We start from the raw sequence: 144,179 nt of genomic DNA, 5'->3' as shown, positions 1-144,179 counted from the left end.
GCCACTGATTTTCTGGCTGTCAAAGTAAGCAAGACGAAAAACTTTTTTAGCGTTTTTATCATGTGGAAGCACATGCCCACTACAGAGAGCGCTTGCTGGTGAAAGTATAGTATATGATCTAATCGGATCCCTAGATTTCTCACAGTGTCTATTGTGTTAGGGGGTGGTGCTGTATCGGTTGGCCACTATTGTTTGGGCATAAAGATGTTGGATTTACCAAGCAGCATAATCTCTGTTTTTTGGCTGTTGCATTTGAAGTGGTTTGCTTTCATCCAGTCCATGACTGCTAAAAGACAGTTCTGGAATTTTTCTTCGGCTGTTGTGGAACTTTTGCCAAGAGTGAGGATTAGCTGAGTGTCATCCGCACATGAGATGGACTCAATCAGGTTGAGGACGGTCTCATATAAAGGTTAAAAAGTGTTGGGCCTGAGGGACTCCAGAGCACAGTTGTGTTTCTGTTGATTTAATGTTGCCTAAGGTTACTATTTGTCCTTTGTTATCCATGAAAGAGATTAGCCAGGCCAGGGTTTTGTGAGATATGCCACATTCCCCAAGTATGGCTGCTAGAATGTCATGAGAGACCGTGTCAAACGCAGCCGATAGGTCCAACAGAGTCAGTTCTGCATTTTTAACTTGATGTAGGGCAAATTTTAATGTTTCTGATGTATGGAGCAGCACCACTTCTGTTAAATGTCCAGGCCTAAAACCTGATCTTTTGGGGTGCAGAATGTTAGCTTCTTGTAGGTAGGCGTTTAAATGGTATTGACTAGGTTCTCTGTAATTTTGCTCAGACTTGGTAGCAGCAAAATAGGTCTGAGGTTGGAGAGAGTCGTCGGGTCTGGTAATTTCTTGTTTTTGGAGGGGTTTAACTGATGCTATTTTCCAATTGTCCGGTACTTTTGCTTGTTCAAGATAGGAGTTAATTATACTGTTGATTATGGAGGTTATGATGTCAATGAGAGCATGTAGAATTTTTGGAGGACAAGGATCGAGAGGGGACCCTGATTTACTTTCTAGAATGGCTTGTTGGGACTGTTCCAGACTAATCTCCTTGAAGCAGTTAAGGCCAATTCCATTTTCCAGTGCCCTATCTTCTGTGGGCTAGGCATTAATTGTCTTAACATCTTTTTTAGATCTTTTATTTTATTGTCAAACTATTCTGCTATCTGGTCACATAGAATTTGTGACGGTGGGATTTCGCGTTCTAACACTTTTGGGGACGTTAAAAATAATTTTCTGGTTGGACTCTGCCTGGTTGATAAGGTTGGAGTAGTATTCTCTCTTTCCTATTCTAATTTGTTGGTGGTATTGTTTAAGGGTTGCCTTAAAGGTGGTGAGCTCTTCTTGTTTATAGTTTTTTCTCCATGTGTGTTCAGTTTGTTTTTTGCACTGGCCTTGTAGTTCTTTAAGCATGGGGGTGAACCATGGGGCAGACTTTTTACTTGGGAGTCTTTTATTGTGTGTGGCGGGATGCATCAGGGGATTGGCTACTGAGGTCATCCAATCATTACACATGTCAGTGTCTGTCGATGGGTCCCCTGTTAGGATAGGTTTATCTGATTCTACTCTTACATATAGGTTAGGGTTAGTTAGCATTTTTCTCCAATTTCGTCCTGTTTCAAGATCAGGTTGACTGGAGTTTTTCCTGGGATGTTTAATGGGGCAGTCAATCCTGAACGGGATCAGCATGTGATCCGACTATGTTATAGTGATCTGTGGGTCCGCTTTAAGAGTGGTGGAGTTGGGGCAGAGTCCATCCAGTGTGTGTCCTGCACAATGTGGGGGCCCTTCAATCTGTTGTTTCAATCCCAGGGTGTTTGTGATTTCTCCAAAGTTCGCCTAGAATGGTGAAATTGGAGTAACTAACCCCCAGTGAGCTCATTCTCTCCCCCAAGGAATCTAGGAACTTAAGGCTGGGTCCCAGGGGCCTGTAGATCAGGGTTCCCGCAAAGGATCTTAGACTATCTAGTTGGAGGCAGAAACCAAGACTTTCTGACTCTTTCAAATCTGTGATGTTGAATGTGGAGCATTTCAAAGTGTTCCCGTATGATATTGCTAGCCCCCTCCTCTTTGCTTAGCTCCATCTTGTCTTGATATAGTTTATCCTGGGGCGAGGGCTTGCACAATGTCAGGGTTTGAGTGGTCTTTTACCCAGGTGTCTGTTATAAAGAGACAGTCTAATTTTAGGTTGGTAAGGGTGTCGTAGATATGTAGTACGTTTTTGGCTAGGGATCTAGCATTAACTAGGCAGCCTCTTAGTTGCTCGGGGTCCGCTAAGGTGACCTGTTTAGGGAGTTCATGATTGAGCTTGGACCTGCACTTCAGGCAGGTTAATGGGCCCATTATTTCATCAGGGTGTAGAAGCGCTAGGCACTTGCCCTTATTTGTGTTACATGCCAGGATTGCCTCTTTGGAATATGAGTGACCTGGTTTGAAACTGGCAGTATTCCTGGTCCTGGCCACGTTCCGAACGCGGACGGGCGCAGACGGGCTTGCCTTTGGCATGCCTTCGGTGCTCCAGCGGTGCGCCCGCTGGGCGTCCGGCTCAGCATACCAATATATTGCTGTCCGGAAGTGCACCTTTGACCTCCACCCTTTCCTCCCGGAAGTATCCAAAGTAGGGGGAATGTCTAGGAGCCGCGGCAGACGGGAGGCCCCAAGTTTCACCAACAAAGACAGTGAGTGTGCTTAAAAATATATAGAAATTTAGTGGATGCTCCCTAATTTGTGAATGCCCCCCAAGAAAGTATTTAAAAGGTTGCGCTGGTACGAGAAATTAAAATAGCGCTGGAACAATAATTACAATTGCGCTTGTACAATGATTTAATAAGCAGCTGGTTTAAAAAGAGGATAAAGGACAGAAGTAAAAAAAACAGAGGAACAAGAAGTAAGGCAGCAAGAGGCAGAGGATTCCTCCCACACTACCACTCACCCGTTTCCGATGCCACTCATCCATGCCTCCTGACCCCTGCAAAGATTAAACAAGCTAAGCTTCATGATAGCTTCCATCTTCAGAGAAGTGAGGATACTAAGCCTACTTACCAGTAGGAGGCAGTCAAAAATTCAGTAATAGATACCAAATTTACAGTCAGAGGGCCGAACTGGGACCCCAAAGCCGCCCTGGCAATTTTTTCAGATATAATTTTAAACTTTAGGTAGGATTTCTTTTGATTAAACATCAGATAAAGAATTTTTTATTCAAAATAATGTATTAAAAATAATTAGATTTGTAATTTAAAATGAAGTTAGTATTGCTATAAGATTGTATTGTAATATTTCTACATTTTTAAATGTATCAAATTTTTTCAAAAAGGTCTAATTAACTTTTAAACTTTCCCTGATACCTTACCACACGGATACCTTACAGACAGAGACTTCCACGCAGATAGAGGAGGTCGTCGCCAAGCGTTCAAAATGTCAAATACAGTTGTAAAGTCACTATAAGCAGTAACGCTACAGTCATAATTGATATTTTTACAGACACCATCCACTTTTTCAGATGGTGGGTATAATAAGTCTACACTTTTGAGTAACTTTACACTTGTAAATGGTGACTAGTCCAAAGAAATAAAGTTTCTCCAATGTGTAAGAGTAAACTTATACATGTTGATTTACTCACATGTAAGTTTGTGTTTGTCATTACATCCCAATATGTTCTCCACGAGTGGCACAAGCACCACAAATGCCTACCCTAAACAAACACTTTCAAAACGAATAGGTATGATTTGCATTTTGTGCTGTAAACAAGATCATGACTTTGGCAATACTTCCTAGCAGTGGCAGGATAAGAAATAGCTGCTGGCAATGCTAAAATGCAGCATCAGACCAATGGTAGGAAGAGAAAGAGACAGCAGGTGTGCTACTGTAGGGTGAGTTGCAATCCAAGACTTGGTGGCAATGATTGGATGGGATGACTCTGAGATGCACCTCAAAAGTCTCACAAGGCCATGCCTTTTGTTGTTAATCTTGAAAGGTTACAAGGTGACATAAAGTATGTCAAGCTGTCCCGATCTGTTAAAGAAGATGCTATTAGGCTGACCATCTTGAGGGAAGGCTCACACTGGAGAGCTAAAAGAATGTATATAAAAAAGGATATTGCAGTTAAAAACAAGCATTGGCTAAGACAATTGGTTTTGCTTTATCACTAAATCTCCTTCTCGAGTTAATTGCAGCAGCATGACATCTTTAAAGTGGCTGAAGCTCTTCAAAACTTTACTAAATGCCCCTTTCAAGTCAGAAGCAACTGCTTAACAAGTCTATCATTAAGCTGCTGTAATTGAGGTTGTTTATGAATGACCCTCTCAAGTCAGATGCAAATGTCTCAAATCCTTTTTACAAAGTTGAGATGGTGTGGCTTCAAGAATAAAAGCTACACATACAATGTTGTTACGCTAACAGTTCCGCTTGCTTTCTATATGCTAAGTTATATGCCAATGCTGGTATATGCTGATGAAACAATATTGCAAATTTCGATAAATGTCTTGATTACTATGGAACACTTGTGAAGACAACCTAGATTAGATAGGTACTAGCAGTCACTGGTTAAATTAAATGTCTTCAACCATATTCTTATCAACCAGCTTTTTAAATGGCATTATACGTGTGTGCCAGTGCTGTGGTAGGAAGAAGCAAAATACAAACCAATAGATAAAGATTGTTGAAAGGCCCTCTTAATCACATAATAGCACACATATAGAACTGGTAAATGTCAGTGTTTTGTTTAGCTTGAAAACTTTACTGTTGCCACTGAAATCTTCACCTAACTGTAACGTTACTTACAGTTAGGTGAAGATGTTATTGACAATATTAATGTTTTCAACAGAACAAAAAACTGAAATTCATGAGTTCTAGTTAGCAGAGCTAACTAATACTTGCGCCCCTGCCATCCACTGCTTATGACCTCACGTATTACATGACTCATGGCAGGTCTATGACATCATTTGACATCACTGATGACATCCCAAATGACTACTTATGCTGCTCCCTCCGGGCAGGAGGAATCTCTTGATCTGTCTCCCTGCCCACATCAGTGCAGGCAGAAAAACAGATCAAAAGTCTTCTCCCAGTTGGTGGGAGAAGACTTTGTGTTTACTCCAGCGGGGTGGGAGATTAAAAAATGCTCCGGCCAGGTGGGAGCAAACACAGTTTTCCCTACCCATGCCAGTTTAGGCAGGTAAACTGCTGTGTCCCGGATGTGGGCTCCTCGAGACAGTATGTGAGTTTGTGAGCTGGCCCTTGGGTGCCCGAGCCATAGGAGGCTCAGGGAGCCTACCCTTGTATTTTATTTATAATAATGTCCCCTCCCCTCAATTAAATATATCGACCCTGAGAGATGGGGTCCCTGGGACCCTTAAAGGCTCAGGGAGGGGTGCTGCACAGCCCTCTCCCCTTCTTGGGCATTTTGTCCCAAGGGATGGGCTCACTTGGACCTATAATGGCTGAGGGAGGTTGAGCGTGAGCTCCTCTCCCCTCAAATAAACAATGCAACCCAGGGGGTGGCTCCCCAGGGCTGATAACTGAAGAATGCGGGTCTGGCCGTCATTTTTTTTTGTTTGTTTTTTTCTATCCTGTGGGAGTCCCGTGAGATTGCAGCAAAAGTTGCCAATTTTGAAAACAATTTTGGCCCTGGGAGGGACCCTCTGGGTTTCCCCCATGGCGCCAATGGGGTGGGATATCCCTACCGTGCCTTCTTGTACTAATATTTTTATTTACTTCAGAACAATTGACTAAGTCCCAGAATCTGGTAATTTCTGCCAACAACATTTTTCTCATGTGCCTGGCAGCCAATCAGAGCGAGCAAATTAGCCCAAGGGAAATAAAGCTCTCTGGGCCAATCACAATGCACTATTTTTAAAGTATCTCTCCCTCAAGACTCTTGAGCCTATCGCTGATCTTTAATCCAAGGAGGTTGAGTTGGTCCCAGGGCGTCCAGGCTGCCCTGGTCATAATAGTGTTGGTCAGACGACCACCACCATCGCACCCCACGAGTATGGTGGTCCGTAGACCGCCAGACTTGTAACAAGCCCCTTACCCACTTTACAATACTGTGCATCACTGTACGCAACTTCGCTCTACACCACTCAACTCCAAACCACTGCACTGTACTCCACTCTAATCTAGTCTGCACCACTCTACTCTATGCCACTGCACTGTACACCACTCTACTCTACACCACTGCACTTTACATCTCAGCAGCCTACGCCACTCTACTGTACTCTGCACCACTGGTACTCTAAGCCACTGCACTCTACGCCACTGTACTCTACGCTCTTGCACTCTACTGTATGCCACTGCACTCCACAACACTCTACTCTACTTTTCACCACTCTAGTCTGTGCCATTGCTCTTTATGTCACTGCACTACCCACCACTGCCCTGTACACCACTCTAGTTTATGCCACAGAACTCTATGCCATTATACTGTCCTCTGAAACACTCTACTCCACTGCATTCTACACTACTACACTCTACCACATTCATTGCTACTGTGCACAATCTATACCACTGAACTCCATACCACTGCATTCTACTCTGCACCGATCTACTGTATGCCACTGCACTCTATGCCACTGCTCTCTACACCAGTCCACTCTATTCTACTGTACTCTGCGCCACTGTACTCTATGCCATTCTATTCCACTCCAAGCCACTCCACTCTATGCCAGTCTACTGTATGCCACTCCGCTCCAGTCCACACAGTGCCACTCTATGCCAGTCTACTCCACACCACACAATGTCACTCTACTCTCTGTCACTGTACTCTACACCACTGTACTGCACTCCAGTTTACTCTAGACTACTCTAATTTACCCCACTGTATTCTACCCCACTTCACTCTACCACACTTCTCTCTAAGCCACTCTGCTCTACTCCACTGCACTCTACAACACTGCACTCTTGGCTACTTAACTCAACACCACTGTACTCTATTCTACTGCACTGTATGCCACTGCACTCCATTCCAGTGCACTCTACACCAGTGCATTCTATACAACTGCACTCTATGTCACTGCATTCTACTCTGCACCACTCTATGCCACTGCACTTTACGCTTCTTTTTTCTTCTCTGCACCACTCTACTGTACGCCAGTAAACTCAATATCACTCTGCTCTACTGTTTGCCACTTTACCCCACTTCACTCTATGTCACTCTACTCTACACCACTGCAACTCTACATAACTGCTTTCTATGCCACTGCATTCTGCTCTTTGCACTAGAGCACTCTACTCTACTCTGCACTATTCTAATATACGCCAAGACACGGTACTCCGCTGCACTATGCATCACTCTGCTCTTCTCTGCTCCACTCTACTTTATGCCACTACACTCCATGCCACTCTAGTCTACTCCGTACCACTGCCTTGTACGCCATTGCACTCAATGGCACTCTACTATACTGTGCCACTGTATTCTACACCACAGCACTCTATGCCACTGCACTCTACTCTGCACCACTCTATGCCACTGTACTCTATGCCTTTATAATCTGCTGTGCATTCTATGCCACTGCTACTCTACTTTGCACCACTCTACTATAGGCCACTGCACTCTATACCACTGTACTCTACACCACTTTGCTGTACACCACTGTACTCTAAGCCACTGCGCTCTACATCCCTGTACTCTACGACACTACATGCTACAACACTGTCCTCCTCTATTCTACGACGCTCCTCTCAACAATACTCCACTTAATGACACCCCACTCTACGATTTAAAACACTTTTTCATATGAAAAAAATGTTGATTCAATTTTAAAAAACAAAGGTTAAAGATTAGTTATAGTTAGGAAAACGTCATGTTTAGTTATAATTAGGAAAACTTGATTTAGTATTTCTATACAAAACCAACTTTAACTACACAAACATTAGAAATTTTAAAGTTATAGTTCTAACTTAAAGTTAAACATAAGCAGTGTTGTGAACGCGCTAGGCAGACTACAATAATTGTGACTCGCTCTACTAACATGCATATTTACACCCTTTAATATTAGATCATTTCATAGCATTTATAGCAACACTTGACATCTAAAATGAGAGTTTGTTTTATATGGAAACAAATTAAGTTGTCCTAATTATAAATAATCTTTAAGCTTTGCTTTTTTAATTAAAAAATATAGTTTTATATATATATATATATATGTATATCCAGTAATGCATTTTAAATACTTGTCATTGATGTGATCCAACTTTAAATTAGAATGTATAATTTTAAATGTCGGAAAGCCATGAGTCTGCTGTTTACACACTATAAACCCCATTTAGTATGTCTTCAATGTCTATGCTGAATCATTTTGGAAGTTATGCACTTACCACCTTAAAATGTAAAATGAAGGCAGCGTTTGTCATGTGATCTCAGTCCGGATGGACCGAAATGCGTAATGGCCGATTAATAAAGAAGATACTCCAATCGCACAGATTTTGTGGTCCGGGACTGGACTGCTTTCAACAAAACTTTGGAGTGTTGAAGAGCAGAAACCCAGGATATATATATATCATGTGATCAAGGCTCGGAGGAGCCGAAACGTTATGGCGGCAAGGCAATAATAAGACAACAAGCTGATATCCTGGGTCCGTGTCCGTGTTTGGGAAGAATCCAGCAGTACGCGGAGTAGTTGCATATATATATATATATGTCTCACAAACGCCCTTGCGCTCAGGCGGGCACTCCCAATGCCCCTACAGTGTTTTCCTCGAGGCGACACTCGTTCTCGCAGCCTCCAGTGATTGCCATGTCATGTCCGACGCGTTTCGAGGACCCCGCCTCTTAATCATGGACTGCTTGCAGCAATAAGGAAAGGCTCACCTGTGTTAGTAGTTCGTTATTTATTTACCACAGTGGGCGTGGCTCACATTGTTGGCCACTTATGCATTCTGGTACTTGCAGTTGCATTCAGGTAAGTTACAGTGTTTCACCTATAGTAGGCTTCCTTTTTGCTGTACATTAAAAGCAATTAAATAACCTGCAGTAGGTCGGCTGGTAGTTCTGTGTGTCTTGATTTAGCCATGGGACAAAGTTCCTTCAGAGCGGAGATGGTCTCCTCCCCAGACTTTCACCTTGGAAATGGTGCTCGAGCCTGTTACCGCGGCTCGGGCAGCCGCGTACAATGTTTGTCTCACAAACGCCCTTGCGCTCAGGCGGGCACTCCCAATGCCCCTACAGTGTTTTCCTCGAGGCGACACTCGTTCTCGCAGCCGCCAGTGATTGCCATGTCATGTCCGACGCGTTTCGAGGACCCCGCCTCTTAATCATGGACTGCTTGCAGCAATAAGGAAAGGCTCACCTGTGTTAGTAGTTCGTTATTTATTTACCACAGTGGGCGTGGCTCACATTGTTGGCCACTTATGCATTCTGGTACTTGCAGTTGCATTCAGGTAAGTTACAGTGTTTCACCTATAGTAGGCTTCCTTTTTGCTGTACATTAAAAGCAATTAAATAACCTGCAGTAGGTCGGCTGGTAGTTCTGTGTGTCTTGATTTAGCCATGGGACAAAGTTCCTTCAGAGCGGAGATGGTCTCCTCCCCAGACTTTCACCTTGGAAATGGTGCTCGAGCCTGTTACCGCGGCTCGGGCAGCCGCGTACAATGTTTGTCTCACAAACGCCCTTGCGCTCAGGCGGGCACTCCCAATGCCCCTACAGTGTTTTCCTCGAGGCGACACTCGTTCTCGCAGCCTCCAGTGATTGCCATGTCATGTCCGACGCGTTTCGAGGACCCCGCCTCTTAATCATGGACTGCTTGCAGCAATAAGGAAAGGCTCACCTGTGTTAGTAGTTCGTTATTTATTTACGACAGTGGGCGTGGCTCACATTGTTGGCCACTTATGCATTCTGGTACTTGCAGTTGCATTCAGGTAAGTTACAGTGTTTCACCTATAGTAGGCTTCCTTTTTGCTGTACATTAAAAGCAATTAAATAACCTGCAGTAGGTCGGCTGGTAGTTCTGTGTGTCTTGATTTAGCCATGGGACAAAGTTCCTTCAGAGCGGAGATGGTCTCCTCCCCAGACTTTCACCTTGGAAATGGTGCTCGAGCCTGTTACCGCGGCTCGGGCAGCCGCGTACAATGTTTGTCTCACAAACGCCCTTGCGCTCAGGCGGGCACTCCCAATGCCCCTACAGTGTTTTCCTCGAGGCGACACTCGTTCTCGCAGCCTCCAGTGATTGCCATGTCATGTCCGACGCGTTTCGAGGACCCCGCCTCTTAATCATGGACTGCTTGCAGCAATAAGGAAAGGCTCACCTGTGTTAGTTGTTCGTTATTTATTTACCACAGTGGGCGTGGCTCACATTGTTGGCCACTTATGCATTCTGGTACTTGCAGTTGCATTCAGGTAAGTTACAGTGTTTCACCTATAGTAGGCTTCCTTTTTGCTGTACATTAAAAGCAATTAAATAACCTGCAGTAGGTCGGCTGGTAGTTCTGTGTGTCTTGATTTAGCCATGGGACAAAGTTCCTTCAGAGCGGAGATGGTCTCCTCCCCAGACTTTCACCTTGGAAATGGTGCTCGAGCCTGTTACCGCGGCTCGGGCAGCCGCGTACAATGTTTGTCTCACAAACGCCCTTGCGCTCAGGCGGGCACTCCCAATGCCCCTACAGTGTTTTCCTCGAGGCGACACTCGTTCTCGCAGCCTCCAGTGATTGCCATGTCATGTCCGACGCGTTTCGAGGACCCCGCCTCTTAATCATGGACTGCTTGCAGCAATAAGGAAAGGCTCACCTGTGTTAGTAGTTCGTTATTTATTTACCACAGTGGGCGTGGCTCACATTGTTGGCCACTTATGCATTCTGGTACTTGCAGTTGCATTCAGGTAAGTTACAGTGTTTCACCTATAGTAGGCTTCCTTTTTGCTGTACATTAAAAGCAATTAAATAACCTGCAGTAGGTCGGCTGGTAGTTCTGTGTGTCTTGATTTAGCCATGGGACAAAGTTCCTTCAGAGCGGAGATGGTCTCCTCCCCAGACTTTCACCTTGGAAATGGTGCTCGAGCCTGTTACCGCGGCTCGGGCAGCCGCGTACAATGTTTGTCTCACAAACGCCCTTGCGCTCAGGCGGGCACTCCCAATGCCCCTACAGTGTTTTCCTCGAGGCGACACTCGTTCTCGCAGCCTCCAGTGATTGCCATGTCATGTCCGACGCGTTTCGAGGACCCCGCCTCTTAATCATGGACTGCTTGCAGCAATAAGGAAAGGCTCACCTGTGTTAGTAGTTCGTTATTTATTTACCACAGTGGGCGTGGCTCACATTGTTGGCCACTTATGCATTCTGGTACTTGCAGTTGCATTCAGGTAAGTTACAGTGTTTCACCTATAGTAGGCTTCCTTTTTGCTGTACATTAAAAGCAATTAAATAACCTGCAGTAGGTCGGCTGGTAGTTCTGTGTGTCTTGATTTAGCCATGGGACAAAGTTCCTTCAGAGCGGAGATGGTCTCCTCCCCAGACTTTCACCTTGGAAATGGTGCTCGAGCCTGTTACCGCGGCTCGGGCAGCCGCGTACAATGTTTGTCTCACAAACGCCCTTGCGCTCAGGCGGGCACTCCCAATGCCCCCACAGTGTTTTCCTCGAGGCGACACTCGTTCTCGCAGCCTCCAGTGATTGCCATGTCATGTCCGACGCGTTTCGAGGACCCCGCCTCTTAATCATGGACTGCTTGCAGCAATAAGGAAAGGCTCACCTGTGTTAGTAGTTCGTTATTTATTTACCACAGTGGGCGTGGCTCACATTGTTGGCCACTTATGCATTCTGGTACTTGCAGTTGCATTCAGGTAAGTTACAGTGTTTCACCTATAGTAGGCTTCCTTTTTGCTGTACATTAAAAGCAATTAAATAACCTGCAGTAGGTCGGCTGGTAGTTCTGTGTGTCTTGATTTAGCCATGGGACAAAGTTCCTTCAGAGCGGAGATGGTCTCCTCCCCAGACTTTCACCTTGGAAATGGTGCTCGAGCCTGTTACCGCGGCTCGGGCAGCCGCGTACAATGTTTGTCTCACAAACGCCCTTGCGCTCAGGCGGGCACTCCCAATGCCCCTACAGTGTTTTCCTCGAGGCGACACTCGTTCTCGCAGCCTCCAGTGATTGCCATGTCATGTCCGACGCGTTTCGAGGACCCCGCCTCTTAATCATGGACTGCTTGCAGCAATAAGGAAAGGCTCACCTGTGTTAGTTGTTCGTTATTTATTTACCACAGTGGGCGTGGCTCACATTGTTGGCCACTTATGCATTCTGGTACTTGCAGTTGCATTCAGGTAAGTTACAGTGTTTCACCTATAGTAGGCTTCCTTTTTGCTGTACATTAAAAGCAATTAAATAACCTGCAGTAGGTCGGCTGGTAGTTCTGTGTGTCTTGATTTAGCCATGGGACAAAGTTCCTTCAGAGCGGAGATGGTCTCCTCCCCAGACTTTCACCTTGGAAATGGTGCTCGAGCCTGTTACCGCGGCTCGGGCAGCCGCGTACAATGTTTGTCTCACAAACGCCCTTGCGCTCAGGCGGGCACTCCCAATGCCCCTACAGTGTTTTCCTCGAGGCGACACTCGTTCTCGCAGCCTCCAGTGATTGCCATGTCATGTCCGACGCGTTTCGAGGACCCCGCCTCTTAATCATGGACTGCTTGCAGCAATAAGGAAAGGCTCACCTGTGTTAGTAGTTCGTTATTTATTTACCACAGTGGGCGTGGCTCACATTGTTGGCCACTTATGCATTCTGGTACTTGCAGTTGCATTCAGGTAAGTTACAGTGTTTCACCTATAGTAGGCTTCCTTTTTGCTGTACATTAAAAGCAATTAAATAACCTGCAGTAGGTCGGCTGGTAGTTCTGTGTGTCTTGATTTAGCCATGGGACAAAGTTCCTTCAGAGCGGAGATGGTCTCCTCCCCAGACTTTCACCTTGGAAATGGTGCTCGAGCCTGTTACCGCGGCTCGGGCAGCCGCGTACAATGTTTGTCTCACAAACGCCCTTGCGCTCAGGCGGGCACTCCCAATGCCCCTACAGTGTTTTCCTCGAGGCGACACTCGTTCTCGCAGCCTCCAGTGATTGCCATGTCATGTCCGACGCGTTTCGAGGACCCCGCCTCTTAATCATGGACTGCTTGCAGCAATAAGGAAAGGCTCACCTGTGTTAGTAGTTCGTTATTTATTTACCACAGTGGGCGTGGCTCACATTGTTGGCCACTTATGCATTCTGGTACTTGCAGTTGCATTCAGGTAAGTTACAGTGTTTCACCTATAGTAGGCTTCCTTTTTGCTGTACATTAAAAGCAATTAAATAACCTGCAGTAGGTCGGCTGGTAGTTCTGTGTGTCTTGATTTAGCCATGGGACAAAGTTCCTTCAGAGCGGAGATGGTCTCCTCCCCAGACTTTCACCTTGGAAATGGTGCTCGAGCCTGTTACCGCGGCTCGGGCAGCCGCGTACAATGTTTGTCTCACAAACGCCCTTGCGCTCAGGCGGGCACTCCCAATGCCCCCACAGTGTTTTCCTCGAGGCGACACTCGTTCTCGCAGCCTCCAGTGATTGCCATGTCATGTCCGACGCGTTTCGAGGACCCCGCCTCTTAATCATGGACTGCTTGCAGCAATAAGGAAAGGCTCACCTGTGTTAGTAGTTCGTTATTTATTTACCACAGTGGGCGTGGCTCACATTGTTGGCCACTTATGCATTCTGGTACTTGCAGTTGCATTCAGGTAAGTTACAGTGTTTCACCTATAGTAGGCTTCCTTTTTGCTGTACATTAAAAGCAATTAAATAACCTGCAGTAGGTCGGCTGGTAGTTCTGTGTGTCTTGATTTAGCCATGGGACAAAGTTCCTTCAGAGCGGAGATGGTCTCCTCCCCAGACTTTCACCTTGGAAATGGTGCTCGAGCCTGTTACCGCGGCTCGGGCAGCCGCGTACAATGTTTGTCTCACAAACGCCCTTGCGCTCAGGCGGGCACTCCCAATGCCCCTACAGTGTTTTCCTCGAGGCGACACTCGTTCTCGCAGCCTCCAGTGATTGCCATGTCATGTCCGACGCGTTTCGAGGACCCCGCCTCTTAATCATGGACTGCTTGCAGCAATAAGGAAAGGCTCACCTGTGTTAGTAGTTCGTTATTTATTTACCACAGTGGGCGTGGCTCACATTGTTGGCCACTTATGCATTCTGGTACTTGCAGTTGCATTCAGGTAAGTTACAGTGTTTCACCTATAGTAGGCTTCCTTTTTGCTGTACATTAAAAGCAATTAAATAACCTGCAGTAGGTCGGCTGGTAGTTCTGTGTGTCTTGATTTAGCCATGGGACAAAGTTCCTTCAGAGCGGAGATGGTCTCCTCCCCAGACTTTCACCTTGGAAATGGTGCTCGAGCCTGTTACCGCGGCTCGGGCAGCCGCGTACAATGTTTGTCTCACAAACGCCCTTGCGCTCAGGCGGGCACTCCCAATGCCCCTACAGTGTTTTCCTCGAGGCGACACTCGTTCTCGCAGCCTCCAGTGATTGCCATGTCATGTCCGACGCGTTTCGAGGACCCCGCCTCTTAATCATGGACTGCTTGCAGCAATAAGGAAAGGCTCACCTGTGTTAGTAGTTCGTTATTTATTTACCACAGTGGGCGTGGCTCACATTGTTGGCCACTTATGCATTCTGGTACTTGCAGTTGCATTCAGGTAAGTTACAGTGTTTCACCTATAGTAGGCTTCCTTTTTGCTGTACATTAAAAGCAATTAAATAACCTGCAGTAGGTCGGCTGGTAGTTCTGTGTGTCTTGATTTAGCCATGGGACAAAGTTCCTTCAGAGCGGAGATGGTCTCCTCCCCAGACTTTCACCTTGGAAATGGTGCTCGAGCCTGTTACCGCGGCTCGGGCAGCCGCGTACAATGTTTGTCTCACAAACGCCCTTGCGCTCAGGCGGGCACTCCCAATGCCCCTACAGTGTTTTCCTCGAGGCGACACTCGTTCTCGCAGCCTCCAGTGATTGCCATGTCATGTCCGACGCGTTTCGAGGACCCCGCCTCTTAATCATGGACTGCTTGCAGCAATAAGGAAAGGCTCACCTGTGTTAGTAGTTCGTTATTTATTTACCACAGTGGGCGTGGCTCACATTGTTGGCCACTTATGCATTCTGGTACTTGCAGTTGCATTCAGGTAAGTTACAGTGTTTCACCTATAGTAGGCTTCCTTTTTGCTGTACATTAAAAGCAATTAAATAACCTGCAGTAGGTCGGCTGGTAGTTCTGTGTGTCTTGATTTAGCCATGGGACAAAGTTCCTTCAGAGCGGAGATGGTCTCCTCCCCAGACTTTCACCTTGGAAATGGTGCTCGAGCCTGTTACCGCGGCTCGGGCAGCCGCGTACAATGTTTGTCTCACAAACGCCCTTGCGCTCAGGCGGGCACTCCCAATGCCCCTACAGTGTTTTCCTCGAGGCGACACTCGTTCTCGCAGCCTCCAGTGATTGCCATGTCATGTCCGACGCGTTTCGAGGACCCCGCCTCTTAATCATGGACTGCTTGCAGCAATAAGGATATATATATATATCTCTGGCTCGCAATTCCTCTCTCACAAAAGGAAAAGAATGGCACTCACGGGGCTTCGTTTGTTCGGCAGCAGTTTATTCAAACAGACACATTTCGGATTATATTTCCTTCGTCAGTGTTGTATTACAAATGTGTGTTTGTGGCGGCCATTTTAAAGAGAGGCACGTTACGTACGGCAATCAACAAAGGACTATGTGCGCCTATCATATATGTGGGCGCCATCTTTAAACGGTAAACATATTGTGTGTGTACATGATAGCATCGTTTGTGGAAGTCGGTTTAACATACCGGCATCTCAACAAAACAGAAATTCAAATAATGAAATTAATATTGTACAATGATCTAGCCGTGGATCGGCTGTTGCAGCCTGTTTACGTCAAGGCTGCTGTCCTTGATGTCCATACAAATTGCGCCGGATATCGGCTTTCAAACAATGCTTCCCTATTTTTGCTTTAAGAGAAAGAATTCGATTCATTTACATATATGTTAAAAGAAACATTCGCATATATAATAATTACTTGTCATTTCATCATCAGTTACCGAATTTACATTTCATTCTTATTTACCCAAATAAACTGCCATCTCCTCCCCACCATTCAAACCATTCGGTATCTTGGTCCTCATGTCAATAATATAGCGGGACTCCAATCTCCTCAGTTTAAGAACTCGGTCTCCACCTCTAACATGTGGGGGTACACAGTCTAGGCAGTAATATTTCAACAGATCCCTGTTGCTATTATGTTTCACTGAAAAGTGGTGCGCTACAGGATAACTAAAATCTTTATTGTTAATGGCGCGCATATGTTCCAACACCCTTAGTTTCACCATATTAATGGTGCTCCCTATGTAATTTAATCCACAGGGGCATGTTAGGCAGTATATTGCATGGGTAGTCTGGCATGTCATGAACTTGTTGATCTTTCTATCTGCCTTCAAACCTCTGATTGTATATGATAGAACCCTTTTACTTGATGTACAGGCTTTACGTTTTCCACACGGAAAAAATCCTTTCATGTCCTTAAGGGTACCTTTTTTTTGTTTTTGGCGTAGGACTGTCCAAATGACTGAATACCAAACTATCCCTCAAAGAGCGGGCTTTGCTATAAGTAATCAGTGGACCTGCAGGAATATCATTTGATATTACTGCATCAGTTTTTATTCTGGGTTTCTGGGAGCTGCAGTTCGTGTCATCAAACTGCAGCTGCAACCTATTTTGCGGAGCTTGCTGACCTCACGACATTGGGAGGGCCAAAGTATTTTAATGGAGGAAGTTGGACTAACTTCATTTCAGCTACGGCATCTGAGGAAGGCTCATGCGAGCCGAAATGCATCATGCCACACAAGCTGCTGAATAAAGAACCCCCGTCAAGCTCCCCGCTGTGTCCTCTTGCTTCTTTTTGGAGAGGTGGATTTTGGATATTACACGCGCTTGCCAGTGCGCGTTCAGAGGACCCGTTCTTCAAGTGTCCTGCAGTTACTGGCGACGTGGCAAATTGTTTCTCTGAGGTATCGGATTTCTGCTGGACCGCCTCCTGATCACACCTGGCAAGCTACCGCTGTGCAATACAGCCCGTGACTGCACGGGGAAAAGGGATCACGGCATCACCGATTCACGGCCCTGCCATGTTTGTGAATTCAGAGGCAGAACGTTGGGGACTTGAGGGAGTTCCGGATTTTAGCCTTGGGGTTGGTCACAACATTTAACCTCCTCCCTTGCTCGGCAATTCAGCGTCCACTGTAGGACATTATTACAGCTCCGCAGCGGATGTCACTGGAGAGATGGTTTCTCGGAGCTTCAGTTTGTGTCATCAAACTGCAGCTGCAACCTATTTTGCGGAGCTTGCTGACCTCACGACATTGGGAGGGCCTTAGTATTTTAATGGAGGAAGTTGGACTAACCTCATTTCAGCTACGGCATCTGAGGAAGGCTCATGCGAGCCGAAATGCATCATGCCACACAAGCTGCTGAATAAAGAACCCCCGTCAAGCTCCCCGCTGTGTACTTTTGCTTCTTTTTGGAGAGGTGGTTTTTGGATATATATATTACCTACTGGCGGTCGCCAGTAGGTAGTTATAGTTAGGACCTAGTTTTCATAGGAAATCCGCAACATTCTATTGAGAATAACTTTGGCGCCGGTGGAAAAATCTGCTCCTTCCCTGAAAGTTTTGGGGGGATTCGTCAAGTGGGGGCTGAGATAAAAGGGGGGTCCCAAAACGTGTTTTCCCCATGTTATTTTCAACGGCTGAATGGATTTATAAGAAATTTGATAGAAAGGTAGAGTCCGGCTCGCAGATTACGCTTTTCTTTGAATGGTGTAAATCTGTTCAGTAGTTGCTGAGAAAATTAACTTTGAAAAAATATATATTGGGCTACATTGGGCTATATATATGTTTGAGCCCAAATGTAGCCCAATGTAGCCCAATGTAGCCCAATGTAGCCCAAAGATGACCACCAGAGACACAAAAAACCAAATGTAGCCCAAATATCAGCCAGATGTAGCCCAACTATAGCCCAATGACAGAATGTCCCAGAGTGTTCTAAAGAACAACTAGAGCGCTAACAGTCTTACTTATGACAAAAGTATGGCACACCTGAAGTCATCTTGATTGGAATAAAGTGTTAACACTTAAAACATTTAATTTGCAAAGGAACAAAATGAGGGGGTTCATTTTGCCATAGAAATTATGATTAGTGCTGAAGAAAGAAAAATTAGGGCACATTTTGAGTGACTTCTCAAATCCTCTTATATTTCATTAAAAAATTCTGATATGCAGTCTCCCAAGATGGCCACCAGAGACAAAAGAGTCCAAATGTAGCCCAAATATCAGCCAGATGTTGCCCAACTATAGCCCAATGACAGAATGTCCCAGAGTGTTCTAAAGAACAACTAGAACGCTAACAGTCTTACTTATGACAAAAGTATGGCACACCTGAAGTCATCTTGAATGGAATAAAGTGGTAACACTTAATACATTTAATTTGAAAAGGAACAAAATGAGGGGTTTCATGTTGCCATAGAAATTTTATATATATATATATATATATATATTCACTGAAAAAAACATAGGTTTTAAACACGTTATAGTTAGGAAGTAGCATTTAAAAAACCTATGAAATTCACTGAAAAAACCATAGGTTTTACACACGTTATAGTTAGGAAATAGCATTTACAAAACCTATGAAATTCACTGAAAAAACCATAGGTTTGACATCAGTTATAGTTAGCTGGAAATTTTACTCGCATAAAACCAATGAAATTCCCACGTTATAGTTAGTTGGACTCACTATAACTTGCGCGTGCAATGCACTGCTGATGACGTCACATATTACATCACTCATGACATGGTCAGTGACATCAGTCATGACATCACTGATGACACCATCCTTGTGACAGAGTGACAGACCTCTTTTCACTGTAATGTAACCCTTGAAACACATATTCAAAAATAGAAACTAAAATGTTCAAAAAAATGGAGATACCCATACCAGTTACAACAACCAATTCAATAAATCAACCATCTATATACACATCCACTCATTGATCAACAGTTCTATATAGTCACTCGTACATATACTCACTCATGATATGTAGTGATACACCTATACATCCTGTTACACACCGACAGTCATCCAAAAGATACTCTCACACATATTCACACATGCAAATAAACTATTGAACATCCATTTATTTGCATATACTGCTATACATACACAACCACCTTACTTCTATGGAAACTTACACATACTTACTCTCTTAAACAATCACTTATAGAAACACATACCTATCTAAACAGGAACTCTTACAATCTCTTTCTCTCACATATACTCACTTATATACATCAATATTCACATATATTAGATTAAAACATATGTAGTTACTGATAAAGACACTAGTGAGACAGTCATTCACTCACTAACACACACATATACACACTCTTCCACCCATACAGTCCTGCACATATGCTGTCTTCAAAACACATACAAAGAGAGAGTCAGTCATGCATGCATCTATGTGTTAAGTAATACCCCCACCAAACCATACAAACACTCATACTGATACTAACAAAAACATCTAATAACCCAAGCCGAAAAGACCTTTTGCAAAGAGTAATATTCCATATAATAACCCATATACATACACATGTAGCTACTCACCAACCCATGCAACCACTTATACACAAAGTGAAACACTAATACATATATTTAAATATTTAAACATTACTCTCTAATATATGTATTCACTAAGATACACTTAATAAACCAGTTAACCAATCATTTTTTTTTTTTTAAACATCCAAGTATTTTTAAAACATCCAAGTAATCACTTATTTAAACATTTATTCTTCCATCAACTTTTACATATACATATATAACACATATTTATTTTTTAAAAAGACACACATTCACTGGATAGTGTCATCAGTGATGTCATGACTGATGTCACTGACCATGTCATGAGTGATGTAATATGTGACGTCATCAGCAGTGCATTGCACGCGCAAGTTATAGTGAGTCCAATTAACTATAACGTGGGAATTTCATTGGTTTTATGCGAGTAAAATTTCCAGCTAACTATAACTGATGTCAAACCTATGGTTTTTTCAGTGAAAAAATAAAAAATAAATATATATATATATATATATATATATATACACACACACACACACAGATATATGTAATTTGCGATTTCATCAGGGATGTCATAAATGATGTCATGGAACATGTCATGTGTGAGGACATATGTGAGGTCATCAGCAGTGCATAGTGGGAACGCAAGTTATAGTTAGTGCTATTATAATTGCAGAACTTCTGTGGGTTTTTTACTTTAAAATGTTAATTTTGTCACTGAGCAAATCACCTAACTATAACGTTCCTTTAATCTTTGTTTTTTCCAATTACATTTCTAGGGGTTTCTTTTATACTAAACAGATATTTTTATTACACGTAACAATAACGTTACCTTAACTTTAGTTTTTTTCCAGTACATTTCTAGCTTTTTTTCAAAGTATAATATATGTTGTTTTCAGAGATTAATTTCTTTTTTATTGCAACAAAACAGGATATGGTTCACAGTTTGCTAAATATTTCTAAAATGTGTGTGGGTAGTTAACAGATGAATATTCAAAAGAAATTGTTTATTTGCTCAGTTATTGTAAGTCTGATATCAAGACATGTTACCAGGATTTTTTTTTTTTGAGGCATCATTACTCTCGCAAGAGAATCACAAGATACTCGCTGGACACTTGTACGATTGTAAACATCTAAACTTCATTGTCATCTATTGTATATGCTTCCTAAAATATAGTCAGATTTTCTTTTTTTAACTGATGGCTCTCGCTTGTGGGAGACAAATGCACAATCTCCTGCGTTGACTTCGAGGTTGCCGTGCTTCCGGTTCTGCTCTCACAAAGTACTCCTGAGATCATACATTTATAATTAAGCTAATTATAGTGTTTTACTGTAATTTTGCACAAAATAGAACATTAAGCATTTTGTGTAAAGTAAAAGAATGAATTGTATACTGTTCTATCGAAGATATAAAGGAAGTATTTTACGGTCAGACAAGACACCCACGAGACACTCGCATGAGGTCCGGGAGAGGAAGCATACTTTAAGGAAGAATTTTGATTGTTTCATATGGATGTCTTTATTTAGAAGAAGAAAATTCCATCCCAATTGCTTTATTCCACTATTGGGCTTTGGTGAGAGTGGACATATTTGGCTTGCTCTCCTATCCTGTTTCTCTTTCAGCAGAAATGTCTTCATCAGAATCAGATGAACAGCCAGGAGCTTCTTCACCAGCTCAGCCATGTCAGCCACCCAAGAAATCCTTAGTGTATCAATTCTGTGAAATGAGGCAAGGTGCCAAGAAAGTGTCTGCGTTACCTGTGAACTTTGCAGCAAAGAGTTCAGCAGAGGGAGCAGAAATAAACAATATAGCATGAGTACCACAGGGATGTGGCAATACCTTAGATCTAGGCATCCACAAAGGCTTGCATGGGCAGAGTTGGCTCGTGCTGAGGAGCTAGACAACTCTACTGGGACTTCAACATCATTTGCTCCAGGAGATACATTAACCCTGTTTTTTTTAATAAATCGCTATTTTGCTGCTTGTGCATTTTCTCATCAAAGACAAGTAGGTCTGCCCAGGCGAAGCTTGTCCAAGAGCACAAGTGCTCCTCTAAGTAGTGGATTTTTAAAAAATGTTTGTACGTTTTTCTCCTTTTTGGTTTTAAGGAGATACAGTTGGTGTTTGTTTAACACTTCAAGTTGTATGTTTTTGTTGTACCCTAAAAACAGATAAAATAGCAGAAAGCATTAAAAATGTTTGAAACACAATTTTTTTCATGGTTGTTGAATATGAACAAAAACAGCTCTTTTCAGAGCAGTCCTCTACTTTTATGATCTATGTTGTTCGCAATTTCCCTTTTTTCCCCCCTTCTTAAAATCGTAAATTCATGAGAGTTCATGAGAGCCGGGGAAGCAATCCCTCAAGTTCAGCCCATTGGGGCAGTGCTTCCTGATCTGGTCTTGCAAGCCGCTCACAAGATTGTGCTTTTTATAATGCAATTTGCATATACACTGAATATATCCTGATGTACTCCGTAAAATGTATATACACAAGAATACTATGGTGTGGGAAGAGTCCGGTCTCTCCAGTGAGACCTCTGCTCATTTCACGTATGTGTCTTGTAGGGTGTGTTGTATGACTGAGCCTTCCTAATTAAAACTCTGTCAAGGATGATTGGTGTGCATAGTAATGTGTGGTGTGTGGAGGGTCTAGTCTCTCCAATGCGACCCCTGTCTCAGATAGCGAGTGTGCATATTAGGGTGTGGAAAAGGCCTGACCTCTCTGCTGATATCTCTATCTTGGATGACGGGTGTGCATAGTAGGGTGTGTGGAGGGACTGGACTCTCTGCTGAGATCACTCTATTGGATAAGGGGTTTACATAGTAGAGTTTGAGGAGGGATATCCCTCTCCACTGACACCTCTCTGATGCATTACAGGTGTGCATAGTAGGGTGTGTGGGGAGACTGTCTCTTTGCTCAAACCCCTCTCTAGGATTACCTGTGTGCGTAGTAGAGTGTAGGGAGGGACTGACCTCTCCTTTCAGTCCTCTCTCTTAGATGACAAGTTTGGGGGGTAGAGTCTGTGGAGAAACACTGGCGTCTTCACTGAGAACCCGTTCTTGAATAAAATATGTGTGTAGTAGAGTGTGTGGTTGGACTGGCCTTTCCTTTCAGACCACAGGGTTCCACTTTTGATATTGCACTCTCGCAGGAGGCTTACGGGACTCTCAAGAGCCCAAATGCCAAAAAGTACAATTATTTTTTTACCCTTAGTTTCTCAAAAACAACTGGATGGATTTACACCAAAAAGCAAAACCTGCAGACCAAGATCCATCTTCTTGCTGAATTTGGTATAATTCCGTTCAGCAGTTTTTGCTGTAGCCCTGCCTAAAGAAGTCTATGAAAAATGAATGGAGATTTTACATTTTGGGATCCCATTTTTCGAGGCCCTTTGCTTGATGGTTCACCCCAAAACTTTCCAGGCAGGAGCTGAGGTTGATGGCCTCTTTTTCTGGAAACATTCGTGAAGATTTGTCAGATGGGGCAAAAGTTATTAGCAAACAAAAAAATGCTCTCTCCATGGAGAAGCAGACCTAACTATAAATACCTAGTGGCAAATTTGCAAAAGGTATCCTGAGTGAGTGTTTGGATTTCCTATACAGGAGATTACAATTCTGGAGGTATGGGCTAGGATTCGCACGTAACGCAATGTGAGAACCCTGTGAGAATTGGGCGGTCACAAGTCCGCAGTTCCACAAGAGTTCCTCTGCTTTCTGTCTGATATTTTTTCTTCCATTCGATGCTCCTACAATGGGGAATCTGCTGTATTTTTCTATGAATCCTTCCTCTTTTCAAATTTGCCTGAAGTAATTTCTTCCCTCTCCAACTTACCTAGTGAGAAAATAACTATTGTTGCACGATTTCTTATAAAAATAAATAAATCATATTGAACCAAAAATAGCAATTTTATTTTCAAATCATACGGATTTTCTTTATTCAATTCAATTCAATGTTTTTTTAACAACTGTTTGTCTTGAGGCTCTGCATTACATGAGCCCTCTCATGTCTCTCTTCAGATCTATCCTGAAACGTTACTTTCCTTGAAGGTAACAATTTGGGCAACTTCAAACGGCTCAACACTACATTTCACATTTTCATGTGAAAGTGTACCTCAGTTCACTAGTAATATGTCTGCTGTTTTCACCCCCAAACTGCTTTTCAAGAGCTATCAGCCTGATTCATGTTTTGCGTGGCCCTAATAGCGAATCATAGCGATTCGCTATTGAGGACACGCAAAACGGCATTCATGTAGGAATTGCTACTTAAATAGCGATTCCTACATGTTCTTTATTTGCGAGTAGCAATTTGCTACTCGCAAATACTCCCCATTCATTCCTATGGGCCAAGAGGCCCATAGGAATGAATGGGGAGTATCCCTCATTTGCGAGTAGCAATTTGCTACTCGCAAATGAGATAGCGATTTTAAGGGTGCCAGGGGTGTCCAAAGGAACAAAAACAATATTATGTATCATCCCTGTTCAAAAAGTAAATATGTTTTGTCATTATTAGTTTAATTTTACTTTTTCATTTTTCATACTTGGCACAATTTCTGCTGTTGATTTGTAATTTATTAACTGTTGTAAGATTGAAAGTACCTGTGGTGCCCATCATTTCAACATTTCTGTCAGATCCATTATGTTTACCTGCAAAAAGCACAGAGGGGGAGATTTACTTAGATATTTCACTATGTTTGCGTCACAAAAGTGATGCAAATTGGTTCAAAATCTTTCTTTTCCAATGTACCTGTCAGCGCGAAACTTGTTCAGCGCTAGAAATGACATGAAAGGAATGTGAAGCAGCGCATAGTACTGCTTTGCATTACTTAGCGCCAAGGGGACACGCCATGTGTGGCTCATGGGCATTCCCATGCAACCTTCAAAGGTTTCTGACGTTAAACCCTATTTACTAAATCAAGTCAGGTACAACGCCCTTTTGAAATAGGTGCAAGGGAGGAGAAATGCTAAGAGTAAAATTAGTCTAAGCATGGAAGGTTTTACTGGAAGGATAGCCTTCCAGTACAAAACCTATACTACACTTACAGAGACACCCTTGAGCTATGGTGCAAAGGTGTCTCTGTGGAGCACGGCCGCTGATTTCAGCAATGCCACTAGGGAAAGAGGAGGAGCGTGCCATAGTTCTGTAAATATAGCGCTCTCCTTTCATGCATCGAGTGCAGCATTTGTGGCTGCTGCACTGCGCTGCTTCAATAAGTGTTAAATCTGGCCTGAGAGTCCCCTGGAAGATGTTCTACATATTGTTGAACAAATAGGTCCACAGCAGAGAATTTGGCTTAGCTGGAGTTGGATTTTATTCAAAGTTAACCACCTTTAAAATGGGTGAGGACTGTCCCAAATTTGAGGTCTTAACATGATTATTGTGGGTGACAGAATAAGTATATGAAACAATGATGGAATGCTTGAATTAACATCAGCCACTGGTCTCTGGGCTGCATCCCAGTCTATCATTATTTTGTACACCTTGTCACTTCAGTTTGGACCCAACTATATGCAAATCAGTCTTGACCCTGCTCCAATAGGAACAGTCCAGCCCAAACTTGCCAATCCAGGTCCTCTGTGAACCAGAACACAAGCAACCCATGAACAAGTTTACCTGGTTCATCGGCCAGGTAAAGGTAGGATCCAGTGAAACAGTGTGTACGGACCCACGTCTCACCATACAGGTCCAATTTAGGGTGACACAATAAGTATACACTACAGGGATGGGTTGGATTCTTGGATTAATCTCAGCCATTGGTAATCACTTGGGCCGAATCGCAACCCATCATTATTTTGAACACCATGCCACCTCGGTTTGGACTCAGCCATATGCAAATCAGCCTTGACCCTATTCCTCATGGGAACAGTCCAGCCCGAACAGCCATGCTGGGTCCTCCCTGAACCGGAATGACATTTCAATATTAGTCTTGGGATACAGGCCCTATACAGGCCTTTTTCCCTTTTTACTTGCACCTTAGGTTTGTGAAGTTTCTACTGACCATTCTTGGTAAATCTGTAGAGTGTCTCATTATTGGGACACCTCAATTTCCTAACATGTGAAATGTGTCTGTGTAGCATGCTATATTGTGCATAAGGGGTAGGTTCATACTGCTCAGTATGTCATGTGAGTGTGTGTGTGTTTGTGCGTGCATGTGTACATATACATATATATATATATATAGAGAGAGAGAGAGAGAGAGAGAGAGAGAGAGAGCGAGAGAGAGAGAGAGAGAGAGAGAGAGAGAGAGAGAGAGAGAGAGAGAGAGAGAGAGAGATCGACCTCAAGTTAGTGGATTACCATTAAGACTCCACTAGACCTTACCGGGATATGTCTCCTTCCCTATTATTAGGTTTAAACATGAGGACTGAGACCAAAGCTCTGGCTGTTGCCTGTAGGATGAAGTAGACTTCGCTTTTTACTGAGGCTTTCCTTATTCAGCTGAAGAGCCAAAGGTCCATCTTATTTAGTTGCTGCAGTTAGTACTGTTGCCTGGAAGAGAAGTGTGCACAAGACCTAAGTATTGCTTCTGCTACCCAGCACAACCAAAAGACCATCACCAACATGAGTCAGGCTCTCACAATTCCACATTCTTCTCCCAAAGACAGAAGAAAGATGTGGTGTGACTATGACTCTTGGTCTATGGGGGAACAACTCAAGATTTGAATTAAGTGATAACCTGTTGTAATAAGTGTTCTGCAAGGTGATTTCCCTGTGATCAGCCACTGTACGTGGCCTGCAAGACTGCAAGTGTGGCTTCCCTTTATCTTGCTATGGTACAGCAGCACCAGTTCCCCGAGTAAAAAAGGTCATATTGTACTGGCAGTTTCTGACTCCCATGGGATTTGATTATTATTAACAGTCTGTGTCTGTAGATAGTGTACAGACAAAGCTACAATGGTAGCACTTATAGGAGCCTTGGCCCCTTATTAGACAGTGGCTGTTGTCTATCCAATTATGAATAGAGGGACCTCAACTTCCACCTGGAGAACAACAACGACCGCAACACCATCACCCTGCTCGACAACCTCGCCAACCTCGGACTCAAGCAACTGGTATCCACCCCCACCCACCTCGCCGGACACACACTCGACGCCATCTTCTCATCCAGCAAACACATCGCCTTCAGCCACGCCACTGGAGTCAACTGGACGGACCACAGCTGCGTCCACTTCACCTTCAGAAGAATGACGATCCACCACCACCAGCAACCGGTTGCTCGAAGAAGCTGGAACAAGATCACAGCCGCCCAGCTCGCCACGTCCCTGAGCCAGCACCCCCCCGCCAGCTCAGCGAACCCCAGCCAGGCCGCCGACAACCTCACGAAGTGGATCATCGACTGCGCGGACGAACTCGCCCCACTGAGGACCCCGACCAGCAGACCCGGCAGCAAGAAGGCCCCTTGGTTCACCGACGAACTCCAGAACTCCAAGAAGAACTGCCGAACCCACGAGAAAGGGAACCAACACCGGACAACATGACCGCCCTCAAGCTTGCCACCCGGAAACACCATCAACTCATCCGCGCCACTAAGAAAAATGCATTCAAGGACCGGCTGGACAACAACGCACACAACAGCAAGGAACTCTTCAACATCGTGAAAGAGCTCTCCAACCCCAACGCCGGAAACAACGACATCACCCCATCGCAAGACCTCTGCAACTCCCTCGCCGCCTACTTCCACAACAAGATCGCGGACATACACAACAGCTTCAGCACTCACCTGACGCACGCCACAACCGGACCACCGCCCCCCACCACCACCCTCCGCACCTGGACTCCAATCAGCACCGAAGACACCATCCACATGATGAACTCCATCCACTCCGGATCTCCGACCGACCCCTGCCCTCACCACGTCTTCAACAAGGCCGACGCAGTCATCGCACCCCACCTGCGGGACATCATGAACACCTCCTTCGACACCGCCACCTTCCCGGAGAGCTGGAAGCACGTCGAACTCAGCGCCCTACTAAAGAAACCTACAGCGGACCCCACCGAACTCAAGAATTACCGCCCCATCTCGCTCCTCCCGTTCCCAGCCAAAGTCATCGAGAAGACCGTCAACAAGCAGCTGGCCGCCTTCCTCGAGACGAATGGATCCCTCGACCCCTCACAGTCTGGCTTCCGAGCCAACCACAGCACCGAGACCGCCCTCATCGCTGCCACCGATGACATCCGAGCCCTGATGGACAACGGGGAAACAGCGGCCCTCATCCTCCTAGACCTCTCCGCGGCTTTCGACACTGTCTGCCACCGCACCCTAGTGCAGCGCCTCAGCAACATCGGAATCCAGGAGAAAGCACTGGAATGGATCATCTCCTTCCTCGACGGAAGAACACAGAGAGTCCGCCTACCACCTTACAAGTCAGAGGCCACCGGAGTCATCTGCGGCGTCCCTCAAGGATCCTCGCTGAGCCCCACCCTCTTCAACGTCTACATGAGCCCCCTCGCAGCCATCGCACGCCAACACAACCTCAACATCATCTCCTACGCTGACGACACCCAACTGATCCTCTCCCTGACCAGCGACCCCGCCGCCGCCAGAGCCAGCCTTCACGAAGGGATGAAAGACGTAGCCGAGTGGATGACGACCAGCCGCCTGAAACTGAACTCAGACAAGACGGAAGTCCTCATCCTGGGCTCCTCGCCCTCCGCCTGGGACGACTCCTGGTGGCCCCCCGCCCTGGGCAGCGCACCCAAACCGACAGACCACGCATGCAACCTGGGCTTCATCTTGGACTCCTCCCTCACCATGACCAGACAAGTAAACGCCGTCTCCTCGTCATGTTTCAACATCCTGCGCATGCTACGGAAGATCTTCCGGTGGATCCCCACCGAGACAAGGAAGACGGTCACCCAGGCCCTCGTCACCAGCCGACTGGACTACGGCAACGCACTCTACGCCGGAACCACCGCCAAGCTCCAGAAGAGACTCCAGCGGATCCAGAACGCCTCAGCCAGACTCATCCTCGACATCCCACGACACAGCCACATCTCCGGACATCTGAGAGACCTGCACTGGCTCCCCATCAACAAAAGAATCACCTTCCGCCTCCTCACCCACGCACACAAAGCCCTACATGACCAAGGCCCCAGCTACCTCAACAACCGCATCAACTTCCACGTTCCCAAACGACAGCTCCGTTCAGCCAGCCACGCCCTCGCCGCCGTCCCCCGCATCCGGAGAACGACAGCAGGAGGAAGGTCCTTCTCCTACCTGGCCGCCAAGACCTGGAACTCCCTTCCGACCGACCTGCGCCTGACCCAAGACCACCTCTCCTTCAGGAAGAAGCTCAAGACCTGGCTGTTCGAGCAGTAGCAGCACTCTCCCCCCTAGCGCCTTGAGACCCTCCGGGTAAGTAGTGCGCTATATAAATGTCTTTGATTGATTGATTGGTTGTCACTAAGAAAAGACCCAAATCACCTCAGCCAACTAAAGGGGGGGTGCTTAAGGTAATGACAGAAGCCAGTCAATTATTCATGATCAGAATTGTTATTGCCATCAACAGACCCAGGATAAGGAACTGTGATATAGGTTTCCCTGATCCTATTGTGACTAGAAAATAGTCATCTGTGGTAAGCTGTGTGTTTTAGAGTCACATTTTGGACAGAAACAGATTTAATAAGTTTCCAGAAACACCAATACATTAAGGGAGGACTGTGGGTCATATTCCACCAAATGCCTAGATGATTTTGAGGCAAAACATAGATTGGCAATCAAGCATCTGCAACTAAACTGTGTTGGATTCGAATTATTTTTTCTAAGATGGGCTTTAATGAGGAATATTCGAATGCTGATGAAAAAAATCACCTTTTCAAATTAGTAGCGGACAAAACATCTAATTAAACGGCTGCTTCCTTAATCAAAACAAAATAGGCACTGATGCTGATTGATGTTTTCAAATTGCATAAAATGTTTGGCTTAGAGCCATATACGACTGCGCAATTAAATAGGGGGGGGGGCAGTTAGGTACGAGTCAAGGGTAATGCTTATCAGGCTCAAACAACACAAGGAAACCTTTGCTGTTCTTCTCATTTGAATAAAATTCCTCTGTTATGTGGGGCGTTGCTAATAAATACAAGTAATGAATGACAGAATATGTATAGCGCTAAAACTATTTGGGTGAGTTGTTTTTAGCTTGACAAATTATATACTGTCCTGTATCTCTTGTTCTATGATGTGTTTGATCGTTTTTATGCAGTTTTAACATTATCATTGAACTATGTAAAAGCACAAATACTGCTGTCCTCTGATTGTAGGGAGGTCATTGAGTTGGGAGATTTAGCTGGGCGTTTCTTGAGAAGATCAATGTATGTCCACATTGAGCACTTTCTGCTAATATATTCTACTGTGGTCAAGCTCAATTGTAGCAGGTTGTATAGGATTATGATTATTTTTCTCTACAAGAATGGCTTGTGAAAAATCCCAGTTTTGTGACAGAATGAATACTGAATTATACTAGTCATTGATCTGCACAGGTAAGGTAAGAAGCAATCATGTTCACATGATCAAGACACAGTAGCCCATAGGAAAAAGCAGCCTGATTCATCAAGGGGCCGTTTTGCGAGCCCCTAATAGCGAATCATAGCGAATCGCTATTAAGGACTCGCAAAACGGTATTCATGTTTCCTCGCAAATATGCGATTTCGGTAATAGCGATTTTTGCATTTGGGATGATGAATCCCAAATGCAAAAATCGCACTCGCAAAGGGCCAGATTCTCAGAATCTGGCCCTTTGCGAGCGCAAATCAGCTTGATGAATCAGGCTGTAAGTCACATAAAATGTGGCCTGTGTTGTTGCCGATGCTTTTCAACTAGGTTCACATCAATGCCTGGAGGGAATCAATGGGCAAGCTTGTTGTTGACAAGGTGACGCTAATATGTTTTAGAAAAGTTTTTTTCTTGTTCAGCCAAGTAGATAATATGTTTCAACATGCTGAACCCCCACCAGGTCCTAATTAGATGCGGTCCTGTCTGGCAAATGCAAATGCTGGAGTACTAGCACCCATGATGAACCAGAGACCCTTTGAGGGAAACGCACATTTTCGGACGAAAACAGCAGATTTAGGTTTAGAAGGAGATTTTTAGGAATTTGTGTTGATTCCGGGAATACTGAAAGCACTCGTACCCTGTGCTCTATTCCAGTCTCCCCAATAAATGGTCTTCCTCCTCTTCTAGAAAATGAATTGCTCATGAGGCCTTGACATCAACTGCAAGTGCGCCTTAGATGTTGAATACCAAGAATATATATATATATTCCTAAATATTTGAAGTGCCAGGTAGTGTCATGTTGACCCCCACATGTGGAGAATGCCAGTGTTGCCTGATCCATTCAAAAGAAAGGCATGTTTAGGGCGAGAATCCCGAGCAGATGGTGACTCATTGCAGGACTAACCAGTCCTAGGCATCAGTAAGGAACACAGCAATCCACACACGGTTAATCCGACAAGCTGTTTCACATCTATTCATTCGAAATTTTTCAAACTTTGTATACCAATACCTGAATAATATACACTTGCTGAGCGCAACATCAATCACTGACAATGCCAGTAGGACTGGCTTTAAATGAATGGCACATGGTCATGTGAAGTGTTACAAGTAAATAGCACTGGAATAGATATGTAATTTCGTGGAAGCAAACAACTGTAGAATAATATTGGTGTACGTTGAAATGTCAGGTGACAGTTGCACTGTCAAGCCAGGCCAAAAAGCCCACTTAGTTTAATGAGTGCCCTCCTGCCATCTGCACTGCATTTAGAGAAAAACTCCATAAATTATCCAGTTATTTACGAAACTAAGCATTATCATGTCACGTGTGCACCCCTGAACCTGAAAGTCCAAGTTTAGGCAGCTGGATAAACAAAATGATTACGGCTGGGTGGAGGACAACCAAATTTTGTGGGTGCACACAACCTCTGACCAAACAATAAATGTCCTCCTTGCTCCCAACATATGAGGGTGGCCAAAGGCACTGTCTAGTAAAGCTCACATCATTTTCTGGCAACTGAGGGGGCGGTGCTGTCAAGCCAGGCCATAAAACTGGGAAAATCAAAGGGTGCTCGTATTGTACCATCATAGGCTGTTTAAGCGCAGGACAGTGCTTTAGAAACCAATCAGAAATCTATATTTGTAATGATGTAATCATAAAGCTGGTAAAGTAAATTTAATCAACAAATCTTTTGGAAGGAAAGTGTATTTTTAATCTATTCCCGAACAGAAGATGCTCTGGGATTGCCCTGGTCTCAACTCTCAGGGAATTCAAAATGGGACTGCAAATCTCAAGAAGAATATTTTGCTTTGTACATGATTTGTTAGGCTCTATGCAAGTGGCGGTCTCTACGTTTGCCGCTCTGCAGTGGCCGCAGTGCAGAGCGGGGGTGCTGGCAAGTATTTTCTCCATTTGCCAGCCCCTCTAGGCAAACGCACTGAGGAGCCGGGTTTGGCTGTTTCCGCCTGAGACAACCTCCACCCCCAAAACTCGTGCTGCCCCACCCGCCCCCGTTAGCCACTGATGCAAGTAAAAGCATTATTTCTACCGACCTCAAAGCCACATTACAAAATAAGATTATGACTGAGGCAAGTGTGCTGGCTGTACATAGGGCCAGATTTACGAAGCATTGTGGTCCAATTACGACCATAAAATGCTTTTTGCCATGTAGCAATCCTATTTTACGTGTCGGTAACCTATTACCGCCTTGCAAAGTAGGTCCTACTATTAGGAAAGGGGTGGAAAGGGTGTCCCTTCCTAATAGTGTGTCGCACTGGTTAGCAGGAATGTTTTGCGATCAGGAATGTAGTTGTTAAACATTTCGTAGTTACCACCAACTTCAAGTTGGTAGTAACACATTCACAAATGGGAAGGGTCCCGGGGGACCCCTTCCCCTTAGTGAATGTGGGTGCCAACATTTTTAAGAGCAGGTAGTGGTCCCACAGACCACTGCCTACTCTTAAAAAATGAAAAGGTAGCTTTTCATATTTATCTTTTAAATGCATCCCCTTTTACTTTAAGGAATGTGGGCTGCATTGCAAAACAATTGCTTTATTTAAAAAGTAATCACAGACATGGTGGTCTGCTGACCCCAGCAGACCACAATCCCTGTGACTGTAGTCATTCACAATGGTCACAAATGGATCACAAAGGCAAGCTGTGATTGGGATTGTGATGCCGGCATCGGCACCACCTCCCATCCCCAACTCTTTCCCCAGGATCCTAGCGGCGGTCTTGTGGTGTTCCATCTGCCATGGTCATAATCGTGTGGGCAGGCGGTTTGACTGCCGAGGAGGTGGCGGACCGACATACTCATAATGGCCCTATGTCCAATGGGGTGGCCAGAATATTCTAGATACACAACGGGGAAGTATGAGTTCTCACCTATGCAAAACCCACACCCTAAGTTGCTAAGGAAATTATCCTGTTCAAGTTTAGAGGTGAAATGGGTGATGTCCAACCGCTCACGGACCCAGGGAAAGACCTAGAACTGAAAACATTTTGGTCTTTAGTTGTCCAGTGTCTCTTGTTTTCCTCGTTTGGGAACTCCTGAAAGGTGTCCCCTCTCATTGGGCTTCTGCACACGACTTGCTAAGATTTGTCCCGCTAGGAACATAAACCAATCTGACCTTATAACCACAACAACATTTCTAAAAATCTAGAAACTGAGTCCATTACATGCTTGATACCCACTTTCATAAAGTCACTGTTGCTGGTTATGTACATAAAGCAAATTATAGACGGAATCCCCAAACAATTAGATTTGGCAAAGAACTAGCAATTAAATCAATGTTGAGTTGCTGATGTGAATTCCAAAGTGGCCTTTTGTTTCTCCCAATAACACTCAGAAGCCTCGGGATGAGACTCTCTCTCTCTCTCTCTCTCTCTCTCTCTCTCTGTCGCTCTCTCTTTCCCTCACTCTTTCTCACTCTTTCTGTTGATCTAATCTTCAACTGCAGAAAAAGTTTTCCAATATTCAGCATTTATTCCTGAAACCAACAAACATAGTGCATAAGAGGAATGTTATTTAAGAACATTTAGAAATGATGATTTTTTTTCCCAATTTAACAATGAAATAGGGAATACTATTAAAGGAATATCCTTAAAGTATCCAGATTTGTGACAGCAAACATGCTGCTGCAAAAAATGTTTTACTTGTCATAGAGCTGTTTTCCACAGTCTGCCTTTAGTCCCTCTGTTTTGTGCTGGACAACCAAAGTCACACCGAAACAATGCTCGTGAATGGTATACCAACAGAACAGTTGAAGCCATTAATCATCAGGCATGTGGTGCCATTTTTACGCCTGTCATCAAATATAAATTCATGGTCGTATAACACTTAATAAGATAGATTATATTGATCTCCAATAATATCGCATTCACTACATCGCCAACCACTACATGGTGAAGAAATATAATATAATATAATATAATATAATATAATATAATATAATATAATATAATATAATATAATATAATATAATATAATATAATATAATATAATATAATATAATATGATGTGATAATTTCTAATATAATATAATTGCTACTGAGACTTTCCCTGTGATGTAGCATTTAGATTAATGTAATGGATGCAATTCTTTTTTGCAATTATAATGCATGCAATATACTACAGATATGCCAAATTCACTAATCAGATTCCTCGCTGAATATTGTGGGCCTGATTCACAAACAGTATCTGCATTCGTGATGGAGGGCCCGCTATCATGGGGGAGTTTCCGATCTCAAGGCGGAATCTCCGCAATGAGAATTTTTATTGCGGAGATTCCGCCTCTAGTGCAGAGACCCCCCCACGACTGTGGGGCCTCCGCCATGAGTGCAGAGGCCCTTTGTGAATCAGGCCTACAATGTTTGGTGAGGAATCTCACATCCGTACTCAAGAAAGTATCTCCGCAATGAGAATTCTCATTGCACAGATACCGTCCCAAGTGCGGAGACTGCCCTATCACTGTGAGGCCCCTGCCATGAGCGTAGAGGCCTTTTGTGAATCAGGCCCTAAGTTTGCTCGTATTGAATTATGAGTGGTGGGGTGAATGTTCTATATTCTCTTACAGTAGCATAAATAAACTGAACTATTAATTATGTTATCAGTGTGAAAACCTTCTCCCTGTAAACTCCTATTCTTTTGTGTGGCTCTCTCGATAACCGAAAACAATTTGCATTACCTAACATGGCACTTCAGCGATGCATGAATTGTATTTCAACAACTGGATAGGTTGAAATATAGTTTGGCAGTCAGTTATTCAGATTTGAATGTCACACATGCCATGCCCTCTTCTACTGTTCTTTTACGTTGATGAGTGTTAGACCTGGCATCCTTGGCATTGTGGCCCCTAACTTATTGCCTTCAGACCTCCTGTTTTTGCTGGCCTTAGGACTCTGCACGTGTTACCACTGCTAAAGAGTGCTAAAGAGCTTGTGCACCTTCCCTAAAACATGGTATCATTGGCTTATAGCCAATTGGCATAATTAATTTGCTTGTAAGTCACTAGTAAAGGGACACTACCTGTGACATGGAGCTGTATATTGAAAGGTACTGGTGGGACTACAGCACTAATTGTGCCGCCCACATAAGTAGTACTCTAAACATGCCTCAGGCCTGCCATTGCAAAGCCTATGTCTGCAAATTTAAACTGCCAATTTGAACTGGAAAAGTAAACATCTTTGTATGCCCCATACCTTCCATTTTAATATATCAAATCAGGAAACAAGATTTCCTTTCCAAATTGAGAACGGATGAATGCAGTAACGGTTGGAGCCTCACCTTGGAAGTAAAACAATGCCACAAAATGGAACTCGTGGTGTATTAACCATGTTCTTAAGTAAGAAAATCCTCAAATAAACATTGGAGAAACACATAAAATATCGTGGAAACCGTTGCAGAACAGTGAACAAAAGATTTTCAGTACGAACAAAAGCACACCCAGCCAGTGTGCTGAGAAAAACCCCAACAACAATAATTGGAGTACGAAACACCTCTGTACGGCATAATCTGTTGGGAAGCACAACTGTAGGAGTAGGACTATCGAGGGGATACGTTTCGATTTCTCTACCCCAAGAATTGCGTCATCAGTTTCCAAGAGCTACCAACAGTAGAATAGAACCATTTATGACTAAGGAAATTATGGCTACTACTGTTTGATGATATAAACACATGACTGGGTAAAGTATTTGTTAGATTGTATACATGTACTGTTTTTAATCTGTTTAACCAAATTTTTTCCTGAATTTGGTGTTTATTTTGTTTAAAACGGTTTTCATAATTGTGGTTTGATGCACTGAAAATGTCTGTTTATATATCCAGAAAATTGGTTGGGGCACCTTTTCTGATGAAAAATGTATTGTGATTTCATGAAAACTAATGAAAGAATCATGGTAAATAAATACAAGGGCCAAGCAAATTGAGCGATTGGTATTAATTCTTAGTAGAGCACAATAGTTCAAACAGCCGGCTCGAACATAATTTTTTTAGAAATAGATAGAGAGGCCTATTCTAATAAGGGCCCAGCCTCTTGAAATATGTTTTGCTTTTAGAAAGTTAACATTTTCTTGCCCTACCCATTTGGTGCCAGCAGCCTGTCTCTGGATCACATGATTGAGTGGGTGACAGTTGGACTTTATGTATTCCTCTTCGATGGCCACACACAATGGGGAGCTTAGTTGGGACTGGATGGGCCATTACTGGCAGGATGGGAGGGAGACGCTGGACCCAGCTCCACTTACACTTGAATAGACTGTATCTTGTCTCCACATACACCCTGTAGTTAGTCTAGAGGCAGGGTCAGAAATGCAGAGCATCTGTGCACTTCCGAGGCAAGGCTCTAGAAGCTTCTCCGAACTTCTAAGACACAACTGTGTGTAAATACTGGACTTCAGACACCACCACTTCAGTTCACTTCAGAACCTGTGAATATTCTGCCAAGAAGAAGGACTGCTGTGCTGCTCCGAGGACTGTTACTCTCCTGGACGGCTGCTCAGAAGGAACTGCTGTCTTGCTGTGCCAGACCTGCTGCATGCTGACCTCTTGCCGGTATGAGAAGGACTGAACCTGCATCTCTTGAACCCAGAATCCAGAGTGATTCCAATGGCTAGTTGGCTCCCCTCCTCATCTGAAGCCTCAGGGACATAACAGGCTTCCAATAACATTGCTTCTGCACCTAGACTCTGCCATCTGTGAGTTTTCACTGCAATGGGTGCTACACTAGTCCTGCACCCTTGGAGCTAGGCTTAAGGTGCTCTGCCAACCTATGTGGATCCAGCAGTATCGATTCATCTCCTCTGCTGCTCATCACAAATATGGGCAGAACCAAGGAATCGGCACTGCTGCGTGAATCTGACGGGTCACAAAGACCCTCAGTGCAGCTCTTCGGAGCAGTTGCATTGCCTCAACTGTGCGATGCATTCTCGGCAGAGGCCCTCACACACCTTGTTAATGGCAGCCTCGACGATGACGCCGGACTCTGCATTGCAGCTTCGCAGCACTTCAGAACCAACGCATCTGCGCGACAGCACCCCACACCCTTGACGGCAAACTTCACTTCACACTGCAAGCCCCATCGACGGGACTCTTGGCGATTGCACTAGCTCTCACATCGCAGCCTCGCCATATCGCGGAACCGGCGCATAGTTTTGGTTGTGTGATGCATCTTTGACACAGATCCTATCAACACTCTGCAAACCAGGACTTAAGGTACTTTGTTCTGCAAGCCTCACTGGGTGTCTGTATCCATGCTGTGCTCCATCACTGTCGGCCTAAACCTGTGACTTTGTTTTGGTCCGACGCGATCAGATATCCGCAATTGACACTTTGTGCATTTTGTCACTATTTTTGCTAAAATCTTTAAAATTGAATATCTCTGGTTCTACTGATTGGATTTTTGTTGGTTTGGTCTTGCTTTACTTATTGAAAATATGGCTACTTTTCCATGTGTGGGATTCTTTTTGTGTGGTGTTTTCACTGTTTTACTATTTGAATAATTGCACAAATACTTTACACATTGCTTCTAAATTTAGCCTGACTGCTCTCTAGCAAGCTACCAAAGGGTTGAGCACAGGCTAATTTAGGGTTGGCCTGTGCCTCACCCTGACAAGGATTGTGGTTGCTGATTGACCAGGGCTCACAACCTAGTCCACCAATAACTTGTTTTCTCACAATGATCACCACTTTTATTATATACCACAAGATTTTAAGAGGCTTGCCAACACTGAAGAGAGGTCTTCTAGGCAGATATGTTGTAATGCAGAAAAAATTATTGCTTTGTTTATTTCTTGGCATCATTCTCTAACTTGTTTTGATTGTAAATAGAAGTTTACACCCAATACAGGATTACAACATGTAACATTTTGCGACTGGGAATGAAAGAAAATTAAATATGACAATGTTGCTCCCTATTCTCAGGTGAAGAACTCAGAATCGGGACGTAATATTTAATTCAGCTAATATGGCACCGGGCAGTATTGGTATTTACTGGATGTGGTATTACCACATAAAATACCATCACGCTCAAAATGAGGTTGAAGCTCTCTTGAGAAGTATTAAAAAAAATACAACCCTGCCAAGAAGTAATGCTATAAAAATGTCCTATTATGGATTCACTTCTGCTGTAAATGTGTAAAGTATTTCTTTATGTTGCATCTTTTTTATAAATAATGTCTTAGTTAACTGTTTTTTTTCCGATCCTGACCTTTTAGCAAATGTTTTTGGAATGAATGCCCTTCACCACTACACATTCTTTGTGCTTCACTTGATCTCAGATGAGGTTTCTGGCATGCCTCAGGCAGTCTGTGTTCCTTTTTGCTTACTTCTGCTTGGCCCTCCTCGAAAGCCGGAGGAAAGGTTCCTAACAGCACCTCATTACATGCAGAAACAAACAGCAGCAAAACGTCGACAGGGTGGACTGTTTGCTCTCTGCACACGAGGGAACTGTAATCACTAAAACAGTCTCTCTGAATTTGTCAAAACTTAAATCTCAAATTAAAAGTACATTGGAAGCATGCAATATTTAAGAGTGAGTTGTATGTCTTCATTAAGATAGTGTTCAACTCTACACACTGAAAGCCTCTTTCCACTCAACTTTGCTTCGAATCAGTCGTTTGTTTGTGAGTTGTATTCTTCCTGGCAGGTTGTAAGGTTGCAAATTCATTCCTCTATATATATTTTGTTTAATGATAAAAAAGCCATATTATGTAGTAAAGTTTTACATTGATTAAAGAAATGCGGGGCATATTACCAACAACTAGCGATAATTATCGCTATGTTGGTTTAGTGGCGATATTTTTATCGCCGAGCTGCGGCGATTTTTATCGCTTAGGAACCTTGCTATTATCAAGGTATATCTCCTAAGCGATAAAAATCGGCCGAAATGCATGAATATCGCTGAAAAGTCAGCGATATTCATGCATTACCGAGCTAATGCTCTTAGCCATATTATCCACCTACCATTGGATAAAATGGCTAAGAACTGCTCAGGGGCAGGTGTTAGCTTTTGGAGAAATTTGCGCTTAGCGCGAATATCTCCAAAAGTTGGTAATAGGAGATAGCGATGTTAGCGACTGTTTCCAGTCGCTAACATCTTGGCACGCCCACTGTGCATGTCATTAGTGATAAATATCACTGACATGCAAAGCGGGGCCCAAGATGGTCGCTATCTCCTACTAGCTGTCGCTAACTGGTGTTAGCGACAGCTAGGTAATAGGGAGATAATTTTATCTCCGCTTTCTTGGCTTTTAAAGCCAAAAAAGCGGAGATAAACCCCCTTGATAATATGCCCCTGCATTTCCTATAATACAGAGTTTCTCTCTGCGATCATTCATTATGAAATTTGACACTTGAATTAAGTCACAATAGGGATTTTTATTGATAAGGCTTTCTATGCTGGCTGTAACAGAAAGCAATTACAATCGTTACTACTAGCTCAGTTACAAGTGGACAGGGAAAACGTACAACACTTAAAAATATCTATTGCTAGTTACTTGCACCTAAATCCTGAAATTTCTTCAACCAGTTATTTATGGAATGTTAGAGGGCACTGGGTGCTCTCATTATTGTTTCACTTCAGAGCTGCTATGATGAGTAAATATTTGCTTTGAGCTCCGTTTGGATATCAACAAAAATTAGAAAGCAAAGTTTGCCCAAGCAAACACGTTTCTAGCCATTCCATATTTCATTTTCTTTTTTTTCTGCGATTTTTCTGAGATTTATACAAAGAGGTGTTTAATTCTTATTTTTAAATTTTAGGAATGTAAGGTAGTATATTCAGGTCTACTAACATCTTCAGCAACTTTCAGATGAAGAGACCTGTTTATGTGTAGGTCTATTTCTTCACGCCCCTATGTAATCACGAGGCACTATGCACTTTGAGTAACTGTGACACCTATAATGATTTTTATAGTATTACGAACTGGTTGTGTGTGAGAACAATATATAATGTATAGTTTACCTCAAATGTATTTGGTAGTGATGGAGCGAGATAGAAAACAAAATTTTGTTTAAACTCGCAAAGTCACATTTCCATAACATGAATAATAATATTAATGATTTGTGATGTATTGTATTAATACAACCTAGATTAAACTTTACACATGGGGGGACTAACATGTGTGCTCATAAACGTGCATAAATGTTGCATCTTTTGTTCGTGCAAAATAATAAAAATAATTTGTCGTTTTCGTTTTTGTCATTACTAATTGCAGCAAACTTAAAAGAAGCATGTGCTTATTTTGCTTTTCCTTGTCTATGTGATGTCATTTCTACTATTCTAGGTGCACATAAGTCTCATGGATTAATGAAGACTGGTAGATATAAACGCTGCTTTATTTGTTTGCATTTGCTAGGTAACATTAGACTAATCGGGAGGGTTAATTAATTAGTAAACTTAGGGTGGATACAGAATCAACATTATTTCTTACATTAATACTTTTCTTGTGTTTGTTTTATACTAGAAAGCATAAATTGCCTGCTTTTGGGCCTAGTTTGCTCGAGTTTGCTAAAAGCTGAATTTTACTTCTGCACAAGTCACGAGAAGCCCATTCTGAAAAAAGTGTTCGTCAAAGCTGCATTCACAAAGCAAAAACTGATGTGCTGTCATCATTCTGTCGGACGTGGCCAAGGTCGGATATGTGATAAAGGACAATTTTGTCAGCTCTAACTTGGCACCCGCGGAAATAAAATGAACACTGTGAGAATATTGATTTACAATTGTTGCAAACCAAGGAAGCTCCTGGTTGCATTCGGAAAAGACAATGGTCTTTAAGAAACGTGACCTAATGGAACTTTTGAAAAGTGGGTGACATGTCACTTGTCACTCTCAGCCAATGGGACTTCGAGGATTTTTGAAAACTTTCCTTCGCTTAGTTTAGATAGCATAGAAAGGTATAAAAAGTCATGCCCTTAGGGATGGGCTGGCTGCTGCTTTCTGACTTTCCGATGAGGGTGAAGTGCTGCTGGACTTTGCGTGGAGCACGTAAGAATCCTCATTGAACTTTACTTTATTTTCCATTTATTTAGCTTAGCTAGGGACTTAGGTTTTAGAAATGCTAAACTGCTAAATTCATACTTAAACTTTGAATTTCTAACTTAAACTGTAATTTTCTTATGAAGATTTTCAAACATGCTTACTTTAATGCTAATAAAAATGCATTTATAAAATTACATTTTGAAATACCATAATTTAATAAATAAAATCTTACTTTTGACAAACAAGCTGGTCTTGGTTATTCAGAAGTGCAGGTTACTATTAGCTAGATCCCATCGCCAATGGTGGTCGTTTAAATGGTTAGGATTTATCCTAATAACAATATTCTTTCCACAGATGTATAAAATTGTATATAGTTTGTAGATAATGTGTATATAGATTTAGTCTGACCACCTGATTCAGTAGGCCCAAAATATGTCATGTTCATAAATGGGTCCATAAGATAGTGTAGAATTTTGTTTATAGGTTATGAAGTTGGGTAGCGTTGTTTATGATGTATTTTCTATAGGCCGCTGGATCAATTCTCTGGTAGCAGAAATTGATGGTTGCTAAGGGTAACCAAGGTAATATGTTGGTTGCTAAGGGTTACTAAAGTGTTATGGTATGGAAATAGGATCGATGTTTTAACACTTGTTGAGTTCGTTTTTCGTGCTATCTGTAAGCTATACCGGTATAGATTGTGTGGCGAGAAATTAGTCACGCAAGCCATCTGTTCTGTTTGCAGTGATATCGTCGAGTATCACAAGAGGTACCGCCGTGTACCATAGTGTTGTCGCCGAGCAGCACAGTGTTAGGGCTAGGTGTGAATCTTGTAAAGTGAGGGTTTTCTAAGAAATTAGAGCAGCATGAGAATAGGGACAAAGCGCCTTCCATAAAACTCACTGTGATAAAAGTATTAGTTATATTCGAGCTTGAGTGAAGGGCAGAGTAGCGTCGGTGCATGATTATCTATAAACAGGTTAGAGTCCTGTAGGGGTACATGTTTTATATCTATAAACAGGTTAGAGTCCTGTACGGATAACGTCGTTATTTTGCTAACGGTGCATGATTTCTATAAACAGGTGAGAGTCCTGTACGGATTTCATGTGTGTTCGAAATTAAGGAATTCTCTGTGTGAAAGTGCGAATTTGATTTGTAATTTATGTTCAAGTGGAACTCTTAGAACTGTCACTTCGCGGTGCGTTCAGAGGAAAACGAGTTCATAATTTTACGTGTTAGAAGGGTAGGGTAAGAGTTACTCTACCGACGATTGAAAATTATCCTTAGTGTGAATAGCGCCGACTATTCCGAAGTGTGGATACTTGTATGTATGTAAACTATCCTAAATAGTGAAACGAACAGATGAGTCCTTATTGTCATTGTTTAAGAATTAATTTACACTGAAAGGTGTCCTTAAAATGGCGCTGTGAAAAGATTTTGTGAAGGAGGGGTAAGCGCTAGGAGTGAGAAGCGAGAAACCGCAGCTGCTGTGTACGTCACAGAGCCGCGCTGGGATTGGGTGACCTACGTCACAAGCTATACTCTGATTGGCTCTTGAGTCTCTGACGACCTGTAAGCTGATAGGTCCTTCAGAAAAACTCCATTTTTATTCGTTGAGCAGGAAACTGACGTAGCTCAACTGTCATTGGCTTGTTGGTGTGTTTCGCGCACGGATTGGTTGCTTTGCGGAACATCCCGGAAACATTTTACGAACGATTTCGCGAATTAAATTTAACTTTTAAAAATGAGTTATCATTTTAAACATGTTGAGAAAAAGCCAACATTATTACAGAAACTTAAAAATTTATTTTCACCCGACAAGAAAATTGAAACGCGAGGTGGTAAATTACTTCATAAGTATAAAACACCTGCAGCGTACATGGAAGGTGAATATGGATATCATACTGTTTTATGGTTTGATAGCTGGAAACGCTATACAAAGAACGACGGTGTTTTAACTTGGCCTGATGATGGTTCATTTAATGTAAAAGTCTTGAGAAATTTACGAGAGAAAATGAATGCTCTTACTCCAAAACCGAGACCAACTCAATTTGAAGCTTTAGTTGAGTGGGAAGATGAGATGTATCAATTACAAAGAGAAGCTAGTGGAATTAAAAGACCTACTAAAACTCCACCTTGGAGAAGAGAAACTCATGAAGACAGATTGCGAATGTGGAGGCAGGGAAACATGAGTGAAGGATTGTATTTAATTCAGGAAATGGTCATGGGTACTCCTGCTGGGAAATCTATAGAAAGCGAATCTGAAGATGCAGTTATGGAAGAAATATACACTACAGTTAGAAAGAATCAACCTTTAAGACCTCCTAGATCATGGTCTACTCCGGTGGTTTCTACTGAAACTTCACCGAGTGCACCTCCAATTAGTGAAGCTCCAAAACTTTATCCAAATAATTGTGAAATTATTGAAACTCCAAGAAGACCAGAATTCGATAATGTTCGAAATGAAGGTAGACATTTTGCAATGACTCCAAGAGCAAGAGAAGCTCCAAAAGACTATGCAAGGGAAACAAGAAACGTTGAGGGTGTTGATTCTGCTGAATATTTTAAATCTAAAGAAGAATTAATTAAACGAATGACAAAAAGCATAGAAGCTGTGACAGTTCCAGTAACGATTGGTCCTGTTCAGCCTGTATTTGACCAAAGAGAATCAAACAAAACAGGGTTAACTATTCCTTTAAATGCAGAAATTCAAAAGGCTACTGAAAAATTTTACTCAGACATATCCGAAATAAACTCTTCGAGATCGAGAATGCCAGATTTAACCTTTAATGAGGATTTATCTCCAAAAACACCAATGGGTGCTATTTCAGATGTAGGGAGTCCTGAAGTTAGGGTAACTACTCCAAAACTTGATGTGGCTAAATTAAAAGCAAATATCGAAGAATTAATAATTGGAACAATTGGTCCAGATAGTTTAAACTATTACCGAGATGATGAACTACTATTCATTTGTAAAAGTATACAGTGGAAAACTAAAAATAAATATGATCAATTAGAAGATCTAGCAGCGGAACTTGAAATCGATGTGAGTAAACAAAAGAATTTTGCAAAACATTACAGATTAGACTTTTCAGAAAGTGACATTGAGAGTTTGAACTCAATGGGAAGAATAGTGCATATAAAAGATTTGATTGTTTACATCAAAAAGCTGGGAGAACTCAATAAATGGAGAGTAAAATGGACGAAAAAGAAGGAAGATGAAAGATTGGAAAAATTGTCAAAACAATTTCCAATGAGAGAGATTGCAGGTGGAGGATATGTTCATGTCCCTTGGTCAAGACAGGACATACTGTTATTCACAAATGACTTTCCAAAATTGAGGGAGAAACCGGTAGAATGGTATAGACAAGTGGATAGATTTATCAAAGTGTCAAAAGTTCTGTGGATTGATTTAGATGGATTTTTCGACATTGTCGTACCATCAGATCTTTGGACAGAATGTAAAATATCAATAAGTTGGCCAAAAACAGAACCTGAACGAATCAAAGAAACAGGTGCCCCAAATCCTCTTGTAATGGATTTTTACGAAAAAGTGATCGTTTGGATGAAAAACAAAATTCCACCCAAAGAAGTTGATTGGGTTAAAATAGAAAGGACAAATCAGGAAACAAAAGAATCAGTTCATTCCTTTTATGAAAGGTTACTGTTAATATTTAAACAATACAGTGGCTATGAAAAATTAGATGAAAAGGACATGAGTCATTTTATCTATAGATTCGTTTATGGACTAAAACCTGAAATTGCAGACATGATCAGGAATAGCATTGTAGGATGGCAATCACTTTCTGTGGACGATATTCTGAGAAAAGCTAAGTATTGCAGTGATGAGTTAGAGGTGAGACAAAAGAAACTCAAGGAGAAAGCCATGTGGGCTCAGGTAAAGGTAGCTGAGCAACAAATTGCCAGCATGGGTAATAAGAACACAAATTTTGTTCAAACTGGAAATACGAACCAGATACAAGGAAAGCTTAAAGGTAATATTTTTCCAAGAAAATTTAGCCCAAAGATTGAGGAGTTGAAACAAAGATTACCTTGTTTTAATTGTGGCGAAATTGGACATTGGAAAGACGAGTGTCCTAAACCTCCTAGAAACTTAAAGAATCCCTTATTAAATCCACAGATGCAGAATAGTGTTGACCTGCAGCAACAGCTACAGATGCAACAGGGGTTAAACGAGTTAAACATTCAGCGACAACAACAACAGGTGAATAACTGCCAAGATCAATTGCCACAACCACCATTTCCGAATTGTGGGGGAGTTCAAAAATATAATCCAAATGTGGGATTTCAGGGAAATGAACAGGTAATAAGACCGCAAAAACAGCAAAAGCAACAAAGGGTGCAAATGCAAAATGCTTCACAACAATTTTTATTAACAGAAAGCCAAGACAGTGATTCTGATGATTATTGCTGACGGTGCCCGAGAGAGGAGGAAGAGTGTGTTGTTGGAGCCACTCTTGAGGTTGACCAGTCCGGTCCATTTGTAAACGGGAAAGTTAACGATGTAGACATCACTTTTCTAGTGGACACTGGTGCTACCCGTTCTACTGTTAGATCAGTGGAAATTGAAAACCTACCTCTCTCTGGGGATACCATCCAAGTTGTTGGAGTAAGCAATCAACAAATTAAAACTGATTTAACTGATCCAGTTCCAGTTGAAATTGGAAATTATAAAGATAAACACAGATTTGTGGTTTGTAATAGTAGTCTAGTAAATTTACTAGGCAGAGATATTCTGTGTAAAATGAATTGCAGAATATATTGTTCTCCTGATGGAGTTGAGTTACAAACAATGGAGGAAGATGGTTTATACAGAATGACAATGATGATGATGGAAGCAGAAGAAACAAAATTGTTTCCTGCATTTGAAGAGAAAGATTTGCCTGAAGAGCTCAAGGAAACAGTGAAATCTGATATATGGGATTTTACTGGGAACGAGATGGGTCTGATGAAAAACGTAGATCCAGTAAAAATTACATTGAAACAGGGAATAGAATTTCCTAATATTCCACAGTATAAAATGAAAGCAGAAACAATTGAAGGTATTACACCTATAATTGAAAAATTAATCAAACAAGGTGTATTAAAAGAAATGGAGAGTAGTCCTTGTAATTCACCAATTATGGGAGTTAAAAAGTCAAATGGAACATTTAGAATCGTACAAGATTTGAGAAAGGTTAATCAAATAGTTGTTCCATGTTGTCCTGTGGTTCCAAATCCAGCAGTAATTCTATACCAGATTCCGCATGATGCTGAATGGTACACGGTCATTGATCTTTGCAATGCATTCTTTACTGTTCCCTTACATCCAGACAGTTATGAAATCTTTGCTTTCAGATTCCAAGGTAAGACCCTCGGATGGTCAAGAATCCCACAAGGCTATACAGAAAGTCCTTCAATCTTTAATGAGTTGTTAAAAAGATCTTTGGAAAACTTGGACTTACCAGGTAGGTCTACGTTAGTGCAGTATATTGACGATTTGTTGATAGCTGCAAAGACAAAAGAAAATTGTGTAACAGACACAATAATACTGTTAAATCGCCTTGCAGAAGAAGGACATAAAGTGTCTCCAGCAAAATTACAATTTTGCAAACAAGAAGTAAAATACCTTGGACACAGAATTGCAAAGGGGAAAAGGCAAGTAACAGTTGAGAGAATTAAAATGATTCAAGCAATGCAACCTCCAAGAACACAAAGACAGGTCAGAATGTTCTTAGGAATGGTCGGTTACTGTCGACAATGGATAAGTGGATTTTCAGTAATTGCAAAACCACTACAAAGACTGACAAAGTCCGATGTAAAAGATCCAATTATTCTCAATGAAATTGAGATGGAATCTTTTGAGAATTTGAAAAAGAGCTTATGCCAAGCTCCTGCTTTAGGTATGCCGAATTATGAGAAAGATTTTGAACTGTATTGCAGCGAGAGAGAAGGATGTGCATTGTCTGTATTGATTCAGAGACATGGGAATTTAAAGAAGCCTATTGCATACTTCTCTGCAGTTCTTGATCCCATTGCAAAAGCATTACCAGGTTGCTTGAAAGCAGTCGCAGCTACAAGTGTTAGTCTTGAACAGAGTGAAGGAATCATCATGGGATTTCCTGTAAAAGTTTTCGTGCCTCATTCAGTTGAAATATTGTTGACAAGAGGTAAAACTCAACATCTGACAAGCAGCAGATTGACAAAGTATGAGAAAATCATACTAGGAGCAGATAATGTTTCGATTTCAAGATGTTTAAATCTAAATCCTTCTACATTACTGCCTGATTCTGAGATCATTGATAACATCGAAACAGAACATGAATGTTTGGATGTTATGGAATTCTGCACGAAACCAAGACATGATATCAAAGATAGACCTCTATCTGAATCAGATTTTGTCTACTTTGTGGATGGCTCTTGTTTAAGATCAGAAGGAGGTATCTTGAAAGCCTCATATTCAGTCTGTACAGTTAAAGAAGTTGAAGAAGCATCATGTCTTGAAGGAGTTCGATCAGCACAAGTGGCTGAATTGATTGCTTTAATTCGTGCTTGTGAAGTATCAAAGGATATAAGAGTTACCATCATTACTGATAGTCAATATGGATATGGAGTTGTACATGATTATGGACAACTCTGGTCTCAGAGAGGCTATATGACATCAGCAGGATCTCCAATTAAAAATGCAGTTTTCATAAGGAGATTAATAGAAGCAATACAATTGCCGAAAAAAATCGCAATTGTCAAGTGTGCAGCGCACACTAAAGGAGTTGATTATATTTCAAAAGGCAATGCATTTGCAGATGAAACGGCAAAATACTGCGCAAGAAAAGGTTATTCATACAATCGGGAAAGGAGTAAAGAAACTGATTCAAATTCATTAATGCTAACAACAGTTGTAGAAACATGGAATGAGATTAGAGAATTACAAAATGAAGCAGATGATGAGGAAAAAGATCTGTGGTTAAGATCAGATTGTAGACCACGTGAAGAAGATGGAGTGTGGGTTTACAAAGATGGCAGAGTAGTCTTACCGAATTGCTTGATTGCAGATATGGCCAGATTATATCATGGTCCAGCACATCTTGGAAGAGATTCTATGATTAGACTTTTCAGAGAAACTTGGTTCAATACTAAATTTAGAACAATTGCAGAATCTTTTTGTCAAAGGTGTTTGTCTTGCCAACAAATGAATCCAAACAGAAAATCATTGGTGGGGACAGGAATAATTGGTCGAGAGGGTGGTCCTTTTACCAGATTACAGATGGATTTCATTGAAATGCCCTTACACAATTGCTTAAAATATGTTCTTGTAATCGTTTGTTTATTTTCAAGATGGGTAGAAGCATTTCCTACAAGACATTGTGATTCAATTACAGTAGCAAAACTACTGCTCAGAGAAATTATCCCAAGGTACGGTTTTCCAGTTACTATTGAGAGTGACGGAGGAAGCCATTTCGATAACAAACTGATGAAGTTAATTTGTGAAGCTTTGAGCATTGAGCAGAAAATACACTGTGCATACAGACCAGAGGCATCTGGGGTAGTTGAACAGATTAATGGAACGATTAAAAACAGAATTGGAAAAATGTGTCTTGAAACAGGTGTAAAGTGGACAGATGCTCTTCCACTTGTTTTGATGTCATTAAGAAGTACACCAGATAAAAAGACAGGTTTGAGTCCTCATGAAATTTTAATGGGAAGAGTTATGAGACAAGCTTTTGTACCTGTAGGTAAACTGTTGAGCATAAATGACAGTGCTATTTTGGATTACTGTAAAAGGTTATCTGATATAGTGACTTCTGTGTCTAATCAGGTGGGAACTGAAGCACAATCAAATGAGAAAGTTTTGACACATGACCTGAGACCTGGTGACTGGGTCAGAACGAAAGTACATCGGAGAAGAAATTGTCTGGCTCCTAGATGGCAGAAGCCTAGGCAAATAATTTTGATCACTACTAATGCTGTAAAATGCAAAGGATTGAAACGTTGGATTCATCCTAGTCATACTATTCCAGTACCAACTCCTGAAAATTCTGATGTTGAAAGTGATACTACAGATGATTCTGATTCTGAAGCAGAAGATGAAATAAATCCAGATCCTGAAGATCGACAAGAAGGTCGACATCTGGAACCTATATCTGTGAATGAAAATTCAACAAGAAAAGACTTGGAAATTATTGAAATAGATTCTGAAGGTGAAGAGAATCTGTTAAAAGGAAAGATAACCGAGGATTCAGTTATTAATATTGAAGACAGAGAAGCGAAACAAAAAGAAGTTTCAGACCAGGAGAGTATCGAAAAGCAGAAAATAAACTCTGAAGTAAGGAACAGAAATCCAAAGTCTGGGAAGTTGGAGGTAATTGAAGAAGAAGAAGACGAATTACCAAGTACCAGTATTGGAAATCAGAGAAGTGTTCCTGAAGGAGTAAAACTGCCGAATAGAGAAGTTCCTGAGTCAATTGAAATTTCAGACTACGAAACTGAAGAAAGTGACGTGGATGGTACAAGTGAAAACAGAAAGAAAAGGGCTTGGAAGTCAGAATCAAATGTTTCTGAACCAAAGAAGAAATACGTGAGAAAAGCAGACTACTGGCCTGGTGGAAGATTGAGAGTCAGGTTGATCAAGAAACCTAAAGAGCAAGTCGAAGAAATCAGTTGTCAAAAGAGTCCTGGAAAGGAAGTGGGAGTTGGAAGAAAAATTGAAGTGGTGTCGAGAAAAGGAAAAAGAATAGTGAGACCAAACCAGAAATACAAATCTCCTGAGTGGACTTATTTAGTAATTCCACCCGTTATTGACATTTATGGTAGTAGTGAAGAAGAAAACGAAATAGAAGAAATTAGTGACAATGATTGAAGTACAGAAATTTTAATTTGGCAAAAGGCTGAAGAAATTTTGTTAGCTGACATAAGGTCGAAGAAAAACTGTTTAGTTGAAGAAATCTTATGTATGACATAAGGTCGAAGAAAACTTGTTTAGGGTTTTAAAAATAAAATTATTTTAAAAGGGGGGTATAAATAGTTTAAGTCTTAGAAATTTTAAAATTAATTTTCTTTTTAATTTTGTGGCAAAACTAAAACTAACCAAAAATGCCTTATGTTAAGGAGAGCACTTCAAAGTGTTCTGTTTTTAAGAGATGCTGTAAGATGACTCTGGTGTGTCTGCTCATTTTAATTCTGCTCTGGTTAGTTTTAGCTGTGATCATCCCATTAGAGATGAATAGAGAATTACACAAAGTTAACATGACAAGCAAAGCTTTGGTTAGTCAAACTAAACATAGTGCATCTGCTAAAGTTATTGATCATCAACCTAACTTTCATCAAGATAAATCTATTAGTGATTTTTCAAGTAATACATTCACAAAGCTTTTGAGTGAATATGTCAAGGTAATGGATGCTAAAGACTGCTATGTCTGCGTCAAGTTACCTGCTTCTGTTTCTGAGGGAGTAACATATAATATGCTTCCTCTCACATATGGTGTAACATGTAGTGTGTTAACTAGCTTATTTTATCAAACTGGACGCTTAGAATATTATTATTCAAATTTTGACGAGATTTTTGCGAATATAAAAATTGATGGTGCTTTAAATAAGCACAAGAAAGCGAAACAAATGAGAGAATTTTTCCTTGTTACTAACGAACTCACTTACGAGTATGCTTACAAGAATAATCTAACATGCAAATTGAGTGCTGAGGGAAAGAAATTTTTGAATATGGTTGAAGAGAGAAGAGCAATTTACAAAAGAAATGAATTAGTCAAGCAGACTAAGTCAAAATTCTGGCAAAAAGAGGATGAGAAATTAAATGGCAAAATGCTTGAAAATGTTGCAATTCACATAGATAAACCAGTTAGTGGAAAGCTTTGCATTAGAAGAGATAATACACTTTTTGATAATTATTTTGTAGGTGCAAGTAACTGTGAAGATACTTATCAGATTTTGGGAGGTTGGGGATTCAAAGGTGGAAAAGATCCAATCTTCCCTGGGATTTATTTTGTTTGTGGTGACAAAGCCTACTACAACCTTCCAGACCATTGGTATGGAACTTGTTATGTGGGAATTGTTTTTCCTAAAGTATTTCATGTTGATAGAGATTCAGAAGGATTGTTTAAAATTCATAATTATGTAAATAGAGTCAAAAGAGAAACTTTTACAGAAGTTCTGGGAGATATTTTTCAAGCAGTGATACCTTTTGTTGGTATAACCCTAAATGCAGGGAGAATTAGAAAATTGTCCACAATTGTTGACAGATTGTCAACAGATACAGCTGATGGATTCCAATTAGTAAATGTTGAAGTAGTTGCAATCAGATCTATGGTAATTCAAGATCGACTTGCTTTAGATATACTCCTAGCAAAAGAGGGAGGAGTCTGTGGCATTTTACATGTACAACATTGTTGCACATATATACCTGATGAAAGTAAGAATATAGAGATGTACATTAAAAACATTACACAAATGCATTCAGAGATAATTCCTTTAGAAGAAGATGATTTTACAGGGAAACTTTCAAAAAGATTCCAAGCTATTAAAAATTGGTTTCATGACATTGGTAGTTCAATTCTTGGCAAGATTTTGGCACCGTTGATTATAATAGTATTCATTTTTATTTTGACAAAAATAGGTTGTTTGTTGCATAAGAGAAAGAAGCAGTTGAAAGAAAAGAAAAGAATCTATAAACTTAGAAAAGAAGAAGAAAGGGAGATCGAATTACAGGAGTTACATAGAGAGCGTTATGCTAATTCCAAAGATTATGCAGAAACAGATTTTTAGGATTACTGATACAATTGAATTTGAATCAATTTCTTGGAAATTTAAATTACAAAATTTTGGGTGTAGGTGTGGTGATTTGTTAATCACCAGATGAGGGAGTTGATGGAGCGAGATAGAAAACAAAATTTTGTTTAAACTCGCAAAGTCACATTTCCATAACATGAATAATAATATTAATGATTTGTGATGTATTGTATTAATACAACCTAGATTAAACTTTACACATGGGGGGACTAACATGTGTGCTCATAAACGTGCATAAATGTTGCATCTTTTGTTCGTGCAAAATAATAAAAATAATTTGTCGTTTTCGTTTTTGTCATTACTAATTGCAGCAAACTTAAAAGAAGCATGTGCTTATTTTGCTTTTCCTTGTCTATGTGATGTCATTTCTACTATTCTAGGTGCACATAAGTCTCATGGATTAATGAAGACTGGTAGATATAAACGCTGCTTTATTTGTTTGCATTTGCTAGGTAACATTAGACTAATCGGGAGGGTTAATTAATTAGTAAACTTAGGGTGGATACAGAATCAACATTATTTCTTACATTAATACTTTTCTTGTGTTTGTTTTATACTAGAAAGCATAAATTGCCTGCTTTTGGGCCTAGTTTGCTCGAGTTTGCTAAAAGCTGAATTTTACTTCTGCACAAGTCACGAGAAGCCCATTCTGAAAAAAGTGTTCGTCAAAGCTGCATTCACAAAGCAAAAACTGATGTGCTGTCATCATTCTGTCGGACGTGGCCAAGGTCGGATATGTGATAAAGGACAATTTTGTCAGCTCTAACTTGGCACCCGCGGAAATAAAATGAACACTGTGAGAATATTGATTTACAATTGTTGCAAACCAAGGAAGCTCCTGGTTGCATTCGGAAAAGACAATGGTCTTTAAGAAACGTGACCTAATGGAACTTTTGAAAAGTGGGTGACATGTCACTTGTCACTCTCAGCCAATGGGACTTCGAGGATTTTTGAAAACTTTCCTTCGCTTAGTTTAGATAGCATAGAAAGGTATAAAAAGTCATGCCCTTAGGGATGGGCTGGCTGCTGCTTTCTGACTTTCCGATGAGGGTGAAGTGCTGCTGGACTTTGCGTGGAGCACGTAAGAATCCTCATTGAACTTTACTTTATTTTCCATTTATTTAGCTTAGCTAGGGACTTAGGTTTTAGAAATGCTAAACTGCTAAATTCATACTTAAACTTTGAATTTCTAACTTAAACTGTAATTTTCTTATGAAGATTTTCAAACATGCTTACTTTAATGCTAATAAAAATGCATTTATAAAATTACATTTTGAAATACCATAATTTAATAAATAAAATCTTACTTTTGACAAACAAGCTGGTCTTGGTTATTCAGAAGTGCAGGTTACTATTAGCTAGATCCCATCGCCAATGGTGGTCGTTTAAATGGTTAGTATTTATCCTAATAACAATATTCTTTCCACAGATGTATAAAATTGTATATAGTTTGTAGATAATGTGTATATAGATTTAGTCTGACCACCTGATTCAGTAGGCCCAAAATATGTCATGTTCATAAATGGGTCCATAAGATAGTGTAGAATTTTGTTTATAGGTTATGAAGTTGGGTAGCGTTGTTTATGATGTATTTTCTATAGGCCGCTGGATCAGTAGCACTGTATTAATTTGTTTTGTGTATTATATGACTGTGCTCCGTCGTTTTTCATTTAGTTTTAAGATTGTATATGCCTTTCTGGTTCATTTATTAACTGAATAAAGTTTATAATGATTGATTGAAGTCACAAGCAGTGTATTGCAGTCCAGTTCTGGATTGTGTATGCTTTTATGCTTCACTTATGAACTGAATAAAGTATATAATGATTGAGTGAAGTCACAAGCTGTGTAATACTGTCCAGTTCTGGCATCATAATGCCTGCTTCTAGAGCCAGCAGCCAAGGGGGAAGGCAGGTCAGGTCACGAGCATAATTGAAGAAGCTTGCTTAAGGTAGCAAAAATGAAAGGCTGATTTTCTTTCTTTTGCTCTATTTTTCAAGTTTACAATGACAAGCTGAGAGAACATGTTTGTTTGTTTCACTTCTTAGATAGCTAGAGTAAAGGTAGATTCTTTCTGCATGTTTCTACACATTCTGAGCTCCTGCAGTTTTAAAAAAACTAACTTGTATTGAACTGCTTCTAATATCTGTTTGCAACAAATATCAAATAGGTATTTGATGTGTTTAATGTAGCACTACAGGTTTTATTTGTATTCCTCATGTTTACACTCATGCTCGCTCTTTAATATAAAAGAGTTAAGCACCAAGGTTTTAAGTGGTTTGTGGGAAAGGTCCTTATGCAGTTATTTGTTTAACACTGCCTTCCTGCACTGTTCTTGTTTTTAATTAGGAAGAGGCCAGATCTCTAATAAATGTATTCCTCTTGTCCTCTATCCTTTTTTAACACTCACCACTCTTATGATTTTTGCACTACACTCTTACCCATCAGTTTGATATCACTTGGTCCATAAGTATTTGTGGGCAGTGACCCGACCATGGTACAAGGTAAGAATACAGTCTCAATGATCAAGAGACTTTATTACCTTGGTTGGATGACCAAATGATAACATTGATCATCGCAAATTTTTGATGGGAATCCTACGAATACCTCTTGGGTTCTACTCACAAATCATTGCAGACATTGTATTTCACATTTTTTGTCCCACTCATTGAATTTAGTTGTAAGTCATTAGTGTATTCAATACCATTTATGACTGTTTGAGATAATTTCTCTTTTTTAGACCCTTAGGTTTCTTTGTTGTTTATAAAGGGGACGCATTGCCATGTATTAAATGAGACAAAGTACCCCCTGACGTACTCTCTGGCCTCGTTCTTCTCTATGGTTTTGGAATTCCTCTGTGACTTACAATACCCTTACAGTGTAAGGCAGGGAATACTTTATTCCTTATATCTGCACCACTTACTTCTTTTGGTCTTCTTTCCCCACCATCCTCAAGGTGTCTATTGAAGAGTCATTGTAAAGCATGACAAAGATGTGCTGTTGACACAGATCATGTGGGGGCAAGGGAAACAGGGGACGGCGACATCACAGAATAACAACAGATCACCATCCACCATTAAATGGCATACTCAGGTTGTGGAGACACTGAGAGTTGGTGCTCGGTATGTGATATTCTACGGCTTCCTTCAGCTCTTTAGAGACGCAGGGTGATGGAAGTAGACACAGGATGTGGGGACTGTGCACCTTCCTCAAACTGTGCTTCCACAGCATTGCAAAAAAGTTAGTTCTCTTAACTCCTATGATGTCAAAGCAGTAAATAAGTGGAACCAGCCTTCTAATCTCGATAACTACTTCATATTACATTCAGACACAATACACAGAACCGTAGATGGGTTACTATGAATAAAAAAGTTGTTTTTCATTGAGATATTTAGAGTGACATCAAATAGACAACAAGATTGATGAGCAATCCAGGTTGGTTGGGCGACAGCTTAGCGCTCCCACTTAGAGAGGTCGGGTTAACAGTATGGGGGGATCTATTTACGGAGGGGACCCTGCTCCCATGGGAATATCTGGTACATAAGGTGGGGCCCGGTCTTTCGAGATTTAAATTCTTGCAAATATCTAGTCGGGCCCAAGCTGCAACCACTCGAACCCCACGTCGAAACAACTTGCCAATAGGGGGAGGCAGCGAACTTGAATCTCTTCTGCTAGTTAAACCACCAGCAAAGAAAGAGATATCCCTTTGGTACAATTTGATACTGGAAGACACTGACGGTGATTTTCATCTTCCTGAATTACTGTGGAGTGACCTGATGCCAAGTTTAAACGTGAAAGATCTTTGGCTAATGTCTTGCAGCAGCGTAATGTGGGACCTAGTCAAACCAGCCTGGCTACGCAGAAACCATCTTTTTACCCTGCACAGGGCGTATTACTCCCTTCAGAGGCTGTCTAAATTTACCCCGGGGGGCCTGGTGGCTTGCCCACGTTGTGGTCTGAAGGAAGCCCCGGACACACATATGTTCTTTCACTGTCCTCACCTAGCACCTTTTTGGGATTCAATCAGCTGTGAACTTTCATCTTCCCTAGGCTTTACAGTAGTGATTGACATATGCCTTGTTATTTTTGGAGTTGGGGACCAGATTCGCAGTCCCGCAAAGAATCTTTTGTTTTATTCTATACTGGCAGCTCGTAGAGAAATCTGCAAGCGGTGGAAGGACGCCTCCCCCCCGACTTTCTACGACTGGCGCTCTTCAATCCTTCAAATTTCGAAACTAGATCTCGCCAGGGTTGGAAAGCCAGAGAAAAGAGCATTTTGGCATATGCTTGATTGGTCCCAATGAATGATTGAGCCGGGTTTTTTTTATTTATTTTTTTAACCCCGGTTCCAATGATTACGTAGCCATGGTTTACTCTCCTTGCTATACCAGCCTTCTTCTTCTTCGCTCCTTGTCTGTTGGCCTGGCAATAGCTATATGGTAATTGACTATCTGGTTATTATCTGTCTTCTGTGTAACAGGCTGTAAGGATGGGTGTGGATCCAGTCGTTGTTGTTGGGAACGGGTTGCCATCTCCGTATTCTCTCCATCCCGACCATCCCGACCAGTCTAGGCTGAGACAGCACGTCTGTATTCCATTGCACCCTTCTCCCTTGTTTCACTACATGGCAGTTGGAAACCAGGAACGTATATGAGGAATCAGAAAAAAAAAAAAAAGATTGATGAGCAAATTGTCAATGTAGTCACTCAGAGCCCGGAAATGAAAACCTTCCCTTTATTCACAGTTACCCACTTTTATCTTATGTATATCCCTATTTCATCACTTATTGCTCTCATCAACTATGCAAGGGTAGAGGAGTCATGGGGGGCCAGCAAGACAAAACATGCCTTCAGGAGTTAGAGCCCTTTGTCCATCTTACCAATGGGGTCCTGCCACCTACCACTCTTTTGCCATTTCTCCTACCATCCAAATTGGTACAAACCAAACCTGGCACCCCATCACACTTCCACATCACTTTCACCAGTATTACCCACCTTCACCATCCATGGCATTTATCCTCCATTACACTGTCCAAATACAGATGACCATCGCATCCATGCCATCCTCTTTTTAGAGAGCCCCCTACACCTCCTCCCAAACATAAAACATAATAGTTGGCTTCTTGCCACCAACCCACATCAGCCTTAGTGCCATCTCTCTTTTTACCCATCTAGAGTTGTGCTCTGCAGATAGCTGGCACCTCACTGCCAGACTCTTTGAGAGCCTGTCAGTACGGTCTGCAGAGCCAGCATGTCATTGCCATGTTTGCTCCTCTCCCGGAGTCTGTGGCTAGATACAAGGGAAGGTGAGTAAGACTGTCCAATGCCTTGACACATTCGCACAGGTTTCTGGAGAACCAGGCAAGATTGAGGAAGAGAGACAAGTGATTGCTTGCGATAGAGCAACAAAGGAAAAACTGTTTTTATTTTCCACTATTGCTATTTCAAGTAAGGGAATATCCAGATTCAGAATGCATCGCTAGTGGCTCTCGGTTTGAGCCATACAAAACAATTAAAATTATAGCTAAGGAACAGTGAATAACGGGGATGTTTTTCACCATGGGGTTCTGAGTAGACATAGACATCAAGAGAAAAGCATGGGCTGCCTATAATGTCACTCAGAACCCTGAAGTGAAAAACATCCCAGTTGTTTACCTTTTACCCATTTATAATTTTATGTTATGTATGGTCCACAATGTATCTACCCCTAGTTTCAACTTATACTCAGGAGCAGAGGATTAGTGTGGGAACCACGTATGAGACAACCTCTCCTTCCTATTCAAAAAGTAAAAATAAAAATATCTGTACACCTGTCACCCACCCCACCACTTTTGGTACCTTCCCTCCCCTCCCCAGCCCTCTACACCCTCCCCTCCAGAAGCCAGATCTCCAGCGCTGCTCTGACAGGCTTTCAGAATCCAGTCAAAGCAGCCTGGAATACCTTTATGACAAGTTCTGCTACCCACTGTTGCTACGTCATAGCAGCACATTACTGGATTTAGATTCCGGTAATTTACTCTCTGCCAGAGCCATACATAACATATATAATTGCAGATGGGTAGCTTTCAATAATTGTTTGTCACCAATGAATTTGAAGTGATATTACAAAGACAATGACTGGAAAGCTAAAAATGTCTATGGCTATTTGGAACCCGAGGGTTAAATCCTTTAACATTACTGAAAGCCAAATCTACCTATCTGCAACGTTTTATTATGAGTGGCCCCCTAAAAACATTTGCCTGTGCAGTTGACACATGACAATTTGAGGAAATACATGGCCATATGTGTTACAGTAGTCTTTAAAGTAATTATCTCGATTAGCGGCAATTAAGACTGCAATACTGATAGAGCGTGCAGGTCACCCGACTCAGTTTACCATACTCACCTGGGCCCATATACAACATATGATGAGATTTAATCAGGTAACCTGTGCACTTACTCTAATCAGTGATTTATACATTTTATTTAGGACCTATACCATTGTCTTACCAATCCACGTCATCGGTACCTAAAGTCCTAAGGGATCAAAGGAGTTAGAATAATAGGTAGAATAAAAAAAACATCTGCACTCATATAATAACCACAAACTCGGGAAAGGTTTAAACTCTTTATCTAAATTTCTTAAATGTCTTAATCCAAATATTAAACATCAAATATTTTTCTATTAGAGGAATAACGATTAAGATGAAGATATGCAAAGATTTTATAAGACAGTCATTAAGCATTTGATATCAGGGAGGGTAAGAAAAGGAAGCAATACAATGACATTTACCCGCACGGTATAATTACCTACAATGGTGTGGAGACCAACCCTGGCCACGGAACAGTCAAAGGATAGAGCCCAACGTGCAAGTGCCAGCGAGATAACAGATGCCGACCAGAAATCAGGACAGGTGCAACCAGATTTGGATCAGGACAGGACCACCACAGGCTAAGACCGGCACCCACAGTTATAGTTGCTACGCCAGCGCTGCAACCCTCTCTGCAGCTAACAGCCAAAACCCCGATTGGGTTATCGAATTCTCCGACAGAGTGCTCCGCCAGCACCCTTACTCCCGAACCCGATTGGGTTATTGAATCTTCTGACAGAGTGCTCCGCCTGCACCTCTGCTCACGATCACCTATTGAGTGCGTTGGGTCAGTGACAGGTCAGCTATTCAGACAAGTCGGACAAATTAACTAGCTAAGCCTACCCTAGTTATACTATTTTCCAGGTCAGTGTACCACCCCCCCAATGTTGCAAGTGTAAGGATCCCCAATTTCGATTGGACAAAAGGATAAGGAGAGGTCATCACACCATACCAAAATGAAACTTTTAGAATGAATATTAATGTTTGCGTTCCCGCCCATCTATTTATGTTCCCATGCACTTTTATTCCACCCAGCAATGAATGTAACAATATCAAACAATGTATTTATGCTTGTACAGTCCAGCTTCTTCTTGTGGGGTGGGGTTAAAAGTTCACGCTCTCATGAGCATCATCTGGTAGGACAGTAGCTGGCATGAGTTCAATGCCACAGCTTGGGTTTTCTTGCAAACTTTGCACATGCTTGGTGTGGGTTTCAAAATGGAGTCACAGATACATTTCAGACCCAAACACGAGCTGATAGTAAAGCAGAAAAGACACAGTTTTAGAACAAAGAATAAATGAATGTAATGTATACCACTTATCTCTACTCTATTCCCATTATTTTATATTTAACTATTACATTGGACGAACAGCTTGGCAAAAGCAGCAGTGCAAGCTTCTTGCATGTGAGGACATAGAGCAGCCATCTTAGTTCTAGTGCGCAGAAGCAAAAGATTCCCTCCAAATCAGAAAGTACATCATGTCACGTGAGTGTGACAGACGCATGTGCAATAAGAAAACCCGCGTAGCAGCAGCCATTTTAATGCAAGCGGATTAATATTAGTAAAAACACATATGCAAGCTTCACCTAGATGTCATGTAATGCGATATTAATAGGACAAACATGTTGATTAGAAACATTACGTTATGTCGAGAGGACTGAATACAAGCAAGTCGCATTACGTGTGAATCCTTGCTCCATCAGTGGGCTATACCATTATATTGCTAAGGGGTTTCACAATTTATTTATTGTACTATGGATGGAGCAGCCTGGCCTGTTCCATAGTTTCTGTATGGGCAATGAGGTTCTACTGTTAAATATACAGATACCTAACATCATATACACGACATGTCTTCTTTACTGACCCTTGGGCAACACATACACCCCTTTGTGGACTCAATCACCATTAGTCAGCATCTTCATTTATATAATGACTGTAAAGAAACAAAACGCCTGCTAATTTAACAGAATATCATCAATTCAACACCTACCTTGAACTGAATTATTTTACCATAGGAGAAAGGGCTCTCTCTATCTGGCATTCTTGATCATGGACCGCTATTTTGGAATTTAGATTAACTCTAAGAAAACACATATTAATTCTCTTCATGTCAATTGGGTACCCTCCAATAGCATTTTGTCCTTGCCATGCGGCTATTCAGTAAACAGTGTGCACTTTACAAATGACCTTACATTGTCGAAGTGCAAAGACCCCTGACAATACTGCTAAAGTGGAAAAAGCTGCTTTATAGGAAACATGACGAGTTCACATGTGTTATGTTATGCAGATTTGTATAGTGCTCATATCATCTAGAGTGCAGCCTCGCACCTAAGAAGAGGTGGAATCTGCCGTGACTAGGGCCCAGTGGAAAAGGCAGGTTATCAGGTTCTTGCAAAATTATAGGAGGGAGGTTGAAGATCTAATGTGTAAGTGGAGGTCTTTCCAAGGTTTAGGAGCTCTGTATGAGAACGCTTAACTTCTGGCTCTGATGAACGTACAATTGGGTTCAGAATTCTTTTCCATGCATAGGAACATAAATGACAGAAAATAGTATTATTGGGGAAACATTGTCACAAGGGCAACTTGACAATGGCAGGCTCCAGTTAGTTTCCCTAGGAAATGGCACTAATATATGTAATGTATTAAAACAAAATCTTGTAAGATAAAACCTGATATTAACATACAAAATCGATAGCAGATAAGATTCACAGCCCAACAATTTTTTTATTAATTATCATTAGAACTAGAACAAAGTTTATAGAAATTCACCTGACAAAGTCTACCCTGCCTTTATTTAAACACCTCCTTCACCTGAGACACAGTCTTTTCATGTATATTCTCTGGATTAGAAGATAGGCTCGGAAGGCCTAAATCTGAATATAATCAATCCAAGGGGTCGCCAGGGTATCGTTCAGGGAAATACAATCACCAGCACCTCCCTTGTATTTCCCCAGATTCAGAGCCAGAGTAACACAGGTTCCAACATGATCTTATCCACCATAGGGGTCAAGCCCACCTCAGATTGGCACATAAAAGATGGAATGGATTCAGGGACAGCCCAGAGTCTTCACAAACATTTGTTCTCAACCTTCTGCCATGGCCCTGCACCACTGTATCCCCAAACACCTGCCTCATAAGTCACAACAGTAAAGCACTTATTTGTATAAATATGAATTATTTACTGTACTTGCTTCTGCCCCAACCCGTGAGATAAGGTGAAACCGGACTCTACAGCTGTTTGGCATTGAGACGCCCTATTAATATAAAGGTTATGATCCAGGGGAAAGCCAAGTTAAGCAAAAGCCTTACCCCAACACATTTCTGACCCACCCAAGTAAAACTCTATTTTTAAAAAAATGTTGGGACCAATACTCATCACAAAATATTTGCTAGGATTAGTTTCAAGGTTCAACTATAAAAGGCATCTAGGAGGAGTTGCAGACCATTTGCGGTTCTTAAAATTAGAACCACTTTATCCGCGTACATTAAAACACTAGACTTCATTTAAGGCTGATCTTTCCCTATTTTATTTAAATGAGATTTAAAATCATTAATGTAGATAAGGAATAGTAAAGGGGCCACTTTATCCATTACATAAGTCTCTTTTCTGGTTTTCACTTCATGCCCCCATTGCCTCACCACAAATACTTTTGGGAAGAATTTCAGAAGTGCATTAACATTATCTTTATGCCTTCCTTCTTCCAGTCAATGATCTGTATAGCTCTTTGCTTTCCAGTAAATGCCAAAACAATACTTTGCTGATATATCAGTAAGCATGTCCACCATCCAGGTTACCAGATCATTCTATAGTAAAATTATGGATCACTGATATATAATGAATGCATACAATATCGAAACACAAATGTATCAGAAAATAAATATTGTTAAAAATATCACCTTCCTATACTCGCCTAAAAAAACACAAATAATGAGAACACAATTATTGTTGTTAACAATATCGATTGTTACTTATATCAAAAACACAAATATGAGTAACAAAAATATTGCCACCTTTAAATAAACATATAGACAAGTCAAGTCAGAGATTCTTATATAGCGCACATAACACCGCTAGGTCTGATGGCGCTTGCAGAGAACTCCAGCACCTAGGGGCAGATCCGGTTTACATTACTTTTGGTCGAACAACCATGTTTTCAATTCTTTGCGGAAATGCTGACTGTCCGCCAAAGAAATGAGATGGAACGGTAACTTGTTCCAAAGATGGGGGGGCAAGAAAGGAAAATGATCGCCCCCCACTACGCGTGGTACGGATGCGAAAAGGCGTAAGCAGGAATTTTGAACTAGATCTTAGTGTTCTATTAGGCTGATACATTTTACGTTTTTTTCCCTAAATAGCCAGGCCCGATGCCATGTATACTTTTGTGAGTGAGGCACAAGATTTTAAAATGACCTCTTTTCCTAATTGGAAGCCAATGGAGGCACGGCAGACTTAGGGCTGAGGGTGATCTCGAAGGAAGATCACCCTCAGCCCCAGGCCCTTGCAATTTAGAAAAGAGGTCTTCATCCAGGGAGACCAATAAAGTGTTCCCATAATCCTTGCGGCTCACAATTAGGCCTTGGATCAGAGGCTTCCTAGCTTCAGAGAAGTGTGGCTCACTGGTTAGAGGAGGCAGACCTGGAAGCAGAGGTCAGCCCGGGACCAGGGTTCAATTCCCGGCTCGGCAGGGTCTTGAGTCCTAAAATGTCCGTGGACTCGACAATTCTCGCTCCGGTGCCTACTCGATTCACGGGTTCACACTCTGCGACTCTGGGCAATAGCTTGCTTAATCTCCACAACGGCCCCTCGCGGCGGGATGCCTGGCTTTCACCTTGCGGATACCCTGCCGGGGTTATCTCACAGGGGAATACCAGGACGGGTTCCCTAAGCAAGCGCTTAGAAACCGCTCGGTGATTTGCGCTATATAAATTCCTGTACATCACATTTACATTCAGTGGGTAGCCATTTAAAAATGTTACACAACTTCCTCAGAATCCCGTAACAAGTGCCTAACACACGATTGACATGGTTTTTCATAGATAACTTGTTGTCGATCGTTATTCCTAGGTTGCAGACTACTTGTTTAGGGGACGGGCAAGTGCCCAGTGCCTGAGGCCACCAGCTGCTAGACCAATGCTCCTCGGCCCTGCCAAACAGAATGATCCCGGTTTTACTGCAGTTCACTGCAGTTTGTTATCGCTCATCCAGTTGTTGATATGAGTCAGGCAGTTTTTAAACCGGACCACTGTGTCAGCAGGGTCAGGACCAAAAGTGATCAGCAGCTGGGTGTGATTGTGATATGTCAAGTAATCCATGAATTTCCAGATGGACGGTAAGCTGTTTGTTTACCAAGGATTTGAGCGCCTTCCCGAAATAAGGCAGTAGCGAGATGGGACGGTAGTTGCCAGGTTCACTGGGATCTAGGGTTGTTTTTTTCAAAATAGGCCTAACTTGGGCTGTTTTCCATCTTTTGGGCACCATAGCTTGATCGAAAGATATGTTAAAGATCTCTGTTAGCTTTGTCATCAACAGAGGTGCTAGTTGTATAAAAAAAGGGGAGGTATGGGATCTGCTGGGGAGCCAGATGTCATCAGTGATGTCATCAGTGATGTCACTGACCATGTCATGAATGATATAATATGTGACATCATAAGCAGTGGGTTGCGGGCGCGCGAGTTATAGTTAGCAAAACTAACTATAACAGAGGAATTTCAATGGTTTTGTATGAGTGAAATGTCCAAGTAACTATAACACCCCTAAAACGTATGGTTTTTTCAGTGAATTTCTAAGGTTTTTTAAATGCTAATTCCTAACTATAACATATCTGAAACCTATGGTTTTTTCATTGAATTTCAAAGGTTTTATAATTAACAATTTTTAAATGTATTAATACTTATATTTATTTTTTTGATACTGATTTACAAAATTTTTTTAAACTATTTATTTTTAGATATTTTATTTTTTAAATTACATTATTATTACATTATACATTACATCACAAAATATACTTTCTCAGAATGAATTATTTTAGTTTAAATACTTCACAAATAGGCAATAGAGTTTTAACCCCTTCGGCGCTCATGACGAGCTGAGCTCGTAATGAGTTGTGCCGCTCGCACGCTGATGACGAACTCAGCTCGTCATGTAACGCGGCTTTTTGAAAAAAGCTGCGTAGCGCAAAAATAGCCGCCGCACGCATGCGGTTAAGTACAGTAGTTACAGTTGTTGCAATGGGCAACGCAATTTCAAACACAATGCAACATTGAGCTGAATGGGAATTTCTAGTTAAATGCAATTAGTTACTTTATGGATTACTTTACCACAGGACTGGATCCTAGATTCAGTCCGGGCACATCGCCTGTAAACAGTTGAGTAAAAGCATTTTGGTTACAGTGGAGATTTTTAAGGAATATTTTTGGATTTTAAAAGTTGACACAGAAACTTTTTCACATACAATCACCAATATTATCCTATGGGAGGAAATTCACGTAGCAAGTAAGTAGTGTTATCGTAAAATTTTCTTACTCAGTGTTGGATCCTGGATCCAGCACTGGTGCATCTCCTGTAAACAGTTGAAAGAATGCGTTTAAGTTATACAGGCAATTTTTTAGGAATATTTGTAGTTTGTGAAAATAGACACAGAAACTTTTCTGGTGAAAACCAGACAATGAATTCCTATGGAAGGAATTACAAGTTATTGGTAAGTATGGTTAGAATTACTTTTCAGGGTCAGTGCTGGGCTAAAAGATGCAGGTAGGGTATACTCAGATGTGAGTCCCTTGCTCACTGCACCATCAGGATTCAAGCAAGCCGGGCCGAAGACGGCTGCAATGCCAGAAACCGGCCCCCGGAAGCTTGTTTCCTTTCCAGTAAAGAATTGGCTTGGTAGTTTGGTCTGCCCTGTTCCCATGATGCACTGGGCCAGGGTCAGACTAATTTGCATGTAGCCAGGTTCTGAGCTGGGATGGTGCAGTGAGCTAAAAAACGGTGATGGATCAAGCCCTGATCTTTTGACATGGGTAGGAGTGTTCTGCTTAATTCAGATACTCTGTCCATCACCACCCCCTTTCATGAATCGTTTTTGGCCACCATAAGTGTGGTAGGGTATACTCAGATGTGAGTCCCTTGCTCACTGCACCATCAGGATTCAAGCAAGCCGGGCCGAAGACGGCTGCAATGCCAGAAACCGGTCCCCGGAAGCTTGTTTCCTTTCCAGTAAAGAATTGGCTTGGTAGTTTGGTCTGCCCTGTTCCCATGATGCACTGGGCCAGGGTCAGACTAATTTGCATGTAGCCAGGTTCTGAGCTGGGATGGTGCAGTGAGCTAAAAAACGGTGATGGATCAAGCCCTGATCTTTTGACATGGGTAGGAGTGTTCTGCTTAATTCAGATACTCTGTCCATCACCACCCCCTTTCATGAATCGGGCTAAAAGATGCAGCACTGGGTTCTCTCCTGATAACAGGTGAGTACATCGGAATTTGTTGTTCGAATGATTTTAGGTGAATATTTAAAAGTTCCAAAACACCACACTTAGAAGAATTTCCAAGAGAAACCAGTCAATGTTAGCCAATGGAAGGAAATTCAAGTTTCTGGTCAGTATCTTTAGAATTACTTTTCAAGATCAGTACTGGGCTCAAAGATGCTGCACTGAGGTCTCTCCTGATAACAGGTGTGTAAATTGGAATTCGTAGTACATCCAGTAAGCGCCACAGAGTTGCATAGCAGAATAGTGCAAAAAGGGGCACGGCCTGCACCACCTCTCTGCAACGCAGCGCAGTGGTGCTTCCTGGAAGCACCTGGTGGGCTACTTGGCCCCCATGGTCCTCAGGTTAGAAGTGGCATTTTTTCCCCAACTTAAAACGCGCCACAGGGCGTGTTTGCAGACATTTCACCTCAGGCCCTGCCCCCTTCCTTCACCTGTGTTGCGTTTTAAGTTGAGGAATTAATTCCTCTTTAATCTTGAGGGTCCCTGGGGGCCAACTAGCCCACCAGGTACCTCCAGTATGCGCCTGGGAGCTGCTTTGCAGTGAGGTGTTCTGAGGCCACGCCCCTTTTTACACCTCTCTGCAACGCAGCTCCGTGGTGCTTACTGGAGGTACCTGGTGGGCTAGTTGGCCCCTAGGGGACCTCTGGATTGAAGAGGAATTAATTCCCCAACTTAAAACGCGCCACAGAGTGTGTTTGCACACATATCACCTCAGGCCCCGCCCCCTACCTTCACCACTGTGCAAACGCGCCTCGAGGCTTGTTTTAAGTTGGGGGATTAAGTCCCCTTGAATCCTGAGGCCATCTAGTCCACCAGGTTCCTCCAGTAAATGCCACAGAGCTTCGTTGCAGAGATATGTAAAAAGGGGCGTGGCCTCAGAACACCTCTCTGCAACGCAGCTCCCTGGTGCATACTGGAGGTTACTGGTGGGCGAGTTGGCCCCCAGGGACTCCAAGTATTCAATGGGAATTTGTTCCCCCTCTGCAAATGCGTCAGGGAGCGCGTTTGCAGAGTGGTGCAAGGAGGGGGCGTGGCCTCTGGCCCGATCCCGTTTTTTTTTTAAGGGGGCTGTGTAGCCCCCCTTCTTTTTCTAATGTATTGGCCCTGGGGACCCCATCCCCTAGGGCCTGCTCCCAATTTTTAATAAAAAAAAAAACAATTGGGAAGGGGGGCGCGTGGCCCCCCTCCCAGGCCACTACTATCCCTGGTGACCCCATCCCCCAGGGCTGTCCCTCTTCGTTGGGGGCCGTGGGGGGGCCCTAATCCCCCCATGGTCCCTGCCGGCTCCCCGCGTCCTGCGGGAGCCGGCATTGCTTTTCCACATGGGGAGCAGCTAACATGCTGCTCCCCCTGTGGAAAAGCAATATGCTTTCCTATTTGGAAGAGAGAGCAGGTTTTCTGCTCTCTCTTACAAATAGGAAAGCAGTTTGCAAACACAGGGTGGGTACCGCAGGCTCCCGCCCTGTCATTGCAAACTACAGTGTCCCAAGGGTGGGCACCCCGGGACACTGCAGGAGCCGGCTCTGGGGGTTGGTGGTCCCCAGGGACTAGATGGGCTCCAGGAGGGGGGCCATGTGGCCCCCCTCCCACATTTTGAGGAAGCCCTGGGGGTGGCAGTCCCTGGGGCTGTTCGGGGGGCCCGTGAGCCCCCCGCATATATTAAGTTAGAGCCCCGGGGGTGGCGGTCCCCGGGGCAGTGTGGAGGGGAATGGGACCCTCACCACACAATTTTTTTGATGATGCCCCCAGGATTTGGCCCGCCCGGGGGCAAATTAGCATATTTAGCATAGGAGACCATTTTTCTATTTTTTTTATCGACAAGATACGCGTATCCTGCGAGCATCCTCCCGGTTTAAAAAAAACAAAACATTTTGGGGCCTTGGGGGTCCTTGTGGGACCCCCTGAGCAGGCCTAGGGGGTCAGGGTGTTTCAACCCTGCCCCCTTTTCACATTTTGTGACTTTTTGGGGGTTTTCTTGTGCCTCGGTACTCCTGAGGCACAAGATGGTTGCCAACACTTCCTGATTTGGAAAGTTGACAGCCAATTAAAATACAGCTTGTGCACGGCAGGGTGAGCTTAGGCTGAGCTTAGGGTACGCGGACCCTCCTAGGCCATAGATATATATATATATATATATATATATATATATATATATATATATATATATATACCTTTAAATGTCATTTCCTCAGGAACTAATGAACTGATTTACACCATTTAAGCAAAGGCATGAGTCTGAACTAAGGACTACATCTTTGCCAAATTTGGTGTAATTCCGTTCAGCAGTTCGGGCTGTAGCTGCGGCTAAAGGTCCTATGGGAAAATGCATGGGGAAAACGCGTTTTTGGACCCCCCTTTTTTCTCGGCCCCCACTTGACAAATCATCGGGACACTTGCAGGATAGGAGCAGACCGGAGCTGGCCAAAAGTTTTGAAAATTTCACGAAGATCCGTCAACCAGCGCCAAAGTTATTCTAAATAGAATGTTGCGGATTTCCTATTGAAAATAGGTCCTAACTATAACTACCTATTGGTGACCGCCAGTAGGTAATATATATGTATATATATATTTATAAAATTATATTCAAAATCATCAAACATTATAACAAAACCAAAATTCGCTTTTAACATAGAAGGACATAACTGATAAAATCAGACAAACAATTAAATCACCAATATAAAAGGAACACTAATTTTTATCAACTATATAAATACTTAAAAAATAACAAATGCTGCAAGACAAGGAAATTCTGCCAGATATTCTGACCAGACCCCTAAAGAAGAAATATATATGGGGAGAGGATGTAGCCTTATGGCTAGAGCGGTTGACCTCGAAGCTGGGGAACCGCGTTCGAGTCTCTGGAACGACGCTCAACAGCCTGTGATTCTGGGCAAATCACGTAATCTCCCCGTGCCTAACAAAAATGTATGTGTCCTTGTGTAACTAAACTGGTGTTCATGTAAAGCGCTCTGATACCCAATATCTTCGGGTCTAGTTCGCGCTATATAAAACTCTGCAAAACAAATATACATCCGAACAACTACCTAAGCAAGTAAGTAAAACTTATATTTAAAGTAAAGCTTAGTTGTAAATAGACTTTAAAATGTAAAATAGCAAATAATTAACATAACACTCTCCAACTTCTATCTATTTACATGTACTTCCTAAAAGCAAACACTAAGGGGTCTATTAGAATGTTGGGGGGATTGCCACCGCCCCCATGGTGGTGGCAATCTGCCTGACATTCTCCTCCGCCCGCATCCCATTTCCCCTGCCACATTAGTATGGCGAGGGGGACCTCGGTGGACGTGAAGACCGTCTGCTGGTTTTCCGCCGGTCTGACAGGCGACCGGGCAGAAAAGGGCTCAGATATGGTGGCGGTGTCTGGAAGACATTGCCATCCATATCATGATGCGCGGCGGTGCAGGGCTTTCCATGGCGGAGACACCGCCATGGAAAGCCAGGTGGAGAACACTTGTGGGGGCCTGTAGCTGGCCCCCAGGGTATTGGGGGTGGGGGTGCACATTGGGGGTACCTATGGTACACCCCAGCATTTGCATGCACAACGTGGCAGGCACCGCGCGGTGCCTGCCATGTTGTGCATGCAAATGCACACAGTGCAGTCACAGCATTGTGGTGGGCGGTGCTGTGTGCACCGCCCGCCACAATGTTGTGGATGGGGGATGCCACCGTGGCGTTTGAATCCTAATTGCCGGTGTGGGACCACCGCACCACTGGCAGCCGATACCAGCACTGCTCCGCCCACCATCCTAATAGGCCCCTAAGACTTCGAAAAGTAATAAGCTGCAAGAAAAGAAAAAACTACCACAAACCAGCAAAAACACATAACAAAGTAAGTATGTCTACATTATTTACAAATAAAAACTCATCCCAAGAGTGAGTAAAAATAAACCTAACAACCTGAACCTACATACTACCAACAGTACACAACATTAGAACACCCCCAACGAAAAAGCTGCAAAATAGTGTGAAACATTTCAAAAGAACATACATGTGAGTGTAAAAAATGGAAGTAGTTGCATAATTCTATATGCAAATAACAACTGTATAAACTTTAAAAATTGCGTATTTTTATACTAATACACTACTTTCAGATATTATGACAGAGAGAGCCAAATATATAACGTCTCAAAATGGAAAGCAGTTACTAAGTCAGATGGGCTACATGGGAAACACTGCTGCTGCTTTTGTTACTGGGGGCCGATATTGCAACAGTGCTGCAAAACAGGCCCCCAGTAACAAAAATGTCCCCATCTGTCCAAAACCACTCCCTACCCTTCCAGCCCACTGGGAAAACGCCTAGTGCCCTCTAATGCCAGTCCACCACTGTCTGCAATATTGGCAATTCGCACTCTAATGCTGTCCCACTGAACCTATTACAACACCACAGTAGGAGGGTACCTGTGGGCCCATTTAGTGAGCTAACTTGGGCCAGTGACACCCATGCCACCATCAACCAAGAATTGGGAGTCTATTAGGTAATCCTGGGCATAGCTCGCGTTGTAGCACTACGTATAGCTACGCGAGGTGCACTTCGTACTACACGAGATACGCATAGCGCTACGCAAACTGTGTAGTACGCTGTTCGGGATGATTGCACAGTGCCGGATGCTTGTCCGCACTGTGCAATCATTGAAAACGGCATCTCGCACAGTGTGAGCTGTCGTTTTCTGCCGCTCAAGTAGATTTTTACTGGAGCTGCAGCTTTCTCAACGTGGACTGGTAGTTTCTCATCGTGAGCGGTCGTGAGCATACGCGACCACTCGCAATGAGAAACCTGACCTCCCCGCATTGAAAATCTCGCCGAAAGGTTTATTTTCCACGCACGCGATCGGCAACTTGGTGTTGCTGATCACAAATAAGGAAAAAGTCTCGCCGAGATGTCATTTTGCTCACTCGCAGTCGCCAACTTGATGTTGAGGACCGCGAGCGAGCAAAAAATGCCAACTACGCTACGCTATGCGATTTTGCACTGTGCTACGTGCAATTTGCGTAGCGCGAAGCAGCACAAACTACGCAAACTTCGCGAGCGTAGCGTAGTTGTCCACCTAGGGTTACTATTAGGACTCCCAAGGTGTGATGGACCAGTTACTTCCGGAAATCTGGGAGATGAAGTGGCTGCAGAGGGACACATATCAGGAGATGGCTGGCATCAACACCAACATGGCCTCCCTGGTAGGAGTGTTCAGGACATCAACACCACCCTCTGCAGGGCTTTTCCACCTGCATCTACCCCTTCCTGTGATCCAAGTAGATCCAGGCCCTCAAGAACTGTGGCAGCCATAGAAAGAGATGCCCTGTTAGAAGAAGACATGTCTGCAGACACCCCTGTCTCAGCAGCAGCGGATTCCGTCCCCCTAAAGAGGGGACGTTCATCCAAAAAACAGGAGGTGGGGATGACAAGACTCCCACGACAGCCGGCAAGAAACCTCACACTTAATTTTCTCCTGTGTGTTTAACACATTCACTCAGTGGTCTTTTCCTGGACAAGTTTCCATTTCTGATGTGAGTAGTATGTTGGACTTTGGACTCCAGACAATGTGGCATCTACAACTATGGATTAATCGACCATGGCTGACTTCTTCACTTTTGGTTCGCCCTGTGTTATTTTGAATTTTTTTTATTTTCTCCTAGTTCAATGCAATACATACACTAGTCACCAATTAATTGTCTTCTGTAGTATCTTTCACTTCTACCAATGTATATCTACTTCCTTGTGAACTTTAAAATGGCAAAACAAAGTATGTGTGTGATAGAGCGCGCGAGGTCACCCAGCCAATAATTTCGCCGTTTCCGGCTTCGGGCCCATATACTTTCAATTTACCATATACATTGATCGGGCGACTTCACGGGCTCTACCAATTTGTGTGTGTTTTCCCTACTGTTATTACTCAGCGTACCCGACTTACCATCCACCGACACGGGTACCTATGACCTCAACGGATCAGGGAGCTAGCTGTAAAGGAAACGCAGCAAAATACCAACCCAAAATGACATTCAATACTATTTGTAAAATGACCACGGACAACTGGAAGTTTTAAAAGCTTTATCTAAAGTTCGTTTTCGTTGAGCATTAAGTTTACAAGAATAAGGCAATCAATAATCAAGATAATGAAAAGTACATAACTATAGAGAAATAAAGTCAGGGTAATCATGAAATTACTAATATGATATGAAACATAAAACGCTATGCATTCAGGGTAGAAGTGCTTTAGACAAATTAATTAAGGCCGTTCTAGACCATATCAGAAAATGACAAACTGCAATGCAAAATATGATTTCTAAAAGGTAGGATAACATAGGATCAAGTTAAGGAAATATGCAATTGACTTTACGTTTCAATAGTTGCGGCAAAAGCATGGAAAAATCAACATGTGCAAAGGTGTGTCTTTATTAAAGCAAAAGACAGAAAAATAGAAAGGTGCAAGTTTAAAGGATTTCAGAGCAATATTTACCTAGACTGGTGTGAAAACCAAACCCTGGCCACGGGTCAGTTTAAAGACAGGAAACCCTCAAGGAAGGATACCCCTCAAAGGACAGCAGGTGCAGAATGGACAACCCGGACAGGACAGGATACCCTCAGATTAGGAATCAGGACAGGACCCTCAGGACAGGACAGCAAACCCTCAGGACAGGACCGCTCAGGACAGGACCACACCCGCAGTTTGGAAGCAACGCCTGCGCTCCACCCTCTCTGCAGCTATCGATCAAGACCCCGATTGGATCAGCGAACTCCCAGCAAAGTGCTTCGCCAGCACTTTAAGGTTCAGTAGAACCTTAGTCTATGGTCAATTTCGGACAGAGTGCTCCGCAGCGCTCTGTATCTTCAGTCACCTATTGAGTGCGATGGGTCAGTGACAGGTCAGCTAAACCAGACAAGTCGGACAATTTCCCTAGGTGAACCCAGGGTAGATATACAGTTTGGGGACGGTGTACCACCCCCCAATGTTGCAAAGTGTCAGAATCCCTCAATTTGGATTGGTCCTAAGGTAGGCTTTGGGTAACACACCAATCATAACACACTATTTGGATGCCTAATTTACATCTCTGGGTACCGCCTAGCAAGATTGGGGTTCCCATGAGAAACTGCAGGAAAATACAATAGTAATTTTACATTGTTGCGGAATAGGGACACATGACTCCGTTCTGCTGGGTTTGCAGGTCAGTTCTCAGGAGCATCTTGCCCATCCCTGCCAGCTGGCCAAGTTCCATCAGCCAAGGTTGTCAGTTCCCCAGACAGTGGAGCATGCGCAGAAAGGCCCTCCAAGATGGCATTTGGTTCAGTCAGACCCCCATTTCCCGCGGTACATGAAAAGTAAGCGAGAACAAATTAATACATAGAAATAACATTATGAAAACACATCACAGGGTTTGTACTTTCAACTTATCACTATAAAATATACTTATGCAACCTAAATGTTAGCTACATATAACAGGCACAAGAGCAGTGGCATGAGCAGTACCACGTTACAGGCAAAGCTATGTATTACGCATGCGCATAAATTTCCCTCCAACTCTGCAGACACGTCAGGACACGTGAGTGTGGCTGACGCATGCGCAGTAACTAAATACAAGCGGCAACCATGTTAAATGACTCGAGTAAATTATTTTAGTAAAACACATATGCAAGCGTCAGGAAACCTCGTTTAAACATAAAGGAAATGTTAGTAAAACGTACACATTATTATCTTGTTACACATAGACGAGGTTCATGAATACGGCAAGTCGCAAAATATGCGAAGCTTTGCTTCATCAATCCCCTCTTTGATGATATTTACTATCATCACAAAATAAATGGAACCAGATGCCAACTTCTCACACCTTATACATTTCTATTTCTTCCAACAATTTGCTCAACTTTTCTTTCTCATCTTTAGTAGGGTGAGAATTCTTCACCCTTTTATATATCTGATTATTCATTTCCTCTAATTCAAGCTCATCCACACTTCGTTTCACTCCTCTGGCATTCACTTGATGCTTTCCGGTGTGTTTGCGACATTTGCAACAGGCAAATATGAAAAATAGGATAAGACCTATAATTCCAATTGACATCAGTATCTTAAACAATAAGCTTTTACCTATGCTAGCAAACCAATGACCTACATTTGAGAGACCATCTACCAGTCTCTTCCAGGCACTGTCAACCTCGAGTGGTTTGAGTTCCCTTTCCAAATTAGTAATGTTTTTCACATATCTTTTGAGCTGCACACTTTTGTCCGGAATATAAGTGCAACAATGTTGCGCCTTCAACATCCGGCAGACTCCGCCCTCTTTTGCTAATAAGGTATCAAGAGCAAGTCTGTTCTGCAAAACCATTGATCTGATCGCAACCATTTCGGTATTGACCAGCAGAAATCCATGAGCTGTATCAGTAGACAACGCATCCACTATAGTGGACAATTTACAAATTCTGTGAGTGTTCAGAACCACTCCCACTCCAGGTATCAGTGCACTGAAAATACTACCCATTATTTCACCTATGCTTTCTCTTTTACTACGCACTAAGCCATTAGTATTTTCACTGCTTCCAGCAACTCCATTCACATGGTATATTTTCGGGAAGACAGTGCCAAATTAGCAACTTCCATACCAGTGATCCGGCAATTTGAAATAAGCCTTGTCCCCACAAATATAATAAATTCCAGGAAACACAGGCTCTGACCCATTTTTGAAACCCCAACCTCCAATTACCTTGTAATTATGTTCGCATTCACTGGAACCAATGAAAATGTTATTATAATAGCTAGTCTTCTCGCGGTGAAGACATAGCTTGCCTTTCTTTTCAAAATCCAGCAACAGAGCAGGACCCGCCCCACCAGTTGAGGTGCCTTCCATGTTCTCTGCCCACCTTGGTCTTTTCTGACTTTCGTCATTTGCTTTCTTTTGTATTTTAATTCTCCTTTTCTCTGCCATGTTCAGGAACATCTTTTCCTGCTCACGCAAAGAACAAGTCAAGTTATCTCTGTGTGCGTCACCTATGTCAATATCACCAATAGTCAGGAAATAGTCTCCCATATATCGTATTACGTCGCTTTTTGTATGTACAGGATTCAAGTTCCCACGTATAGGAAGCTCAGAAAAGATCACGTCATTATTAGAGTAATAGTACTGTAACGGTCCTCTTTTGTAAAATAAACTAGCTAAAATGCTACAGGAGATTCCGTATGTCAGCGGCAAGTGATGGTATGTCACGCCTTCAGCTACAGAGGTAGGTAGCTTCATGCAGACATAGCAATCTTCAATTTCCATAGTCTCTACATAGTGTATTAATAAGTTTGCGAAAACATTTAAGCGTGTCCTGTTTTTAATTCCATGATAATGTAGTTCTCCCTCATCTGATGCTTCTAAGTCTTGTTTTGTTTGTCTCAGTGCTCTCTCATGTCTGGCTACACTCTGTGTTGTCAGCTCCTCACTGTCAGTATTTACAATTTCAGTAGGGACAATATTAGTATTTTTGCTTACAGCAAAGGGAATGAACACTGTTAGTCCTATCCAGAGTAATATCAGAACAACTATACTACAGACACATACCTTGCAGCAAGTTTTGCAACCGCTGCGACTAGGTCTACCATTCACGTTTGAATCAGACATTTTGGATTCAGAAGAAGTTTCTCAACCCCTCTTTGTGACTTTACACAAGTATCTTACTTTGTGCAAATTCACGGTGGCTCGTCTTCTTCTTCGGCAGAGTACTCAGGGACGGGTTCTCCGTCGCTCTCGTCAGTTATATCAAGATCTTCAAGTTCTTCCAACACAAGTGTCCATTCAGGTGACTTGTACTTTTTGTTTTGTCTCTTTATTCGATCACTCCTTCTTTTGGAAGTATCTTCTGGTTGTCCTGCTATGCGAGCACTTCTCCTTTCTTCTGCACGTTTTTCTTCTACCGTTTTTATTCTCAGTCTCAATTTCTTTATGTATCCAGGCTCAATGTGCTTTCTTTTCTTGAGTCTTTTAGTTGGTACTTGGACTTCGTTTTCTTCTCTTGCCCTTTTGTTTTCATTAGTTTGTGGCGATTCTGTTTCAGTTTCTTCTTCTTCTATCTGACTGTTTCCAGGGCTAGCATCTATTTCTTCTGCCTGGTTACTAATCTGGCCTTGTTCAGGAGAAATTTGTTTTTGCTTTTCAAATGTCTCTGTTTCTGTTTCCTGAACACGTTCTTCTAATCCTATCTGATCCTGTTCAAGCACTTCGATCTCTGGACTTTCTTCTGCTCGAACTATTACGCTATGTCTAGTCTGTCCCTTTCCGATATCAGGAGTCAGTGGAGGAGTATCAAACACTTGCTCTGTATCCTTCACCTGTTCAGTATCGGGCACTGGCTCTGTAGCATTCACTTGTTCTGTATCAATCACTTGCTCTGTCCCTGTCTGACCTTCTCCTTCCTCAGTTTTGATGTGAATCTCAAGATTCTGAGGTTCTTCGCCTGTGCCTTCCTTTTCCTCTCTATTCCACTCTCTACCTTCCCAAAGTCGCTCACTTGTTCGAATGGGGTCTTCAGTGAGATCAATCAATGGAATCCACTCCTCTGGCCATATGCTCGGCAGCTCGTCTTCAGCTACTTCTGGCTCAGCTTCTTGGACCCCTTCAGCAGGCTGGGCTCCTGGTAGTTTGTTATCAACTATTCTTGGGCCAACGTCTGCTGATTCTGCAGCTCGACTGGTACTGGGCTGTACGTCGCCAGTTACTTCTGGTCTGGCTCCTGCAGAGTCCTCTGCTGGAAGCCCTTCTTCTTCAGGCTCCTCGTCTGGTAATACCTTCTGGGTGTGGCTGGCGTGTACCCAGCGTGGAACCCCTGCACACTTTACTGCTGTGGTAGTTACCAGGATCACCTGACGTTTCTCTCCCCACCTTGGCTCCAGGCAGCTCTTCCGAGTATGTTTCTTTCACCCAGTCCCCCGGGACCAGTTTGTGGAGGGGAGTCGTTGGATTGAGGATGGCGTCTTCTCCGATCTGGCGAGAGATAGAACGCACTTGGTCACCCAATCTCTTGCAGTATTCAAGCACCAAATCATCAGTAATACTCAACAGTTTGCTTCCTGGCACCCATGCCTGTCTCATCACTCTTCCCATAATGATTTCATGGGGACTTAGGCCTGTCTTGCGGTCAGGAACACTTCTGAGTCCCTTCAGGACCAGGGGCAGGGCCTTCACCCAGGTCAATTTAGATGCATCACACAGTTTTGCTAGTCTGTTTTTGATAGTTCCATTTATTTGTTCCACTACTCCAGAAGCCTCTGGACGGTAGGCACAGTGAAGCTTTTGTGAAATTCCAAAGGCCTTACAGAGTTCGTCGATCACTTCATTATGAAAATGTGAGCCTTGGTCTGATTCAATAGTGACTGGAACCCCGAACCTAGGTATCAGTTCTTTCAATAAACACTTAACTACTGTTTTTGCGTCATTTTGGGGAGTAGGGAAAGCTTCCACCCACTTTGAAAATCAACAGACCATGACAAGGACATATCGCTTCCCTTCACAACGGGGCATGGTGATGAAATCAACTTGTATTCTCACAAAGGGACTTCCCAATTTTTCCCAGTTCCACCACAGTTTTCTTCCCTGGGTTCATCTTTTGACATGACAGGCACCTCTGGCAGAGGGACTCTGCTACTTTCCTGAACTTTTTACTGTACCAAGTCTGTTGGAACACTAGAATCATGGCGTCCCTACCAATGTGTGATCCTTCATGTATCAATCTCGCCATTGTGCTAAGTAAGTGTCTAGGTAACACAGGCATACCAGTTGGGCCCAAGATGACACCATCCACACGTCTTGGTCTACACCCATCTTCCTTCCACTTCTCTCTCTCTTGCCAAGGTGCCGCCTGCTGCCACTCTTTCACTTCATCCCATGTAGGCACTTCTTCAAACACCTGAAGTTGGCAGCTGGTTCCTGGCCCCCCTCGTTTTGGATTTACGATATACCGATCTCTGGCGCACCATTGGGCCACTCGATCAGCAAAATCATTTCCCAGTGATACAGTGTCCATGTCCTTCTTATGGGCGACACACTTTACCACTGCCAGTTCCTTTGGTAACTGGATTGCCTCTAAAAGGTCTTGAACAACTTTTCCATTTCGAATTGGGGTACCTGATGAAGTCAGGAACTCCCTCTGTAGCCACAACTGGCCAAAGTCATGCACAACCCCATAACAGTACTGACTGTCAGTATACACTGTTATGCGTAGGTTCTTCCCAATTTGGCAAGCTTTTATCATAGCAATCAATTCAGCTACTTGTGCAGACTTTATGTGATATAAATAACCTGCTTCTTCAATTTTGGTTAAGGAGACTACCGCATAGGCAGCACTCAGACCTCCTTGTTCATGTCTTAGACAGGAACCATCCACAAATAATTCCTTGTCATGCACAGGCAATGGTGTTTCTTTAATGTCTGGACGTGGCTTGGTATTGAATTCTGTTAAATCAATGCAATCATGCTCATCATCCACCCCACCTTCCATATCCATTGGGTCGGGGAGTAAGGTGGCAGGGTTCAAAATACTGCACCTAACAATGTTTACATTTGCAGCACCCACAAGAATCCTCTCGTATTTAGTCAGCCGACTAGGGGTGAGATACTGAGTTTTTGTTCTGGTCAGTAAAATTACCACTCCATGTGGGACATACACAGTTACCGGATGTCCCATGACAATGGACTCACTCTGCTCTAAACTTGCGCAGGTAGCAGCTACTGCTTTCAGACAACCTGGTAATCCAGCAGCCACTGGATCCAGGGTGGCAGAGAAATATGCCACAGGCCTTCTCGTTGTGCCATGATCTTGTGTCAGGACTGATAATGCACAATTATCACGAGTGTCACAGAATAGGGCAAATTCTTTGGAATAGTCTGGCATTCCCAATGGAGGGGCTGTACACAGACAATCTCGCGGTTTGGTGAAGGCTGTTAAGCTTTCATCATCCCATTCTACAACATCTGGTGTTCCTCTCTTGGTCATTTTTATCAAGGGCCTAGTTAGGACTGCAAATCCCAGAATCCACTGCCTGCAGTATTCTATCACACCCAGGAACATTCTGATCTCTTTCTGAGTACGGGGTAACTGCATCTTTTGTATTATTCTCACTCTTTCTGACGTCACTTTCCTGACCCCTTTCTCTATCTGGTGCCCCAGATATTTCACTGATTTTGCACAGAACTGTAACTTGTCAGGGGCCACTTTATGTCCCTTTTCACTCAGGTGATTCAGTAGGGCAATGGTGTCAATCACACAATCCCTATGACTTTTAGACGCCACCAAGAGGTCGTCTATGTATTGCACCAGGACAGAGTTCCCAGGTAAGACCAAAGTTTCCAAACATTTTTTCAAGATCTGATTAAAGATAGAGGGGCTCTCTGTGTACCCTTGAGGGACCCTGTTCCAGACATACACGTGACCATTGAAGGCAAATGAGAAAAGAAATTTGCTATCTGGATGCAAGGGAATGGAAAAGAATGCATGACACAGGTCTATCACAGTGAACCACTCAGCATCCCAGGGAATCTGATACAGAATCACTGCTGGGTTCGGGACAATAGGGCAGCAGGGGACTACTATCTTGTTGACTTTTCGTAGGTCCTGCACTACTCTGTACTTGCCACTAGGCTTCTTGATGCCCATAATCGGTGAGTTACATGGGCTACTCATTACTTCCTGTATGATGTTTCCTTCTAGCAATTTCTGTATTTCCAGAGTGACACCTACTCTCACTTCTGCATTCATCCTGTAGGGTTTAGTATTGGGGTATACTGCACTGTCCTTGATTGCTATCTGGATGGGGTCTACATTTTTCATTAACCCTACATCTTTCCCAGTAAAGTCCCATACCTCTGGCTTCACTGCTTCTTGAAGTTCTTTGGGCAAATCCTGCATGGTCATTCGTTTAATTTCTGAGTCAGGTCTGATTAACATTAATTTATAAATGCCGTCTTCATCTGGGGTCTGAATTTCAACACCCTTTGGTGTGCAAAAGATGGTACAGTTCATTTTGCACAGCAAATCACGTCCCAGTAAGTTCACTGGACTGGTGTCGCAAACGACAAATCTATGCATTTCCTTAAAGTTTCCAATTGAGATCTCCATGGGCTTGGTAACAGGAGTACTAATCAATTGATTAAATACACCCACTACTTGGATGGCTTCTCCCGAGAGGGGTAGGTTTGGAACGTCCACTGTTCTCACAGTAGAACGGGTAGCGCCAGTGTCCAACAGAAAAGTGACATCATTTCCGTCAACCTTTCCTTCAATGTATGGTCCGGACTGGTCTACCGGCAAGGAGGCGCCAAGTACGCACTCCTCGTCCTCCCCTCTCAGGCCCTGTCAGTACTGGTCATCACAAAGGAAGGTATCATTCAACAGATACTGCGAAGTTGCTGCATTTCTGTTCTCATTGCTTTCCCAGACTTCTATCTCATCACCCTCTGCGCCTTTTCCCCTATGAACTTGTTTAGGAGCTCGGGGCACCTGAACCGTTTTTACCTGTGGTTGAGTCTTTCTTGGTCTTTCTCTCTGCGTCTGTGGAGTTAAATCAGGTGTTTTGGGGTTATCGTCAGGCAAATAAGGACACTCGTTACGCCAGTGTCCAATTTCTCCGCACTGGTGACAGGGAAATTTCTTCATAGCCTCCTCCCTGCTCATTTTGGGCCGGGGCTTACCTCCTCCCCCACCCCCAGGACTTTGGTTCTGAGTGTTTTTGACCATATTACTCAACTGTTTTTCCTGCTGTTCTGCGAGCTTCACCTGAGCCCACATGACCTTCTCCTTGAGAGCCTTTTTCTTTTCTGCCATCTCGTCCTCGCAGTACTTTGCGTACCGCAGGACCTCGTCTACCTTTTTGGAGTGCCAACAAATTTTGTTATCTTTTATCCACTGACAAATTTCAGGCCTTAAACCGTTTACAAACCTGTAAATGAAATGCGTCATATCCTTCATCTCGATGTTATCTATACCACTGTATGTTTTAAACACCTGCAACAGCCTTTCGGAAAAGGAGTGCACTGTCTCGTCTCTCTCCTGCGTGGTTCTATCTATCCTGGTCCAATCAGTTTCCTTTGCTGGCACCTTATTTTTCAAATGCAGCATTACTTGTTCGTATTTTTTCATCACTTCAATCGACGGCTCCCCTGTGCTAGAGTCCCTCGGGTACTCCTCACTAGGCCAGCCTATGGCAATTTTACACTCGGTCCATAGATCTACCGGGACCACAATGTCGAAAAATCCATCCAGGTCTTTCCACAGGCATTTTTGCACCTTTACGAACCTTTCCACCTGCCGGTACCAGTCAACTGGCTTTTCGCGCAATTTCGGGAAATCGTTAGTAAAGGACACAATATCCTGTCTGGACCATGGAACGTGCACATACCTCCCTCCTGGCACTTCACGCATGGGGCATAATGTTTCGGGCTTGTCTACTTCTCTCAAAGGGAACTCAGGGGTGGCTTGTCTGGATCGAGCCTCATCTTTCTTTCGTGCCCACCTGCTTCTCCATTTTTCCACATCTCCCCATTTCTGCAAAATTGCTAGCAGCTCTTTTATCTGCAACTTTTTCCCTGACACATTCAAGTTCTCTATATCTTTGTCTGAGAATTCAGCTCTGTAAGGCTTTTGCAAGGGCTTGGATCGGGAAATATCTACCCCCATACTAGCTGCAGTGTCTGTCAGTTTTTCGTGGAGCACCCTGGTACTTCTGGTAAGGCTTTTACACATAAACAGCAACTCTTCTTCAGAATAGGTGTTTAATCTGTCTAATCCCACATTTCCTGCCATCAATTCCTCTATTTCTACCCTCAGCTTGTAGAGGTCTAAAGGTTTCGTTTGCGAAGTCTGTTTTTCTAATTCACGACTCCAAATTTCAATTTCCTCCGGAGTTACCACAGAAACACTCCTAATACCTGACGTTGATTCTAATTTAATTTCTTTCGCATTAAAAGGATTATGCCTCTTCTGCACTCCCTTCCCGGTCTGTTTGTTTGGCAGGTCCAAAAACGCAACTTCGGACTCGCACTCACTGGACTGATCGTCTACCAGTAGGGGCTCCTGCCTCGGCGGGGCCATGATTGGGTTCATAACTGGAGGGTTTGGGCTTCCTTGATTATTCCCATACAACGGAACCACTGGTCCGATTGTTACCGGAATAGTCAAAGCCTCAGGACTGGTATTTAACTGGGAGATTTTCTGAATTATTTCTGTCCTCTGTCTAGCTAGGGCCTCTTGCTCCCTTTCATCTAGTACTCTTCCTAATGTCCGGTCAGGTATCATCTGTGGGGTCAGGTGAGGGGTAAGACTCGGGGCAGTAGGATGCGTTTCACTTGGTCCCCCACCATAATTTGGTTTTGGGAACAAAGTTCCTGTGCCAAATGACCTGCGCTCCTCCCCATATGGAGGCTGCAAAAAGGGCATTCCTGAACTTAATGGCTTTTCTTCGTTTTCATAAAGAGGTCCGGGGAAGAAGGTTCTTTCACGGGAATATTTTTCCTCCGGGCTCACGGGCATACTAGGATATATATTTCGTACCTCCGCGGGTCCAGGATTCTCAAAATAGGGCAGTACTTGACCACCTCCCCCCCTACTTAGGGATCTGTCCTCCTCCTTAATAGATGGACGCTGGGGATTCCCTCCTGTACTGGAAAGTCGGGCTCCCTCATCATAAGGGGGTGGACTTCTCGTAAAGATGTCATCTAACAATTCATCATCTGACTCCCCCAGGGCCCCCCAATGCTTACTCTTTTCTGTCTTTTTCTCTCCCGCAGAAGGGGTACCTGCTGGCATCATGGGAAACAGACCCTCAACAATCATGCTCTGTCTCCACTGTTTCATCCTTTTATCCCTGGTCTCTTGTTTCAGCCTTGGGTACCACTTGGTCAGACCTTTGTCCATTCAGGGTTTCTCTCTTTCGAAAGCCTCAATCTCCCATTCCTCTAATGCCTCATACTGCGTTAGTCTCGGTCTGGGATGCAATTCATTCATGCGGGTTCTCAAATTAAATAAAATCCTGCCATTGAAAGTACCGTCTAACGGAAAAGCCAATATTCCGTCATCTTTTGTGTACTTCACCCAATTTTCCAAACATACACAGGTATTGTACCCCCGGTCAAACATCATGAACGAGGCGGGAGTATTCGGTGGCGGGACAATAACGCCCTCTCTGGATTTAATCGGTTTGTCCGTTTTGAAATAATTCTTTACCCTATTTACAAGGGACATCTTTCTCTTAGCTCCGTACATAATATCGTATCTATTGGCTTTTCACTGATCCCTTTCAAACCCTTGGTTTCTTGGATCGGGTCTAGTCTCTGGACAATACGAGTGCCACATACGATTTCTACGCTTAACTCTGTTTACAATGTCACCTCCAATCAGAACGCGCCTTGCAATTCCGTGCGACCAATGGGTGCACGCGTTCAAATAATTTCGGCCAATGGGTGCGCGGCCCCTTCGTGAGACTGTCCTCACGCTCCGGCGCTTCACCCCTCCTTTACAATTCCAGTCCCGCTACCCGCCCGCTGCTTCTACCAATCCCAGCGCGGCACGGAGTGACATCAGAGGCGCTTCGCGACTGACTCCCTCCCTTCACAAGGTAATGGAAACTTTCTTTCTTTCTAAAGTGCTAGTGCTTGGTTATTTAACAACGAATACACATTCGCCACAGTGCTCAAGTGTCTAGACAGGACAGCGTTGTTTTACTGCAAGTAAACTACTTCCATTTACTTTTCACGCGCTGCGGGCAGATCTCTTCCGCCTACCCTTCACTCTAGCATCGGTGAACCTGTTATTCCCCTAAACTCATCCACTCTTCCGGGATATATCCGAGTCTAAGGTTTCCCAGCGGACCCCTCTGCTTTTACCCAAGCTCCGAGGAACCTGCTACTCTTCCGATGTGACCCTTACTAGGTTATGCCACTATGGGAATTTTGCCAATGAACCTCGTTACTGACATTTATTCACACACGTATTCAGAAAAACCCTAGCTAGTGCTTCCCGGTTATCCTAACCTGCACCTAACTTTCCTTAAGCCTGTGACCTCAAGGCAATGGATTCTATTCACCACTTGCCTTTTCAATTCCCCGGGGAGTTCGGACAACACTGACTGACACGGTTTACAAACGCATGGATTAATACATATAATAATATAAGAACAAGAATAACAATGATAAAACAGTTCATGAGTTTCAGCAGCGTATTCACAAGAGAGTGATCGGGTCCCTCGGAACAGCCGCTCTTATAGCAGCATTAATGTACTAGCAGCTACCGACTTAACTAGTCTGACTAATCCTGCCTAACCTTCAACTAGTCCCTAACCATCCTCTGCTAGCCAGAAAAACTGATAGAGCACGCGAGGTCACCCAGCCAATAATTTTGCCGTTTCCGGCTTCGGGCCCATATACTTTCAATTTACCATATACATTGATCGGGCGACTTCACGGGCTCTACCAATTTGTGTGTGTTTTCCCTACTGTTATTACTCAGCGTACCCGACTTACCATCCACCGACACGGGTACCTATGACCTCAACGGATCAGGGAGCTAGCTGTAAAGGAAAGGCAGCAAAATACCAACCCAAAATGACATTCAATACTATTTGTAAAATGACCACGGACAACTGGAAGTTTTAAAAGCTTTATCTAAAGTTCGTTTTCGTTGAGCATTAAGTTTACAAGAATAAGGCAATCAATAATCAAGATAATGAAAAGTACATAACTATAGACAAAAAAAAGTCAGGGTAATCATGAAATTACTAATATGATATGAAACATAAAACGCTATGCATTCAGGGTAGAAGTGCTTTAGACAAATTAATTAAGGCCGTTCTAGACCATATCAGAAAATGACAAACTGCAATGCAAAATATGATTTCTAAAAGGTAGGATAACATAGGATCAAGTTAAGGAAATATGCAATTGACTTTACGTTTCAATAGTTGCGGCAAAAGCATGGAAAAATCAACATGTGCAAAGGTGTGTCTTTATTAAAGCAAAAGACAGAAAAATAGAAAGGTGCAAGTTTAAAGGATTTCAGAGCAATATTTACCTAGACTGGTGTGAAAACCAAACCCTGGCCACGGGTCAGTTTAAAGACAGGAAACCCTCAAGGAAGGATACCCCTCAAAGGACAGCAGGTGCAGAATGGACAACCCGGACAGGACAGGATACCCTCAGATTAGGAATCAGGACAGGACCCTCAGGACAGGACAGCAAACCCTCAGGACAGGACCGCTCAGGACAGGACCACACCCGCAGTTTGGAAGCAACGCCTGCACTCCACCCTCTCTGCAGCTATCGATCAAGACCCCGATTGGATCAGCGAACTCCCAGCAAAGTGCTTCGCCAGCACTTTAAGGTTCAGTAGAACCTTAGTCTATGGTCAATTTCGGACAGAGTGCTCCGCAGCGCTCTGTATCTTCAGTCACCTATTGAGTGCGATGGGTCAGTGACAGGTCAGCTAAACCAGACAAGTCGGACAATTTCCCTAGGTGAACCCAGGGTAGATATACAGTTTGGGGACGGTGTACCACCCCCCAATGTTGCAAAGTGTCAGAATCCCTCAATTTGGATTGGTCCTAAGGTAGGCTTTGGGTAACACACCAATCATAACACACTATTTGGATGCCTAATTTACATCTCTGGGTACCGCCTAGCAAGATTGGGGTTCCCATGAGAAACTGCAGGAAAATACAATAGTAATTTTACATTGTTGCGGAATAGGGACACATGACTCCGTTCTGCTGGGTTTGCAGGTCAGTTCTCAGGAGCATCTTGCCCATCCCTGCCAGCTGGCCAAGTTCCATCAGCCAAGGTTGTCAGTTCCCCAGACAGTGGAGCATGCGCAGAAAGGCCCTCCAAGATGGCATTTGGTTCAGTCAGACCCCCATTTCCCGCGGTACATGAAAAGTAAGCGAGAACAAATTAATACATAGAAATAACATTATGAAAACACATCACAGGGTTTGTACTTTCAACTTATCACTATAAAATATACTTATGCAACCTAAATGTTAGCTACATATAACAGGCACAAGAGCAGTGGCATGAGCAGTACCACGTTACAGGCAAAGCTATGTATTACGCATGCGCATAAATTTCCCTCCAACTCTGCAGACACGTCAGGACACGTGAGTGTGGCTGACGCATGCGCAGTAACTAAATACAAGCGGCAACCATGTTAAATGACTCAAGTAAATTATTTTAGTAAAACACATATGCAAGCGTCAGGAAACCTCGTTTAAACATAAAGGAAACGTTAGTAAAACGTACACATTATTATCTTGTTACACATAGACGAGGTTCATGAATACGGCAAGTCGCAAAATATGCGAAGCTTTGCTTCATCATGTGTAAGCATGAATGAGTTGAATGTAAACATTGTTTAACTCAGGATCACAACCATGTCACATTAACACATACATACAAGTGTCTGATTTTATAACATCTTTATTCCGTTGTTACAATCATAGGCTGGCCTGATGTCAGAAACATAGCAAATAAGACTTCCAGTGGTCACAGATTCAGTTGCAGAGCTTAACAGCATGGAATGAGGGAAGACATCAGACAATAACCTATACAACAGTCAACAAAGAAATAGGTCTACATCATCAGCTGGAGCCATATTGCCCAGCTGACAAAAGGAAGCCCACATCAATTAAACCATGAACCAGACACATGACAGTTTCTGAGCATTGGGTTGTGTTGCAATTTCTAAAATGCTTGTACTACCCCGTCTGATATATTATTTCACGGCCCTGCCCATTCTGCTCCCTAAAACCTTTTTTTTTCTGAACTCAAAGGTCTGCTACTGGAATTGATCTGGAGCGCGAGCCGCCGCCGGGTGGCGCTGCCCATCTTGCAGCATCCACTAACTGAGGCTGGCTTGGCAACACCCAACTTTGAGCTCTACTATGTTGCGGTGCAACTACAGTGGCCAATGGTTTGGCTTAGCAACCAGACCCATCCTGAATCATTACTTGTGTGCGTAGGTCTACAAGGAACGAACACATACACCTGGCTATATGTCCTATACTCGAATTCCAAATAAATGACGGTGGCTCGATCCTGCTGGTGCAGATACTTATAGCCACAGGGGCCCGCCCTTCCCTATTCTACCTCCATCCCCATTTCGGACTTGCGATTGTTACGATGGACACCACTGAGCATTGACTCGGTTCCATGGAGAGATGTGTCAATCACGCAAATGGGTGACTTATATATTGAGGTGCACTTATGTCATTTCCGGAAGTGGTCGAGACCTACAGGCTGAGCGTTGGACAGTTCGTAACATACTACACTGTACAACGAGTGGCATAAGAATCATGGGGTACCAGGGAGGTCGAACCCTCTACATCACAGGCATTGAATACACTGTTGATGACCACCAGCACACAACATGCCATTCCACTCTTGTACCTGGTCCTCAACACCACCGTACCTGACCACACAATGAGGGCGCATGCTAGGTGGGACGCAGTGCTACAGCAACCACTGTCTCGCAACCCCAGTTTCCGCTTCACTCAGTTTAACTACATCCACCACACTTATCTCTCCCTGGCCACATTCAGCGCATGTTCGCCACGCTCTCCCTGGAATGTACCTGATGTAAATTGCAGAACGCAGATTTCATACACATGGCGTGTGCTTGTATGCCACTATCACTGATGTAGCAGGAAGTCACCACAATGGTGGTGGAGCTGTCCACACATACTCTCATTCCTGAATCCTGCCTATTAGGACTACGGCCCCAGGAGAAGAGTAACAAATACTTGCACTGCTTTATCGACCTGGCCTTCATCCTGTATAAGTGTAGTATAGCCTTGGTTTGAAAGTCCCCACTTGCCCAGAGATCAGAGGATGGCTGGGAGTGTTCCTGACATGGACCAGAGCAGAGGTAAACACTCTCATATCACTCTGCATGAGGGGCAACTCCCACATGGGGGAGAATGCTGGGAGACTTACTGATGAATGACCATCTTGAGCACATGCTATACCACATAAACGTACTCACGGTACACGTACACAACACCACAACAATCTCAATGTTGTTCCTCTCTTCGAGCTGCTCCCTGACCATCGCGGCCTTACAGTGCATTCCCTGCAGTAGCCCACCACCCAGGGAGGGTTGTATGGTAGTACAACCCATCCACGGTGATCAACTTGTCCCCACTCCCATCTCCCCGTGGCATGACTGGTGAATACCTGACCTGCTAACTGGTCTTTCTTTGCAGAACCATGCAAGCTTGCTTACATGACGTACTGTCGGGGTTTCAATTACTTCGAACAAGTAGCAACAGCTTACTAATAACAAATATGAATAATATAACACCAACATTTTTAAATAAAAATATATTAAGAGAAAACCAAATATTAAAGGCTGTCGCAATTTACAATTTCAATTGCAATATGCGGTGCGTGACTGTGGTGAAAGAGTGACATGTGGTGATTAGTGGTAAAGATAGTCCAATATATACAGAAACAAATTGTGCAAGAAAAAGGGGGGGGAAGAGAAATCATAGATGTCCTTATTATTGGCACATATGCTTAATGATCCAATGACGAATGGGGCTGTGATCATAAGCGTTGTGTAGACATTTGCAATACGCTGACGTTTCGACCCTGTGTATAGCGAAAAAGTGGAATTGCGTCCAGGCGGGTCTTCCTCAGGGCAGGAGGGGGAAGATGGCAGCCCAAAAGCAGATTTCTAGGTAACCCTGCGAATGATAACTTCTTGGTCAGGTAAGGAGAGTAAATCATAAGGATCTCCACCAGTCAGTTTGGAGCCTCAAAGATATATTGTATTTGACTGCCACCTGTCGGTTGGAATCATATTAGTGCCAGTCCGATGTGTTTCTTGATCAGGACCACCACAGCACAAGGAATAAGTCCAATGAAACCCACGTAGCTTCTATTTTATCACTGTTCAATCTGTCTTGGTACAGGTTTTGAACACCCAAAGTCTGTGACAGACGTTCCCAGGAACAATCCATGTCCAGTTCACAGGTCAGAACAGCATCATATACCTGCTAATATCACAACTCTGAAATATCGAAATGAAGATGCCATGGTGAAGACATGTAAAACAGACCAAAACAAAGAGTTTAGCTATGAAGCCATGCATATGGCACAATCCACATAGTCAACTTTTGGAGAGCACAGTCCAAGACAAAATTTAAAGCAACGCAAAGCTACTGTAACAATACAAACACCTTTCACTAGATTTTGCCAGAGCCTCACTTTTCTAGTATGTTGCATTAACACATCTTCCTCACATCATCACAAAAAAGAATTGCTATATTAGTCAAAGTCATTACATCTCAAAGCATACTTATACTCATGAGAAGAAGTTTTCAATGAGATCTTGACATCTTGACACAAGTCAGCTACTTCCTCTTCACCACTATCATCATTATTTGCCATTTCAGGTCAGCATCGGGTGGCTCTTCAGGGTTTTCATCCTCTGCAAAATAAGGGATGTTCCATCACAGGGCAATGTTGTGGAGCATGCGGCAAGCCAGAGAGATTTGGCACACTTTCCCGGGAGAGTACAGAAGGGCTCCCCCCAGTCTTGTCTAGACTTCTGAATGTGGCTTTTAGGAGCCAAAATCCAGCTCCGCTGGCAGCTCTGTTCCTCCATGGGCCTCAATGAAGCAGACTTCCCCTGGCATATTAGGAATCCTCAGCGGTGTCAACAACCAGGGGATACACTTAGTCTCCTAGGTGGAAGACAGCCAGAAGCGCAGCAATGAGTTACACACTTTCAGATTTTACTACCTGACATTACCCACACAAAGTTAGGACTAATCAAATTGACCAACATGCCAGGCCCTCTCCGGTAGTAGGTGTGGCATCTGCTGTGTTATAGTGCTGTTCCGCAGTATGAAGAAATCATGTGAAGATCCTGGGTACTCGGCATAGATGTTTGAGATGTACAAATTTGGTAAGCACACAACTTGCTCATTGATAGAATGGAAGTTCTTCCTGTTACGCACACTTGTTACCTGGCTTGTGTTGGTACTAAGGCAATATGAGTGCTATCAATGGATCTAACCACATGTGGGATGCCACCAAATATATAGAAATCACCCTTTATAGTGGGTAACTCCTCACTTCTGGGGAACTGGATGTAGCTGTCCATGTGTCTCATCATTGTTGAAAATATGTCTTGGAGTACACGACTGAACGTTGGTTGTGACATGCCACCAGATGTAGCAGTGAATTGAAAGGTACCTGTGCCCAGAAAATGCAAGACTGACATACGTTTCACAATTGGTGTGAGATATGAAGGATACGTTATTTGAGGAAGTAGGTCAGGCTCCAACTGATTACATAAATTCTGTATTGTTTGCCTATTCAAACAAACTTCTTGATCACATTTCTTTGTTCCATGGTCTGAAGGCCTGGAAATAGATGGCAAACTGTGGTCTGTCATCTCCTCCCTATCCCAGGGTACCTATGTGCGGAGTCAACATGATTTTGTACACTGGTCACAGTGTTCAGAGTAACATATATGAAGAGAGAGCCAACACTCATGTGACATAACATAACTGCTTCATAAATGTATTTATTTATTTGTGTATTTGTGTATTTTATAAAGCGCGCAGCTACCCAAACGGGGTGTCCCGGCACTAAAGCATTACATATAATTCACATTATCATTGTCTACTGTTCAACATCCACCAATAATTCCCAATGTGGTCTTAATAAATATCTGTAACAGAAATGTGCACATCACCAGTTCGGAAATGTAACATTCAAACAAAACTGAGGTTTTCATGACATTTCAGGGCAAAAACTGCCAACCCGGTGTACAGTGCACCGCTCACATTCTGCCTCTATGCACAGTAATGCACCACCCAGATGATTTTTGTACTGAACATCACATGAGAAGGAAGTTTTTCAACTGTAAACATGTTAGCCCTCATTTGTTGTGGTGGTGACATACTTAACAGTCACCAATACTGTAGTTCCAACTGTCAAAATTTCAGATGCCTGACCTCACATATGGGACCTTTGGAATGACCGTCGTTGGCAGAAGTCGACTGCGCGGTTGGTGGTTGCATACATGGCAGGACAGCCACAGGCTAACGCTGCTGATTATGATGGCCGCGATTCAATGGCTACGCTCATGACCACGTATATGGCGTACATGTATGTCGCAGTTTGAAAAAAACTCATATGTCTCCTGACACTGCTGCTATCAAGTCCTCCTCAACTTTAGCTGCTGTTTGCCACCTCTGGGACCAATCGTGCCAGGCCAAGCAGGTAAGATGTACATGTTTTACTATGGTCAACTTCATCCTTTCAATTCCCATTGGCTACAAGGTGCCTCTGAGTCCCAGAATGAAACTATGCTGTTGTAGGTGAAATTAAGTGCTCACTACATAGAAAAATCATGCAATGGGTTATGGGACTCTATATTTTGTGGCGTGATCATCAGCATTGTAATGTGTGATAAGCCCTATATTCTACTTTTTTACATACACATATCTATCTCCATTTCATGTTACCTATGATAAGTTATCAAATCAGATCAAGGTATATGTGCAAATAAAGGTATAGACTTTACAGCATGAAATTGTTTCCGTATGCTGCAAGAAGCAGCTGAGGATGATGTTAGCCATGTGTACTATCCCACAGAACACTCAGCCCAGATCAGGCTTTGCAAAACTGTTGTCTGGGAGCTGTCTATACCTCACAGACCTCTTCAGAGTGCCATACCACCTTGAGGTAACATATTTGATGGCCAGAAGATTTGCTCTTATGTATTGAAGTGGTGGTACTGTGATGTTCATGTGGGATCAGTAGGCACAGCCTGCAGAGAGAAAGGCATAAAAATGATTTGGAGCCAGTATGGGCCAGGCTGGGACAGGGTTACTGTGACAAGACAACTGATGCATAGAGTAATCTCCCTGTAGACTTACAGATCCATGAATCTTCCCAAAAAGAGTTTTATTAAGCAATGGTAGCCCTGATTGCTTTTATATGGACTTTATTTGGAATAGTGACTAAGGTACGCCCCTGACCTGATACTTCTTTCCATTGACCCACATGTACATGTACATGTAGGTGTATGACAGTCCCCTTACTCCCACATTTCTGTTGTCGCTTCCACTGTACAGGCCTGTTTTCCATCTGACACATTACCAGGGTAGATAGTTGGCTAATTCCAAAGAGATTTGGAAATGTGATTCACCAGTTTTGTTACATTCAATCCAATGAAACAACACATTCTGTGGGATATTGAATGTCATTTCTGTTACACTGCCACTTATGGCAAAAGGTGTTTCCTGTGATGCCAGTACGTACAACACAAACTCAATCTGATGTAGTATGATATCCGATTAAGTGGTCCACATATTCCCAGAGAGGCAGCTCTCAGTGAAACCCATGCCAGGCCTTACTTTGTGACCTAAGTCTCAGGGTGTACTCTGTTGCAAGGCTCTATGGACTGGATGCATCAATTCATTTGGCCTGGCTGTAAAGGTGTCTGTGTGGTCATACACAAACATCTCACCCATCAGAAGGTCTCAATGGTGTGTTGTGTGCCATAGTGCCTCACATTATAGCACATATAGGATGGTCCTTGGCTACATGATGTTCGTGGTCTGGCTCAGTCAGTGTAGGTCATGACCAGAGTTGAGGATTTTCAGCAGATGACCACAAAAGTGTGTATGCATGCTTTTGTAGTGCTTAGCAGGTGATGTTTACACATGTATTATGTTGATTTTTGATGAACGCTTGTGCTAGGTGCATACAAAATGTGTATCAAACAAACAGATATCCAAAACTTTACGGTTACAATCTGTTTCTGAAGGTGCGGACCCTGGGGGTCTTTAACCAGCATAGCATTCATTGCAGGAAGAGGTGGGATAACCTGAGGTGCTAGACCAGGAAGATGGTGGGGGTCAAGCCGGGGAAGTCCTGCCAACGTGGACGGGGCATGCACTGGACGCTGACCCCCCTAACCTGGGCCCATTCTATTTGTCATAATGTTTTCAAATTTATGTTTCCACTAGATCTCTTTCTTTTTCTTCCAGTGGAAATCTTGCAGTTCCTAGATTTGAAAGAGTTAGATGGGGTGCAAAGGGTTTTGTCACAAGCACAGCAAGACTGTGGAACACATTACCTTCACTGGTTAAGAATAAATCAAACCTGCTTGACTTCAGGAAGAGCTTAAAAACTTGACTAGTCAACCAGTAAATCATCCACCTGGCCATAGATATCTTTATGAGCTGCAGCTTCTGGAGGTTTAGTGTCGAGACACCCCAGGGTTTTAGTTGTGCTCTATAAATCTTATTTTCATTTAATTTCATTTCTAATGGCTGCATTCTGGCAGTGGCCTACCAGAAACTTGACAGGCAGTTGAGGGCCTAACACCAGCTATAAGAGGGTGAGTCCTGGCCAGAGTCATATATATTACATTGCCAACTTTGTGTGTTACAGGCATGCATTTCCCAATCAATATTGGGGATAGCCCATGTGCAACACACAAGATAAGTCATTGTTTGTGTAGGTCTGATAGTCGGTGCATGCTGCTGTGCTCTGCCTGTTGTCTTATGACCAAGAATACAGCTGAGTCCAATACAATCTATGAATGGCATTATCAGCTTAACCAAGCAGGATTGGGGATGTTCATATGGCTATATGAATGCTTGTGTTGTGTGAATTTGGAGTATCTATCTCCCATAAATTGTATACCTCAATGTTTCAAAGCAACTTTCTAATGTGCCTGTGATACATAGCTAAACTACTTCAGTACAGCTTTCATTATACTTTTCAGGTAGTGGACATATGATGATGTTTGGAGTCAAAAGTCTCATCAGTAAGCAATGTCTCATTTGCATGCAACATGATTTCTGCCACAACATATATTGATGGTACATTGGTCTTTAACTTGACCTCCATGGCATCCAAATGTGATATGAGGCAAAGTAATATCTTTTAAAATCTGGGTCTTGCGTGAACAGTGTGTAAATGTAAAAGATGTATTCATCCATTACTTTAGTGTGGTATATTACAAGGGCAAAAGTATGCAAGGGGATGAACTAACCGAGTATGGAAATGAGGATTGAGTGTAAACAAGTCCATCGATGCATTTGGAGCTGTCTGGAGATTTCACATACGTGGAACCAACTTTTTGCAGGTTATGTAGCATGCATGCATGTGTTCATGCTACATTTGAAGCCTATAGAGTAAACCATGAAGCTGATTTAATATGTGAACTTAATAAATGTTTTCTGTTGATTTGTAATGATCAGGTGAGGAAAAGCAGTTGCAATTAACCCATTTTACATATCATTTAGGATTCATCCAGGGCAGGTGAAGGAGAAGAGGCCAACATTGTTGGAGGCACAACTGGTCACAGTGGTTCCAGATATGACACCTCAGACACAGAGGGACCCAGTGACCAGGAGGGTGTGGGGTGTGCCACGGAGGACAGCAGTTTATCATCACCTTCATCAGAGTCATCCTCCAGTGGATACTCTCGAGTGGTGGTGGATCCCACAGGATTAGGACCACCTTCATCCGTGTCTAAAAATACTTATCTGCCAGCCCCAGTTCCATTGCCACCCTCCTTGTTGTCCCCAAACCAGTTGTCCAGGCCTGCTCCCATAAGGAGGGGGGCTGTCTCCATTTCCCCAGGCACCTCAAACCCTGCCCGTGTTACCCTTGCTGCCCTGAGTGAAGAGGCTAGTGACCTTCTGAGACAGATCTCTGAGTGTAGTGGTGAATGCCACCCAGGGTCTGGCTTCCACACTCACAAAAGCCTTCCACCAATTCCACCATTCCACCCCACCTCCTGCCTATTCTATTCCCATACCTGTTAATCCCTATTCCCATACCTGTAACAAGCACACACACATACACATCAGCATGCATCCACCTCAACATCCCCACGAAGTACACCCAAACAGAAAAATATGAAAAAAGGCACACTACAACTCGCCAGGCACTCACCACCCTCACCAACCACATCCAGTGACATACACCCAGACACCACACCCACTGCACCACAGGCACAACCACTACACACATACATCCAGACACCTCACCACCAGACACAGCCACTATACACATTCATCCAGACACCACACTGTCAGATACAACTCCTACACACATACATCCAGATACCACACCACCAGACACAGCCACTACACAGTTCATAACCCAGACAGTACTCCACCAGACCATGCCACTACCCACATCACACACCCACACACCATACCCACACCACCAGCCACATATACATCAAACATTGCCAAGAAACAGGAACATTCAACAAGCATAAAACAATCTGACACACAGATACATGAAGAGCATGCACAGCCATACCTCACACTTCACATTTCTCTACCTCCAAAACCCGATGGCTTGCCTCACCTTCTCCCCAGCCTCCAAAGAACTTTCCCTGTTTGCCCTTGACCACATTCCTGGCACGGGTGCACATGACCCCCAAAGCTAGAAGGTATTCTTCATCACCCCAAACCATCACTTCCACTTCAAGATCTACCCCAAAAACACCTGCGCCCAAACCCATCACTACCCCAGCCAAGACACACAGCCCTAAAAAAAAGCCAACCGTCCCAAAACTGACCCAAACCTCCCAAAACCCAAAGGACCTCTTCCCCAGCCCAACCAAATTGTCAAAGACCCCAAACCCCTACAAAACCTCTAAACCTCACAATACCCTAAATGGCTACAAGATCCCACATTTAGTGAAACCATGCTCTTTCCATTTTGAGACCATTCCTCCCACAGACAAACCCAGCCCTCCCAATTGTGAGCCCAGCCCTCCCACGGAAAGGCCCAGCACTCCCAATCCCAACCCCAGCCCACACAACTAACATCATTGAGGTACCTGGACTGCCCACCAGATGCCCCTTCCTTGGGAGACTTCCCTGGCAGTGTTCTAGAAGACAGGTTTTGTGGCACAGCAGTGTGTTGGCCCACAGACTTATACTTGGACTGGCCATTGGCCTTTGTTTTGGGAGACCAATTTGGTCTCTCTGATAAACAACTTGCTTGGTTTTGAACACCTTTGTCCTGCCATTGCTACTGATGCTAATTGTTATTATTGGTTAATTTGGAATGTGTGACTACAGTTGTGTTTGTTTCACCTTGATTGCTGGTCCATTTGGGACAAGTTATGTTCAATGGATGTATAAGTGGGATGAGTTCAATTGGGGCTGACAATGCATTTGGTGGGATCTTCTATGGTCAGTATTGTAGCTTGCCTTGGCTAATGTCCATGTATTAAGCTTGCAGTACTTCCAAAGATGTAGGTTGAATATATGTTTAATGTGTGCAAATTAGGTATTCGTGTCTCCACACATGGGGGTTGTTGAATTGTCATATCCAATTGATACTTTGGAATTAACAATTTTCATGTGTGTTATTTCCAAATACTTTTACTAGATGTGTGACAACTGCTGTTGCTGCTGTGTTTTTTTCAGGGCTTGCACTTACACATTAGCCACATGTGCCTGCCACTTTGTGACAACATTTGTTGTCCCTGATACACCTCATGCCACAGGTCCTGTGCACATGGAGACTTTGGGGTAGGTACAATATGGACTGTGCCTTCGGGCCGTTCCCTTCCAGGAGTTCCCCTCGTTTGGGCAACCCAAGTCTGCAGGGAGTCTTTACATTGTGGCCTTTAAATGTTTGACACGGTGGTGTGTGTGAATCCCATTTAGCTGATTTTCCTATCTATGTGTTTGACGTGTGAAGGCCCATTACAGTGCTTTAGCAGTGAAGGTGTGCTTTATTTTCCTGACACGTCCATACTGATGTATGTTCACTGTCACAACAAGACCTAGCTTATGCACAATGTGAGGGTGTCACAGAAGTTGATTGCTAAATTTTTCCTGAGGAGGTGCTGTTTTGTGACATTGTTTATTGCGCACATCAGTACACCTGCTTCTGAGATGTGCACACATGTTGAGTTTTTGAGAGTGTGCCTGTACATTGTCAGTGACCTGAACATAGAGGGCATCATGCAGATGTGATGGGAACATACATTCTGTGTTGTTGCATACAGGGGTCAACAAAATATGTTTGGACCATGGATACAATGCACCTAGCCTTATCCACAGTCTTGTGGCTCCGGGGGGAGGAGTGGGTGAATGTAGTGTCACAACCCAATGATTGATGTATCCTAGTGGACATAGTTGGCTAGGAGTGCCTGCAGTCAGGCAATGTAAAGTGTCTTTAGATTTACACCTGGGATGTTTTACATGCCCACACTGACACATACATACACTCTCTGTTGTGGTGGACTTGAACAGTGTTGTGAATTTTGCGTTTTTCGTGCCTTCCACAACCAGACTTTTAGTGGGATGACTGTACTGAGGGCCGGGGAGGTGTCTCTCTGGGGAGTGGCTGATGTACATGAGGGCGTGGCATACAAGCACCTAAACTGTACATCTGTGATTGGCATAGTATCCTGCACGTATAGTATATTACTACTTCTGTCATTGCAAAACATCCAGATATCTGATACAACGAGTTACATTGCACTTTTATCAAGCCAGAACTATTGGATTTGCCAATGGTTGTTAGCTGCATTAGATATTGCAGCAACAACCGTGGCTTCATTACATAGGATTATGATAATTCTTCAGTTATGACATGACAAGACTGTGAATGGACTATTATGAGTCTCTTTTCAGCTACATCTGTCGCAGTGGAAGGTAATACTGCTGCAGATATGAATTTATTTCTCACCCTGAGGGTAAGGGTAAAAATTGAGAGTCCAATGGGACCCGTCTCAGCACCTGCTTTTTTGACCTTTTGGTGGTAAGCACTGGCAGGCCCTGGACCACTTCAAGCCCCGCTACACAACTCACACTACTTGCTCTTTCCACTGCTCCTTCAGGTCCCCTCATGTCCTGCTTCTCCTGATATGTGTATTGGGAAGATGTCCCAGTGTGATTATTTGGAAACAGGTTTCTCACACACCCTCACTCATACTGACCAAGCTATGCCCCTGCTTTTCCATGGTGGGGCATCGATTTGCTGAGGATCCTATGTACATGGGTACGTGTGAGACTTACCAGCGGTGCGTACATGACGGTGTTGATTTTGGTTGTCATCGAGTTGGTACAGCAGTGGCAGGATGTGTGCGCTTGGCTCCAGAGCAGCACAGGAAGAGAGGAGCTGTGTACAGGTGAGTTTCAGCCTATACCTCCTTTTCCGCCAGCTCAAATGAGTTGGTTGGGGTGCCGCTCTCGCCTCGTCAGGAAGGCGCATTATAATTGGGCAGGCGGTTCGTAAGACGGACGGCACTTCGACTAGCTCAATTTGGTCCTTTCCGATGCCACCACGGTCAGAATTTCCTGGCGGAGTCGGAGGGACCGTGGCAGTTGGACTTCTGTGTATACGCATGCATCGTAATCCAGAGATCGGGCCAACCACTTGCAACGATAGGGCGGCAGTCTTACAGCCTCCGACAGAAGCGCAGAAGCTGGTACACCAGGCATCATAATCATACTATTCTATGTCATCAATACCGTTATATACCTCCCTTTGTCAATGAGATGTACAGTTGCAATGCAGAGTGGGAGAGTGAATGCTTGAAGAGAAGCATTGTTGCTCTCAAGCATTCACTGTTCCACTAAGCAGTGCAGTATTGTTAGACAGCAGTTGGGTGGTGTGAGTGAGAATGAAATTGACATCCTGGTCAGATGCTTAAAATACAGTGTGTCAAGTGTCTGTGGCTCATTGAAACCTAGGCTTTGGTTTCCATTCTAGTACTTATAATTTTGTATTTTACCATTCTAAATGCATGAGTGCATTTTACAAATTGCTTGGATAAAAACTGGGCTGGGGGATTTATTTGCATCCACCACAGGACAATTTGGGACATCTAGTTGAAAGTTGTTTACTGTGGCTTCATTTCAGTGGCTTGGAGAGTTTGCAAGCTGCCTTTTGAAGACCACAAGTAGCTCAAGCATGTATGTTCTTTTGTTTTTCATGCTTGTGCCTGTAGTGTTGTAGAACTATGCCCTATGATGTAGAGTAAGCAAGCAATGGCAATGTCAATATGTCTCACCTTTGGGATCTATTGCCTTCACCACAGCTTTTTAGCCATGCTGCAATACTCTTCTTGAGCAAAGGTTTTTCAACATATCCACCTGTTTTTCGTCTATATATTTTTTCCTATATCTGGAATTTGATGTTAGTTAAGTAGTGTCCATATTCCTTCCAATAGAACAACTCTGCATCCAGACATTGCCTCACAGGATATACGTGACAGCTTAACTTGCCAATGATCTAGCTGGCAGCTTTTGACTTGTAAAACATTTTAGTTATGAAACAACAATCCAGCTAGGGCTAAATAGCCTGTCAGTATTAGCATTGTTTTTTGCTTTTACGGTTTTATGATTACAAAGGTGAACTGTTTTGCTAGATGTTGACAACCCTGCTCTGTCCACATAATTTGATAAATGATGTCCAAAAGGTGCTTTCCCGTCATTTTGTGTGAAAAACAAAAACATGGGAAAATCGTAGCACATCAATGTTAAGTTACGTATGTTATGTTGTGTGTATTTGTAAAATGCATTATCACCAACAAAGGTATCCTGGCCCCGAGCAGATGTGTGTGTCCAGCCCTACCTATGATAGGTTTATTAATTAGAAAGCAAGGTCGTCATGTTTCTTGCAGAATTCAAGAAAAGAGAAGGCTCTGATGTGGATTGGGAGGTCGTCCCATGCTTTAGGAGCAATGCAAAAGAACACCCATCCTCCAGATCTGGTTCTGTATATATGTGGGATGTGTGCAAGTAGGAGTTCTGCGGAGCAGAGGTATCTAGGTGATTGGTGGAAGTAGATGCGAATTATCAGGTAGGTGGAGTCTGGGCTGTGTAGTGCATTGAATGTGTTTGTGAGGAGTCTGAATTGAGTGTGTTTTTGTACTGTGAGCCAGTGTAGTTCCCTGAAGTGTAGGGTGATGTGAGCTCTGTGTGGGAGGTTGAGGATGAGTCTGGCTGTTGGGTTCTTGGTGGTTTGTAGGCTTCTAGCGAATTGCTTGGTGATCCCGGTGTAGAGGGTGTTACCACAGTCCAACTTGCTGGTGACTAGGGCATGAGTGACAATTTTTCTAGTGTTGCTCTGGAGCCATTTGAAGATCTTCCTCAGCATCTTCAGGGTGTGGAAGCAGGATGCAGTGATGACTTTGACTTGTGCGGTTATGTCCAGTTTGCTGTCATTGATTATTCTGAGGTTCCTGGTGTGGCTTTTGGATGTGGATGTGGGTCCGGGATCAGCCAACCACTAATTGGAGCCCCATGGTGAGGTGTTCTTGCTAATGATCACAACTTCTGTCTTCTCATTGTTGAGCTTGAGACAGTTGGCTTTTATCCAGTTTGCGACTTCAGTCGTGCAGGTGGTGAAATACTTTCTTGTGTTGGGGGTCTCGTTCGAGAGGGAAAGTAAGAGTTGCATTTCATCCTGTGCAGGAGAGGATGTTGATGTTGTGTGCATGGATGATGTTGGCCAGAGGGCTCATGTATGCTTCGAAGAGGGTGGGGATGAGCGGTGAGCCTTGAGGTACTCCACAGTTGTGTTTGTGGGCTTATGAGCAGTAAGGTACAAGGCTGACAGCTTGTGTTCTATCCTCTAAGAAGTAGATGATCCAGCGGAGAGCAGGTCCTTGGATGCCAATCTCGGGCAGGTGCCTGATGAGGATGGGTGTGAGACCGTGTCAAATGATGCAGAGAGGTCCAGTAGAATGAGCCCTGCTGTGTCTGCTCTGTCAAGGATCATGTGAATGTTGTCTGCGGTGGTGATGAGTGCTCCTTCTGTATTGTGGTTGGGCCTGAATCCAGACTGCATGATGAGGAGGAGTTGGTGGTGGTTCCTGACGTGGTCAGTGAGGCGCCAGTTGATTAGTTCCTCTATGACCTTTGCTGGATATGGGCAGTAATTCCGGGCCCACAATAAGATACTGTATAATGTACACCAAATTATATTATCCATAAACAATAGATGTTTTCTACTGATTGTCCATAGGGTTCAAAGTGCCTGACTGTAAAATACGTTTGGAGGCTTTCTTCGACATCACTGAAAATTAGGAATACTCCATGGTACAATCAACGTTTAAGCGTTGTGATTAATAACGGAAAGGATAAATTATAGCATAAAATATAAAACTGTCAATTAAACAAACGGTGGTTAGTGGTTCAAACAAGCACAAAGTGGAGGATGTGAAACGGCTATTGTAAAGAGAATGGACAAATGATTAAATATTGGCTGACAGGTGAATTATGATTGTTTAGAACAATGAGCGTTTTATATTGAAATTGACTAAAATATATGTTATTTTGGTAGCAGAATAGAAATTAAGATTGGTATTCATGGACAGAAATATTTAGGCTGTATGTAACAATTGTTATAGGAAATATACGTTTTATATTTCAGAAATATAGTTTATGATAATCAGATTAGCTATAGATCATTAATAACATACTTTTTTAATTTATTTACAGACTGGTGAAGCAAGTACAGCGGAAAATGCAATGAGATAAGCAAAATATTTAATGGGCACATGAATTAAATATTGAATTAAAGATGGAATAAATTAATAAAAAAGAATAAATAATAATATGATTTTGTTATAAAATAGGATTGATCTGATGTCTCATTTAACAAATACCAGTGAATTCATACACTGATTGAGTTGAAGATATTGAACTGTATTACGCCAGGTTGCATTGTGAGTGCATCAGGTTTCACTGTGATTAAACAATACACAGTATTATTTCATATTCACAACTTTTCTGAACCGTGATGACATGGTGTCACTCAAAGTATCACATGTAAGGCATCATAAAGAAACACAGAAGCATAATGAATATATAAGACTGTCACGCATAATCAAACGTGTTCGTTCTGTTGGCCTGCAGGAGCAACCTAAATGCAAATTATTTTGCATAGAAAAATGAAAGCACTCACTAGGGTTCTGCAATATTCGCTGTCACCAGATTGCAAATGAGAAGTCTGGCCAGACTATTGATAGAAATGCTTCTCACTCCATCTACAAATATGCCCAGTTCAAAAAAACACATAAAATCTAAGAGCCTTCAGGACTGGTACTCAGGCTTGATGGTGTTTTGGTACTTGGAACCGTTGATGGGTGGGCTGGCAGGTGAAACCTTGTGTGATCATGACAAATTGTAACAGTTGTGAGTGTTAACTGTTTGCTGTCCCAAGCATGCACAATCTCAAGTAACTATGTTTCTGAAGAGACTTAACAGAAAATGCTGTCACATGTGTTATGTCATTTTCTGCACAATAATGCCCACTTTCTCTTTTCCTTGTACTGTCGCAGCAAACTGAGGCCAGGAATATCAAGGGACAGCAGGAGTAGCAGACCTTAAAATGACATCCACGCTACCCACTAAAAATTAGCAAACCCATTATTTATGCAAATTAGGGAGATACATTTTGGCACAATATATATGTATATACGTACATGTGCATATATGCATATATCTATATATATATATATATGTGTATATATCTATATCTATATATATATATTTATTTATTTATGTACTGATCTTTCATACAAAAGGGGCTGATGGACGGAGCGCTTGAGCAAATCAAACACTCACCCTCAGTCAACTGATCTGGGTTTAATCCATCACCATTCTTTAGCCCACTCAGCCACCCCATTTCAGAAATGGCTATATGCAAATCAGTCTGACCCTGTGCCTCATGGGAACAGTCCAGCCCGAACTGCCAAGCCATGTCTTCCATGGACCGGAAACAAGCATCCTGGGACCGGTTTCGGATCTTTCATAACCAGTCTAACATATTGTAAGGATGTATAGCTGAAATGACACTATGTGTGTAGTTGTGTATGTGCATTTTTGTAATGGTCCTTGCGTGCCTGGAGTTTGTATGTTGGGAAATGATTATCTTTACGAAATAGATAATTTCACTGGAATAATTTCTTCCACTTTGCTCATTCAGCCCTTGTAAAATCACTAAAAGCTATGCCTAAGTAAGGTAATGCCATGTAGGAGTTAATATATCAACATACTCTCCAATGACAATGATAGGCATCTCATACTCTTCCTCTCCTATAAGTCCTGCAACACATGAAACAAGTTCACCTTCTGCATGGCTGAAGTCACTAACTGGATGAAACCCAACTGTCTTAAACTCAACAGTGACAAGACAGCAGTAGTGATTTTCTGCAAGAACATCTCTTGATGGTACTCTTAACTGGTGGGCAGCCAAAGTCAGATTCACACCCAGCACCCATGCCAGGATCCTCAGAGTCATCATCAATGGCAGACTGGACTGGACAGCACAAGCCAATGCCGTCACTGCATCCAGCTTCCACACTTTAAAAATGCCGAGGAAAATCTTCAAATCGTGCCCAAGCAAAACCAGAAAAATCATTACTCATGCGCCAGGGACCAGCAACTTGGACTATGAGAACTCCCTCTACACAGGGATCATGAAGCAACTCACAAGAAGATTGCAAGCCAACCAGAACTCAGCAGCTAGATGCATCTGCTGTGTAGACCTCCTAGTTGCACACATTTAAAGTATACACAGAACCAGATCAAGAGGATGGGCATTCTCTTTCACTGCTCCTAAAACATGGATCAACCTCCCAAACAGTGGTGGTTGCTGACACACAAACATCGTAGGTCGACATAAATAAAATACAAAACATACAAATCAACATTTACATTTAAAATGAAAAAATAATTTCACTTACCTTCTCAGACTGCAGCACGTCCTCGGTGTTCTACAGTACCCGGCTCCAGACTCCTTCAGCACGAGGTCCCAGAGCTCCTTATCCAATCCAGACACTTCTCTCATGCTGCATGATAGAAGCATCTGGATTGGCTGGAGCAGGCTGCCTCAGCACTCCGAATAGCACTGAAGGCCTGGGTGTGCTCTCCAACCCAGATGTCTAGGACAGATGGGTTCGAGAGTTTGATTTGCGCATGTCGGTTTGGCAGTAGCAAGGTAGCCAGCCAAACCAACATGCATAATTCATATTGAAGGGGTTACTCGTCATTGCTGCTAACAATGACACACTGGCCCCAACATGCGTAATCCATATTGAAGGGGTTACTCGTCATTGCTGCTAACAATGATACACTGGCCCCGTCCTGCCATCTCCATTCGGCAGAAAGCCAGAAAAATAAAATGGTAATACATTCCTTTATTTTATTACCATTTTTTTTTCTGGCTTTCTGCAGCAGTGTGGGGGCTAGGGGTTGCACTCCCCTGCTCCCATTGAGGAACAGCTGCTGCTCCCACGCCATATCATAGTGTCCTCCTCTCTTCTCGAATTCTGCAAGAAGCTGAATACCTGACTTTTCAATTAACCAACCTATCCTAGGCTGGGCTAGGCACACACCCCTGCTCAGTGCAAGGATACCCTTGCAGATGATAGTGTGCTTGCCAAAAACACATAACATAGAATAACATACCTTTACATAACATAGCATTACGTAAGATAACATTACATACCATAACATAACATGCCATAACTTATAGGAGTTATTGTATAAAAGCGACAGAGCAAGCAGGATCCTAACTCCCAAATGCTGTATAGAATGCACAATGCATGCTGGCAAAGAAATGTACTTCATGATAATCAAAATGTTCAAATAATTCAAATAGTCCAGAACGAAACCGGGGAAGAAGTTGTATGTTTATGAGAACAGCACAACACAAAACCCATCAACAACAAAAGCTGACACATTTCATGCTTCTTTGCTTTCCCAAGAACTTCCATTGCTATGCAAGGCAAATGTTTTTCTGTCACATGAATTGCAATCCTGGATTGAATCAATTAGCTCTTAATTGCTTAATTAGGTCCGAGGAACAACAACACTGATTAATATTAATTATTCAACCACATAATTATTGAATGATCCAATTAATCCTGAAAGTCTTTCAGACATTATTGCCCAATGCTTTTTTATGACTTCTCCCCAAGGCACAGTGTTTTAACAGGAGTCAAAAGAATCTGCATAGGTATGTGAGGGAAAGCAAATCTGACTGGTTGTGTAAAAAGGAAGGTACAGATGCTGGGACTGGACTTAATGGGGAGCAAACATTTGGAACACTGACTCATATCATTTATGTCAATTACATTTTTTAACAAATCTGTAGCAACACATATTAATTGCCTATGGTATGCATATATTATTATGTGAAGCAATTTCATGGAAACACTGCTTTCACAGGTTTATATAGTTGTTTGTTTTTATCTTTACAATAATTTTATTAATTTCATAAATCTGACAAATGTGTATAATTATTTGTGTGATAACAGTGGTCCAAGGTTATAATACTGAATTAAATTCACGTTGCCACCCTTAAAACACGGGCCTGACTTTTATGAAATTGTAGGTGCATGGACAAAAATACTGTAGAATTTTTATACTGCAATTTTCTGTGGTGTTTGATGCAAGACAACAGCCTAAGCCTCCCAAGGAACCATACATGTACAATCAGTAACCTCTTACTAATGGTAATGAAAAAATGACCGTGACATTTTATTTACATGATTGTCTATAGTGGTTTACAGCTTGATAGAGGTTAGTGGTTTGTCGTGATTGTGGGTAAAACATAGTTTAGGTTTGGACCAATAGGCTTGTCTCCTCTCTTTTATTCCCTGTAAATTAGTGTTTTCTATTGGGTTTCTGATCATGCTCTGCTGTTCACCTATTCACGCCTCCCAGACATTTGCAAAAGAGAACCTTTTGATCAACCCCTTCAGCTGCCGCTCCTTCCACTCCTAGGCAGACTTAGCTCCCAAATGACCTGTACCACCACCACCTTCATTAGTATGCTCGTCACCTAGTCCCCTCAGCCATTCTTAACCTTTCCTCCCAGAGTGTATAGATGAAAAGTGCAAAACCTAAGGGTGCCCTTCTATGGCGTTTACCCTGTTTGTCAGACTATCCACCATGTTTAGGGAAGACAATCCGATGTGCTTTTTTCCTGTTTGGTTCTGCCAGGAATAACCTGGCGGCCCCAAATAGGAAAAAAGTTAAAATGACTTTACACATGCTGGGTGAAAACTCCCAGGGTGGCAGGGCCATTCGTTTTTTATTTTTCACAAGAAAGGTTTCTCTTTCAGAGGTTATTTTTGAAAACCCCTAAAATTGTTGAATTGCTGTATTAAACATGGCGCCCACTCAACAAAACTACAATGCATTCTGAGGAGCTCCTTTGAAAGCAGATCGCCTCGAGGCAGGTGAGCAGTCTTCTTCCAGGGTGGCAGAGGTTATATCTCCAACACCTCTGAGGGACAGCGTGCTGCTCGACAAATCCTGATTATGTCCCTAACTTGTAAGACATTCATATTTGAGTGCTTAACATTAAGTTATAACATAGAACTCAATGTTAGGTTAATGCAATATATTCAATCAAATGTGTAAAAGAAAGAAACATAACCGACAATCTTCAATATTGTGCTTCTTTAATAAAAATGCAGATTGGTTTGTCCAAACCTGTAGCTTGCCATAGCTAACAAACATCTCCACATGTTTGAAATGTGCTTAATGACAAACCTTATTTTTCTTTTCCACTGTTTTTAAATACATTCAGGGAATCCCTGACTCGGCGCCACCTACTGACTGTTTTCATTAAAGTTTTTTGGGGCACTTGTGGTGGAAGCCCCACAGTGGTGGGGGAGATTCCGCTCTGACTGCTGAGAATCTCCCACCACTGCGGAGCCTCTACCACGAGTGTGGAGGACATTTGTGAATCAGGCCCTCGGTGTTTGAACATCCTCTAGAATCCAATTTTCTTCTAATCTCTTTGGCATATGTTAGTCTGTATGGACTGATATGATGATTTACACAATCTATAGTATCGCGTGGGATGTATACTTACAATCCAGTTGCTGGTGCACTGTACAATACACACTGATAGCAATCATTGAAGACTCTAGCAGTGCACATAGTCTGATTTAATGTAATCCCAAGGCTAACTCCTAGACGTGTGAGATACAGTCCGGTCAATGATAGGGTATATTATGTGTAAGCTGGTATGATATGTCTGCATTTTACCAGGTGCTTTACCTTTAGCTTTATTTACAGATTTTGTGAGGAGCCAAGTGAAGGTAGTTTCCGGTCCAGGGAGGACCTGGCTTGGCAGTTCGGGCTGGAGTGTGTTCCCATGAGGCACAGGGTCAACACTGATTTGCATATGACCAGGTCTAAACTGGGGTGGCATGGTGAGCAAAAGAATGATGCATTTAACCCAGATCTCTTGACTGAGGGTGAATGTTTTGATTTGTTCTGCATTCCGTCCATCAATTGTGTGTCTTTTGCTTTCTCGCCCTAAGTGCGCCGGGTATGCCCAGACGTGGGTCCCGGGCTCACTGTGTCACTGGAATCAAGCTATCCTGGCTGAAGAGGGTTGTAACCCAAAAACCAGTCCTAGGATGCTTGTTGCCGCTCCAGGGGGGACCTGGCTTGGCAGTTCGGGCTGGACTGTTTCCATGAGGCACAGGGTCAAGACTGATTTGCATATGGCCAGGTCTAAACTAGAGTGGCATGGTGAGAAAAAGAATGATGGATTTAACCCAGATCTCTTGACTGAAGGTGAATGTTTTGATTTGTTCTGCATTCCATCCATCAATTGTGTGTCTTTTGCAAAAAGCTAAAGGCATCGACGACCAGATGCAAGAAACTAAATTGTTACTTACCATCAACGATGAATTTGGCGCCTTACGACCTTCGATCGGGGGTGATGACCCTAGTGCAAGCACACAGCCAGTGCTTGCAGAAGTGCCAGGTACAGGGGAATAGCAACTGTCGTCCGAACAGTGTATGCTCTCGTCAGAAACATAAAAGAAAGAGAAATATGATGCAGCTGGGTTTCTAAAACCACCACCTCCATTCAACACTGCCAAAAAGCTGAATATTAAGGCCACATGCACTGCTTGGATTGAGAAGTTCGATGACTTCATAGATGTCCTGTAAGAAGTAGATGATAAGAATATCATTAAGTTTTTAAAGAACCTTGCATTTGATGGAGTAAAAGAAGTGCTGAAGAAAATCATGCAGACTGATGCAATATCATACCATCAGATCAAAGAAGCATTGGAAAACAACTTAAATCCGATGCCGAATGTCGACTATGAAAGGTACATTTTGAATTAAGCGAGAAAGCAAGCTGGTGAAACAATGGATGAGTTTGTTGAGAGATTTGGCGTGCTTATCAAACACTGCAAGTTCAGTGAGCTCAATGATGAAGCAGCCATGCGACTTAGAGTCATTAATGGTTGTCTTTCAGACTCATTCAGAAGACACATGTTGAGAGAGACACTCAGATTATAGAAAAGGGTTAATGACTGCAAAGGCAGAAGAATGTGCAGATCGACAGTGCACTGATATGTGGAGTGGTGTGGCTCACTGGTTAGAGGCGGCAGACCCGGGAGCAGAAGTCGGCCCGGGACCAGGGTTCAATTCCCGACGCGGCAGGGTCGTGGACCAGGGTCAGAGGACTCGACAATTCTTGCCTCGGTGCCTACTCTAACCTGGGGTCCCACTCGGCAACTCTGGGCATTAGCTTGCCTAATCTCCACAACGGCCCCATCAACGCCGGGGATGCCTGGCTCCACCTTGGGGATTTCCAGTAGAGACCATCCCACAGGGAAAGCCAGTACGGGTTCCCCAGCGGTATACAGCGCCGGGACGCCCCTTTGCTGGGGCAGCTGTGTGCTTTACAAGTATACGACATTTAACATAACATTTAACATATGGAAGCTGGAATAGCACAAGGTGAATCAGTTTTTATTATGAAAAAAAGTAGGCACAGCACAAAGTAGATTCATGCAAGTCAATTCTACAGAGAAGAAAAAGTTGTGTTTCATTTGTGGATTTTCATTTCCCCATGAAGGTAAATGTCTGGCCATGTGACAAACATGCAGAGACTGAAAAACACTTTGCAAAGGTCTGTATAGCAAAAGAGAAACTAAATGTGTCACAGCAAGAACAGAAAATGGGCGCCAGAAGGTTCTAGAAGCATTACAGCCATCCTCAAAAGGTAAAACAGCAACATCAGTTACGACCAGTAGAAACCAGACAACGTTGATGGTCGTTAAGTTCTTCCTACAAAGTCTTTTTAATGTTGTTATCTCGCGCCAGTGAAGAAGATGGATGTGCAATAATGATATCGACCAAGGAATGACAGGCACATATAGGTTTGGCTGCTTGCAAGGAAGAACAAAAGACAAAGGCAAACCATCAACAAAACAACTGAATTTATTTGGACACTGCCCAAAGATTACAATAAAAATAACCTGCTCCTGGGCTGGGGAGGGCACTACTTATTCTAACCCAGAAGTTTAGGGTGCCTGTGATTGACAACAAGTAACAACCAAACAGCATCTCTTTTGTTTGGGGTAAAAGAGAGGGGCAAATGTGGATACTCTTACTGGCCTGCTAGATGCAGTTCAAAGGGCCTCTGCAACACAAAACTGCAGCAACCAGCATTCAGTATGGAAGCTGGTCTCAGGGAGGGGACTGGCACAATCAAAGTGCAGCTTAATATTACTACCTTGGTATTGTGACTCCTGGCTAATGCAAATGTTCATCTTCAGTGCAGGTTTGGCCATTGTGAGTAGGCTTGCTGATCCTTGTGATTCTTAAGCAAGCCCTCTGTCTGTGTATGGATCACAGTCATCTGTGCTATGTGCTTACCTTCCAGCTAGGAACAGCTCCTCTTTCTGCACAACAGTCCAGCAAATCATCTTCCACATGGTTACATTAGCGAGGCTGGTATTCCAAACTTAGTCCAAGCCTCGTGGAGCAAAGTGACTCTTCATCCTGGCTTTGGCCACATGTCTTCTCCAAGACATTTTAACAGACAAATTCAGGGGCGGCTGGTACCCTTTGTAAGTGGAGGGTACGAGTGAACTGCCCCACCACTTCCCAAAATGACAAAAAAAACTCCCTACAAAGAAATCCCAAAGTAAAACACCCCTCCTTCCACAAACCCAAAAGTAAATACCCACTCCCTCCAAAAGCCCAAAACAAAACAACCACACCCTGCAAAAGTCAAAAGAAATCCACTAGAATATCATTTTAAATAAACAAAATAAATGGTACTTACCCATGGTTGCACGTCTTCCTCGGGGTTCCACTTCTGATTCTGCAGTTGAGCTCTCCTGCCAATCCACACACTGCTCTCATACTTTTAACCAATATGACAGAAGAACCATGATTGGAAGTAGCGGGCTGGCTGTATGCCCTTCAGTCCCTGTAGGCCTGTGCTTCGTCTCCACCCGCTGTCTAATACAGCTGAGTGGAGAGCTTCAAAGTGTGCATGTCACTTTGGCTGGCGCAAGAGAGCCAGACAAAGTGACATGCACACTTTGGAGCATCCCGCCAGCCACAGTTCCTGTCTGCTGCCAATTGGCAGCAGAGGACACACCCTGCATGTCTTCGGGGGTGCTAGGCTGGCTGCTGCAGTGTACACATCAAAAAATAACATTGTAATAGAATCTTTTCATTGCCATTCTATTTTTTCTTGCGTGGCTCGCAGCAGACTGGGGAGTGAGGCACTCCAGCCCTCGTGCAGAATCCGCTGCTTGACACTTGCCTAATTACGAAGCAAATACAACACACAAACTCTTGTGGGCCACAGGTGGGCCACCGGGGCCAATGAGAAAGTGTGCCAATTTAAAACATAATATTTTTATCTCACCAGTTTGTGTGTATTGGTTTGGTGTTTGCTTTAAGTAGAGATAAAGGATGGACAGAGAGTTCAAACTACTCTCAACATGAGCTAGAGGGTTCCCAGCGAAGGGATGCACAGGGTATGAGATCCACCCAGAGAAATGCCCTAAATGGAACCCTGTCCAGTGCTGCAACTACCAAGTCCTCCAAGCGTGGAGCGCACAAGCACACTCACACCACACATATTCAGGAGGAGGTGAAGGGCCCTAATATTGTGGACTGATTGTTTTTTCTAATAGTGGGCCATTTATCTCAATGGACAGGTGAAATGTATGTTCCCCTTTAGAAGCTGTTTACACTGAGTGTCAGTCTCCCCATGAAATTTAGATGATAATCTAGTTCAGCAAAACTGTGTGACCTGCCAGGCAAGGGAAACAAGAACATGGAGCACCCTGAGTGGACTGGATGATGTCAAATTCACTAGGGAAAAAACATAAATCGGGCCAGAGAAGCAATTACAAGACAGAATCTCAGGTTTTCTAGGAATATGAAGACTGTTGTCCAAAGAATGCATTCCTGACATTGGGGACAACAGTCACTTTACGTCCCAGTTCGGTGCCTCCTCATGTGACAGAGGTAATTTTCAAAGTCAAGATAACTACCCAGTACCACCTAAAGGGAGGCCAAATGTTATCAGGAATTAGCACAAAGCAAATATTCAATGAAATGTGCACCACCTTCAAAATCCATAATCATATTCAACAGCACATTGAAGCTGCCTTGCATATTATTTCTCCCATAGTTCCCACTCTGCTTGAGGCATTCTCAGTTTCAAGGACTGCGATAGGGAAGATTAAACATATGATAGTGATTACATTGTTACCAATGAGTCTTTACTCCAATATATCAAATCTCAGGGGCATATTTACAAAGATTTAATGTTATCAGAATGTCACTTTTTGCGACGTTCTGGTGGCATTAAGTCCTTTGCCTTATTTACAAGACGGCGGTAATCCACTTAGCATGGCTTGAGGCTGCCATGTAAACAATGCCCCTATTTACACAGCACTTAGCGTGAAAGAGAAGTGCAATGTGTTTTGCAGTGGGTGTTCTGCCGCAACACCCTTTGCTTTTTTACTCTGACCCATATTTCCAAGCTATGCCCCTTACTGCACATAAACAATGACCCCTGCAGTGCAGGCACCCTTGCAACATGGCACAAGGGTGGCTGCGCTGGTGCTAGCCAGCTTCTTTAGCACAAGCAATAGGGGAAACGCTCGGGTGCACCTCATTCTTGTAAATACAACTCATTCCTGCATTTTTCAACTGACGGAGTGTGTCGTTACCAATTTTGGCATAAAACCACGCTCCACCAATTTCTAGTAAATATTGTGGTTTTTATGTAGTTGAGTTTTGATAAATCTGATTTGACCAAATTCTAAAATCACCTTCCTAGATGTGGATATAACCAAAACAAATACAGGATTTATCACAGACATTTACCGGAAACCAACAGATCTCAATAACTTATTACATTTCAACAGCTTTCACCAGGACAGTTTAAAAAGTCACCCTCCATTTTCACAAATGCTGCGGGTAAAACGAACAGTTTCAACCACATCATAGCTGAACAAAGAATCAATGAAATGGAGTTAAGATTCAAAGAAAGGGGGTACCCCAAGGAAATACCGATACTGGCCAAAAAAAGATACGACATGAAGACCAGACAACGACTACTACAAAAAATCCCTAAAAAGGATAACACCAGAATGGTAGTGGTATCTAAATATTCCACCCAAAGCAAAACATATCAAAACATCATTTATATGCACTGGCCTATCTTAGTGCAGGAAAAGGACTTCAACAACATTTTCAACCAAGCGCCAATTTTCGCCTACCAACGAGCTAAGAACCTAGGTGAAATCCTTAAACCACCAAAAAAAGTTCAAGTTCCAGAAACATATAATGGGACAGTCCCATGCTATAATTGCAGCAACTGCAACAACATCTTAAGAGGAGCTACTATCACACATCCAAGAAAGGGACATATCATCAAATTGAGGGTATCAGCCACAGGCGACACCAAAAACGCCATTTATCTATTGAAATGCCCTTGCGGTCAGGGCTATGTGGGAAAAACGGAACGCAAGATGAAAACTAGAATAAATTAACATAAATCTGACGTTCGCAATAAATCTTCAAAATCTAGTGTTGCATGGCACTTTACAGAAATGGCCCATAACGTCAGCCAACTTAGATTCACCATATTGGAGATTGTTCCCATAACAGAAGGAAAGGACAACAACCAACAGTTATTACAAAGGGAAAATTATTGGATTTACACCCTAGAAACTTTAAAACCGTTTGGTATGAACAACATGGTGGAATTTAGCTGTTATTTGTAAAAGACAAATCTATTTGGTTTATCTCTCCAGCATTGGCTAGACCAAGAATAACCTGTATTGATAAAGTTGTCTTATTTTGAAACACATGCAACCCTGATGTAAATATGAATGATTGCACTATTATTGTTACTAACCATTTAAGTCACACCAGTCACTTATTTTTCTAGTTAATTTTTTTAGTTTTTTTTTTTCGTCACATTTTCGCTTTTACTTCATATAACTCATCGCGCAATAATTGAGGAGCTGATACGATATTTGTAAACACTCCTAAGATGCGCCCGTAATATGGCTACCATAGTCCATCTTCTATATTCACTACCCCTACATGTGTCACATAGGTGCTAGAAGAATGGTTGTACTGGGTTTATTTAAACCGCGAGCACTGTTGAAGTGCACTTTCTCACCGTAAAGACTCGATTAAGGCTAACGCTAACTGCCGACACAAGTAAGTTTGTTACCGGTTACGGAGATTTAGGTCACTTAGATGTCACGAGATTAATACTAATTATTTAATACGCAAACCTGATACTAATCTCACTTCGAGCACAACTATCGGTATGTTCAGTACCTTTTACCCCTGTTCTCCCGAGTGTGGGTATTTGAATGGGACCCAGGGGGACCGGGGCGTGAGCCAGTGTCCCCCTGGGAGGATTCGCGCGAGGGGATCAATTCCACGGGTGATTGGTTAGGCCAGGTTTAGGGGCGGGTCTTGTTTATAGGCAGGGGAAGAATGTGGGAATGATGTCAGTGGGAGGCGGTTTGGTGGTGTCAGAGCTTTGTCGCGGAGCCTGTGAGGAACGCGGCTTCGCTGACAGGAGGCGGCAGGGAGGCTTTTGTTTGCAAAAGAGAAGGGGTGTTTCTGCAGCATGGACGGCGGCAGCGGCGGCGTTGTTTGGGACGCTGTGGGGCCCTCCTGGAGGCGGGGCGCGGTGGCTTGCTGAGGCCGGGTGCAGCCTTGGTTGTGGAGACGGGCTCGGGACGCCCGCGTCGCTCTGCTACCCTGGGGGTGAGTGCTGCAGTGGCAGTTTGCATGCCGGCTCGTGACCGCGTTATGAAGCAGACAGTCACTTGTATGGATGGTAATCAATAATCAAAGGAAGAGTGTCTTCCGGAAAAGCTAGGCCGTTATTGGAAGCACAGAAACAACCACACTGGGATGTTGAAGGGGGTCCGGTACGAGGGCGACGTAGGCAGACTGAGGGTGCTAAGCGTCAAGGGCGGTGTGCCGAATACGCTTCCACCCCCCTCCTGAGACCCATGGTGTTTGATTCCAACACCTATAAAGTGCAGAAACCGATAAGTAGAAGCCTCCTAAACCAGGAATAATTAGGAAGAGTTTGTTCCTTCCTAATTTTTTTGCACTTTTTCACTTTTACTTAATTTTCACTCTCACGCCCCTAGGTTAGGGTGGGCCTTAGCGTGCCCATACCACCAGGGTTTATCACACACAGTCCTGAAGAATTGCCGGGTAAATTAACACCGTTTCGATGGCAAGAAACATGTTGACAAACCTATAGGAACCCACCACTCAATTATAGTGGACTGTTTCCTCACATATTTTAATATCTCTGTCTTTAGTGATCATAGAATAAAATTATTACCTCAGACACACTACTGACTATTTTAATACTTCCACCACTCATTAATCTGAATTGCACTCAACACGCCCTTAAATCACCATCCCGCTCCGCAGTAGTCCTGGCGTTGCAGCACACCAAAGAGACACTCGGTCTCTTTGGTGGGGCCCGATGATGAAGCATGTCATCACTAGGTGGTGAGTGAGGGCTTTCTTCAACATCCCAGTGTGGTTGTTTCTGTGCTTCCAATAACGGCCTAGCTTTTCCTGAAGACACTCTTCCTTTGATTATTGATTATTGACCGGGGAACAAGAGTGTCAATCTACTCTCCCTACCTCTCTCCTTGTTACACACTTGTATGGATGGGCCTGTTTTGTTGCGTCGGGGGCGCCCTGCTGGGAGGGGGGCACGGCCTGGAGCTGCGTCGTTGCCTGCGGTTCTTCAGGTGAATAGTGGTGCTGTTTCCTCACGGCGTGCTGGAGGGGCTGCACAGAGAGGCATTCGGGGAGGCTCTGGGGGCTCTAGGAGTGTGCCGGCATTTGCATTGAGAGTGGGGGCATGACAGTGTCTCACCAGTTGGGGGCTGCGCAGTTGGTAGCCACACCAGACAATTTCCACAGTCAGGCAGGAGACTTAGTGGCGCATAATTTGTCGCAGACTGGTTTCCGGGTACAGCGCGCTGCGGTGCAGATTGACATTGCCTAACCTGTCATGGCAAACAGGTACTGCGCCATGTTGATTGATTATCCGGATGACAGTGAAGGGGATGAGGTAGGTATTCTGGAGGAAGCAGACAACTTACCACAAGCAATTGATGAGTTTGGCCAGGATATGGACAGAGGTGCGTCAAATGGCAGGATCTGTTTTCAGTTTACACAGATGCCAAAACCTAGAGGCCTACCCGGTTCCACAGCTGCATTGGGTGATGAACAGGTGGTCCTTCAGGAGGGTGGGCTGTTTCCTGATTCTTACAAAGACGGGAACATTTTCTTTACAGGCCAGAAGTTCGACGTTTGGCCTTTGGGGGACCAGGTACCAGACTCTATATTTGAAAGTGTTCCTCATACTGTTGTTGTTTCCTTATTTCCAGAGTCTCGTCCCCCGCCTTGCCATTCCCAGGTGGGTTTTTCCTCTGAATTTGGGCCTGAGAATGGGCAATGGGTTTGGGCAGAACATTCGGATATGTCATCGTTTTCTGCAGCAGGAGCCGCACAGGAGTCTTCCCTGGGTAAGTCATCCTTGACTTCCTACAAGAGCGGTAAGAAGTTTGTGGCGGACCCCGGTCATGGGTCGGTGTTGTAACCTAGCCATGCCTTACCCTTCTCCTGTTCCCCGTTTTTCCCCCCCTCTTCAGAGTTCCATGTTGGTACATTCCTTATGTCAGCCGGGCGCTCACTGTGGAATGTTGACACAGTGACCCAGGCTTCGAGGTTGGCAAGTTGACGGCAGTCTGATGTTATCTACATGACAATAAACAACCCATGAACTTGTACTCAGCGTCACTCCTTACTACATTTACTGGCGACGAGGAGGAGGAAACTGGGCCAGGGACAGTGACTGCCGTTTCCCTGGTATTTATTCATGCTTGTCAACGAGGAAAATAAACACGGAGCCTGAGAGGAAAGTTCGAACAGGAGCTTCACAACTAAGCTGGCGGACATGAAAACAGTGAAGGTTAACAAGTAAGGTGGAACGGTGATGTCATTGCTTAAACAGCGTGTGATGTTAACTTTCTGCTCGGGTGCCTGGTCGGGCATCACATTGAGTGCATTGACTGTGACATAAGGCAGGAGCGACGCGAAGCTTGAGGGGCCAGAGGGTCAATTAGCACACTCGGGTGCCGAGTCGGGCATCGTGCCTGCTGTTTAGACTGTCAGATTGAAATTTATGGGGAGGAAAGGAGCGTAGCTGCCAGGTCGGACATCCAACGACCCCAGGGAGGAAAGGCGCAGCGATACATTCTGTGTCAGCTAGCGCATGAAACTGCTCCGTTTCCAGTTGAAGGACGCTTCTAGCTAATCTGTATTCCCGTCACTTCATAAAGCCCCTGCACGCTCTGCCATCCGCGCTCGGACACACGCCGAGGCTGTAACCGGCCCAAGCTGCCTGCGCGCTCAACAGACGGCGCTCTGACAGAAATCACACATGAGTGCAGCGCGCTCACCGTCAGTCGCCCTGAAGTGATTTTGAGAACTCCGTGTTCAGGGTCCGTTTCTTTCCTCTGTGGGAGCCCCCAGTGAGCAGTGCAGAAGCGTTTGATTCTTCGAAGGAACGTTAGTGTGGCATTTAGCTCAGCCTGCAGCCCACGCTCTTCTGACAGGAACTGGTCTGAGAGAAAGCCTCACCACAGGAAGTTCCCGCCAGTCGGTGGAAATCAGAAGTCCCATTGGACCCAGCATATTTAACCAGTCGAAGTAGAAAGGGGACTGTGGGGACACTGTGTTATGTGATTCCCCTGCATTTTCATGGTTTATGTGACACAACAGGGAAAGTGACATTATTGATGCATTTAAATGTGTTATCCCTCAGCTGAGAGCCTCTGCAGTTAGGGGGAGAGAGTAGTTTGCTCCTGGAGACATAGTGATTCTCTATTTAGTTTTAATACATACCCATAGGTTTTGTAAAGTTTTATGGCAATGGCAGGAGCAGGAATGAGCCAACCACCACCTTTCCTCAATGAGTTAGGAGAACCAGTTATTCCCTGGAGAAGGTGGGAAGGAATCTTCAAATCTTACTTAATAGCGATAGGGGGTAGTAACTACACTAACATACGCAAACAACATATATTGCTACACAATTTAGGCACACATGGGAGGAAAATATACGAAGATATTACAGGGAGATTGATTGAGGATGAGGAGGAGGTGGTTGAGGAAGGAGTTAATGTTTATGAAAGCACGCTGAGGGAATTAGCGGCTCATTTTAAGGAGAAAATAAACGTGGTGATGGAAAGGCATAAGTTCTTCAAGAGAGTGCAGAAGAGGGAGGAGAAAGTGAGCAATTATATAGCAGTGTTAAGAGGGATGTCAGCCACATGCGAGTTTGGTCAGCTCACAGACTCTTTAATAAGAGACCAACTAGTGAGGTGCACCAATGACACAAAAATACAAGAGGAATTACTCACTAAGAACCCAAATCTGGAGGAGGCAATAAACATTGCTAAGGGACTAGAACACACTGCACGTTGCATGAGGGAAATGAAAGCACCAGAGGGGACTAACAGAGAGAGGGCTGAAGGTAAACTCAGTACAGAGAGTGAAACAGTGTGCAAAGTAGGTGACAAGAGTAAAGAAGTCAATCGCAGCAAGCCCAGTTCCTCAGTGTGTTATAAATGTGGTAGCCCCAATCACCTAGCAAATAATTGGAAATGTCCGGCAAGGAACGTACAGTGCAGAAAGTGTAACCGGTGGGGGCATTATTCTAAGGTGTGTAAGGCCCCGGGAAAGGCAGTACATGTCATTGAGGAGACACACCAGGAAGAGGAAAGGGAAAAGTCTTACGTTTTTCAAGTGGGGGATGAGGAAGACAACAATGATGATATTTACCCTAAATGTGATGTTTTACTTGATGGGGTTAAGTTCAGTATGTTCGCAGATTCGTGCTCCCCATACACGTTAGTAGACAAGAAAGTGTTTGATGACAAATTTGCCAACCATCCTGTAAAGTTGTTGCCGCCAGACATCAGTCCAAAGGGTTACAATGAAGGGAGGATTCCCTTGGAGGGCATGGTGACCATGAGAATCTCATTTAAGGATAGGCACACTGTAGGGAAGGTGTATGTGTCCACGAGAGGATCGACTCTATTGAGCTGGAAGCATCAGAAGCAGCTGGGGATCACTCTGGATCCAAACAATAGAGAGCAGGTGTTGTTAATTGAACCTGAAGGAATATCAGAGGATCTCACCAAAGAGTTTGGAGAAGTGTTCAGTGATAGATTGGGTGTATTCAAGAATTACATGCACAAGATAGTGTTAAAGGAGGGAGCTGTGCCAGTAGTGCACAAGACCAGGTCCATACCATTGCGCATGAGGGAGCCCCTCCAGCAGGAACTCCAGAGACTAGTAAGTGAGGGCGTCATTACAGAAATTGAGAGTTCAGCATGGCTTGCCCCAATCGTCATCATGGCCAAGGATAAAGGGAACAGCATAAGACTCGGTGTGGACCTGAGGGACCTGAATGCGAACATCCTTGTGGACAGGTTTCCTCTTCCCAGGATAGGGGAGATGTTAAGCACCATAAGGGGGGCTAAGTATTTCAGTGTACTGGACCTGTCATCGGCATACTATCAAATCAAACTCCACCCAGATTCACAACTACTGACAGCATTTACGACCCCATTTGGAAATTTCAAGTTTCAGAGAATGCCGTTTGGTTTGGCGTCAGCCGCAGCTGCTTTCCAAAGAGTCATGCAACATGCGTTAAAAGACTGTAGGAACACCATCTGTTTTCAAGATGATATACTTATCTATGGAAGTTGTGAAGAAGAACACAATGAAATGGCTAGAAGGGTCCTGATGAAGTTGAAAGAGGTAGGCTTCACCACGAAACCCTCCAAATGCAAACTGGGAGTAAGCTCGGTGGACTACTTGGGACACACCCTGTCCGAAGACGGCATCAAGCCAAAACTAGACTTGGTAAAGGCAGTGGAGAATGCTCCCGCTCCCAAGAGTAAAGAGGACATACTGTCTTTCCTAGGTCTGGCAGAGTATATGGCCAAATTTATTAAGGATTTTGCGATGGTGTCACAGCCGCTAAGAGACATGATAAAGAAGGACAGTGTATTTGAGTGGGGAAAAGAACAAGAAACGTCCATGAAGTGCATAAAGAAAGCAATCATCGAAGCACCGTATATAGGGAAGTTTGATCCTAATGGTGTAACCATCATCTCCACGGATGCAAGCAACAGAGGAATAGGGGCAACCCTGGCGCAGAGAGAAGGCAGCAGGATAAACGTGATAGCTTTTGCATCAAGAACCCTCACAGTATCTGAAAAAAATTACTCGACTATAGAAAAGGAAGCACTAGCTGTGTATTGGGCCGTGTGTCACTACAAATTTTTCATTTGGGGAGTCCCGTTTGAAATACAGACTGATCACAAACCATTGGTCTCACTTTTTACAAAAAAAAACATGGAAAGCATGACGCCAAGGATAGCAAAATGGGCAGTGGGCCTACAAGCCTATAACTTCACAGTGTCCTACATACCTGGGCAACAAAACAGAGTTGCAGACTTCTTGTCGAGAGCACCCACAGAAGGAGAAGAAGAAGAAGAAGAGGAGGGTAGCTCAATCCTGGAGGTGCGTTTAGCGGCTGTGGAGAAGGTGTCATGGGAAACACAGATGGAACAAGACGAAGTACTGAAGAAGGTGAGAAGATATATTGTGTCCGGATGGCCCAAGAAATGCAAGGACACGGAGTCAGAGATCCAGCCATATTGGAACGTGAGAGAGGAGCTATCGGTGGAAGGGGATCTCATACTGAAGTCAGGAAAATTGGTCCCTCCAGATGCAATAAGAAACCAAGTAGTGGAACTGGCCCACGAAGGACATCTAGGAAGAAGCCTGTGCAAGGCCAGACTTCGGGCAGACTACTGGTTTCCTACTATGGACAGAGAAATGGAGGACAAGGTACGTGATTGTTACGCGTGTGCTCTAAGTGATAAAACTAAGATCACGAGCAAAGCACCGCTATCACCAGTTGAAGTTCCGGATATTCCGTGGAGCAAGTTAGGATTTGATATTGCAGGCCCCATCCGGGGTGGAGGTCCCCAAGACTGTTACTTATTGGTCTTAGTAGACTACTTCTCAAGCTGGATAACCTGCAAAACAGTCCACAGTGTTAGCACTAAGGTGATAGTAGATTTCCTGAAAGGGGTGTTCACCCTAGAAGGCATACCCTCCACCCTGGTGACCGACAATGGCGTCCAACTTGTATCGGAAGAGATGAAGGATTTCCTCAAAGACTGTTCGGTGACCCACATTCGCACACCACTGTATTGTCCTAAAGCAAATGGAAAGGTGGAGAGAGTCAACCGAATGCTGAAGGAGTGCATACAGTTGGCCAACCGGGCAGGGGAGAACATGGAGGAAGCCATAAGGGACATGTTGTGGGCATACCACACCACGCCTAAGTCTGCCACTGGATGCACGCCCTTTGAGTTACTGAGAGGAAGAAAAGCAGGCACCAAACTCACACCAGGTTGGATGGGGAGAAAACAGACAACGGCGATCGAACACGAAGAGGTCAAGAGGAGGATTGAAGACAGTCAACAGAAATACAAGGAATGGTATGACAAGAAGTGGGGAGTGAAGGAAAGAGAATTTCAGGAAGGACAAGGGGTGTATGTCAAGAAACCTGAGAGACTATGGAGAGGTGGCAGCAAGTTCTATGCCTCCAAGACCATCCGGCGGCCAAATAGAAACTCTGCAGTCATGGAAGATGGGAGACTGTGGAGCCATGATCGTTTGGTTCCAGCTGAAGGGAGAGCATATAGGACAGTAGAGAGAAGAGCAGAAGGAAATGACGTCAGAGAAACCAACAGACAAGACAGAAGGAGTGACCGATTTAGAACCTCTCCTCAGTGGCACAAACAGTACATAATGAGATAGACACGCACACTGCACAGTCATAGTATTTCTTTCACCTTGAACACATTCCCAGATTCTCCCTGGTTCCTTTCCCTAAGGGGGATGATGTGTTGTAACCTAGCCATGCCTTACCCTTCTCCTGTTCCCCGTTTTTCCCCCCCTCTTCAGAGTTCCATGTTGGTACATTCCTTATGTCAGCCGGGCGCTCACTGTGGAATGTTGACACAGTGACCCAGGCTTCGAGGTTGGCAAGTTGACGGCAGTCTGATGTTATCTACATGACAATAAACAACCCATGAACTTGTACTCAGCGTCACTCCTTACTACAGTCGGGTTCTAGTGTTTCTTAGGTACCTTATGCGATGCAAGGTGTGGCTTTTGGTGAGGTTTTTCTCCTCTTGGCGGCTCAGGAGCGGAATCTGAATCTACGGCCGGGTTCTCTCAGCGGAGGCCTGGGACCTCTTGGAAATTTTATGATGGAGGTATTGGTGACGGTCAGATGCCGAGCACTAGTGCGGTGACTGTTTACGGTTCTGAGCCTCTTTATGATGCAGTTTATGACAATGAAAATGATGATGGGGAAACTATGGTGGAAAATGTGGTAAAACGGAAGGCTCCTTCGGTCTACCCTAAGGAGCGGGGTGGGGGGGATTGGGGTGCATTTACTTTTCTAGTATTTTACAGAGGTCTCGAGCGGACTTCTCAACGGATCACGATCGACGACGGACAACTAAAGAAGATCCTAAGGAGTTTCAGCAGCGGGCTACGCAGCTCACTACAGGTAAGCCTCAATGGGGGACAGCTTGGTCCAGGCTTTTAGCGGGTGGCAATGCTTTGGTTGCTGGTGCGGCTGTGGTGGTAATTTCTAAACCTAAAGTAGTTGGGGAATCTGTTACTACTGTTTTACCTACGTCACGGCCTGTGTCCCAGGTTCAGGTTATTGATACGGAAGGCTCTGCGGCTGTTCCTTCTGATTTATCTGTTCCAGTGTCAGGTATTGGCGGGAGGCGTACTAAGCTTCCTTATATGGGATTGGCTATGTCACTTGGTATACATTTATCTGACAAAACAAAACAAAAGATTTGGAATCATAAATTTGTTGATGTTTTTCGTGTACTGCTTAGAGATATTCAATTACGTGAAGGTTCCAAAGAAGAGGAATGGGAACTGTCACGTCGCCCTAGAGTCCCTAAGTCCATTTGAGATTTGGAAGGCGGCCTTTCTCCTGTACACTAGCGTGTATTGTGAGAGGTACCCTGATAGGGCTCTAGCCATGTTTTAAAATATATTGACATAATTCGCAGGGCACACCTGCATGGTGGGTGGTTTTTGCTTGGTTAAATTACGATGAAGAATTTTGGGCCTGAGTTGGTATTTTTCACGACAAGCCTTGGGGGGAAGTGGATCCTGAACTCTGGTTGCAATGGATATCTACTAATCAGTTTCAAGCAACGATCCATACCGCCAGCTGTTTGCCTATATCGTATCGGCCCTTTCTACAGCGTCCCGGCCAAGTTGGGGTGAGATCCGTGGGAAGAGCACAATTGCCTGCAGCAGGTGCATGTTGGAATTACAACAGAGGTGCCTGCATCAGGCAATTTTGTAAATTCAAGCATGAAGCGTGAAGCGACCACTGCGCCCACGGCCTGGTCGCCCCAACACCCACCTGCCGCTCCTCCTTACCTGCTGCCAGACGCCGAAGCCGAGCCTACGCCCCAGCCGCCGCAGGGCCGCCCCAGCGTCCCAGCCGCCGCAGGGCCGCCAGCCGAGTCCCCAGCTTTTCCCGCCACAGTTTTTCCCGCCGTAGCAGCCCCGAACACGCCCCCCCGCCTGCCGATTGGTCCCAGCGCTACCCGCCCCCCAGCGGACCCTCCCTCACCGCTCCCTTCTTAAGGGGACCCACTCCACTACCCAGGAGCGACCACTGCGCCCACGGCCTGGTTGCCCCAACACCCGCCTGCCGCTCTTCCTTACCTGCTGCCAGACGCCGAAGCCGAGCCTACGCCCCAGCCGCCGCAGGGCCGCCCCAGCGCCCCAGCCGCCGCAGGGCCGCCAGCCGAGCCCCCAGCTTTTCCCGCCACAGTTTTTCCCGCCGTAGCAGCCCCGAACACGCCCCCCCGCCTGCCGATTGGTCCCAGCGCTACCCGCCCCCCAGCGGACCCTCCCTCACCGCTCCCTTCTTATGACACCCCAGAGCGACCGCGCAGCGGACGCGTGCAGCGGGAGCACCGATTGAGCGCCGAAGGTGCGCCAAAGGTAAGCCCGTCTACGCCCGTCCGCGCCTGGACCGCGCCCAGCGCCAGGACCCCTGGCCCCCGCAGACCCCAGCCCACCCGCCGTACGTACGACGCTGCCACCCTCAACGCACTCAACGCCGGCCGAACCCCTGGATTCTACCGAGCCACCCCGAGACGCTCCCACGGACCCTTCATCTGCCAGTCCTGCAAGTTCTCCTGCATACGGACCTGCACTGCACCAGCGTCCACCGAGCAGAACACCATCAGCACCCACCTGAAGTGCATCCTGCTCAACACCCGCTCCGTCCACAGACACGCCGTCGAGCTCTGGAACCTGCTCGACACCACAGACCCAGACGTCGCCTTCCTCACGGAAACCTGGATGAACGCCTCCTCAGCGCCCGACATCGCCATCGCCATCCCGGACGGCTACAAGATCATCCGGAGGGACCGCGTCAACCAGACAGGAGGAGGCATCGCCATCATCCACAGGAACAGCATCCGCATCTCGACCAACACCGACGACACCATCGTACCCGCCGAACACCTGCACTTCCAGATCCACGTCAACCCCAAGACCACCCTCAGAGGCACCCTCATCTACAGACCCCCGGGACCACGCACACAATTCAGCGAAGACATCGCCGACTTCATCAGCCCACACGCCCTCCTCTCCGCCGACTACATCCTCCTCGGGGACCTCAACTTCCACCTGGAGAACAACGACGACCGCAACACCACCACCCTGCTGGAAAACCTCGCAAACCTGGGACTCAAGCAACTGGTGACCACCCCCACCCACCTCGCCGGACACACACTCGACCCCGTCTTCTCATCCAGCAAAGACATCGCCTTCAGCCACGCCGCAGGACTCCACTGGACGGACCACAGCTGCATCCACTTCACCTTCAGAAGAACGACGATCCACCACCACCAGCAACAGGTTGCCCGAAGAAGCTGGAACAAGATCACAGCCGACCAGCTCGCCGCTTCCCTGAGTCAGCACCCTCCCGCCAGCTCAGCGAACCCCAGCCAGGCCGCCGACAACCTCACGAAGTGGATCAGCAACTGCGCGGACGAACTCGCCCCCCTGAGGACCCCGCCCAGCAGACCCGGCAGCAAGAAGGCCCCATGGTTCACCGACGAACTCAAGAGTTCCAAGAAGAACTGCCGAGCCCTCGAGAAAGTCTGGAGAAGGGAACCAACACCGGACAACAGGACCACCCTCAAGCTTGCCACCCGGAAGCACCACCAACTGATCCGCGCCACCAAGAAAACTGCATTCAGGGACCGGCTGGACAACAACGCACACAACTGCAAGGAACTCTTCAACATCGTGAAAGAGCTCTCCAACCCCAACGCCGGAAACAACGACATCACCCCATCGCAAGACCTCTGCAACTCCCTCGCCTCCTACTTCCACAACAAGATCGCGGACATACACAACAGCTTCAGCACTCAACCGACGCACCCCACGACCGAACCACCGCCCCCCCACAACCACCCTCCGCGCCTGGACTCCGATCAGCACCGATGACACCGTCCGCATGATGAACTCCATCCACTCCGGATCTCCAACCGACCCCTGCCCTCACCACGTCTTCAACAAGGCCGACACCGTCATCGCACCCCACCTGCGGGACATCATCAACACCTCCTTCGACACCGCCACCTTCCCGGAGAGCTGGAAGCACGCCGAACTCAGCGCTCTACTAAAGAAACCAACAGCGGACCCCACCGAACTCAAAAATTACCGCCCCATCTCGCTCCTCCCGTTTCCAGCCAAAGTCATCGAGAAGACCGTCAACAAACAGCTGGCCGCCTTCCTCGAGACGAATGGATCCCTCGACCCCTCACAGTCTGGCTTCTGAGCCAACCACAGCACCGAGACCGCCCTCATCGCTGTTACCGATGACATCCGAGCCCTGATGGACAACGGAGAAACAGCGGCCCTCATCCTCCTAGACCTCTCCGCGGCATTCGACACTGTCTGCCACCGCACCCTAGTGCAGCGCCTCAGCAACGTCGGAATTCAGGAGAAGGCACTGGAATGGATCGTCTCCTTCCTCGACGGAAGAACACAGAGAGTCCGTCTACCACCGTACAAGTCAGAGGCCACCGAAGTCATCTGCGGCGTCCCTCAAGGATCCTCGCTGAGCCCCACCCTCTTCAACGTCTACATGAGCCCCCTCGCACCCATCGCACGCCAACACAACCTGAACATCATCTCCTACGCCGATGACACCCAGCTGATCCTCTCCCTGACCAACGACCCCGCCGCTGCCAGAGCCAACCTTCACGAAGGGATGAAAGATGTAGCCGAGTGGATGAAGACCAGCCGCCTGAAACTGAACTCAGACAAGACGGAAGTCCTCATCCTGGGCTCCTCGCCCTCCGCCTGGGACGACTCCTGGTGGCCCCCCGCCCTGGGCACCGCACCCACACCGACATACCACGCACGCAACCTGGGCTTCATCCTGGACTCCTCCCTCTCCATGACCAGACAAGTCAACGCCGTCTCCTCGTCATGCTTCAACATCCTGCGCATGCTACGGAAGATCTTCCGGTGGATCCCCATCGAGACCAGGAAGACGGTCACCCAGGCCCTCGTCACCAGCCGACTGGACTACGGCAACGCCCTCTACGCCGGAACCACCGCCAAGCTCCAGAAGAGACTCCAGCGGATCCAGAACGCCTCAGCCAGACTCATCCTCGACATCCCCCGACGCAGCCACATCTCCGGACATCTGAGAGACCTGCACTGGCTCCCCATCAACAAAAGGATCACCTTCCGTCTCCTCACCCACGCACACAAAGCCCTACACGATCAAGGCCCGAGCTACCTCAACAACCGCATCAACTTCTACGCTCCCAAACGCCACCTCCGATCAGCCAGCCACGCCCTCGCCGCCGTCCCCCGCATCCGAAGAACGACAACAGGAGGAAGGTCCTTCTCCCACCTGGCCGCCAAGACCTGGAACTCCCTCCCGATCGACCTGCGCCTGACCCAAGACCACCTCTCCTTCAGGAAGAAGCTCAAGACCTGGCTGTTCGAGCGGTAGCAGCACCCCCCCCCCCAAGCGCCTTGAGACCCTCCGGGTAGGTAGTGCGCTCTATAAATGTCCTTGATTGATTGATTGATTGAAGGTTCACAGTGTGGGGGAAGACATCTAATTACCCAGTGTTTTCCCATCCAACATTTTTCTGAGGCTGGGAGGGGACAGAGAGGTAGAGTGGTTGTTCAAGCTGTTGTTCCAAAAGGCTCCTACACCGGTTGATTTACAAGCCATGTCTACATGGCTGGATGGCTATCCAGATACGGAGGCTGCATCTCAGATATAGTGGGGTTTTGCAGTAGGTTTTCGACTGGGTTATCAAGGGCCTAGATGTCCTCGTTGGGCGGATAATTTGAAGTCTGTCAGGGATCTGCCCCATATTGTGCGTCTGAAACTTAAAAAAAAAATACAAGCTGGGAGGATTGTGCCCCCTTTAAGGAGTGTCTGCTGGATAACCTGATGGTATCCCCTTTGGGGGTGATACCTAAACAAAAGTGACTGGTGAGTTTCGGCTTATTCATCATTTATCATGGCCTGACGGCCATTCAGTGAGGACTTTATAGCACAGGTTGATGCCAATGTGTCATATACGTCGATGGACGATGCTTTGAGGCTGGTGCGCCTAGCTGGACCTGGTGCTGATTTGGCAAAATACGGCATACAATCAGCTTTTTGTTTGTTACTGATTCACCCAATAGATTTTGAGCTACTTGGTATGTCTTTTGACGGAGCTTTTTATGTAGACAGGGCTTTTTCGATGGGGTGTTCAATCTCTTGTGCCTTGTTTGAGACATTTAGTACATTGTTGCAGTGGTGCCTGGTACAGCGATGTGAGAATGCCTCGGTTTGTCATTATTTGGATGATTTTTTGTTTATTGGACAGGCAAAATGAGTCAGTGTAGCACAGTTTTGAATTGTTTCCAGGTTATGGCAAGTGAGTTTGGTGTGCCTCTAGCACTGGCAAAGACTGAAGGCCCTTCTAGAAAGCTCATCTTCTTCGGTATTGAGATCAACACAGAATTGATGATGGCTCGCCTGCCGGCTGATAAGGTTCTTGAAATCTTTCATGTTGGAAGGGTTGGGTAGGCATAAGATGGAACTCAAGCCGGTTCAGCGTTTGCTCGGTTTATTCAAATTTCGCGTGTCGGGTGGTGAGAGCAGGTAGGACGTTTTGTAGACGATTGGGTTTCGCCATGTCTGGTGCTTCCTTGCAGCATCATAGGATAAGATTGACTAATACTGTCAAGGTGGTAACGGAGAATTCATTTTGTGGTATGTATTATATTTTATGGATAAGGGTCTGTCACATACCATGATTGCGGGTAACCTGTCAGGCATTTCTTTTTATGGTGATTTATTCTTTGGGAAGGAGGTTGGGGGTGGGATTTTGCTACGTAGAATGTTGAAAGGTTTTAGCAAAGTGACGTCAAGTTCTTTACCTTTGCGGGAACCTATTACTTTTTCACTGTTGCAACAGTTGTTCTCGTTTTTGCCCCAATGTTGTTTCAATGGGTGGGAAGTCTTTCGTTTTAGGCTGGTTATTGATTTGGTTATTTTATTGGGCCATTTCGAGTGTCCGAATTGTTGGGGTTGAGGGGTAAGTTGGGTAGGCAGCCAACTTATATACAGGTGCAGCACGGTGAGCTAAGAATATGGTTGAGACAGTCGAAAACAGATCAAATGGGAAAAGGGGCATAGATTCATTTACGTGGGAGTGGGATGGAGGGTTGTTGTCCTTTGAGTAAATGGCTTTCTTTCTCACAATCTAAGATCTTTCGGCAAGGAATAATTTTTTGTCACCAGGATGGAGGCAGTTTTACATTCTTTCAGTTATTGGCGGTTTTGAGGAAAGTTTTAATCCTGGCTGGTGAAAACCCTTTATTGTTTGGAACTCACTCCTTCAGAATTGGGGCTGCAACTGAAGCTTCAAGGTTGGGTTGGGGCAAGGATGAGATACAACGAATAGGCAGCTGAAAATCTGATTGTTGTACTAAATATGTTTGGTCAGGAATGTTTGTTGTATTTTCCTTAAGCAAGCCTATTATTATCTTTTTGTCATCACAGGACGAGTTACTCCTATGTCACGCAAAATGAGGACTTGGATTGTAGGACATTTCTTTGTTAAGTGGTCGGCCACCTTTGCCGAACAGCAGCTTTGTGGCAGAACTTTGGGTTACAAGGGAAACGTCATGAGGTATTTTGGAATGGTTTGGGAGGGATGACATGGGGTGCGTTGTTCCCTGTGCTATCTAAATTATCTAGGGGGAGGGGGTTTCCGCATTTACTAATTATTCATCTAGGTGAGAATGATTTAGTGGACCTCTCGGGTCTACCCCTTATCAATCAAATGAAGTTGGATTTGGCTGTGTTAAACGATAACTGGTCAGGTACATCGGTGGTGTGGACGGAATTTATTTTTCGTCATCGGTGGAGAGGAGCTAGAAGCCACACTGCTGTTGGAAAGGCGCGTCGCAACTTAAATAGAGCAATGAAGCTCTGGTGTCCGGCTATGGGCATTAAGGTTTTATCACATGGACTCATTACAAGTGTGGAGAAACATTTATTTATTGATGATAGGGTTCATTTCTCAAGAATGGGTCAAGCTTATTACTTAATGGAGTGAAGGGATATGTTGGCGAGTTTTTGGGGGGAGAATTTATGGTGCGATGGCAATGTTAAACAAGGTGGTTTCTTATTTCTCTACTTTATAGTGGGGCCATGAAAACTCTTTGGTTTTCCTGGGTGGCGCTGTTTGAGGTTTGGGATGGTCTAGAGCGGGCTTATCCTTTTCCTCTGCGGGTGGGGGTAGGGGAGGGAAATGATGAAATTGGTGGATAAAGGATGATATAACTCAATGCGGGTTTTGGTACAATTTGTGGGTATTTGGAATTACAAAATTGTTGGGAATGTTTTTGGTTACAGAAAACTATTAAAGAAATGTTTTGTGAAATTGGGTCACTGGTAAATAAGTTATGATTAAGTGCTGTTATTAGGATGATCTGTTTCGACTGTCTTAAATAAAATGTGACCTTTTTTGCTACAAATATAAAGTTTGGATTGTCCTTATTGCGGGATGGGACCCAGGGGGAATGGGGCACGAGCCAGTATCCCCCTGGGAGGATTCGCGCGAGAGGATCAATCCCACGGGCGATTGGTTAGGCAAGGTTTAGGGGCGGGTCTAGTGGGTTGTTTATAGGCAGGGGAGGAGGGCGGGAATGACATCAGCGGGAGGCGGTTTGGTGGCGTCGGAGCTTTGTCCCACCCACCCTTCCCTTTTTTGTTTATATTTAAGTTATTTATTGTATTTTATTTGTTTGAAATAAAAAAAAGAGAATCGTCACATTTAAGACAGTTTTACAGTTATCCTATTGTTTATGTTTTCTTTAGGCGCTGTTTGGGGTTTGGGATGGTCTAGAGCGGGCTTAACCTTTTCCTCTGGGGGTGGAGGGAGGGGAGGAAAATGATGAAATTGGTGGATAAAGGATGATATAACTCAATGCGGGTTTTGGTACAATTTGTGGGTATTTGGAATTACAAAATTGTTGGGAATGTTTTTGGTTACAGAAAACTATTAAAGAAATGTTTTGTGAAATTGGGTCAATGGTAAATAAGTTATGATTAAGTGCTGTTATTCGGATGATCCGTTTCGACTGTCTTAAATAAAATGTGGCCTTTTTTGCTACAAATATAAAGTGTGGATTGTCCTTATTGCACGATAACGTGAGGTTTATATAATTCATTGTGACATTTTAGTTAGTATCCTATCACAGACGCCGTTTTGTCACTCCTGCTCAATATCACAGAAAGACATTCACAGAGCACTGGACATAGCGACCTTTTTGTTACTATCACAGCTGACGTTTTTTCACAGCCGCTTGCTCAATATCACAGTAATGCACTGAGCACTGGGTATGACTCATAGTTGGTTTTCTTGAAACGTATCATTACACACTACAATTCCTTTACGTTTACCTTGTGTACTAAAGGCATAATTCTGTTGTAGATATATTCCCTGATGAAGGCTTGGATAAAAGCCCAAAAGCATTGGAATGAAAGAAATATTTGTGAAGGAAAGAAGCACGTTTACTAATGAAAACAAAACAGATAAAAAGGAAAAAGTATTGAACTTATTGTTTAACCAACATTACCAAAACCGGAAACCCTATAACAGGGACTAAGGCAGTGACTAGAGGACGTCACCCCAGTTCAGGGGAACGCAGCCAGCATTGCATTTCTTGGTTGATATACTCTAGCTGCAATTCCATTTTTACACAGAACACAAAATAAATATGGGTTGGCGTTGATGAAATTATTAAATCATAAATGTGGATAGATACAGATGAAAATATTTAAACATTAATACCATACAGCTCTGAAACCTAACCATTAGAGAGGGTGGGTACTACTTATGCCATCTACTCAGTGGCAGGAGATTTAAAAAGCAACAATTATGTATATTTAACGGTATATTCATACTCAGAGCATACGGCCTGGCATAGAGAAGAGCTGGAATCTGTGTAATACAAGCTGATGCATGTGCGAGAACAATAGGAAAATGTAATGCCTAAAATGCTATTAAAAATACAGTGCTCTCAGATTGTGTACTCTGTTGGTTCAATTTAACCTGAGAGCACGAATAGATTAATTGAAGACTCTGTTATCCCCAATTAACACATTTTCAGACATAACTGCATTCGAGACCCATCGTAAATTTTAATTGAAATAAATAGAATTGAGAAAATCTGTTCCTTGCATGACAATATTGTTGGGTATTTACTAACTATAACATAAATAGCAATTTTAGACGTAGGCCCTGGTCACTACCGGATCAAACAGTTGGTTCAGCCAGCTCCATTGAAGATGCTTAAGCTAGATTTTGCTTCAATTTAACTAACTGCTAACCTTGTATCAAAATGTAACTTAAAAACCGGTGTAAAACGCATGCAAATATTTTTATAACACTGCAACTCAATTTCTGTGTGTGTGATGTATGTGTGATTGCGCCTTCACGAAGCACGAAACGAATTTAACTGTTAGGGACATCATTTTTGTTTATATGGTGTGAGTCCTGAACTCCTTTTTTCAGAAACAGTATATTTTGTTCTCTGCTGTGGTCTCATGCCTCACCCTGACATGAAGTAGGGATGGTGTGTAAAATATTAATAACTATCATATTGCAAGATAACTGTACATGTATATTTAGCAATGTCACTTTGTAAATATTGATTAGTTATTGAATTGTTGAAGTATGGTTTCAATTTTTACAGTCAATAAAGGCCGTTGTGACCTACGGTGTTGCACTGCAGGCTGACAAGTCTTCTTTCATATGTGTCAACCTAAATTAAAATTCTAAATTTATAGCAAGCTTTGACTCGCGGTAATTAGGGTTAATTTTTCAGCGTGTTCCTAGGTTTTGATTATCTTTTTAGATCCGAATTATGAACATTTGCTATTTTCATATTTTTCCCAGCCAGAGATTAATTACAAGGGTGATTGCCTCTCCTAGGCAAGAGGTACAACTAATTACTTTTTCCTTCTGTGAACTCTCTCAGTTCTAGTCATCAAATTTTTGCCTGGACAAAGACAGGAAGAGCAAAAACGAACCAAAGGTGTATATTTACAAGGAAAATGACAGAGCGCAGCATTAGCCTTGGCTATTAGCCGCGATTCGCCACTTTGAAAGTGCAGGGCTGCACCTTATTTACAACAATATGGTGCAACCCTGCGTTTCTCCCTGCGTTGGCACTAAATTAAGCTCCCTATCGCCAACGCAGGCACCCTTGCACCAAAGTGCAAGGGTGCCTGCATTGGGGGAATGATTGTTTATGTGCTGGAAGGTGTTCCTTCCTGCACATAAACAATCATGCATGGCGTTTTGATGTTTCTACATGTGTTGTACAATTCACCAGCCATAGAAACAACAAAAACAAGGAGAAATAATGCTCCTCGTTTCAGCATGTTAAGACCAGTTTTTTTTGTCTTAATTTTGGCCCTGGCCCATATTTGTGCCACCCTTGTAAATATGGGGCAGTGTCAAAATCAATGGGTGCTGCAGCGGAACGACCACTGCAACACCCATTGCCTTCCCCTTTCACGCTAAGTATAGCGTGAATGGGTGCCTTATTTACAAAGCAGCGTTAAGCCATGTTAAGTGGCTTGACGCTGCCTTGTAAATAAGGTAAAACCCATATCGCCACAGGAACATTGAAAAAACCGACATTCCTGTGGTGATAGGGGCTTGTAAATATGCCTCCATGTGCTTCTGCCATACCCAGACTTTGGTCCAGCTTCTTTTCACTGAGGAGGTCCTCTAAAAACAACCTTTTAACTTCTGTGGGCCCCCACCTAATCATTATTTGAATCTGGGGACCCTGGAATCCGGGAACCCCACATAATCATTATTGGAAGCCGAATTCCCCCGCCTAACCGTTTTTGATTATTTGAACCTCAAAACAATTCATAAAATAAACAGAAACAATCATTCATCAAGCAAATACACAAATGAATAAATATTTAATTTGCAAAACATCAAAATTGTAATTTTAATTGGAAGGTTGAAGCTATTCTAAATTCAAACGTGGCTATTAATTGTCTATAGTATATTATTTTGATGCACTTACACTGCTCCTATGAACCAATCTGAGGATACTAACTTAGTGGTCTATTAGAATGGCGGTCGGAAAAACCACCCCGCCCGCGATGGTAGTGGAAAACAACTGTCCGCGGACACCACAGCAAAACTGGCGATCCTATTAGGATTAACCGCCCAAAAAACCCGACCACGGAGGAATGAGGCCACCAAAGACTGCCCATAGCGGGCGGAGAAGGTGAAAATCTGTCTGTTGCCGTCAGATTCATGGCGGAAACACACCAAACGGCCCCAAGGACAGCAGACAGATCACAAAGAAAATTAGGATATCCTCGATGTGACTGCGGTACGTTCCGCTGTATCCGACCGCCGAGGTCGCGAACAGTAATGAATGGGAGATCTGGCGGAAGGCTGTAGTATAGCCATTGCTGCGGACATTCTGTGAAAAAAATGGCGGTGACAAAAAAATCACAACAAGTGCACACAGCAAGCTAGCCCTGCCCCCAAAAACACCTAACACATCAAAACACACACCCTCATGGCAAATTCTAAAAGTACCATTCCCAGGACAACCCACCCGACATACCTGACAGCAATACCCCATCTTGATACACCCACATAGCTGAGCATAAAACCAGCCCCTTCCCTGATCAGAATCCTTTGCAATACTCCACAACTGAAGGGCCCAACACCAAAGCCGAAGGAGAGGCAAACCTGCACACATCACACCAGCACAACAACACACACACATCACCTGCACCACCCCCACCACCCTCACAACTGCACCCCAAAACATTAGCACATCACACACCATGGCACCACAGCAAATGCCCAAATCACAGAGAGTGAGTTGCCAGTCATGGTAGAGGAGATAATCAGAGTAGAATCACAATTGTTTGGTAACCTGTTCCAACAGACACCATTAGCTACCAGAACTCAAATGTGGGTAAGGATAGTTGACAAGGTCAATGCAGCAGGGACCACGCCATGCAACAAACAGGAAATCATGAAGCGGTGGCATGACCTGAAGAGTGCTGTGAAAAAGAAGAGGAGCAAGAACGATGAGCTGGCTCAGAGGACTGGCGGCGCCCCTCCCATTCCAAGAACATTCACTCCATTGGAGGAGAAGGTGCTTGCCATACTGCATCCAGAGAGTCTCACAGGAATAGCCGGGGGAGTGGAGGCTGGTAAGCACCAACCAATGTATACCATTATACTGCTATGTACTGTTGTGCACAACTACAAAGCTATTTCTCCAAGGCCCAAGTACATTCATATGCACCACAATACCCAACACAGGTCTCACAGATATAACATCCACTCCATCTGAATAACCCACAGGTAGCCAACATTTACAGGTTTGCATGTGTCCAGGCAACCAGCAGTACAACTCCCACCAGGCCCCCCATCTCACCCCTGAGCAGGATGTGGCACTCCACACCCACCAATAGCAGTTAACAGCCATTGTATTGTTCACCCTCACCTAACAGGTAGGTAGCCATCTTCCCAGGGAGGGCTGTTTGGGGATGGGAGGCCTGCACAACAACTCACACGAAGCAACCCTTTCACACCCCTGAGCAGGATTTGGTACTCACCCCCCACCATGAAGCATGTCGCAGCCATCGTAGTACACCAACCAAACTCACAGGTAAGCAGCCATTTTCTAAGGTTGTACTGTTTGTGGGTGTGAGGCCTGCACTACTACTTCCACCATGCCCCCTTGTTCCCCAGCACATCAAGATAGAGCACTCCCTCCCACCCAGATGCATGTGTCAGCCATTGCATTGTTCACTTGAGACTAACAGGTAGCTAGCCATTTCCAAAGCTTGTCCTGTTTGTGGGTGGGAGGTCTGCACTACCAATCCCACAATGCCCCCTTGTTTGCCAGCTCAGCAAGATGGAACACTCCCTCCCACCCAGATGCATGTGTCAGCCATTGGATTGTAGACTCCAAACTCACAGGTAGGCAGCCATTTTCCAAGATTGTACTGTTTGTGGGTAGGAGGCCTACACTATAACTCCCACCATGCTCCCTTGTTCCCCAGCACATCAGGATGGAACACTCCCTCCCATCCATATGCATGTGTCAGCCATTGCATTGTACACTTGAGGCTAACAGGTAGGTAGCCTTTTCCAAAGCTTGTCCTGTTTGTGGGGGGGGGGGGGAGTCCTGCACTACAAATCCCACAATGCCCCCTTATTCCTCAGCAAGATGGAGCACTCCCTCTCACCCAGATGCATGTGTCAGCTATAAGTTCAAGTTCGGGCATTTATATAGCGCACTACTCACCCAGAGGGTCTCAAGGCGCTTGGGAAGGGGAACATTATTTGTCGAATATCCAAGTTTTAAGTTCTTTCCTGAAGGAGATGTGGTTATGAGTAAGGCGGAGGCGAGTGGGGTGTGAGTTCCAGGTCTTGGCCGCCAGGAAGGAGAAGGATCTTCCTCCCATGGTGGATTTTCGGATGTGCGGGACTGCGGCGAATGCTTGATTGGAAGATCTTAGTTGGCGGGTGGGTTTGTAGAAGGACAGTCAAGTGTTGAGGCATTCGGGACCTAGATTGTAGAGGGCCTTGTGTGCGTGGGTGAGAAGACGGAATGTAATTCTTTTGTTGACGGGAAGCCAGTGGAGGTCTTTTAGGTGTCCGGTGATGTGATCTTGCATTGTACACTCCAAAGTGACAGGTAGGTAGCCATTTTCCAAGGTTGTCCTGTTTGTGGTTGGGAGGCCTGCACTACTAATCCTACAATGCCCCCTTTTTCCCCAGCACAGCAAGATGGAGTACTCCCTCCACCCAGATGCATGTCAGCCATTGCATTGTTCACTTGAGACTAACAGGTAGGTAGCCATTTCCAAAGCGTGTCCTGTTTGTGGGTGGGAGGCCTGCACTACCGATCCCACAATGCCCCCTTATTCCCCAGCTCAACAAGATGGAGCACTACCTCACACCCAGATGCATGTGTCAGCCATTGTAATATTCACCTCCACCTAACAGGTAGGTAGCCATCTTAACAGGGAGGTGTGTGTGTGTGAGGCCAGCACAACAACTCCCAACAGTCCCCCTTGACCCACACCAGAGCAGGATGGAGCACTCCCTCCCACCCAGAAGCATGTGGCAGCCATTGTACTGTTCACTTCCACCTAACAGGTAGGTAGCCATCTTATGCTCTCTTGTCCCACCCCTGGCAGAATGGAGCCCTCCACCACACACAGAGGTGTGTCACAAATTGCACCCACATTTGACCACAGAACAGGTAAGTAGACAGTGCATGCTCCGAGCTATTCCTCTCAGAAAGCATGGTACCATATGACAACACCAGCCCTCTCATCCCATGAAAATTCACACAGATCCAAATGCCACTTACAGTGTGCAGACAGCTGGGCAAATGTAACTTTCACATCAACCAAAGTGTAACTCACTAATTCACATGTTGAAGATAGTCTGTGCACAATCATGCACAGTACTGAATGCTGTGTGTAAGTGCCATGGGGGTAGAGCATCAAGGACCCTATGAAAACAAAGCAAGCATAGTCTGTAGTACAAATTGAGATTTTCACATTACATCACAAAGGTATGCATGAGATAACAATGGCTAGTCCATGATCAGATGTAACGTCTGCCAGGCAGAGTAATCAACAAAGTTGCTTCACATAAATTCGTTGGGGCGCTAGTCGTTAGATGACAACATGTCCTTGTGATCACAAAATATGCATGTGGCGCATGGCATGTATTGACGTCACACCATAGAAGGGCAATGCATGTACCTCCACATCATGTCATGATGCACAGTAGTGTGCAGACATACAATGTAATGACTAGTAAACTGTGTGGTGTATAACCTATGAATGAGATACATCTAACGGTACAAAAGGGGGTGGTGATGGACGGAGCATCTGAATCAATCAAACACTCACACCCAGTCAAAAGATCTGGGTTTAATCCATCACCGTTCTTTAGCCCACTCTGCCACCCCAGTTCAGACATGGCTATATGCAAATCAGTCTGACACTGTGCCTCATGGGAACAGTCCAGCCCGAACTGCCAAGCCATGTCTTCCCTGGACCGGAAACAAGCTTCCGAGGACCGGTTTCTGGCATTCCAGCCGTCTTCAGCCAGGCTTGCTTGAATCCAGTGGCAAAGTGAGCAAGGGACTCACGTCTGAGCATACCCTGCCACACGTATTGCTGCCAAAAGCGGTACAAAAGGGGGTGGTGATGGACGGAGCATCTGAATCAATCAAACACTCACACCCAGTCAATAGATCTGGGTTTAATCCATCACCGTTCTTTAGCTCACTCTGCCACCCCAGTTCAGACATGGCTATATGCAAATCAGTCTGACCCTGTGCCTCATGGGAACAGTCCAGCCCGAACTGCCAAGCCATGTCTTCCCTGGACCGGAAACAAGCTTCCGAGGACCAGTTTCTGGCATTCCAGCCGTCTTCAGCCCGGCTTGCTTGAATCCAGTGGCAAAGTGAGCAAGGGACTCACGTCTGAGCATACCCTGCCACACTTATGGCGGCCAAAAGCAGTACAAAAGGGGGTGGTGATGGACGGAGCATCTGAATCAATCAAACACTCACACCCAGTCAAAAGATCTGGGTATAATCCATCACCGTTCTGTAGCCCACTCTGCCACCCCAGTTCAGACATGGCTATATGCAAATCAGTCTGACCCTGTGCCTCATGGGAACAGTCCAGCCCGAACTGCCAAGCCATGCCTTCCCTGGACCTGAAACAAGCTTCCGAGGACCGGTTTCTGGCATTCCAGCCGTCTTCAGCCCGGCTTGCTTGAATCCAGTGGCAAAGTGAGCAACGGACTCACGTCTGAGCATACCCTGCCACACTTATGGCGGCCAAAAGCGGTACAAAAGGGGGTGGTGATAGACGGAGCATCTGAATCAATGAAACACTCACACCCAGTCAAAAGATCTGGGTTTAATCCATCACCGTTCTTTAGCCCACTCTGCCTCCCCAGTTCAGACATGGCTATATGTAAATCAGTCTGACCCTGTGCCTCATGGGAACAGTCCAGCCCGAACTGCCAAGCCATGCCTTCCCTGGACCGGAAACAAGCTTCCGAGGACCGGTTTCTGGCATCCCAGCCGTCTTCAGCCCGGCTTGCTTGAATCCAGTTGCAAAGTGAGCAAGGGACTCACGTCTGAGCATACCCTGCCACACTTATGGCGGCCAAAAGCAGTACAAAAGGGGGTGGTGATGGACGGAGCATCTGAATCAATGAAACACTCACACCCAGTCAAAAGATCTGTTCTTTAGCCCACTCTGCCACCCCAGTGCAGACATGGCTATATGCAAATCAGTCTGACCCTGTGCCTCATGGGAATAGTAGAGCAATTGTTCAGCATCTGTTCACTTTGTGCTTGGACTCAGTTTTATGCCATGAGTGTGGGGTAGGTGTGGTGTGAGGGTTACCCTGGTCCTGTGCTTCTGTGCTGTGTGTTCCTCTGCAGCCCCACTTGCTGAGGCTGTCTCCCTAGTTGTTGTGTGTGTGGTGCAGGGTATGGGTTCACCTGGCTGGTTATTGTGCATGAAGAGGCTTGTCCCTTCATGTTTGAGGGGCTTGTGTGTGGAGGGTTGTGGTGTGGCCCTAGGATCTTTGTTCACTGCCCATGCCTGGTGCTGGCCCTGCCTTCTGCATTGTGCACATGTTTTCCTGCGTCTTCACTGGTGCAGTGACATGACCGGGACATTGCCTCAAGATCGCGGTTGGTGGGAGACCTGGATGCGGAGGGGTGATTTGGTGTCAGGTAGGACCTGTGTGGGTACACTTGAGGATGTGTTCTTATCCCCACCAGGGTGTCTGGTGTGGACAGGAACCCTCTATCTGCCCATGAAATGTGTGTTGTTGTTGTGTGCGGAGTGGTGTTATTGCGTACCTGCATCACCATCCGCAACGGTGCATAACTTGCTGGTAGTGAATCAGGTACAGCACCGGGAAGACGTGTAGAGCTGGATCCATTGCGGACCGGACGAGGTGGTGTGGACTGGGAATCTGGTTTGGTGCTCCGCAGTCGTGCTTCCACCATCTCTGGTTGGGAGATTTCTCCGCTACGGTCCGACTGGCTGTTTGGAGCATCCTGATTTGTACGGCCGACGGGACATCATTCTGCACGGCGGTGGGTCTCTATTGGCTCGTACCGCTGCGGTGGCGGGCACATTTTGATGATGGTTCGCATTGAACTGCGCCGGACGGGAAATTTTATTTATTTGATTATATTTTTATTTATTTTAAGACTTGTATTGCGCAACAAATCATCCCAACAGGGATCTCTCGGTGCGTTTGGCGGCACAAAGCGAGCACCTAGGACGGGAATTACGGCTTTAGAACAGCCAGGTTTTCAATAGCTTCTTAAATTGTTCCAGGGTGGGGCAGGCGCGCACCTCATCCGGCAACCGATTCCAGTGGAGAGGGGCTAGATGCGAGAATGCGCATTCTCCCGTTTTGGTTTTCTAGATTTTACATGGGAGAAGCAGATTCCGGTTGCTAGATCTTAGAGAGCGCACAGGGGTATAGGCTATTATCTTTCTCCTTAAATATAGGAGGCCAATCCCCTGCCACGCTCTGAACACCATTACCAGTAACTTGCACAGTGCTCTCTTCCTCACAGGCAACCAATGCAGCTGTTGCAAAAGAGGGCGGGAGGGAGTACACCTTGGTTTATTAAAGACCAGTCGTGCCACTGTATTTTGCACTACTTGTAGCCTTGCTGCAAGGTCTTACCTTATTCCCACTAAAAGCGCACTGCCATAATCTAGTCTACAGACTAGTAAAGCCTGTACTAAAGTCTTTCTGTCCTTTACAGGGATCCATGGGAAGATTTTCCTCAGCATCCGTATGATACCAAATCAGGTTCCTGATACTGATTTCACATGCTCCTCCAGCGATATCTTATTGTCGATAAGTATACCCAGGTTCCGTGCCTGTATCGTTGGATTAGGTGCCTCCCCCAGTTCCGACGGCCACCAGTCCGAGGACCATATCTGCGTGGCCTTACTGAATAGGAGGATCTCTGTTTTATTGACGTTTAACTGCAAAAAATTCACGCTTATCCAGGTGGCAATTTGCACCATGCATGTTTTATACTTGGCTTTCGTCTTGTCTGGATCCGTCTCGATGGGGACTATCACCTGCGTGTCATCCGCATACGAGATGGTCTCAAAGCCACAGGATCTAATAATGGAGGCCAGCAAATACACATAGATGTTGAATAAGGTGGGACTTAAAATTGAGCCCTGCGGGACCCCCTTGTCTACTGTCAAGGTCTGAGAGACAAATGTGTCTAATTGGACACATTGAGTTCTGTTGTACAAGAAGCTCTGCAGCCATGCCCAGGCCAGACCTCCGACACCAATCTCCCGCAGCCTGTCCAATATGACACGGTGGGAGGTGGTGTCGAAGGCTGCCAATAGATCCAGGAGCACCATCATAGTGGGGGTCCCTCTGTCCAGTGACATCTTATGGTGTCAGTAACCTCCACCAATGTCGCCTCCATGCCGTGGGCTGCACGGAATCCTGATTGCGAGGGGTCGAGTAGAATATGCTGTTCTAGATATCCCATCAGTTGCTTATTTACCAAAGTCTCCATGACCATCGAGCTACTTGGAAGGAGGGAAATTGGTCTATAATTTTGCAACTCTGTCAGGTCTGCCAGCACCTTTTTAAGCAGAGGTTTTATATGTGGCCTTTTCCAGCTCCTTGGGAAGATGGCTGTGGCAAGGAAATGTTGGCGACCTCAGTTAGTGAGGGAGCTAAGATTGGGGCTAGGTCAGCCATTATAAATGGCATTACCGGATCTGTGGGAAATGGGCTATGTTTGGCCATACTAATATGGCGGGCATGAGGACCGCTGCTGTCGTGCAGAAAATTGTATTTTCTGCCAGCACCACAGTGGTGCCTCCTCCCATCATCATATTGGGCCCCTTAGTTTTTAGCTTCAAATTTCAGATTCCTTCACATTTACTAAACGTTTTAAAAATGCTGATTGTACATTTTGCTTCTTTGTTTATATACACTTTATGTATCTGTTAAAATTATTTAGTTTTCTAATCAGTCAGGGACCCCCTGAGTTGGCTTTGCAGACCCCAAAGGGTCCACGGACCACAGGTTAATAGCCACTGCTCTAAAACATACTGAAAGTGTGCTATGTGGAATTGACCTGTTAAGTTCAATTGAGAAATATTTTGTTCTCTTGAAGATGTTTTGGTTTCTTTGGGAAAAGTGAAGCAACGTTTCAGACTTCGGAGGGAGCTCTCCATCAGAGTTTGGTACATTATAATGTTCAATTTTCATTTATGAACGGGCCTTGGAGACTGGTTTCTACAAGGTATTCCCACAGAAGAAAGTGTAAGACACTGCTGTACAATAGCTTGTACATTACTGGCATATGGTTAATCACCTACTCAGCCATTTTTGATAAGGTTAAGCCTCGAGGTTCAACAAAAGCAAATTCGTTTTTTCCTGACTGTGAATAATCACCATTCAAATGCAGAGAAACTTTGGATAAGTAGTTTCTTCTTCTTGCTTGCTACTTATATTTGGACGTTTCTTCGTGCTTGCAGCTTATGTGTATTAATTTATTTTTGCATGTTGCTTATGTTTGTGCATTTCTTTCTGATTGCTGCTTATATTTGTGCACCGAGGACTAGATTCATTGCTCCAGATGTAAGTTTCAGATTGGCCTGAAGAAACACTGAGGCATGAGTCTGGGAAGGACCATCGTCTTCACTTGCTAAACCCCACCCATATGAAGCTGTCTGCTTGGAGAAGGTCCAGTGAAGCAAGAGGAAAATGCTTGTCTGTGGCAGAGGCCCTGGAAATACTGAGATCCTGAGAGCAATGCCATGTGTGTGTAGAAATGGCTTTCTGCTGACTGCTGGTCTTGCTGTGGGAGTTTTTGACATCTTCTTTGCTGGTAATTTACGAAGACCTTTAAGCAGAGGAAATCTAGGACAGCCTGGAGCAATACAAATATCTGGAGTTCTGGGGGGACATTTGTGAGCTGGTTACTTGAGAATTGCACTAAATGTTTTCTGAAGACTTGTGATCAGGTGGGAATTGCCTAATCCATTATGCATTTTCAAACCAGGAGCCTCATTTTACAAAAAGTAAGGTGCCTAAACATCAAAGGTGCCAAGACAGAAATGAGCCATAGCTGCTGAAATTGCTTCAGCTCACTTGCAGTTTTTGAATCCTAAACTGGTTCACCAAGGATTAGAACAAGAAGTACCTCACCCTCTTGTTCATTTTTTTATGTAGTCTTTCCTACATAATGTTTTGTAAGTGGTGAGGTAGAGCCCTTCAACAGGACAAACGTGTTTATATTCACCTTTGCGTATTTTTGTTCAGCCACAAAAGATATATATGTGTGTATGTGTATATACATTACCTACTGGCGGTCGCCAGTAGGTAGTTATAGTTAGGACCTACTTTCCATAGGAAATCCACAACATTCTATTTGGAATAACTTTGGTGCTGGTGGACGAATCCTCGTGAATTTCCCCAAGGAAATGGCCTGTTCGGTTTTGCTCCTTCTCTGAAAGTTTGGTGGTGATTCGTCAAGTGGGGGCCGAGAAAAAAGGGGGGTCCCTAAACATGTTTTCCCCATGCAATTTTCCATGGGGATCTTTAGCCAAGGCTACAGCCCGAACGGCTGAACAGAATTACACCAAATTTGGCAGAGAGGTAGAGTTCTGTTCGCAAATTGTGCTTTTTGTTAAATGGTGCAAATCCGTTCAGTAGTTTCTGAGAAAATTGCAAGTAAAATCATAGCGATATCTAGAGACGGAGTTCAGCACGCGTACGGAAATCTGCATGCTGATTGGCTGTGAACTGTCTGTCATCACTCGAAACCAGGAAGTGTTGGCGGCCATCTTGTGCTTCGCTAGAACCGAGTCACAAGAAAACAGTAAAACAAAGTTGAGAAATAAGAGAAGGGGGTAGGCTAGAGACATTCTGACCATCTAGGCTTGCTCAGGGGGTCGTAAATCGATGTTTAGGCTGTATTTTTTATTTTTGAAAGAAAAATCGCGGCGTATGCGTATGGAAATACGTACAATTACTAGAAGGAGCTAGATGCTGATTGGCTGTCCATACTCCAAACCAGGAAATGCAGCCATCTTGTTTGTCGGGAGAGCAGAGTCACAAGAAAACAGTAAAACAAAGTTGAGAAATAAGGAAAGGGGGCAGGGTAGAAACATTCTTACCCTATAGTGTTAGTCAGGGGTGGTACATGGATGTTTAGGCTCAATTTTTATTTTTTTTTAAATAAAAAATGGCGGGGTACTCGTGCAGTACTTGAACGCAGTGGAAAAGGTGAAAAAGAAGTAGAAGTTTGTTTTATTCATTAGGTCCCGGGGGGCAAATTACGGGGGCAATTTTTGTGCATAATGGGGGCTTGTAAGGTACCCCGAGCACTAGGGAACGGCACTCCTCTGGTTTTATTTTGAAGTATGCGGGGGGTTTACGGTCCTACTCCCTGCAGTCTCAGTGAGCGGCACCCCTCGGGTCTTTTTAAAAAAAAAAATGTTTTGAGCTCTCTCTCTCTCTCCCCGTTCACGTCGCGGGGAACGCCACATTTCTGGGCCAGTGATATGTAAAAAGACCTTCCAGCTCCGGGTACCTGCATTGTGTGGAGTTTTTTATTAATGTTGGGAGGGTGGGCTTGATAATACGTCCTTGTAAATTCCCATAGAAGCCTATGTTTTGGTGTTAACATGGGCTTCTATGGGAAATTACAAGACGTATTATCAAGCTCATTATCGCCGTTTTATCTGCAGTTTCCTGCCAATAAAACGTGATAATTTTAACACCGGTCCTTGATAATATGTACCTAAATTTACTGGTCAAAAAAAGAGCAATGGGCCATATTATCAACAAAAGGCGATACATTATTGTCGCTTTTATCGGCAGGAAACTACAGATAAAGCGGCGATAATGGGCTTGATAATATGCCCTTGTGAATAACCATAGGAGCCCAGGTTAACACCAGAACCTGGGCTGCTATGGGAATATACAAGGGTCTGTTATGAAGCCCATTATCGCCGCTCTATCGGCAGTTACTAGCGATAAAAGCGGCGGTAATCTATCGCCTTTTGTTGATAATATGCCCCTTCATTTCTATGATAGTATGTACAACGTTCCTTTTTTTTGTGTAGCAGTTGTACTCTCTACGTATGCGCAGTCTAGTTTTGAAGTCGACGTTTTTTTCTTTTTCTTTAAGTTCAACAAACAAAGCTTTCTTTATTTCAGGTATTAAATTTGGCGCTTTGTTTTCCCGGGTCATGTGTGTCATCCGCAGTTGTAATCGTAT

This window comes from Lissotriton helveticus, chromosome 4_1 (assembly GCF_964261635.1).
Source record: "Lissotriton helveticus chromosome 4_1, aLisHel1.1, whole genome shotgun sequence".
Lineage (NCBI taxonomy): Eukaryota > Metazoa > Chordata > Amphibia > Caudata > Salamandridae > Lissotriton > Lissotriton helveticus.
Note: the sequence above shows the minus strand (reverse complement) of the source record.